General features: G+C 39.3%; 18 protein-coding genes, 2 long non-coding RNA genes and 2 pseudogenes across 25 annotated transcripts; 10 read left to right on the forward strand and 12 right to left on the reverse strand.

Moving 5' to 3' along the window:
* Positions 1-2,018: 2,018 nt before the first annotated feature.
* On the reverse strand, positions 2,019-4,697 carry LOC135615812 (amino acid permease 4-like). 2 transcript variants are annotated; one of them, XM_065114808.1, is made up of 7 exons: positions 4,567-4,697; positions 3,982-4,487; positions 3,656-3,889; positions 3,496-3,589; positions 3,183-3,397; positions 2,953-3,092; positions 2,019-2,873 (listed from the first exon to the last, which is right to left on the reverse strand). In XM_065114808.1, exons 2-7 carry the CDS (start codon positions 4,118-4,120, stop codon positions 2,217-2,219), a joined length of 1,479 nt encoding a protein of 492 aa, XP_064970880.1. In that variant the 5' UTR covers positions 4,121-4,487; positions 4,567-4,697; the 3' UTR covers positions 2,019-2,216. The 2 variants fall into 2 exon arrangements, with proteins under 2 accessions (XP_064970880.1, XP_064970885.1); XM_065114813.1 differs by having other exon boundaries at positions 3,982-4,593.
* Positions 4,698-7,671: 2,974 nt separating this feature from the next.
* LOC135587075 (1-aminocyclopropane-1-carboxylate oxidase-like) lies at positions 7,672-9,062 on the reverse strand. The gene is made up of 3 exons (XM_065114824.1): positions 8,876-9,062; positions 8,556-8,779; positions 7,672-8,464 (listed from the first exon to the last, which is right to left on the reverse strand). The coding sequence occupies exons 1-3, from the start codon at positions 8,975-8,977 to the stop codon at positions 7,870-7,872; spliced, it is 921 nt and encodes a 306-aa protein (XP_064970896.1). The 5' UTR covers positions 8,978-9,062; the 3' UTR covers positions 7,672-7,869.
* A 3,507-nt stretch (positions 9,063-12,569) lies between these two features.
* LOC135615829 (1-aminocyclopropane-1-carboxylate oxidase-like) lies at positions 12,570-13,968 on the forward strand. Its single transcript, XM_065114836.1, has 3 exons — positions 12,570-12,765; positions 12,862-13,085; positions 13,177-13,968. The coding sequence occupies exons 1-3, from the start codon at positions 12,664-12,666 to the stop codon at positions 13,769-13,771; spliced, it is 921 nt and encodes a 306-aa protein (XP_064970908.1). The 5' UTR covers positions 12,570-12,663; the 3' UTR covers positions 13,772-13,968.
* An 841-nt stretch (positions 13,969-14,809) lies between these two features.
* LOC135615834 (DNA polymerase delta catalytic subunit-like) lies at positions 14,810-30,458 on the forward strand. Its single transcript, XM_065114847.1, has 31 exons — positions 14,810-15,202; positions 15,269-15,379; positions 15,473-15,579; positions 15,695-15,854; positions 16,140-16,335; positions 16,415-16,550; positions 16,682-16,819; positions 17,024-17,101; positions 17,192-17,283; positions 18,468-18,534; positions 18,653-18,724; positions 20,281-20,367; positions 21,375-21,494; positions 21,572-21,670; positions 22,755-22,862; positions 22,975-23,070; positions 23,183-23,248; positions 23,439-23,495; positions 23,591-23,678; positions 23,822-23,901; positions 25,896-26,009; positions 26,340-26,454; positions 26,526-26,698; positions 26,962-27,033; positions 28,635-28,709; positions 28,780-28,869; positions 28,964-29,124; positions 29,543-29,616; positions 29,937-30,024; positions 30,110-30,216; positions 30,318-30,458. The coding sequence occupies exons 1-30, from the start codon at positions 14,905-14,907 to the stop codon at positions 30,195-30,197; spliced, it is 3,306 nt and encodes a 1,101-aa protein (XP_064970919.1). The 5' UTR covers positions 14,810-14,904; the 3' UTR covers positions 30,198-30,216; positions 30,318-30,458.
* Positions 30,459-34,458: 4,000 nt separating this feature from the next.
* On the reverse strand, positions 34,459-44,743 carry LOC135615839 (transmembrane 9 superfamily member 1-like). The gene is made up of 12 exons (XM_065114858.1): positions 44,528-44,743; positions 40,470-40,662; positions 40,228-40,332; positions 40,108-40,125; positions 39,924-40,012; positions 39,659-39,811; positions 39,189-39,323; positions 38,883-39,049; positions 36,185-36,279; positions 35,618-35,991; positions 35,084-35,357; positions 34,459-34,998 (listed from the first exon to the last, which is right to left on the reverse strand). The coding sequence occupies exons 1-12, from the start codon at positions 44,618-44,620 to the stop codon at positions 34,931-34,933; spliced, it is 1,764 nt and encodes a 587-aa protein (XP_064970930.1). The 5' UTR covers positions 44,621-44,743; the 3' UTR covers positions 34,459-34,930.
* An 810-nt stretch (positions 44,744-45,553) lies between these two features.
* LOC135615840 (protein-tyrosine-phosphatase PTP1-like) lies at positions 45,554-51,139 on the forward strand. Its single transcript, XM_065114865.1, has 9 exons — positions 45,554-45,910; positions 46,084-46,180; positions 46,296-46,378; positions 46,505-46,642; positions 48,203-48,340; positions 48,609-48,757; positions 48,851-48,992; positions 50,407-50,490; positions 50,584-51,139. The coding sequence occupies exons 1-8, from the start codon at positions 45,653-45,655 to the stop codon at positions 50,476-50,478; spliced, it is 1,077 nt and encodes a 358-aa protein (XP_064970937.1). The 5' UTR covers positions 45,554-45,652; the 3' UTR covers positions 50,479-50,490; positions 50,584-51,139.
* A 5,408-nt stretch (positions 51,140-56,547) lies between these two features.
* LOC135615845 (protein PSK SIMULATOR 1-like) lies at positions 56,548-61,717 on the forward strand. The gene is made up of 11 exons (XM_065114876.1): positions 56,548-56,902; positions 57,027-57,119; positions 57,218-57,308; positions 58,079-58,169; positions 58,967-59,064; positions 59,291-59,360; positions 59,643-59,743; positions 60,429-60,545; positions 60,628-60,704; positions 60,833-60,877; positions 60,969-61,717. The coding sequence occupies exons 1-11, from the start codon at positions 56,649-56,651 to the stop codon at positions 61,468-61,470; spliced, it is 1,539 nt and encodes a 512-aa protein (XP_064970948.1). The 5' UTR covers positions 56,548-56,648; the 3' UTR covers positions 61,471-61,717.
* Positions 61,718-62,171: 454 nt separating this feature from the next.
* LOC135615850 (uncharacterized) lies at positions 62,172-65,062 on the forward strand. Its single transcript, XM_065114888.1, has 2 exons — positions 62,172-62,484; positions 64,452-65,062. The coding sequence occupies exons 1-2, from the start codon at positions 62,226-62,228 to the stop codon at positions 64,769-64,771; spliced, it is 579 nt and encodes a 192-aa protein (XP_064970960.1). The 5' UTR covers positions 62,172-62,225; the 3' UTR covers positions 64,772-65,062.
* A 1,983-nt stretch (positions 65,063-67,045) lies between these two features.
* Positions 67,046-68,400, forward strand: LOC135615858 (cationic peroxidase SPC4-like). The gene is made up of 3 exons (XM_065114898.1): positions 67,046-67,365; positions 67,452-67,646; positions 67,733-68,400. The coding sequence occupies exons 1-3, from the start codon at positions 67,123-67,125 to the stop codon at positions 68,348-68,350; spliced, it is 1,056 nt and encodes a 351-aa protein (XP_064970970.1). The 5' UTR covers positions 67,046-67,122; the 3' UTR covers positions 68,351-68,400.
* Positions 68,401-68,775: 375 nt separating this feature from the next.
* On the forward strand, positions 68,776-71,288 carry LOC135615861 (uncharacterized). The gene is made up of 3 exons (XR_010488175.1): positions 68,776-68,960; positions 69,145-69,326; positions 71,114-71,288. It is a non-coding gene; the product is annotated as an uncharacterized LOC135615861 (long non-coding RNA).
* An 884-nt stretch (positions 71,289-72,172) lies between these two features.
* On the reverse strand, positions 72,173-75,259 carry LOC103977072 (actin-7). 2 transcript variants are annotated; one of them, XM_009392480.3, is made up of 5 exons: positions 75,144-75,259; positions 73,728-73,798; positions 73,248-73,641; positions 72,556-73,169; positions 72,173-72,404 (listed from the first exon to the last, which is right to left on the reverse strand). In XM_009392480.3, the coding sequence occupies exons 2-5, from the start codon at positions 73,785-73,787 to the stop codon at positions 72,339-72,341; spliced, it is 1,134 nt and encodes a 377-aa protein (XP_009390755.2). In that variant the 5' UTR covers positions 73,788-73,798; positions 75,144-75,259; the 3' UTR covers positions 72,173-72,338. The 2 variants fall into 2 exon arrangements, with proteins under 2 accessions (XP_009390755.2, XP_064970999.1); XM_065114927.1 differs by having other exon boundaries at positions 75,149-75,221.
* Positions 75,260-76,589: 1,330 nt separating this feature from the next.
* LOC135636459 (2-Cys peroxiredoxin BAS1, chloroplastic-like) lies at positions 76,590-82,412 on the reverse strand (annotated as a pseudogene).
* A 4,328-nt stretch (positions 82,413-86,740) lies between these two features.
* Positions 86,741-87,049, reverse strand: LOC135635872 (uncharacterized). The gene has a single exon (XM_065147285.1). The coding sequence runs from the start codon at positions 87,047-87,049 to the stop codon at positions 86,741-86,743; it is 309 nt and encodes a 102-aa protein (XP_065003357.1).
* A 1,975-nt stretch (positions 87,050-89,024) lies between these two features.
* Positions 89,025-91,761, reverse strand: LOC135615871 (small ribosomal subunit protein eS25-like). The gene is made up of 4 exons (XM_065114941.1): positions 91,633-91,761; positions 91,467-91,541; positions 91,223-91,357; positions 89,025-89,371 (listed from the first exon to the last, which is right to left on the reverse strand). Exons 1-4 carry the CDS (start codon positions 91,633-91,635, stop codon positions 89,258-89,260), a joined length of 327 nt encoding a protein of 108 aa, XP_064971013.1. The 5' UTR covers positions 91,636-91,761; the 3' UTR covers positions 89,025-89,257.
* Positions 91,762-93,168: 1,407 nt separating this feature from the next.
* On the reverse strand, positions 93,169-94,984 carry LOC103977374 (uncharacterized). The gene has a single exon (XM_018823437.2). The coding sequence runs from the start codon at positions 94,889-94,891 to the stop codon at positions 94,076-94,078; it is 816 nt and encodes a 271-aa protein (XP_018678982.2). The 5' UTR covers positions 94,892-94,984; the 3' UTR covers positions 93,169-94,075.
* A 611-nt stretch (positions 94,985-95,595) lies between these two features.
* Positions 95,596-101,238, reverse strand: LOC135615875 (rho GTPase-activating protein 1-like). Its single transcript, XM_065114948.1, has 5 exons — positions 100,501-101,238; positions 98,293-98,413; positions 98,099-98,218; positions 96,606-96,836; positions 95,596-96,462 (listed from the first exon to the last, which is right to left on the reverse strand). Exons 1-5 carry the CDS (start codon positions 100,944-100,946, stop codon positions 95,896-95,898), a joined length of 1,485 nt encoding a protein of 494 aa, XP_064971020.1. The 5' UTR covers positions 100,947-101,238; the 3' UTR covers positions 95,596-95,895.
* A 974-nt stretch (positions 101,239-102,212) lies between these two features.
* Positions 102,213-104,844, reverse strand: LOC103977068 (uncharacterized). Of its 2 annotated transcripts, none has more exons than XM_065114952.1 (2): positions 104,828-104,844; positions 102,213-104,715 (listed from the first exon to the last, which is right to left on the reverse strand). In XM_065114952.1, exon 2 carries the CDS (start codon positions 104,288-104,290, stop codon positions 102,542-102,544), a length of 1,749 nt encoding a protein of 582 aa, XP_064971024.1. In that variant the 5' UTR covers positions 104,291-104,715; positions 104,828-104,844; the 3' UTR covers positions 102,213-102,541. The 2 variants fall into 2 exon arrangements, with proteins under 2 accessions (XP_064971024.1, XP_064971032.1); XM_065114960.1 differs by lacking the exon at positions 104,828-104,844 and having other exon boundaries at positions 102,213-104,324; positions 104,408-104,702.
* A 116-nt stretch (positions 104,845-104,960) lies between these two features.
* On the forward strand, positions 104,961-109,034 carry LOC103977067 (uncharacterized). 3 transcript variants are annotated; one of them, XR_010488182.1, is made up of 4 exons: positions 104,961-105,372; positions 105,491-105,740; positions 107,235-107,665; positions 107,987-109,034. It is a non-coding gene; the product is annotated as an uncharacterized LOC103977067 (long non-coding RNA). The 3 variants fall into 3 exon arrangements; XR_010488181.1 differs by having other exon boundaries at positions 107,235-107,577; XR_010488183.1 differs by having other exon boundaries at positions 107,235-107,577; positions 107,990-109,034.
* Positions 109,035-110,561: 1,527 nt separating this feature from the next.
* Positions 110,562-114,782, forward strand: LOC135615892 (AT-hook motif nuclear-localized protein 7-like). Its single transcript, XM_065114975.1, has 5 exons — positions 110,562-111,178; positions 111,569-111,636; positions 111,774-111,905; positions 112,495-112,656; positions 114,197-114,782. Exons 1-5 carry the CDS (start codon positions 110,758-110,760, stop codon positions 114,500-114,502), a joined length of 1,089 nt encoding a protein of 362 aa, XP_064971047.1. The 5' UTR covers positions 110,562-110,757; the 3' UTR covers positions 114,503-114,782.
* A 2,587-nt stretch (positions 114,783-117,369) lies between these two features.
* Positions 117,370-118,876, forward strand: LOC103977065 (uncharacterized). The gene has a single exon (XM_009392473.3). The coding sequence runs from the start codon at positions 117,768-117,770 to the stop codon at positions 118,710-118,712; it is 945 nt and encodes a 314-aa protein (XP_009390748.2). The 5' UTR covers positions 117,370-117,767; the 3' UTR covers positions 118,713-118,876.
* Positions 118,877-121,212: 2,336 nt separating this feature from the next.
* LOC135615901 (IQ domain-containing protein IQM3-like) lies at positions 121,213-125,357 on the reverse strand (annotated as a pseudogene).
* Positions 125,358-128,647: 3,290 nt separating this feature from the next.
* LOC135636484 (CEN-like protein 2) lies at positions 128,648-129,842 on the reverse strand. The gene is made up of 4 exons (XM_065148176.1): positions 129,585-129,842; positions 129,429-129,490; positions 129,228-129,268; positions 128,648-129,039 (listed from the first exon to the last, which is right to left on the reverse strand). Exons 1-4 carry the CDS (start codon positions 129,783-129,785, stop codon positions 128,822-128,824), a joined length of 522 nt encoding a protein of 173 aa, XP_065004248.1. The 5' UTR covers positions 129,786-129,842; the 3' UTR covers positions 128,648-128,821.
* Positions 129,843-131,194: the final 1,352 nt, after the last annotated feature.

A 131,194-nucleotide genomic window follows, 5' to 3' on the forward strand; every position in this document is an offset into this window, starting at 1 on the left:
ATGGAGTTCGCCCGGAGGAAGAAGCTTTCGGGATCAAGAAGAGCTTCTTTAACGCCTTCAGCATCGAGAAGGTCAAGCTCCCCCGCCTGCGACGACCCACGCGGCCGCTCTTCTTCTTCTTCTCGTTCAACACCCGCAAGCAGCAGAACTCGACATTGTACCCACGGCAGGGCGACCGGCGCAGTAGTTCCTCCTGGTTGAAGTCCTCCCACAGCACGTCCATCCGCTCCTCTGCAACAGGACGCCGGCCGACGGTCCTCGGGGCTTCTTCCGCGGACGAGAAGCTTCTCCGGCATCCATAGCCGGCCGTCTTCTCGCCGGAGGGAATTAACCGAAGAGGGGAGGAGGCAGCGAAGTGGGGGAATGGGAATCGGCAGAGGGAGTCCGTGTCGGCGGCAATGGTGGGGAAGCTGAACTCGTCCATCCCCCGGTGCCGTCTACTGTTTCGACCACTACCCAGCAGGAGAAGTAGAAGGAAGGAGGTGATGGACGTGATGGGCGTTGGAATGTCTCGTCCGCCGCAATGTGCGGAGGCACCAACGCACGCACCTGCGTATAGTGACACGACTAACAGTGCGCGGGACCCGCAGGGCGTGACCATTTCTGACATCCTTTGTCTGAGAAAAATTTTAATTCAAATATAAAATAAAATATACACAAAAAAAAGAACTTATATATATATATATATATATATATATATATAATATTATTTTTCCTGACCTTTTTTTTTGTTTTAATATATTTTGGTGTAGGTGTTCCTTGAGACACCAGCTAATAGTGTGGGGGATACCCATCACGTGTGGTCTCTTACGAAACCAAAGTTGTCGGGTGTCAACCACATGCCTCACATTGGTGTATATTAAGCTGGAATATATATATATATATATATATATAAGGATTATGCATGTTAGAACATATATGGAGAAAAAATATTGAATAAAAACTTATATTTATAAGAAAATTAAGCAAAGACGGACGACGGAAGGAGAAATGGATATATAATTTTTTGGGCTATATAAATGAATAAAAAATATATATGGGAACTCTTTTTTCAGAAATTGTTCTGTCATGATGCATGAAATTTTTTTTCTTTTTTTCTTTGGTTATTTATTCCACTGTGACGATATATTTCAAGAATAAATGTAAATGTACACCTGAGTGTTTTAATTTGTGTAGTTGATAAATTTTAAGAATAAAAATTGAAATGATACATATTATGTTTATTGGATGAAAATAAAAAACAATAATTTTTTTTATGAGAAAATATTTTTTTCTTTAATTTCCTGTCATTCAAAATATCACTCTTTTTTTTCTGTACTTAGTTTATGATCAGTATAGTCATTTCTTATCCCTACTATCATTGTGTCCATCACTAGCTAATCATTATTTTCATCATTGCCATCATCACTATATCCACTGTCATTATTGTCATTGCCATCATTAATTAGACTATCATAATATTATCATTTTTATTATTATTAGTATAGTATGCATCACCATATCATCATGCCATCCTCGATCTTAGTCTCATACACAACATGGAGAGAGAATTTAGTCTACTTATAAGATTATATATTTTTGAAATCCTTAAATTGATTTAAGTATAAACTCAGCACATCAATTCTCAGTTCTTATGTGCAGAAGAAGCAGTCCAATAAACATTCAAGTAAGAGAGATCTTTATACTAATAAACTTCTTACATATGTTATTTTAAGGAAAATAATTTTCTTATCGAGTAATATTTATTTTTACATTGATTTAAGTATAGAAATTGATGAGGGGAGACTGTTGTCTACCTTAATCCTCTCACGATGACATCATTACTTCATCATGTGTCCTTTTATACAATGACTTGCTCCCTCCCGTTATATTTACTATCATCTTTTCCTCAGTGTATGTCATGAGAGGACATATCCTTTACGATTATTATTATTATTCGATGTCCTTTTTAATTTCGAAGTAAATTTTCAAGGATAATCAAGTGTGATCGAAATATCAAGTAAATAAATCATAGAGCATCATCTAATCAGATATCATCCATTAAAAATTACGAGGTAAATATATTTTTTATTATTGAGAACCCAATACCAACAGCAATAATACAAGTGCAATATATATATATATATATATATATATATATATATATATATATATATATATATATATATATATATATATATATATATATATATATATATATATATATATATATGACCTTAGGAAGTGGTCTTAAAAGGGTGGTAGACTTTGAGGTCGGTGAAGATACCGGCGACGGAACCGACGGCAGCGGCTATGGTGATCACGAGGCAACCTAAGCTGAGCATTTGCAGGCACACCCACCTCAGGCTCCACCTCGGTATCCTCTTCTGCACGATGTACATCTCCACCGGGAAGTAGACGGTCAGCGGCCAGAAGCCGAGTGCGCCAAGCAGGGCGACCACGTCGTTGAAGAAGGGCAGCAGCATGGAGATGACGGTGGTCAGCACCACGAAGGTGGAGCGCCACACCAGGCGGAAGAGGCTGAGGCGGTAGCGCTTGGTGGGGGTGAGGGGGACGGCTACCTCCTTGGTGATGAAGGTGGAGTCGGGCCATGTCCGGATCGCCCACTTCTCCACGAAGGCGAACAGGGGTTGGCAGAACACCTGGTAGGCTCCGACGAGATGGACGACGATGGCGGCGTTGGCGATGTCGAGGAGCCAGTAGGGGTTGTAGAAGCCGAAGCCGGTGAGGAGGTTGCCGGGCGCCCCGTCGCCGAACGCGGCGTAGCCCATGCAGCCGCAGAGCATGTAGAAGAAGGTGGTCACGGCGATGCTCACCACCGAAGCCTTCTTCATCACCTTCGCCTCCGACGGTGGTGGAGCTTTGATGGTGTCCTGAACAAGCAGCAACATTACTTGGCGTGCATGCGAAGCCAACACCGATCGCTTTAGCTCATCAGACAGCCAAATCTACCTGGATTTCTATGAGGATGAGGGAGAAGGAGTAGGCGAAGGCAATGTCGCCCAAGGCTTGGAGGCTCCGCCATATCTTCTGAGTCGGGGAGACAGCGCCGATGCTGATTCCGGTGAGGCTGCCTTTGAATCCTTTGTTAGCTGTGAGGAAACAGAGGAGAGCAGAGCAGTCAGATCCACTGTGCATGAGAGAGTTCAATTGGCCATGCCGGACCGGAGATGGAGGCGCACCGATGACTTGGACGATGCCGAGAGCGAGGCCGATGGAGGAGTAGGTGAAGGACATGACGGCGGCGACGATCGAGAGCCACCATATCTGGTCGAAGTCGGGAATCTGCGACAGGAAGATCTCCGCGATGCCGAACATGATCATGTAAGGATTGCTGGAGGCATGGCAAGGGTTCTCGTGGCCTCTCTCGTGGAAACAATTAGACCTTTTGATCGCCCTGTTTCACAAGATGAAACCACTCGTTACAACCACGAGAAGCTCCAACCTTCTTCCCCAAGGAGATCGATGATCTGTGTCGTTCTGAACTCCACTCACATCATGCTAATGGAGGAAGCGATGGTGTAACCGATAGCGACGCCGAAGAGGTTGGCATACTGGATGAATCCACAGAGCTTGACCTTTAGCCCACCTGAGGAGAAGGCAAAAATGTTTAGCCATGGCGACGTATTCTGCAGGGAGAGCTGTGCGAACTCACCGAGGTAAGCGTGGACCGCGTCCGTGTAGCTGTAGTTGCGCTTCCCGGCGATGGGGTCGCCGGAGCGGTAGCAGTCAGCAAGGAGAGTGGAGGTGTAGTACGTGACGAAGGAGAAGAGGAGCATGACCACGGGGCCGGCGACCCAGCCGAGCTGCGCAATGGCCCAGGCGAGCGACAGCACGCCGGAGCCAATCACGGCCGTGACGATGTGAGCGCTTGCCGTCCACAAGGTCCCTAAAACACGCCCATATCTCCTTCATCAGACGAAGAAAGCACGAAATAGGAGCCAACAAGCAGAAGAGATTGAACAAAGCTTCGGTCTTTACCGGTTCTCTTGGCTCGGCCGTCGTCATCGTAGCACTCGAAGGCTTCCTGAAGCTTATGCGCGTGGCTAACCTCGACCGAAACACTCGCAGGGGTAAAAGCTAGTTGCTGGTAGCAATTGGCGCCGCCGTTCTCTCCCATCTCGAGACCTTTTTGCCTTCACTACTCCAATGGCAACACAGAGAGAGAGAGAGAGGGAGGGAGCAAGCAGAGTGGTCTCTGCGGCCTTTTCAAAGGGCAGAGAAGGGAAGAGAAGAGGCGGCGAATGGAGTGGGGAGAGAGGCTCGATGCTTTGGGCCTTATATCGAGAGGTGGAAGGGGAAGCGAGCACTATTGCAACGTGCCAATTAACACGGTTTGACGCGGAGGTCAACGATGCGGGAGTCTCCCAACCTCCACTACCGCTCCGCTCTGTTTCACAACCTCATCTCTTCCTGTTCCTATCTCTTCCCTCGGTTTCTGCTGCTGCTGCTGCTAAATCTCTTCGCGTCAACCATCGCTTTTCTTCCTAGCCATTAAGGTATGTGCATGAAAGCACCAACACTTAGAACAGTGCGGAATTCAGTCAGCATATGTTATCTTCTTACCTTGTGCAATCTGTTCGACCGAGGTCACTGTGCTTCTTCTGTTGCTTCCGCTACTTGCTTGAAACGAAGAGAGGAGAGATGATGGGGCTGTTCTCGTCTGCTATAAGCGGCAGTTGAGCTCTGGGCTTGATATATATAGGCCAACAGAGAGCAATGGCCATTAATGCCTACCATGAAGCTCTGCAGAGGTTCCCACGTTGTCGTGCTGCGGGTCCGTCCTTGTTGAAGGGGAATCAGGTTCTCATCAATAATTATCTCTCGATCGATCGTGTTGCCAAGCTACAAATGCTACTGAGATGACGACGATGATGATGATGACGATGACACTGCAAGATTATTACCTGAACACAAGCTATGAAGACAAACAAAATGGATTGAAAGCCTAAGATGACTTTTGAGACCAATATCTAAAGAACAATTTCCTGATATTTTGGTGGGACTATTAACATTGAAATACATAAATTTAAAGCCAATTCATTTCGAGAAGAAATTATCACCACATTTGTGAGTTGGGAGAAATTTCCTTGACATAAAACATGTAGGTTATTTATTTCTCTTTTTTTGAGTGAATATAGATAACATCACCCAATCACCTTTTCCACTAATTGTGCTACCTATCTTGTGATGCATCATAATCACTGAGGCTAAACACCAATTAATTACTGTAGTGGAATTCTTTTGCCTTGGATTTGACACACTTGGCAAAAGTTGGAAGCGATTTTCTATGTTATCAAAGGTAAAGGGATTCATGATTAGAATTTAGGTGGTAAATGCAGAGGTGAATCAGACTAGTGGAGAGATTCTCATGCATTTCACCATTCCTCGTGGCACTTTGGAGGACTCCCAAGCAAAAGTAGATGAGGGACCAAAAGACATGGTAGAAGGAGTGCCATGTAAGTACCATTAGATCGATCGATTCAACGCACACATGTAAAAGTGGCAATCTCTAAATGGAGAATATTTTTTAGGTTTGAAGACTTTTTTCGATTCACAATAGTGATGATCAATATCCATCAAAGTTTATACATAATGTGACTCCCATAAATATAATCCTTCATATACATCTATATATATATACATATTATATAGTTTTCGATGGTCGCGGAGAAAGGATTATGGCATGTGATTTTATCCCTAATGCTGCCATCACGTGCCCTTAATCTTGTATTAGATATACTTGTCAGCGAGTGGTGTACAGCACTGAGATGTGTCATCTTTGCTACTTGTCTTGACCAAATCTTAACTAGCAATCTTTATCCCATCTGTATGGGGCCAATGGATAGAGTCATGGTTTGCATGCATTCTAAAGTTGCTTTGTTCCAAAAGCTCAATTGGTATATAACATATCAAAGCCAATATGACTTCAGAACCATCCTTGAGATGATCGTTTCAACCTTTTCAGACACTTTGTAGCTAAAGGCAGTCTTTAAATAGCAGCAGAAGCTGCATTTGTGTCTCTAACTCAACAAAATAGCAATGGCTAATTCCCATTTCTGTATCCACATCCACAAAGGTCTGATGGCTGATGGAATGCAGCTGATTCGAAGTAGGCCAAACTTTGCTGATCATGGAGGCTGAACAGTTCCTTGACGATACTAAACATCTGTGAAGGAGAACAAGCAAGCTGGATTCTCACATACTTATCCAAGAACTTGCTGCGGTTACAGGAGTTTGGACATGGAGTGCGGGGTGCCATCAGTCAAAAGGTCATCGATGCTCTGTATCTGATATGCTCGAGGGCCAAAAGAAGGAATCCATGGACCGCTGTTTGGGATTCTTTTTCTCATCGCAGTCAGTGGAGTCATCAGACTTGTGGAATCCCTGCAAGAATAAGAACAAGAGCACATGGGAGAGGAGACTTTAGATTAAACATATTATTAAGGGTTTCATCATGATGTCCATATCACATTTACAGAAAATGTGAAGATTTCATTCTGTCTTCGAAAAGGTAAGACCACTGGCGCAGGGCATCTCTATCTAAATTATATTAGAGGGAATCATTATCCTCAGGAATTCGTCTTTGGAACGCCATCGTCATGCATTATCAGCTTTATCTAAGCAGAGGAACATATGCTACTGCAGGAGAAGACAAGTGGAGAGTTTGTAAACACTTGCTCAGCGCAAGAAATGCAGTCTTCTAATTAAGCTTTGATCAACGAAGAAGGCGAGGTGATGAGAAACCAAACTGCAGATAGACACATAATGTTATTTCATATCTATTTTATCTTTAAAAGAAGACAAATCCCACATTAAAAAAAGTATTATTTCCAAAGGAAGAACAATTTGAGCTCACAGAGTCACGAAAACAGAGTAAAGTTATAATATGTTGTATAATTTCTGGATTCCATCTCGGATTGGTGTGGACAAAGTGAAACGAGTTATTTCATCAGCTACGCAATTCCTGTTGGTGTGGTGGAGTGGAACGATCCTTATTAGCTGACTTATTATCTGAGTTCTCCTCGGAAGAGAAAACATTTGTAGCTCTATTATTTCATTTCTTCTAAGATTTTCTTCGGCTCAGCTTTTAAGGCCATTGCTTCTGATATTTTTTGGTGGATTCCGATAATTAAGCTGGAGATCTTACGGCAAAGTTTATATGCACAAGCAAAATTTTTGAGTGAGGAAGCATACCGAACACCGAGAAAACATGCGTGAAGTATAGTGAGAAGCATAAGTCGAGGCAATCAAATATCCTTTTGTTATCGAGCAAGCATATATATATATATATATACTTGTCTCTATGTTTAGGCCGAGAAATATGAATTGAAGAGATGCTGCACAGTATTCTTCTAGCTTGCTAGTCGGACAATGGATCACAATTATCAGGTGTTTGAGGTGACCCGGAACTGCACAGTATAGCCTTTGATTAGAGATGATAAACACATGCAAACTCCAACAATCTTGGGAATGTATCGAGGACTTTTAGGCACACTGGGCATTAACAAATAAGAACATATCACGTCACGTCAAACTCAGAATGTCTTCGTTACTCGACTTCTGTCATGGCTTCCGAATATTCCTAGCTCTATCCCTTGTGCTTTATCTTCGGATGCTGTTAAACTCTACTGGGGATGAAGAGGGATATGAATTCAACTCGAGAAGATGTGACGAGGAAACATAGCACTTGGTTTTTTATTCTGAACACCGACTTACAGATTGACGACTGCGTGTCCTGAGAACAAGCAGCCATTATTCAGATGCAGATCATGTTTGCAATTATGTAATCCATGCATGAGACACCAAACTAGTACAATGAATTATATCCTCCTATAATCCAACAATAGATTCGCAGCTTCTCCATCCTCAAATAGCTCTGACTGCCTCAAATCTCGGTTCCTTGGGCTCGTACTTCTGCTTCGCGTACACGTCCATGTAGTCCCCGAACAGAAACTTTGGGTACAGAGCAGGAGGGGCAGCTTCCTCGGTGGCGGCGCCGGCGGCTGGAGCGATGGTCGCCTTCAGGGAGGGGTTGTAGAAGGAAGCGATGGAGCGGCGGTTGCCGTGGCTGGTGGCGAGCACCCGGTGCCACGCGCTCTTGTAGCGACCGTTGCTGAGGACCTCGATCTGGTCTCCGGTGTTTATGACGATGGCGTCGGCCAAAGGCTGAACGTCGATCCACCGGCCGTCCTTGAGCATCTGGAGGCCGCCGACTTGGTCGTCCTGGAAGAGGAGGATGACGCCGCCGGCGTCGGTGTGGGCGCGAAGGCCCTTCACCAGGTCCAGGCGCGGGCACGGCGGGTAGTGGCTCACCTTGGTGCCGAAGAAGGGCGGGTGCTGGCCGTCCCCAGAGAATGCTTTCTTGATGCAGCCCTTTTCGAAGCCCAGATTCTCGTCCATTACCTCCATCATTTTCTCCGCCAGCTTCCTGATTTCTTCCCTGTACTCCTTCATGGTCTCCCTGCAGAGCAATCATCGGATCACATCGTCATCGGGTTTGTGGCTATCGTAGCAACTAAAACTCGAGCACAGCAGCGGCATGCGAACTCTACTCGAAGTCCGGAGGGTTGGACGGCCATTCGTTGTCGTCTCGAAGAACGAACACGTCCTCCCAGTCCACGTTGTCCAAGCGTTGACCATCGCCTTCTTTCACCAGTGTGTCCAACAGCTGAACGGGTTTGGATCCCTTGAAGCGCTCCTCCCTCAACTTATAGCACTCGGAGCTGACCTTCTTCACGCGTTCCAGCAGCTCGACCGGAATCCCATGGTTCACCAGCTGCGAGCAGACGATACAGAGCATCGGGAACATGGCACCTTTACACCAGCATAGCCATGAAAGCAGAGGAGAGGAGCGGGGTGAAGTATGGCAAACCTGAAAGAATCCCCATTCCTCGCATCCATTGGCAATCCGGGCCATGGTTTCGGCCCTTTCCTTGCCATCCAACTTGGAGAAATCGATGACCGGAATCGCCATGTCAACTAAGAAATTAATGGACAGAGAGGAGCGAGTATTGCTGCAAGCTTTGGGAGTGTATTACCGCTCGGATGGATGAAGAGAATTAGAGGGTTATGGGCCCTATTTATGGTGGGCAAAGCTTCGCTCTGCCATCTTCTTGTAGGGGTCCCAATCCGAGGAAGCAACCAGGAACAGACACACGTATCCCGAGTAGATTTCGTGTGTTCTTCGTGAGACAATCCAGACGCATAAAAAATGCGTGGTCAACGCAGACAGCAGCAGCCGTCTTACGTGGGACTCTTAACTCACGAACAGCCACCAGCACCGATGCCATACGAGACGATGGCATATCGGAAGACTTAACGTAGTAAAGTGAGTCACGCTTATCTGATGGTAACAGCCATGGGGGAAATTATATTCTCAAGTTTCACGGTAGATATATAATTAAATTAAGCGAGTGACAACGAAAGAACACCATATAATGATATTAGTTTCTCTTGTGAAAACAAAATACTAACCATTCGACGAGCACATTTGGACATCAGAAAACCTCCATCTTCATAATTAAATTTCCCTAACATTGATATCATTTTTCTTAGAATCCTATAACATCTCTTTAGAGCGAATAAATGATAAAAATTTTAACGATATTTAACATACAATTGTCACACAATACCTATATTGTCCTATGCATACATAATCAAAATAGAGAAACATATACTTTTCTTCATGACGAGAAAGAAAAATGTGAATTCCTTTTCTCTCATTGTGACAAGAAAAATAATTCTAAATCTCTTTTTTTTTTATGATAAAAAAGATAATCACAAACTATCTTTCTCTTTCTAAACGTATAAATATATATAGCAGTCGACTGTCAGCTTAAGCACATACATAAACTTGACTATCACATTAATTAACTCGTGTTAAGTCATTTTTGTTAATCGCCTAATGGAAAAGATTTTTTTAATGAGGTTTATCATATTAATTAACTTGAATAGTTTTTGAAATTAATTTGTTGTAAGAGATTAGTATAATAAAATGATTATTATATCCTTAAAGCTAATAATCTATAGGTAGAATTGTATGCGAATTATGAAGCATAAAAATTATTTACAAAGATAAGTATTTTTAGATTCTGACTCAAATTACTCCAACAATAAGAAATCCAAGTATGAAAGAAAATTATGGATATTATGATTGAATTATGTTACCAATATCCTATATATCTTAAAAGTTTTAATGAAGAGGAAGTACAAATAATAAAAAAAATACTTCAATGAGCCTGATGAAGTTACCTTCTCAGACATGACCGCCCACATGTTAGATGTGATTATTTTTCTCCGCCTAATCAAATTACAACACATTTATCAATTGACACCACATGATATGAATGCTATGACATATTTCTTATCAATCTTACGCAAGATTTGTCTCTTGCCAAGGAGGGAGGAAGAAGAAAAGTTGAATGGGAATACTTTGATTTGATTTACTTACTGTCCAAGTCTTTTGTTTTTTTGTTTTTTTGGTTTTCGACTCCTTCTACAAAATAAAAAATATATTATGATTTATATTTTATATTATTTTGATAAACACAAATGTGCTTATCGAATAGTTCATGTTTTATTTTCATAAGAAAAAAATAATATCATTATTGTTGGAGAAAAAAATCATTCTCATTCTAGTTAGTATGACTTAGTCTAGACCTAGACATGTGTAAATGGAATTATTCAAAGTGTCTCCAAAATGATTCTGAAGTTGTTCTGAGATGGATTCAAAATAGTTTTAAGATGTCTTCAAGATAGGTCCATGAGATGACTCCAAAACTAGATCCAGGATAACTCACAAGATTAAAATATTATACTTTTCCAAGTATTACTTGTACGTTCCAAGTATTACTTGTACGAAGACTAAGGCTGAAGTGATTTTCTAACTTGATCATTATGATACTTAAGTTAGCGATTTTTTTTAAAATATGTGTTAGAGTGATTATCTTTCAGGAGTTATCTTTTTCTTTATTTATGATATACATTTATATGTTTAGAAGAGAGAAAAATAGTTTGTAATTATCTTTTTTATTAAAAAAAAAAAAGAGGTCTAGAATTATTTTTCTTGTCACAATGAAGGGAATTCACGTTTTTCTTTCCTCTCATAAGAAAAGAGAAGGAATGATATATTTCTCTATTTTGATTCTCTATACATATAAACAGATGAAGGACAGTGTAGGTCTTGTGTGATAATAATTGCATGTTAAATGTTGTTAAATTTTCTATCATTTATTCGTTCCGAAGATATGTTATAGGATTCTAAGAAAAATGATATCAATGCAAGGAGGAAAGAAGAAGAAAAGTTGAATGAGAATACTTGATTTATTTTTTTTGCTTTTTGGTTTTTAACTCATTCTACAAAATAAATCATGACGAAAATACATTGTGATTTATATTTTATATTATTTTTATAAACATAAATTTGCTTGCCGAATAGTTCATATTTTATTTTCACAAAAAAATAATATCATTATTATTAGAGAAAAAATTTATTATCTTTTTAGTTAGCCTGACTTGGTTTAGGCTTATGTACGTAGAATTATCCGAAGTATTTTCAAAGTAATTTTGAGGTTATTCTAAGGTGGATCCAAAATAGCTCCGAAATGACTTTAAGATAGATCTAAGATAGATCCGAGATACTTTCTAAACTAGATCCAAGATAACTCCCAAGGTTGAAATATTATACTTCTCGAAGTATCACAGTATCACTTGTACGAAGATAAGATCGAAGAGATTTTTTGACTTGATCCTTACAATTTTTGAGTTAGTGAAAAAAGTTTTCAAATATCTGTTAGAGTGATTTTTTTTTAATATTTACGATATATATTTATACGTTTAGAAAGAGAAAGATAGTTTGTGATTATCTTTTTTATCATAAAAAAAAAAGAGATTTAGAATTATTTTTCTTGTCACAATGAGAGAAAAGGAATTCACATTTTTCTTTCTCGTCATGAAGAAAAGTATATGTTTCTCTATTTTGATTATGTATGCATACGACAATATAGGTATTGTGTGACAATTGTATGTTAAATATCGTTAAAATTTTTATCATTTATTCGCTCTAAAGAGATGTTATAGGATTCTAAGAAAAATGATATCAATGTTAGGGAAATTTAATTATGAAGATGGAGGTTTTCTGATGTCCAAATGTGCTCGTCGAATGGTTAGTATTTTGTTTTCACAAGAGAAACTAATATCATTATATGGTGTTCTTTCGTTGTCACTCGCTTAATTTAATTATATATCTACCGTGAAACTTGAGAATATAATTTCCCCCATGGCTGTTACCATCAGATAAGCGTGACTCACTTTACTACGTTAAGTCTTCCGATATGCCATCGTCTCGTATGGCATCGGTGCTGGTGGCTGTTCGTGAGTTAAGAGTCCCACGTAAGACGGCTGCTTCTGTCTGCGTTGACCACGCATTTTTTATGCGTCTGGATTCTCTCACGAAGAACACACGAAATCTACTTGGGATACGTGTGTCTGTTCCTGGTTGCTTCCTCGGATTGGGACCCCTACAAGATGGCAGAGCGAAGCTTTGCCCACCATAAATAGGGCCCATAACCCTCTAATTCTCTTCATCCATCCGAGCGGTAATACACTCCCAAAGCTTGCAGCAATACTCGCTCCTCTCTGTCCATTAATTTCTTAGTTGACATGGCGATTCCGGTCATCGATTTCTCCAAGTTGGATGGCAAGGAAAGGGCCGAAACCATGGCCCGGATTGCCAATGGATGCGAGGAATGGGGATTCTTTCAGGTTTGCCATACTTCACCCCGCTCCTCTCCTCTGCTTTCATGGCTATGCTGGTGTAAAGGTGCTATGTTCCCGATGCTCTGTATCGTCTGCTCGCAGCTGGTGAACCATGGGATTCCGGTCGAGCTGCTGGAACGCGTGAAGAAGGTCAGCTCCGAGTGCTATAAGTTGAGGGAGGAGCGCTTCAAGGGATCCAAACCCGTTCAGCTGTTGGACACACTGGTGAAAGAAGGCGATGGTCAACGCTTGGACAACGTGGACTGGGAGGACGTGTTCGTTCTTCAAGACGACAATGAATGGCCGTCCAACCCTCCGGACTTCGAGTAGAGTTCGCATGCCGCTGCTGTGCTCGAGTTTTAGTTGCTACGATAGCCACAAACCCGATGACGATGTGATCCGATGATTGCTCTGCAGGGAGACCATGAAGGAGTACAGGGAAGAAATCAGGAAGCTGGCGGAGAAAATGATGGAGGTAATGGACGAGAATCTGGGCTTCGAAAAGGGCTGCATCAAGAAAGCATTCTCTGGGGACGGCCAGCACCCGCCCTTCTTCGGCACCAAGGTGAGCCACTACCCGCCGTGCCCGCGCCTGGACCTGGTGAAGGGCCTTCGCGCCCACACCGACGCCGGCGGCGTCATCCTCCTCTTCCAGGACGACCAAGTCGGCGGCCTCCAGATGCTCAAGGACGGCCGGTGGATCGACGTCCAGCCTTTGGCCGACGCCATCGTCATAAACACCGGAGATCAGATCGAGGTCCTCAGCAACGGTCGCTACAAGAGCGCGTGGCACCGGGTGCTCGCCACCAGCCACGGCAACCGCCGCTCCATCGCTTCCTTCTACAACCCCTCCCTGAAGGCGACCATCGCTCCAGCCGCCGGCGCCGCCACCAAGGAAGCTGCCCCTCCTGCTCTGTACCCAAAGTTTCTGTTCGGGGACTACATGGACGTGTACGTGAAGCAGAAGTACGAGCCCAAGGAACCGAGATTTGAGGCAGTCAGAGCTGTTTGAGGATGGAGAAGCTGCGAATCTATTGTTGGATTATAGGAGGATATAATTCATTGTACTAGTCTGGTGTCTCATGCATGGATTACATAATTGCAAACATGATCTGCATCTGAATAATGGCTGCTTGTTCTCAGGACACGCAGTCGTCAATCTGTAAGTCGGTGTTCAGAATAAAAACCAAGTGCTATGTTTCCTCGTCACATCTTCTCGAGTTGAATTCATATCCCTCTTCATCCCCAGTAGAGTTTAACAGCATCCGAAGATAAAGCACAAGGGATAGAGCTAGGAATATTCGGAAGCCATGACAGAAGTTGAGTAACGAAGACATTCTGAGTTTGACGTGACGTGATATGTTCTTATTTGTCGATGCCCAGTGTGCCTAAAAGTCCTCGATGCATTCCCAAGATTGTTGGAGTTTGCATGTGTTTATCATCTCTAATCAAAGGCTAATCCACAGTAAGTTCCAACTTTTGCAGTTCCGGGTCACCTCAAACACCTGATACTTGTGATCCATTGTCCGATTAACAAGTTAAAATACTGTGTTTGTGTTTACTTGAGACTTGTTAGATTAAACATGTAACACCATGCGTTTGAACGAGATAGATAAATGAATGAATCAGTTGGATGATGGTGATAAGTAGTAATCTAATATTAGAGGACACGGTGATGTCTTCAGCTTTGCTTTCTCTTGGAAATGCACCAAAAAAAAGAATTAACAAGGAACAAAGAATGGAGATATTGACGACAACAAAAAATGTTTCTCTGTGATTGAAATTATAATTCTAATGTTTACAATTACGTTGTGGTCTGGAATGGATCGAAAGAGGATGTCTGAGCTGAAGAGATAGATTCGCATACTGCACCGAAGACTTCAGGAATGAACGGAGAGTAGACGTACGTACGCCCAAAAACGCTCGCTTCATACTGTATGTATTTCGCCAGGAATATATGTACATGACGGAAATGCACGTGCAAAACACGTGACAATAAGCCCCTATAAATCCCTATGCTCCCACCGGTGGCGGGAACCCAATTCTTCCCTCCCCCGTCCTCTCGCTCGGTCTCTCTGTCTCTCTCTTTCCGATTCGTCGCCCCTCTCCTCCCTGCTCTTCCCCACCCCTGATCCCGCGGCCACCATGAGCGGAGGTAACGCCAAGCGCCGCGGGGGCCCGCCCCCAGCGCCCGCTTCGAACCCCTCGAAGCGATTCCAGGCCGGCAGCCAAAACCCTCAAACCCCGCAGCAGCCGTTGAATGGGGTGGCGGCGGAGGAGGATATGATGGACGAGGACGTCTTCTTGGAGGAGACTCTACTGAGATACGAGGAGGACGAGGAGGCCGTCCTCCTCCTCCGTGACGAGGCCTTCTCATCTCGCCTTTCGCGGTGGAGGCGCCCTGCCCTCTCCCTCTCCCACCTCTCTGGCTGCGAAAGCATCGGTACGGATGCCCTCGTCCGAGTCCAACTGCAGAATTGTCTTTTCTTGACTCGTTTCTTGTACGCAGTTTTTCAGCAGCTCGAGATCGATTACGTGATAGGCGAAAGCCATAAAGAACTGCTGCCTAACTCGTCTGGGCCTGCAGCGATTCTTAGGATCTTCGGTGTGACCAGAGAGGGTTAGAGTTGCTGTTTCTCTCACTAATCTTGATATTTTAGTATCTGATTGGTTCTATCAATTAAATAATTTGATGGATTTTGGAATTGATTAGGTCACAGTGTATGCTGTCATGTTCATGGCTTTGAGCCTTACTTCTACATCAGTTGTCCTGTGGGAATGGGCCCTGATGATATCTCCCGCTTTCACCAAACCTTAGAGGTGGTTGCTACATAATTTCATTGCTTGTCTTGTCTAGTTGTGTACAAGTAGTCAGTTTTCTGCATTATCAGTTGTCTTGCTGAGATCATGTCTCTTGCAATGTGAATCATAACAGGGGAGAATGAGAGAGTCAAATAGAAACAGCAATGTGGCAAGGTTCATTAAGCGGGTTGAGTTGGTGCAGAAAAAAAGCATTATGTATTACCAGAAGCATTCGTCACAGCCTTTCCTTAAGATTGTTGTTGCCTTGCCGACTATGGTTGCTAGCTGTCGTGGTAAGATGCTTGATGCAAAAGGGGAACTATGTTTTCCCTTTTTTCTATCCTTTGAATTCGGATAGTGAACTTATAATTTTGTTTTTGTTACTCAATGACAGAACGACTAGCCTTTTCCTTTCTTTTCATTAAGCTCAATGGCATGAGTACAATATGTCTTGGTTAGGGGTTTCATGTGGATATCTGAGATCGTTCAAAGATAATGAATTGCTTTCTCCATAGTGTTAGTTATGGTTTTAACAATTGTCTATATAGAGATTAATGAAATTTGTGACACTATGGCAGGTATTCTTGAGAGGGGCATAACAATTGACGGCACTGGTTCAAAGAATTTCCTGACGTATGAGAGCAACATTCTTTTTGCTCTTCGATTCATGATTGATTGCAACATTGTTGGGGGCAATTGGATTGAAATTTCTGCAGGAAAATATAAAAAGGCGATCAAGAGCATGTCTTATTGCCAACTGGAACTTGATTGCCTGTATCCTATTGGACATAAAAAGGAATTCGACCAAAGAATAATTTTTATTGGTTATCTTCTTTCCTTAATCCTTTTGTAGATATTCTGAGTTGATTAGTCATGCCCCAGAAGGTGAATACTCTAAAATGGCTCCATTTCGTATATTAAGTTTTGACATTGAGTGTGCTGGTCGTAAAGGACTCTTTCCTGAGCCAACTCATGATCCTGTTATTCAGGTCTTTCCTTTTGCCTCTGATGGTACTAAAAAAGTGTATCAACATGAAATTTGCTTGCTTATTTTAGTGGGAGTCTCATAAAACACTGACTTAATTTTCCTTCTTTAACTACTTTTTCTTCTTTTAAGCAGATAGCCAACTTGGTCACCCTTCAAGGAGATGATCACCCTTTCATACAAAATGTAATGACTCTTAAATCGTGTTCTCCAATCGTTGGAGTTGATGTGATGTCATTTGATACAGAGAGAGAGGTTTTGCTTGCTTGGAGGGTAAGCTACTTTATGTTCTTCATATGGCATTTTAGTAAAGCATACATGATACTGTTATCTGCATGCCTTAACATTATTCATACTAGCAGTGTCTTTCCTATTTGGATTGGTTTATGTGATTGCTTTCCCTATATGTTGTGCGTATGGAATTTCATGGAGTTATCACACAATCTTTTTGGAAAATTTAATATATATTCAATACAGGATTTTGTTCGTGAGATAGACCCTGATATTATAATTGGTTACAATATCTGCAAATTTGATCTGCCATATCTTATTGAGGTATTTTATATTCTTGTAAGTTGGTTAAAGAATTTATTGCTATAGATCACATCTTCATGTATTACTGTTCTTTCATCTTCTTGTCCTTAGAGAGCTGAAGCCCTTAAGATTGGTGAGTTTCCAATACTTGGTCGCATAAGAAACAGTCGGGTTCGTGTCCGAGATACAACGTTCTCATCCAGGTTGTGCATAGCTATGGCTACGGCATATACATCTACAACTATTATACGATGTGTTTTTTTTTTACTTTTAATATCTGCCTCTTATTTCGACATAATACAATGTTTGGCTTTGGCTAATATCTCCTGCATTTGGTGCTGTTGTATGTCCATTTAGCAACCTTTGTATTTATTACTGTTCACTCTCATTTTGTTGTAGCCCACATGGTGCATCTCATTGCCAATATTAAACCATTATAGCTGGTGGTTGACGTAGAGGAATCTCAACAATTGTCTTGTCTAATCATTTGCATTTCTAGAACAGGTGCTTTTGGTCAATAAAATTTTCCACTTTGCTAGGCTTCATAATCATGCATTATGTTTTTCCATATTAAATTTGGTTGTAGATGGGACGCAAATATTGTCCCTGCTTTGCTAGTCTAATAGTTTCTGGTCTCATCTTCTTATCTTCTCATTCTCTTAGTTATTCATGGTGGTAAAAGGATTAATAGTGACTGTTATTTTTGCCTTCAAAAGATCTGATGTACAAATTGGCAAGAAATTTGAGTCTTGATTTACTCTTATGGTTTGCAGAGCTTTAACAAATTTTATCAACTTGGTTTATTTACTGATCCAGATAGGTCTTCAGAAACTACATTGACTTAGGTTAAGATTTGAAAAGAATTGGGATGTTATGAATGTGTACTTCCTTTTTTGAAGGTTTATCAACTAATCATGAGAACATGGTGTTGTGTGATCATCAGAAGTCAGCCAGCTTTAGATGAATTATCTTTGTGTATCTTGGTTTTCTATCATCCTCGAGTGAAGTTGAGGAAGAACCAGTTTAACTTGGCATTTGTTGGGTGTTTGTATCTAACTTAGATTTGGATTTATGTTGAGAGGTGGCATTTGGTGGAACTGACAATAATATCGCATAATGACATAGACCACATGACGCATACCATTTTTATATTAACAAGTGTGCTAGTTGATAAGAATTTGTGAGTCGAATTATTAAACTTGGAAACTGAAACTTTTGAGCATGAGGTTTCTCTTATATAAATTTGCCAACATTTTGCTGTGTGGACAATTATGTTGACTAAGAAATCCCTTCAATCAAATTACTCTGTAATAGCCCTGCAAATATATGCTGAATTTTAAAATCGTTTCTGTGTTGTACTGCATTAATCATACTTTGATTTTTGCAGGCAATATGGTGTAAGGGAAAGCAAAGAAGTTAAAGTGGAGGGAAGAGTTCAATTTGATCTGCTTCAGGTTCTGATCTTTATAAATACTTTCTGTTGGTTATGTTAATATCTATTTAAGTTCTATAGTAAGATATTCGTATTTGTGCACCATCTGATTCAATCTTTTTTCAACCACATCAATAAAGGCTATGCAAAGAGATTACAAGCTTAGCTCCTATTCTTTGAATTCTGTTTCAGCACACTTTCTTGGAGAGCAAGTAAGTTTCTGCTATTTTTCAAGTGATTATAATTGAACTTATATTATTTTGTCTTATGTTCATTGTATTATATCATAAATCTGATGTAGGATTGTATATAACTGTTCAACTGGAAAGTAGCTGTAGTGCATAAACATCTTGTTGCTCCCTATGCCTTATTTGTAGACAATGGAATGCTTATCCACAGTTGCATAACATAGCATGGTTTTGAAATTTGCCCCCTCTGTTCTGCTGGCCAACCAAACAAGCCAGTGGGCAGCAGTAATTAACAAATATTCTGCAGTAGATCAGCTTCTACCAACTATTCTGTATTAATTCAGAGTGAGGTCCTATCCTTCCTATCACATTATAACATGAACAGGAATCTGTTTCATCATTTGCAATTCAAAATTGACCATTTAGGTTTATTCAAATCAAGTTCCAAGAAAGCAACTATTCTGGTTGTAGGTGCAGTTACCAACTTACAATTGCTACTCTTTTAGTGTATCATGTAAATCTATCTAAAAATGTATTTAACAGTTATTTAATATCTTGATTCTTGATCTGTATCTTCGATTTTCCTCGTATCACTCATTAGTGAAATATTACTTTTTTGCCTTGCAATAATCAATCTAAAACTAACTATTTGGAACTTATTACTTGTTTTGCTTGATATTTCCAAATCTTTGGTTGACGATGCTGAGAAAATGCAGATCGAACATTGTTGATTGTTGAGTATATTCATGTATTATTTCGAGTAAATATTTTAGAATGTGCAACCTACATGCTTTCTCATTTGAAGTTCTACATTCTTCCTCTTTTGATATCTTACATGCTTCTTCATTTGATTTCCTGAATCACTGAGTTGTAGCTTCTGTTGCAATGTATTATAAAAAAGGGTATCCAATTCTTGCAAGACTGCTGCTTAATGAAATTTTACTTTCTTAACTTCCTAATGCTGCTTTTTTTTTTTTCGCAAAAGCACCTTATATGACAAGTAGAAAGTTGCTATATTCAAGATTTTGGTATCTCTTGCTAAATCTTTTGACCTCTTTGACTTAGATTCATTATTTCTTCTTTACTATTAAGATTGTGCTGATGCTCGTTAAGCTGTAGTAGCAGCAGACCGTAACTATAATTAGCTTTTGCAAGGATGATGAGAATATGACTCCTAGACCTATCCAAAGAAAGATAAAAAGTCAAGTTCTAGTTCATCTGTAATTGATCTTTTTTTTTCTCATAGAAAATCAATTTAGATCTCTCGAGCTTTACTTGCTATATTTGATACCCTTTACCACTGAGTTCTCTGTAGATCTGACATAAGCTTATTGCTACCCATAATCTTTTTCACATGTAAAAAGGGAAGATACCCTAGTAGTCCTAGCCGTAAATAATGGATATTAGACATTATGCGTATGGACCATGCAGTGTCTGTTCGGGGAGGGGTGATTTGCATATTTTCCAACTTGTGTATGCTCAGTCTTTTTTGCGTAAATAATGTAAATAATTGAAGTGCTAAATGTTGCCATCAAGTTTCTGCAGACTTGGATTTCTCACTGACATTTCTTTTGTTGCAGAAAGAGGATGTTCATCATTCAATAATATCTGACCTTCAAAATGGCAACGCAGAGACAAGAAGGCGGCTAGCTGTCTACTGTTTGAAGGTTCACTGATGATTTTAAATCATCTATATCTGAGATATGCTTTATTTCAGTTCTTAATCTTTTTTAATAGGCTGTACTTAAAGAAATACATGAAGCTTTACATACACAATTTTGTCTACCATGCTAAAACATTAATCAAGGAATTTGTTTACACAATCTGCTGACTGGCATTGTGCATGCCATGTGCCCTGCCCTGCTGGTGCGGGGGCACTTGGTGTCATGGTGCTGTCTGTTGCATGCAACTACTGTGCACAAATTCACTTTTTTTATTAATCTTTTCCTTGATGCTACAGTAAGTTTTTTGGTTATATATCTATAATTTTTTGCTATTTTAAGTATTTAGATTCTTCATACCATACTAACTTTTGGTTAAGTAATTTTTTGCTATAGTTTGCGAGATGATGAGCTTTTGAAAATTTTAATATAATAATGTTATGCTAGTATCCATACCTAAGATTTTGTTGGGCTAGATATATAATTCTAGAATTTTGACAGGGCATATATGCAATGTTGCATATTCATGTGAAGAATAAGTAGAACTCTTAAATCATTAGTAGCAGATATGTCTCCGAAAGCTATTGAAAAGCTCTACATATTTTGAATTTGATTTAATATGATACTTGTCTAGCTAATATATTGTTTCTTCATATGCAGAATGCTTTTATGTTTCTTTTTTCACTTCTCTACCTCTCAAGCTTCTTTTACCCCTACCAAACATAAGTTGTCGACCAGCGGTGCATGTGGTGTGGGTGTTCCTTTTTCAAAGGAACCATTAAGATTCAGTTAGGAGTGTTGAACAGAATGGAATGGACCGTAATTCATAATTCATGTTAATCGCCAACAAAACAATTACTTTAACCCTTCTGCACCATCATATGGTTGGATATTAGGCATAACTTCAGGAGAACTGGTTATAATCATCTAAGTGGTTCTTACTGCCTCAGGTTTAGTGTGCAAAGTTTTTACGTGATGTTATTCACTGAACAACTTATCTGTTACAAATGCAGGATGCGTACCTTCCACAGAGACTTCTGGACAAGTTGATGTATATTTACAACTATGTAGAAATGGCCCGAGTTACTGGTGTCCCTATATCATTTCTACTAGCAAGAGGCCAGAGCATTAAGGTGATGCTGCTGATGTTTTTGCTCTTATATTTGCTAAGACAATAATTGGCACTGACCTGGATTACTTTTTCTTTCAGGTTCTCTCTCAGCTCCTAAGGAAAGCAAAGCAGAAGAATCTTGTTATTCCAAATATCAAAGGGCAGGGATCTGGACAAGAAACTTTCGAGGGTGCAACTGTAAGTAAATATAATTTTAGTGGCATGTCTTTTCCCCCCTCTACTACTTGAGCATATTATGATGTTAATTTACTTTTGTGAGCTCATTCAATAAAATTTGGAGACCATTGGAAAAGATTGCAAGCAAGAGTCTTATTGATTGCTGTCACATCAATCTTCATCATGATATGTACATCGGAAATTAAGAAACATTCATTTAGACTCTAGAGAGTAATATGCTGTAAGTTCTCATATCTAACTTGCTTTCTTTGTTAATCCAATGCATTAGTTGCATGGTTCCATGTTTTTCTTAAAAAAATTGATCTTCTTATGTGTAGAGGTTCCATAAATTAGTGTTTATCTTGCTGCCCCAATTATAGCTTCTTCTATCATGTCATGGCATGACATGATGGTCTTCAGAACATCCCCAAAAAACTTAAAACTATCTGGTCATGAAATAGTTTAATGCCATAATGGGACATATACTCTTTTAGGAGTTATCATAAATGATAAAACCATGGAATAGTTTTTTGTTTATTCCATGTATAAACTTTTTCTTTTTACATATTTCTGATGCATGGAAATATTTTGTGGTCATTAATATCATAACACATCCATTAGAAAAGGTGGAACGCTAGAAGAGACATGTGTTGAATAATGTAGTTGACAAGCTGTGGTGCTTCATGTCGCATCCAAATCACTGATTTTAATTAATGAACTGGCAATGTGTATGATAATAATTGTCCAGATTTGTCTGCACACAAGTAAGATCATTTGGCTATCATTTGTTGGTGATATTGAGATTGCTAACCTTAACCTTTTCTAAATTCACTTACAGATGCCATTTCTGGTAAGTGTTCATAAACAGGGACTTGGCAGTTTATTCAGCCCTATCCACTGCATCATATTACTTAAAAAGTTATCTGCCTAGTATCTGTTAATTTTTTTCTTCCTTTATCATGCTTGCTTTGCTCATAATTAAAGATGTAGGAGTTATTTCACATCTTTTGAATTGTAAAAATTTGTTTGAACTTATAATGAAACTGCTGGTTTGTTTACTTGATCAATCCCTTTGTCCTTTAGCTACTTGCCTTTCCATTTGCAGGTTTTAGAGGCAAAGACTGGATTTTATGAAAAGCCCATAGCAACTTTGGACTTTGCTTCTTTGTATCCATCCATCATGATGGCATACAATTTGTGCTACTGCACGCTGGTAATAAATTGTACTAAGGAAACTGACTGCTGATTGGAATTATAGCCTTGTCTAAGAATAATTTTATTTGGTTAAAATATCTAAGATGTTCTGATTCTATTATTTTGTCAAGGTTACTGCAGAAGATGCTCGCAGGCTAAACCTGCCAGCAGAGAGTATAAACAAAACCCCCTCAGGTGAAGTCTTTGTTAAATCTGAGTTGCAGAAGGTGCTGATTTCTCTTTGGTCTAAGTCTGCAGATTTATGACTTAATCCTTTGTATTCTCTCTTTCTTTGTTGTCCCATGCGGTGACATGGAAAATTTTCTTTTTTGAAACTAGGGCATACTTCCTGAAATCCTAGAAGAGCTATTGGCTGCTCGTAAAAGAGCAAAAGCTGATTTGAAGGTATTGTTAAGGGATGAAGAAATTTGTGGACTTCTTATCACACTTCTAATATTTCATTTGATTTTGCATGGGATTTACATATTTATCAATTTTTGATGCCTTGTTTGATTTTGAACTTCCTGCATGCTAATGTTGAACAAATTTTCTTGCCATAGATCATCTTCTTTAACCTTTGGATATTTATTTTCAGGAAGCAAAAGATCCTTTTGAGAAGGCTGTACTAGATGGACGGCAGTTGGCTTTGAAAGTAAATCACCTTAATTTCATCATTAACATTTTATTTCAAGATGATAAATCAATGTTGGCTTTGTTTGTCATTTTTGTTTTTTGTTTGTCATTTAGATAAGTGCAAACTCTGTATATGGGTTTACTGGAGCTACTATTGGTCAGTTACCTTGTTTAGAGATATCTTCAAGTGTGACGAGCTATGGTAAACAGTTCTTCCTCATACTAGTACTTTTTAAATTTGTAACTTAATAAAAAATATTTGTTAATTATTTATAGTTACTGCAATATAAGTAGAAAGGATTTTGCTTCTTAGTCCATAAGTTTTTCTTGGTGGAAAATATAAAGGTCGACAAATGATTGAGCATACAAAGAAGCTGGTAGAAGAAAAATTTACAATAAGTGGGGGCTATGATCGTAATGCAGAGGTATGATTTTTGAACTAGCTTGACTTTAAAAAGATGAAATTGTAATTCACTATGTGGTTTGAAGCGAGGAAAATATAGTTGTAGGTTTTGCAGAACTTGTTTATGATTTAATCTAGTTATTCATGAATTCATGGTTACTGAATGCTTCTTGGTACATGTATTTGATCTTAGTAAAGCTTATTGTTATGCTGTGCTTCACTGTTGCATTGCATAAATGTTGTGGGTTCATTTCTTTTTGTTGATCGACTTTGTTTCAACTGCCTGCTAATTGGCATGCTTCTTGTACTGAAGTGATATCTCCCAATATATGAATGTTCAGGAAGATAGGTTCTGTTAGTAAATTAGCAATTAATTAAAAGTGGAAAGGGTCTTTTCAGATGAAGAGAAAAAGTTTCCGACATATAGAAGAGTGATGTACATTATTACATCGATGCTCTTGGGTCAACATGGCAGTGCTTGTGTAGAACAGTTTGTGTGTTCATCTCAGGATTGGTCACAAATGGGAGCAATAATACAATTGGTGCTTTAGTCGAGAGAATCAGAACTTTGCTGAGCTACTACTGCTGAGTTTTTAGTCTTAAAAATTATCATGTTGGTTAAATTAGATGTATGGTTGTAACAATTAGGATTGTTTTGGATGCTATATTTTCTACATAACTTATCAAGTTATGAAGAGACTTATCAAGTTTCTACAACTAGCTTCTTTCTTTGTTTAATTGGGGAAAATCTGCTCAATTAATTCTTTATATAGGAAAACCTTAATTTAAATCAGGTTTATTTCACTTTATTCCTCAAAAATTATTTTGTCTCATTTGAGCATTCAAATCATGTGACTTGTTTTAGTGAAGTCAGAAAATTTCCAGAAAGGAATGATTTTTCAGCTAGCATGACAAGTTTTTTTCTGAGGGATCTGAATTGTGTCAGTGGTGCTGCATTATTTTATAATGCAGTGAGGTTAATTTTCTTTCCTTTTTGATCTTTTTCATGTCAAGCCGTATGTGGGCAGACGAGAACTCTTCATGCAGCTGATTTTTAATAAATTAATTTCAGTATATGCTATCACCATGCACCAAAACTGATTGTGGTTTTAATTGGCATGGATATTTTCTTTAATAATCAATTCTGACATATTTCAGTGCAATTGGTGAAGAAACATGCTTCATCCCTTTATGTGACACTATGGATATTTCAAGGAGATTTGGACTATGGAAATAATGTTGCTATGACTAGTTTATCAACAAGTTGAAGAAATTCGAATCAAGCAGTAACTAGAAAGAAAATTTATGTCATCACAAAAATGATTGTAGAAGAAGTCGACCACTTCTAGTAAAAGTGGCTGTGAGATGCAAGGAATTAATAAATATGTTACTGGTTTATAATGTGTTTGTGGGAACCTAGTTTTTTCTTAGCTGCACTTTGTTTGATGATTGTGTGCATATGGCACATAACCAGCCCATGCAGTGCCTCAGTCACATTGAAGTTCGAAGGCCTTTGGTCGTGAGTTGATCCATTTAACCAGCAGATTTTCTAGGCTTGACACCATAATGCATGGACAACAGCCACACTTTCTACTGAGACAACACTCACCTACTGAGACAATGATGATCATATCCAGTTAATTATTTAACATGGAGTTATGAAATAATATAGCTGAGTGGCAACCTGATAGACATACTGTGTAGAAGTATGCTAATGCAGAAACAAGCAACCATGAACTAGTAGTTTCGAGCTGACATAATGTCTAAAATTTTTGTCCATTGTTATGTTAAACAGGATATCACCAAATGATTTAAGGTGGTTCTGAAGATGAATTGCTTTGGCTTTATAAGCCAAAATGTGTAACAAAGCTGATGTTGTTCATCCATAATTCCATATTACTTTCATGACAAATTTGTCTATATGCATTTGTGCTTACATGTTTCTGGAAAACTGAAATTCTGATCATTTGATGACATTTTTATTTTAGTTGATTACCAAGTGATATATTCTGCTAGGTTGTTTACGGAGACACCGACTCTGTTATGGTACAATTTGGTGAGCCAACTGTAGAGGCAGCAATGAAACTAGGAAGAGAAGCAGCAGAATATATTACTGGGACTTTCATAAAGGTATCAATGGGATCACCGGTGATCACTTCCGAGTTTTTTATGCTCTTAGATCATATGATTCTCCTGTAGTTTCTTTCAGACTTATGTCATTATCATGTGATATGCAAACCATGGACCTCTGGACCTAAGTTATGCTTCTGCATTCTAAATGTTATGTTTGATTTTTATAATAGACTTGATTGCTATCAGTGAACATATTGGTCAATCTTTGTCATCGGGAGGGACAACAGCCAGCGTATTAGGCTTTAAACTTATTTTCTTATAGAACTGTTTTAGTTAGTCCATCTTAATCCTGGCCAGTTTTGAATATGTTTTCTTTGTTTCTTGAAGCCCATCAGGCTAGAATTCGAAAAGGTCTACTATCCTTACTTGCTAATAAGCAAGAAGAGATATGCTGGCTTGTACTGGACAAAGCCTGATACTTTTGACAAAATGGACACCAAAGGTAAGGATCTGAAGTGCTCCATTAAATTTTATATTATCGTGGTCTGATGACATTGCATGCTTTGATGGCAGGCATTGAGACTGTCAGAAGAGACAACTGTTTGTTGGTTAAAAATCTGGTAAATGAGTGTCTTCACAAGATACTAATAGACCAAGATGTTCCTGGTGCAGTTCAGTATGTTAAAAATACCATTTCAGATCTTTTAATGAACCGTGTGGATTTGTCTCTTTTGGTTATAACAAAGGTAATTACCAACCGAAAGAGTTGATATGTATCATGTTCAAGTTCACGCGAAAATGTCTTGTATGCCATTTAATATAGTGCATGTAAATTATTAAAAAAACCTGGAAGAATTTTATTTTGGTTCTTAGCACGTATTTGAAATTGAAAGAATGCTCTCTAACTGTGTTATCTGTGATGAGTCATTACTATCAATTTATTTGTTAAAAAAACTTAATTTATACTATCAGGTATCTGATTTTTATTTTTTGATCTCTTCTTTAACAGGGTTTGACCAAAACAGGAGATGATTATGCCGTAAAGGCTGCACATGTTGAACTTGCTGAAAGGATGAGAAAAGTATGAGGACTTCTAGTTATACTGCCTGATTTTGAATTTTGTCATTTTTTTCATTTTTTTGATAACGTGATTAAAAGAGCACAATTAGCATTCAGCATGGTTTCTTTTATGGTGCGTATGCAGTGCATATATATACATACACCTTGAAAGAGGGAGTTTCATGCATTCCAAATACGGGCAATATCTAGCATCATATTCAACCAATAGAAAAGGAGATTTACAGGCCATTCATGTGTATTGGTGATTTATCTATGGAGACTTCTAATATACACGTTACCAAATAACCGACATTCCATGTTTCTCAGAACTGAGAATGTGCAAAAAAATATACATTTATATATGCATTTATGCATGTTTACGATCCTATAGAAGCTGTAAACTGTTTGGTATAATGTTGCATCAGGGAAATTAACAGTGACATGTTAATGAAGGAGATGATTGTTCCTTATTAGATGATGCCTTTGGATATCATGTTAATGAATATGATATACAAAGTAATGAAATGCATGACTTACTAAATGATGCTGTCCATATTTTATGTATCCCAAGAAAGGTGTTATACTGCCATCTCATATGCTCTTCTTGGATTCACATGGGAGTTCTACTGAGAAAAAAAATGCCTTTTTTTATCTGTCTAGAAATTCAACAAACTAAAGATGAATTGAGCTGAAAATTTTAGCGAAAATGCTATCAAACATTTTTGTGGTTAGGAAACATTTAAATTTATCTCCTCGTGGCATACATGCAGATAAGTATTAGACTGATTCTTAAACTAGTGAGAGGTTGCTGAAGCCAAGCACAAGGAAGAGAGTATCATATGATTTTTAGCATTTAATTTAATTATGGAAACCTGATTCCTTTTATCTTGTAGCAATATAGGGATATGAGAAACCTGATTATAAGTTGGTAAAGAAGAATGATCTCAAAGGTGCAAGGAGTTGATAACATTAGAAGAGTCCTTGAGAGCTGATTTGTTTGCTACTCTTTGTACTAAAATATGCCATTTTCAGACAATCTTTTGATGAGCATTATGAGGATGAGACTTTTAATATCTGCTTAAGCTTTTGAAAATGGTTGAAGATTAGCAATATCAAGTTGGTGAAGTAAACAAAAAAGTGATAATAATAGCATTTTCAATTATTGGCATTGCCCAGAAAGCTATTGCTACAAGCTTAGTCTGTATATTAGTGGACTGTCGATCATCTTCATCAAATGTTTTATATTCCTTGGTATGTCTTTCATTGACCTATGTGCAGATCCTAAAAATGATACAACTAGATATTTCTGCTATTTGTTGTTTAACTCAAGGTCTGTCATATTGAAGCGTACCGCCCGCTATCGCTACAGTATTACAGTACTATACTGTAGCACTGCTACAGTATGAAAATTTAAAATTGTTCAGTACATCAGGGTGTACTGTTCGGTACACCCTGATGTACCGCCCGGTACACTGGTATCATACCGTACCAAGCCCGGGTCGAAACATCGGTACGGTACGGTACGGCGAACCTTGGTTTAACTGATATGTAATCTTATCAAGTTCACCAATATAAACTCTTTAAGCAACATATCTAAGCAACTGTGGTGGTTGTGGTGAATAGAGGGATGCTGCAACTGCTCCTAATGTTGGAGATCGTGTTCCATATGTCATAATCAAAGCTGCTAAAGGTGCCAAGGTAATTAATATCCTGTTCTTTTAGAAGGGAGAGAAGTTCTATTTATTGATCTGCTTGATGTGTTGAACAGGCTTATGAGAAGTCTGAGGATCCAATATATGTGCTTGAGAACAATATTCCAATAGATCCACAGTATTACCTTGAAAATCAGATGAGCAAGGTTGGCTAAATAAATTCTTTGTTGTCTTGATAAATATCTGTGATAAATATCCTCCCATCCGGGGCATTGACAATTAGGTATGTTAACATTGCAGCCACTTCTCAGAATCTTTGAGCCTATTCTGAAAAATGCAAGTAAAGAGCTTCTTCATGGAAGTCACACCAGATCTGTGTCCATATCAACTCCTTCAAACAGTGGTATTATGAAATTTGCTAAGAAGCAGCTTAGCTGTCTTGGATGCAAAGCAGTAATCGGGTTAGATATTCGCATACAAAGTCACCCTTCGTGAATTTACAGATGATGATTTCTAATCCTCTGCACATGCCTGACTTGATCTCTGTATCCACAGCACATCTTGCTTTTCGTTAACTAGTTAAAACACCAAAGTTTTAATAACTAGTTAATCTCTGTATCCACAGCACATCTGATGAACAGTATTATCCCTACAGTTAATAGATTCCCACTAGTTATGAAATATTTGCATGCTCAATATGGAAAATTGAGCTTAACTGCATAACCATGCATGTGGATCACTTATCAAGCCATGAATTACAATTCATATATGTAATTTGAAGCTAACTAGGGACCAATATACAATTTGATACTTCTGAAAGAATCGTCTGTGACTTGGTCTTCTTCAGAACTCTCGGGTAACTCTATTTTTTGCTGCCAGTAATGCAGAGCAAACTCTTTGCTCGCACTGCAAGGGAAGAGAAGCTGAGATATACTGCAAAATGGTAGCTAATGGTATTTCTTTCTACCTTTTTTTAATATCTTTGAGCAAAAATTATGTTGATGTTAGAAACCTCGATGCAGTAAATAATTAAGGCTTTAAATCCTGTTTTGCTATAGTTTTTAACGTGAAGTATATTTAAATAATAAAAATGAGCCAGCCTCACCCACGTAAACTCTTGTTGACAGCCTTTACATCGAATAATGATTTTGTCTTGAAGTGTTTGAGTTTGAATTTAGAAGGGATGACATTGAATTGGTTGTGCAAATTTTGCTGGCTGCATGCTTTTGTGCATTGTTTGTGATATGAAGTGACTTGTGTGAAATGTTTACAGTTTCCGAATTGGAGATGCTCTTCGGCAGACTGTGGACACAGTGCCAAGAATGCCAAGGTTCTCTTCACCAAGATGTGTTGTGTACAAGGTGTCCCCATGTCATTTTCTGCCACTTCCGGTTCTCTTAACATCCAAATCTCATCAAAACTAATGATGATGTCTCTTTGTGACAGTCGTGACTGCCCCATCTTTTACCGAAGGAAGAAAGCACAAAAGGATATGGCCGAAGCTAAGATGCAACTTGATCGGTGGAATTTTTGAGCCCACTGAGTTGGCTATGGTAATTCATTTTGCCCGGTTTGAAACCAATGTTACTTATAGGTAAATACTAAAACCTCCCTGTATTCTGCATTGGTTAAAACCTCTCAAAATCCTGCATAGGTGAAAACCTTTGGCTGTTTCTTTGCTGGCAAATCTGATTGGAGTGCTGGTAATCTATTGGGAGTTCATCTCAATATAAAATGACCACATCGTCAGCTGGAGTTTTATTTCCAAGCCTTGCCTGATAGCATCTTTGGCAGTGCCGAGGATGAGAGCATTGGAAAGTCGAGCTGGTCAGTGACATTTTTGTATAAATGTTTGTTAAAGAGGCACACGTGAACATTATGTAAAGTTATCATTGTGGATGATTAGAAGTCTTCTTGTGCATGGAATGGCATGAAACCTTGGAAGGATGATGTTCTCGTGATTTGTTTCTGCTTTGCTTTTAGAACTGCCTGTTGTAAGAATCAACAATTTTGGTGATAAAAATGTTGATCATTCAGACGGGGAACTTTCAAAACACCGGCGAGACTAAGATCTCATCGAAAGGGTAAGGAAAAAAGACTTTTGTTGTTGAGCATTTGAGATTGTTATTCATCCGTCAGGTCAGGTCAAAACATATATGTTGTCCAATCAATACCAAACCCATCGAAAAAGGTTGCAATCGAAGCATCTATCGCGATCACAATGGGAATTAGAATCGATGGGCATTCGCAGAGTGTTTGACTTCGGGCAGCAGGTGCTGCGCGGCCCAAACCACCTCCGATCTCCACAGGATTTCTTTTTAAGCTGGACTTATACATGCATTGACTTGAAAGCGTCTTCTTGCCTTGTGTGCTAATCGGACATCACTATCTCTATCTCCCTCTTCTTACGATGTGAGTGAGCTCCAGCTGTCATACCCCAGTTTAAGTCTCATACGATTGATTAGTAAAATTAAGTGGTTCTCTCTATTTATATTTAACTTCAACTTAAATACCAGATATATTTTGATATAAATATTAATATCAAAATATATCCAATATTCGAAACTTCGAGGAATAATAATAATAATAATAATAGTATATTGTGATTCTGATTCTGTCGAGCTAGGAATTATTTATATTGGATCTTGATATTAGTTAGGAGCGATGACTGCTGTGTGCATGACCGATGGAATTATGTGAAAGTCAACACGAGCTCATCAAATAAATGTTTGCCCTCTTCTCGTCGTAGGCATGGCAGTCGAGTAACGCGATTCAGATGGTGTTGCAAGACCGACCATTTACACATCAAAAACACATCCAGACCAGATTAATAATAATATTAATGGGACACAACTCACCCTATCACATACTAGAAAATGGCGCCCGAAGAAGAAGCCCCTCCACGAAAGCAGCTACGGATGACGCCAAGAAGAGAACCAAGAATTCGTCGCTTGATTTCCCCCCTCCTCGGCGGTAATCTCTGCACTTTCACCTCCGGCGACGAGTTTCTACTCCGACACCCTTTTGCTGCCATCCTTTTTGTATCACCACACGCACAAACCGGCGGAGAAGGAGAAGAAGGAAAGGAAGAGCAATATATATACATATAATGGAGGACATCAGCCTTTGGGTTCACCCATATATGTGATACATAGAGAGAAAGACCGAGAGACGTCACTGCACGCAGCAGACTACACATCCATGAAAGCGACATGAATTTGTGTCTGTGTCTCATTAATGGAATCGGGGAGGATATGACAGATGTGGCACTCCCTGGACTTGAACTACGAGGCAGAACAGCTGGTGGGAGGAGGTGGTGATTGACTTGTGGTCATTCGATGGAGACCAACGGGATCGGAGACAGATAAGTCATACCATGTGTGAACACAACACTTTCCCGTGTGTCTCCAGCCGAAGCACGAGACTCCTTCCCAGCAATTATCTGATCCAAAGACCACTTTGATCCTTGTTTGAAACAATGGACGGGAAGCTTGCTTATGTCCAACCTTCGTCATCACAAGCTGACTTCGATCACAGCTCTCGACACGATTCTGGGAACCAACTGCACGCACAAAGGCCCGAGGAACACACACAAGTGCAAGTCATACACACACCTCCTTGTCATCGTTGTGTGTGTTCACATTTGCGTCCACACCTTCTAAGAAACTTCTTTTGTGTGTGCTAAGAAGAAATTTAATTGGATTTTTTTTTTTTTTTTTGAGAGAGAGAGAGAGAGAGAGAGATGAAGAGATTACAACAAATGAATAATCTTACTCTTTTTAAAGAGATTAAAAAAGAGTGCAGATGTAAAGATGATGATGGAGTCAAAAGGGAGCAGGTGTAACCAAATGGCCACCAGCACACAAACCTGTTCTTCATTGGTGAGAGCAACATGGCACAAGGAATCCCTTGACTTGACTTTGACGATGTCCAACTTCAACTCCCTACAGGAGGAATCCTTTGACTTGACTTTGATGATGTCCGATCTTCCACGGCACATCTCTAACGCATGCTGTTGACTATTTCGGTGAGAATTTAAATTCATCAAGTCAACCAGATGAAAGGCTTCGTGGAAGAGCATCATTGTCTCACCATATATTATACTCTTCTTCGTACTCTGCTACTGCGGTGGCGTATGTAATAGAGCATCTTCTATTACACAATACGGCGATAATTCTCATCATTGTCTCACCGTATATTTATTATACTCTTTGTAGTTTAGAAAAACTTATCATTCCATGTATTTATTATGCCACATTGACCTACATCTACTCCGCTGATTCCTCTTCTTTAATCGATAAAAATCAACCTTTTTCTTACACCCATATTCTCCTTTTATCGGGTTTAGAAGATAACCCTTATAAGTACTCATTCATCTATCAAACTATTCTAACACTTAGACTAGAAGAAGAGGATTATCACAAGAGATTACAACAATATTTTTTCCCTCTTTAAATTTTCTGTGCTTATCTGCTTTAACCAGGGATGAGAGGGGTATTTATAGGCCTCAAGTTGATTCAAACTTGGAGCCTAAAAATATCTCATCCCGGGTTTCTTAGGCCCAGGCGGTATCACCGCCTAGCACCCTGCTGGGGACGATACCACCACCTGATACAGTCTCAAAGAATGTGTCACTATATTTCTGAGGAGTCGGATGATTTATTCACGAAGGAAGAAGATCTACTATATTTGCCACTTTGACATCTTATTTGATAATACTTAGTTGATAGCTTAAGTATATTTTAGTTTTTCGATTTTCAAGATTTCCTATTATTTCAACGAACACAAATGCGTTTGTCGAACGAGGTTCTATCTAACAACTAATAACTTGATATTCCATCAAAATAATGGTAAACTATTAATCATTTTAGAATCATAATTTTAAATATTTTTTTTTTAATTTATCAAATAATAAAAGGTATCAATCTCTAAACAATCCTCAATCAACTAGTTGATCCTCAACTAGAATGGTCCGATTGACATGAATCGGACTTAAATTCAACTATGATGTAATTGAAAAAGTCTCTAATTCTAAGTAAATCGATCTATAATAATCCCAGAACAGTCTAATTTGTATTTGATTAGATTTAATTTAAATTAAACGATCAAATTGATTTGTTTCACACGAACTACAGAACTACCGAAGAGGGTTTGGGCCGGCCTGCCGTCGGGCGTCAGCGTGGGCTTATGTGGGCTACGGACCGGCCCAACCACTGCATAGTGATAGGCCGCATTGGAATGGCCCACATAGGCCCTGAACCAGTCAAAAGCATTGACTACGTCAGCACGAGACCCCCACGGCCTGGAGCCTATTCATCCGCTTTGGCCAGGGCCACCCTGGCCGCGTGGCTGGTTCGCGCTGCGCACGTGGACCGGTCAAAAGAGAAGTCACTGTCCATCAAACATTATAGGAGGATGATTCTGAAACCTTGTGGGCTAAAACATTACGGGCTAAATATCAAATCACTCATTAGGAAATAAATCAATTAATAAAATTCCTAACTTATTCATTAAGAAAATCAAATTTAATTATTTCCTTAACCATAATACATAAATATAAAAATTAATAATAAAATAATACATCATTTATAATAATTAATTTATGTTAAGGAAGAAATTATCGGTGATTACATTACTAGTGCAGAGGAATAACAACTCCCAGAAGAATTTTTCATAGCATAACTGTGATGACTATGATTTCGATATTGAAGCTGACATGCTTTCAAAGTTCATATAACAAAATGCTTCTACATATGTATCAACTCAGAGATGACATAGCACAAAATTTACAGTGCTAGAAGAATTAAGAGATGTAGATTCTAGAATGCTGCAAACTGAGATGAAAAGGTCTCGATCCTCGACAATGACCCAATTGTTATCAAGGCCCTCTAGAAACTCCATTTGTAACCTTCTTAATACTTCAATAAATGACAATAACTTCTACCACAAGAGTGTCCTACTATAATGAGCTACATGTGTAGCCACCACTGGATGATGGCCCTGCTTTGTCACTAATGTCACAAGTACATGATAAAGAAAAGTGCTGGAAGTAGACCAAGTTATTTATTAACTAGATTAAGCACATTGAGAGGCTACTGCGGAAAGCAATGGAAAGAAAAATGTGACATCCTGCAAAGTCCAAAACAGGAGGGAAACAGAGCTAGCAATTCCTCCCACCAGCAAACCCACCTTTCACCCTGGCCTTCTGGTTGTTTCAAAATTTTGTGGCCCAGCATATGATATCGGTCTTCTGGTTGTGTTTTAGGGCTAGTCACATTTTATGTTTCTGTAAATCCTTCTCACAAATAAAGTAGAACCGAGATAACCCACAGCACCTGAATTTTGAACACAAGTCAGAAATACAACAATTCAGAAAGCTCGGAAGCACATTTCAAAGATCAGATATTTAGACAAACTTACCACAAAGTATCCCTAATCCCAGACAAAACATTAAAGTGTAGCCAAAGTAGAAGCTAGTCTGGAAAAAGCCTGACATCTTGGTCTTCACATAGTAGTAATATATAGAGTAAAGGAAAACATAGACGGCAGTTGAAGCAGCAGAAAAGAATGAAGTCCACTGCCAGTGATAGTTCTCAGCATTAAGCAAGAAATATGTACCCACTATAGTCACACAAATGGTGACAATTATGAGGATCAGGAAGACCAGTAACATAAAGCCGTACACATAATATACCTGCCCAAGCAAAACATATAAAAAGATTAAATAGGTGCTTTATTTCTGCACATGTACATTTTTTCCAGTTTAAATAAACTGGAAAAAAAATTCAAATGGACTAAATAAATAACAGGACTGATCAAAATTTCCAATGGCAAAAGTTACAAAAAAGTTCAGTACGCAACAGTTCATCTAAAGAATCAGCATATCCTCGATTGATAAATAGCAACAGCTAGTATTTATGGTGAGTGTAATTCTACAAAGTAGATCTAGTTTACCTTGTAATTCCAGAATGATGTGAAGACAAAATACATCTCAATGAAGATGCTACCAAATGGAAGCAGTCCTCCCATTAGTGAGACAACAGAAGGTGTAAGATACCATTTCTTCTCAGGGATAGGACGAGGAATGGTCTTTACACGGCATGGATTGTTTGGCGAACCACTCCAGTTCCTACCCACAACGGTGCCTAAAAGTGCTAGTGGAAATGAGATGAAAGCCCATAATATGAACACAACAACAATCGTCCCAAACGGAATAGCTGCTAGTGATCCATAGAATATAGCAATTGTGTTAAGTATGAAGCCAATCCCAAAGCACATAAATGGAAACAATGATGCTGTGACGATCATAGACTTTATCCAATGTTTACCTGCCAATGAACCAGAGATACCGTTCAGACAGAAGCAGTCACTGAAACTTAAAATCCCAAATTTTTGGGTGAGTGTAAAAGTACATCTGGATCTGTAACATGAAGCTTCTCAATTTCCAAAGAAATCGTTTTATTGAATTTCAATACATGTTACAAGGAAACTAAAAGGACTTCCATTTGAAAGGATTCATACCACCATTACGTGAGTAAAGTCCACCACTGACATAGCCTGAAATGAACGAGGTAAGAGCATAGCAGACTATGAAAGTTGTAGTGATAGATCCTCGCCTGGCCAACAAGAAATAATTGATAGCAAGGGTAATTGTTACGATCAAGATGTGAATGACTTAAGAAAAACATGCAATTTCTGAATAAAAGATGATACTCAAACAAATAACTAGAAATACATTTTAATTTTAGCAGAGGAGAAAAAACATATTATTTCCATAATCAGCAATATTGATGCTGGATGAGACAGAAATGATTCAATTACTAAGTCTGCAAGATATACAGGCACCATGTGCACATTATACCTTCAATAAGACATTATTCCAAAGAGAATTTTATGTTATAATTCATGTGACATGTGACACCAAAGAGATGTTTCTCTGCAAGTAATCGAATAATTATGAATGTATTAAGGATCCTGATAATGGACCAACACAAAATACAGCCAATTACACATTTGAACAATTATAAGATCATGAATCCGGTAGATATACCTAAAGAGCCAGCATAACAACTGGAACCTCAAATTTTCTGGGCTGTTGTACATTAACGGTGATTGGATAAGCCATTTTGTTCGGCTCATAATACATGGCAGGTAGTGTTAATTGATTTGCTATATTGGATCAAATATGTGCCAAATCGCCTTAGTAATTTAAATACTATACTATAGTGTTCCAGCAGCTAAAAGATTCTATGCTTATTCTTGAAGGCTAAATGATCAATGCTATTACCAAAAAAGCATTGAAAAATTTTAGACACATGGCATGGGTCATAAATTACTAGATAAAAATTTCAATCCAAAATTTATAATATTAGAAGCATGCTAATGCTCAAAACTCTATTTATTGGTTCACATGCAATATTTTAGAAGTTGACTGAACTTAAAACAATGATAACAAATATCTACAAAGCTTTCAACTTAATAATATGCTTTCAAATTGATTGGTACTTCAATAATTTTGATTTTATTTTAAAATATAAGACAGACATGTCTTATTAGGAATTAATTTACACTTGTGTTTCACATTTACAAGACTGAGAACATCAAATGAGAACAGATCATGATGACCCAAAACAAAGAATCAGAAATTGGCATTGTGATGCAAATAATGATTCCAAACAGAATAGTAATGGCAACTGGCAAGAAAGAATACAGGTGCTGATGCTACGTCCAGATTTTATAGTTATGTTATGAGAATTGCACTTTACCTACAGACCATATGCTGATTTTGTTTAATGCCCTAGTGTTTTGAAACAAATTAGTTAATCTGCCTACGACTTGCCCTGACACATAGAATGAACTGACCATTGTGCAGCAACATTGAGAAGGTCACACACAAAGTTTGGATCTGCTAAAGATCCCTGCCCTCCATGGTGGCACAATGTTGTTCGGCTATACCTTAGACATCAGATGAACCAGCAGATTGTATCTCTATTGTTATTCTATATCTACATGGTTGCTCTATGCACCAAGTAAAACAGGAAAATGCTTTCATAGTCAATTGATCACCATGAGGATAGTGCTTGATCACGAAACCAAATCCGACCAAAGGTAAATTCAATTAAGGTAGCATGTACTGGAGCCTTGAGGTTTTTCTAGCAAGTACAGAGGGATTAACAACTTTTAACTAAATGGAAGAACCAAAAGGAGAATTTTTATACATTCAGTTATATCATCACAGGAAACTGTCATTTTGAAGATGCAGTTTCAGCAGGTAAGACTAGACTCACTGATACATGGAAGGAAAGGCTTCAATACTGTAGCAAGTGGCCTACAGATAAAAAAGATACAACATTATCCAAAATGGAGAAGATATCTATGGAGCATAGTCATTTGTAGGACTTTGGACTAGTAAATAATGATAAGTATAAAAAGATAAATGATGAGGGTTGACACTAGGTAATTATTCAGATACAAAGCAAGCCAAAGTCAAACAACTTCAAGTTCAGCTGTCAACTGGCCCAATTCAAGAATGAGAATTTTAAAATTTTAACTCAGATGTCAAAATTTTGGAAATCGCTTGATCACAAACAGGAGGCAGTGAGTTTAAAGTTGAAACAAGGAAAAACTGTCACCACCGACATGAAATAGAATGAGTTCCAGCTACCCATAATGCAAAGACAAAGGCTTTTGATATTTGGTCAGATGGTTAAAGACAGTAGCTTTAAGATCACATTTAAAAAGCCTGTAAAATAGGTTAAACAAAACACAATTGTGCACACTAATCAATCTTACAATATCTAGATTGTCAGCTCAATGCGGCAAATTTGAAGTCAACCTTTTCCCAGAAAGAATACCCTTACATAGATTGCAAATAAACAACAATGATTTACCATAAATTTAAGTCAGTGAGAGTGAAAGTGTGCATGAACACTGAATTCCCGTACCAGCTAGGTTTTGATTTTAAAAAACCAAGATATGTAGACATGCTAGGATCTTATCATACTATATGCTGATAGGTTTGATATGTCAGGACCAACATATATGGTCGATATGTCATGGTTGGTATGCATGATCCTTGAAACTAAGTGTACAAGTATACCTCTCCATATTGACTGTAATAGCAGTTTCTTTTCACTATACTAATTAATGAGTATTAATTTTCAAATCAATAATTAACTTAAACTCCATTTAGCAGGTTCAAAGCCAAGTTTGTACATACCCAATGTATAATGTTCCAATAATCGCCAACAAAATTACCAGGAGTACAAGCATTGCCAACTGGGCACCAGTACCAATAAGAGATGAAAGAAGAACCAAAGTACGGGCAGGCCGAAAGACATCCCCATGAACAAGTTTCCATCCAGATTCTTCACTCACATCTCTTTCCTGATAAAAATCAAATCATCAAAAGATCTAACTTGGGCTGACAGAATCATGACTTATAGGCAGGCTTCAAGGAAAGATTAATGCCAGATAACAAAGGTAGTTTATTTTTTCTTTCAAAATAAATGCAGCAAGTAATTACCAGAGTCTCAAGATCATCATCTTCACGAGCATATTTTGCATAATCATTTCTGAGAGTTCTCATCAATATCATAGATACCAGGCCAGTGAGGAAAATAACCATCATGAATGAATTGAAGATAGAGAACCAGTGAATCTGTGTAAGGCAGGCAGTATTGCAATCATAAGGAAGCATTTTCGTTCATGGAACTTGTCAATAACTATACCAGAATCTTATCAAACCAGTAAGCACCAATCAGTAAAGTATGTGCTACCTTAATAATTAAATATAAAAAATATGTAATATGCCAGTATCAACCAATATGGTCAGTACACAAATAACCGTTATAATACAATAGGCATATCATGGTAATTGAAACCATGATCATCCACAAACTTAGATCTATGATGTCAAGAAGTTGTGATAACTGCATTAAAGTTTCAGGAAAAAGATTATAGGGTAGAAATTATAATAATTCAGAACTACATTACCTGGTGCTCAAAGAAAGGGTAATCCAAGTAAACCTCAAACCGGCGAGCAAATGTAACATTTGTCGGCAGCCATTTGACTGAATATGTCATATCTAATCTTTTTCCTGCCTCCAAAAGTTTAGGACTTTCTTGAGTGAGATTGACATGAATAATCTGCATGAAAGAGACGAAAAAAAATGATACAGTAAACCTTTGACACAAGTAAAACCCCCTCAGAAATTTTTTTCACAGTATCATGACCGCAGGGCTCTCAGAAATCACCTACCTGATACTCATTATGTTGGATGATGATATTTTTATGTGTGAAAAGATAACGTTTATCTTTGTTGTTTTTGTCAGTCTCTCCAACAAAACCTAATTAAAAATAAAAATATTCTACATCACAACATGTGAAATATCATTAAAGATAAGAAGCAAATAGAAGGCATCAACAATAGGCAAGGACATACCCCACATAGGCAAGTCATCTAGATCATGGCTCCAAACAATGAAGAAACAAAAGAAAACAGGTAAAAGGGTAAGTAATCAAGCATAATAAGCAGGAGTAAAGAATTTATCAAGTAACTTACCTATGAAGAACTCAAACCAATATGAGTTCTCTATAGCATCAGCAAATTGCTTCACTTTTGTGGCATCAAGTTCAATCGTACAAATGGAACCTCTGTCAACATTTCCTGACATTTAAATGTTTAGAAGTTTAATTTTAACGAGAAATCAATGAGTAGGTACCCAATGAGCGTAAACTGTGTCTACATCCCAATTAATAATTCAGTAACGATGTTGAAGATTTTGTAAAAAGGAAATTGCATACTTTGAAATTTTATCTGGAACTGGCTGTCAATAAGTTCATTTCCACCTAGGACCTCCCCTAGCCCGCTCCACTTACGTGCAGGATTCTCAGATAGTTGACAGAATGGAAGACTGTGATAATTATATGTCTCCTGAGGGTTATTGTAAGGGCCAACCTTGTTTACCCAGAGTGTAACTGGTTCTTCAGCTTGGTACTGCAAGTTAATTGGTAACTATGTGAAAACCAGGATATGAGAAATACTAACTTTGCTGCCACATTTTCATACAATAAGGAAACAGGAAACCAGACAGCCTGGTGGTGATCCTAGGAAAACAAATTGCTTTTTATTGATAAAATATAGGACAAAATAACAATACTGTTTTATCTTCTAGAAGACATATCAAGAGAGACAGCCTGCATTGACCTGATTTATCAAACCGGAGACAAAAAATCAAACAAAGAAATATATCATCTTGGCAACATATCTTAAACACCAACAAGGTTTTCTAGACGTACAGGTCAAGAGAGCACAAATATTTGCACATAGTCCCCTGCAAGCTAGTAAAACAACATTGGAACCTTTCAATTAAGATTTGCTAGTCAAAACTCATATCATAACTGTTAATGAACAAATTGAAAGTTATACTACATTTTGTACTCATCCATTGAAATATCTGTCAACAATCTATTCTTCTACCTGCTCCTTTCCTTTCTCATGGCCAATACAAAACCTCAAAATCCATCTAATTAGTTATTAAATAATACATTATTTGAGCTTATTTCAAGATAAGGGCAGGTTTGAGATTCACCCCCAAAAGAACGGACACATTTGAAAGCATCTATCAACTTGAAGTTTTAGCTCAAAGTCTATCCATTTTAATCTTTTAAGCTTGGAGAAGACAAAAGAAAACAAGATTTACTAGCTCACAAATTTATGCATCCTCATAAATAAATAGATAAGATATAGGTGCATATGATAAATAATAGTGAGTAGCCATTAATGTTAATAGAAAGGGAGATTAGAGAATCTCTTATCATCATATAATTGAACTAAAAATAGCTTATTCCAATATTTTTGCAGCACTCGTATGTCAAACCAATAGGCATACTCAACACTAATTTTCCAGTTGCACAATTGCTATTGACAATGTCTCAACTAAATATTTCTACGACTGCATATGTTGTAGATCTTCTTCATTCTCTCGATAATCTCATCGAAGAAACCACCCGTCTCCATAGAAATACTACTATGAATGTTCTATAGAAACCATCCAGCTCGATATGTTTTATTTAAGCCCAAAAGTTTTCTCAGCCATCCTGACACTATTCTGTATGTAGTTAAATATATTATTGAAAAAAAACTAATATGTCACAGGTTTTCAAAAATGAAAAGACTTTGACGTGTAGGAAAATTTGCTCTACCTATAGGCTAAAGATGCTTCAGTCTCACTATCAAGGCAAGGTTTAGCTCTTGAAGTCACCAACGCCATGGGTGAGGAGGGAATAAAAATTCAGTAACTGTGTTGCTAGAGTGATTCGTGTTGAAAAGTGAGAGATATTAAGGAAATGTAGATGTAGATTTATGTCAGGACATACGAAAGTGAAGAGTACAAGGGCTATGGATAGGTCCATGTTAGGGTCTATATTCAAATAACTTGAAGAACACCATTCTTGGAGAATCAAGGTTTGGTATTCTATGGATAGCTTATGTAATTTACAATTTTGGTGGTAGAGAAAAAAATACCCTAAAAAGATATTTCAATATTGATGGTAAGTGAAACTTTCTTTTGAAATCTCTTTGAGAGTATTTTTTTTTCAACATCTTTAGTTTTTTCTTTTCAACATGTTGATGGCAAGGCTGAAACATCTTTATCCTACACATAGAAGTAAACATGTGACATATTATTTTTTTTAACAATACATTTAATTACATACAGAATAGTATGAAGATGGTTTGAGAAAAAATTTGAACTAAAATAAAACATATCAAGTTAGATGGTTTCTATAAAACACCAAGCCTATATAGAACATATGGAATAATATTTTTGAGGAGTTGGATGGTATCTTCGATGAAATTATTGAGGGAAGGAAGAAGATTTACTATATATATAACCGTAGATTTATTTAGTTGAAACATTGTAAATAGCAATTTTGCAATAGAGAAATTGATATTGAATATGTCAATTGGTTTGATATACGATACTGCAAAAATATTAGAATGCTATTTTTAGTTCAACTCAATGGTGATTAGGGATTCTCTAGTCTCCCTTTCTATTAACATCAATAACTACTCACCATTATTGATCACATGCAGCTGTTTCTTATCTATTTATTTAGAAAGATGCACAAAATTATGAGTTTGTAAATCTTGTTTTCTATTGTCTTCTTATATGACTCAACTTAAAAGATTGAAGTGGATGTACTTTGAGCTAAAACTTCAAGATGGTAGATGCTTTCAAATGTGTTCATCCTCTTGGGGTGAATCTCAAACCTGCCCTTGAAATCCGCTCAAATGATATATTATTTAAATAACTCATTAGATGGAATTTGAGACTTTATATTGGCCATAAGAAAGGAAAATAGCCAGGAAGTAAAATAGATTATTAACAGAATTTCCAAAACTACCTGTTCTACAAATTAGAACAAATTTTAAGATTCAAATGTATAAAGTGATACTTTTCAAAAACTAAGAGAAATCCGAAAGAATCATTGAAATCGATGAATAAGAAATCCCATTAAAAATAAATCCCATGGCAAAGGGCAAATTTTTTTAATATTTATGGTTTATTATTTGACAGAGAGAAGGATAAAGATAGAATTCCTAGAGTTCAAGCAGACTAGATAAAGTAGATAGGGGCATGTGAGGAGTTCTATCACCATATTGCACCCTTAAATTAATAGAAATGTTAAGATATGGTTACCGATGGAAGCTATGATTGTCACTCAAAAATTTCATCAGCTAGAGAAATTAGATGAAAAGATGAAGAAATTGTGATTGGATATGCAGAACATCATTTGAAACCTATAAAATCGGACTATAAAAGGTTTGCATCCACGAAAAATAAAAAAATATTAACATAGGTTGATGATAAAATAAGGAAACATCATTTGAAATGGTTTGAGCATCTCCAAAATGAAACCTATAAATACAACAGTTACAGAAAACAGGTTAATTCAGTTAGGTGTTGGCAACAGATGTAGAAGGAGACATAAAAAATATTTTGTTAGCAAGAGCAAATGGAGAATTATAGCTTCCTTCTCAGTAACTCGTGATACTGCCTTGAAAGTACTCAATGTGGAGAAAGAAACCATGTCGCTAAGACTATCCTATGCTAAAACCATGTTTGCAAACATTCGAAACCATTAGACTGTTCCTACACCTTTCATTTACATCAAATTATCCACCAGACAAGACTATACTATGCTCAGCACTGTCAAGTGTGAGACAGTAATGATTCTATCGAAAACTAAGGTAGGCCGCCTACATGGAGTATGTGTCACGTGAAAAGATGGTAAGGCAGAGCGTAAGTCACATTCTGACATCCTCTGATCATTTCGAGTTAGAATGAAACAGGCAACCGTGCAAAGAGACGAAGATGCTGCAAATAATAATTCAACTTGTCCTGTAAGGCGGATCTGCAACTTGTGATCATTGTGAAACATCCTTTTGAGATTCTACATGGAGTCTAGTTGGTGAATTCAAAAGATCTCCATCAAATATTAAGCTTCCAACTCGATTTCAGCTAGATAATAGAACGGCAGCATCGTTATACACTGGAACTTGTGCCATATGCGCTGGGTACGAGTTACCGGCAATTGCCAGCAAAAAGGATGAACCCACACACAAATGTTCCAATCTGAAAAAATTCGAATTTGACGTCAACCTATCGAGCAAACCAAGAAGCCATAGGAAGTTATTATAGTCCGGATCTACGCCGCAATCGAAAGAAATTGAAAAAATTAGAGACCTCAACAGCTTGCCGGATCAATCTCGCATCCCGGCGTGCTAATGAGATCTTTACGAACGGAATGTTGGAATTGGGATGGAGCATCAATCGGGGCGGAGGGTCAAGGCGTACCTTGTGGTCGGACTCGGAGGCGAAAGCGGAGACCGCGAGGACTACGAGGAAGGCAGCGGAGAGGGAAGGGCGAGATCTGGCGCCGGAAAGCATGGCACCGCCCGGATCTGAGAACAGAGCGCGGTGGGAGGGGGGAGCGAAGGTGGGGCGAGGCGCGTTCGAAGCTTAATGTCGAGGAAGAGACCGGGCGAGGCCTTCTCCTTTGGGCTTTCTTTCCACTCGTTCAATCTAAATGCGAAGGGCTTGTGGTTGGGTCATCAAGATTAGTGTTTTGCCCAGATCCTGTTCCGTAGATGAGTCTATTAAGGTTGTTGTTTTGCCCACATCAGGATTGATATGGGCTTGGGTGGATCGTAAAAGCTTGTTATTTCGTACTTTTACTCTCACATTTCTTATGTTATGATTAATTGACTAAAAATATTTTTTTTATTTGATTTCCTTTTTTGTCCTTTAATGCTGTTTAGTTTATATATATATATATATATATATATATATATATATACAATTCAAGCACTGTTCATTAGTTTTTGCTTTAAATTAACTCTAATAATGAGTAAGAGCAGCCAGGGTCTGCCGTACCGAGTCATACCGCCCAGTGCGGGCGGTACGTACCGGTCCGACAGGTTGTCGGTACGCGGACCGATTATTATCGGTCCGAGTGCATTATAACACAATAGCACTATAGCAATGTACTGTAGTACTATAGCAGTGCTACAGTACTCGGTACATCTGGGTGTATCGCTCGGTATATCGTACCGTATCGGTACCGAGCCCTGGTCGAAATACCGGTACGGTACGATATTGCGAACCTTGAGAACAAGCATAAAATGGTCCATTAAGATAATAAAAATCGAAAAAAAATTGAAATGAATGAGGATTATTTATTCCTTTCTACTCAAGAAAAAAAGAAAAAAAAAGACAGCTCATAGAAACTATATTGTTCATATTTTATCCCAGTCAGATAATAAAAACATTAAAAAAATCGTTTAAATGAACAAATAAGAAGGAGATATTATTTGGTGATCTCTAAGTTGATAGCCATGACAACGGAACCTTTTCTCGCAACATGGAGACCTGCCCGTGAGTAACAGTGATACGAATAGTGACTGTTGTTCTTCGCCTTCCATGGATCGGGAGAAAAGCGAGACCGAGGCGGCAGGGAACTGCACGGGCCGCAGCCGCGGGGCTCGCACGCCGGTGATGGCCACAGCCGCTTCCTCCTCCTCCTCCGCCAATTTCAACCCCGGGGATCTCTGCTCGGATCCACCGCCGCCGCTTCGCCTCTCGCGCGAACAGCACGAGCTTTGTTCCGAAGCCCTAGCTTTCCTCAAGAGGAGGCTCAGAACCCCAGCCAAAATCGCCCAGGCGTTCGATCGCCTCCAGGTCTTGGTCGACCCTTCTCTCGAAATCGTTCCATCTGAATGTTGGGTCTCTTGATTTCCTCTCAGCCTGGATTTAGTACCCTTAACAAAGATTCACGAAGTCGGCAGATAGCGATTCTTCCATCTTCCTAATTCTTAGCTGAAATATTCGATCGGCATGTTTTTTTTTGACAGGAGATGGGGCTAACGAAGGATGAGATGATGAGAAAGTGTTCGGTGGCTCTGCGAGATGCAAATTTGGGGAAAAATCGCTACATGGATGTCCTCCCATGTAATTGCGGAAAATAAATCTTCTTATGTCTTTAAGTGATAGAATTAAATCGCTTTGGACACTTTGGAGTTTCGATCTGGAAAGTTCATTGATCGCCTTCTTCTTTCTCTTTCAGTTGATAATAACAGGATTATTCTTGACTCTACAAAAGGCAACACCTCCTCGGCGAATGGTTACATTAATGCGAGCTTTATTGGGGTACAGTCACTTAACCGACTTGTATTTCGTGTTGGTTCATATCGAGTATAATTATGTTGGATGGGCCAAAGCAGTAAAACGTGCTGGAGTTTCATCTTTGGTTACCTTGGCGAACCTTGAATGCAGATTGGTACGGGTGAGAAAGTTTCACGGTTTATTGCTACACAAGGTCCGCTTCCTGAGACCTCTGGAGATTTCTGGGAGATGGTATTCCAACACCGTTGTCCTGTGATCGTGATGCTAACTCTTGTTGATAACCCCAAGGTGCTTTGTTGCAATCTCTGAAAATTTTGTTACACATCCAGCTGCTTTGTTACACATTGTGACGGTTATAATGCTAAATGAGCCTACACTGTCATTAAATTTAGCAAAAGCATTTTTGGAACATGAGGTTTTAAGGTTTTATGCCTCCAAGTTACTAGGTCAGTCATATGAGGCCGAGTCTTTGACATAATAAGGATTGAGATTCTGTTGGTATTTGATTTCTAAAGCCGTATAAAACAGCATAATTTACTTATAGCCTGTAAAGATCAAACTGATGTGTCTGACAAGAAAGATGTAAGAGAGAAGGCTACGAGGAAAGAAAGAATTAGAGAAATATGAAAATCAAAGATCTAAAAAAAGGAAAAAAGGACCGAGTGGTCTCTTAGGAAAAGAGATGTCAAGCTAGATATTCTGAATGGTGGTATCGTATCATTGTATTTTTTTCTAGGATTTTTAACACAAGCAAGTAGAGGGAATGATTTGGAGAAGTTTTAGATACATTTAGTGATTGCTAAGTTGTGGATTGTTTGTATGCTTACTTCCAAATGTTTTAGATTTAAAGAATAGCTCGTACATGGATGTGCTCATAAGAACAACTTAGAGGTCTTTGATTTTTTTTAAATTTTAATTATTATCTATATATGCTATTTAGATTGAGTTGTTGTGAACTGTTGAGAATGTTGTGAATAATTTATGAGTTAATTGATTATGACTTCAAACATATAACAAATATGTTGTGCAAGTTATTTGTTGAGGTTTGTATCTTGTAATTCCCATTTAGTTTCTTATAGGGATTGTAGCATTGTATCTAACCTGGCTTGGGAAGGAGCATTACAATGTAGTGGTACCAGAGTCGATATACTATTAAGCATAATGAGGGACTCGAGTAGGAAAAGATTATTCATGGATGAAGCTAAAAGACACATCATAGACTTGGTTGGGACACATGCACTATGTTAGGTTTTGGTTATGAACTTTATTTCCTTGGCTAGGACACATGCACTATGATGTATCATACTTATCATTTAGTCCCACAATGGAAGTAGAAGGAGACTTAAGTAAACTTAGAAGGGCTTGATGGGTTGGGTGTATTATTATTAACTTGATCATATACAATTTAGACTGATGGTTCAGATCAATTATCTCATTAGATTGAATCGCGATAGTGATTGCTCATAGAGTCTTAATGATTCCTTGGTAATTTCGAGCACAAGCTAACAAGTGCTTAATATGCAACACACAAAGAATTTTTTTTCCTTAATCATTATTTGGTAAATAGTATTCCCATCAAAGTTTGCTATACCTCCCATTATGTTATCTAATCATGTTTCCTATTTTTTTTGTCTCTTTGGAGCTTTTCATTATTGAGTATGTCTTTGAACTGTCGATTGGTTGACTCACCTACTTTTCTAGCTCTTTGTAGAATTATCATTCTAAATATAAGATCACTCCTTGATTTACATAGTTTTCTAATAACATTCATCATCTCACTTTGTATTAATTGCCGTTTATATCATCCTATATTACTTTAAATATATCTCTATCTTTACAAAATGGCAGATGATGAGGAAATGTGCAGATTATTTTCAAGCAGATGATGGTCTTAGAGGATTTGGAAAAATCAGTGTTGAGACAAAATATACAAGAATCTGTGCTTCTTCATTAGTGCTGCGATGCTTGGAAGTGAAGCATAAAGAGGTGAACCAATGTGGAAGTTTGTTCCACTCATTTTCTGTTTGTTTGTTTGTTGTTATGTGAATATAAACATGTCAATTGGTTCTCATCTGTTAAAAAATTAATAATTTGACACTTGTTGCTTTTCATATTTTACTAAAATAAACAATTCATTTTCTTTATGAAAATGTTTGGACTGCTAATTGAACTTTAGGATTAACCCTTGTTTTTTATCATAAATGTTGTGTCATTAATCATAAAATCTTATCTCCTCCGGAGGCTTTTCATGTAGCTGGTGAAGCCAACTCTTCCTGTTCTCCATATCCAGTACCCTGAATGGCCTGATCATGGGGTGCCTGCAGATACTGCATCAGTGCGAGAAATTTTAAAAAGGATATATCACGTTCCACCCAGTATTGGTCCTATTGTTGTGCATTGCAGGTTTAGAACTCGCAATAAAATGCTTCTGGTTTGCCTCAATATTCTTCTCCTTATCATCCCCCAGGTCTGACTCTCTATGTTCCTCTTTTTCAGTGCAGGGATTGGAAGAACTGGTGCATACTGTACCATTCACAACACGATCCAAAGGGTTCTTGTTGGTGATATGTCTTCTTTAGATCTTGTGAGAACTGTTGCAGAGTTCAGATCCCAACGGATTGGGATGGTTCAGACAGTGGTATCTTATTTGAGTTTCTTCTTGCTTTTTTGTTATCTGTTTTAGTTTATAAATATCCAAGGATGGGCTACATGAGTCGGAGGCCACAGGTGTGCAGATTTACACTCTCACATATATAAATATACATTTAACTAAAATTAAATCATAGAGTTGTAGTAAAAGAAAAACATGTTTCTTATTTTATATCTGCTGGACATAAAAAGAAAGATAATGTAAATTAAGCCTATAAGTTGCTATAAAAGATCAAATACAAAATCATTGAAAAATATACAATCCACACGATCTTAATGTTGTGATAAGCACTGTGCTCTTTTCTAGACAGATTAATGGTGCAATCTTGCAGTTGTGCGCTTCTTTTTTCTTCTGAAGCAATAATAAGATATTTGTATGTACCTCTTAGACTGTCACAATAAATTTTTTTCTGAACAGGATGAATATAACTTTTTCTTTGAGTTGAGGCAATGCAAATATGTCATTCTCATTACAAAATCACAAGAGGGAAAGAGAGGAGGATTAGTTCTTTCCCAATTCCCACATGCATCCTAGGCCCCCTTTCTCCACCTTTGATTAGAGGTGCTGACGATGAATGCCCTTGACGAAAATAAAAAAAAATATTTGTAAAATGCTGCTAAATTAGTTTTAACTAAAACTTGATGAATTATCTACTAGTCTATGTTAAATGAAGTTGATTATTATCTGAGCTATTCCCCAATTTAGTATGGGATCATATATATATATTGCTCATTTTAGTGTAAAGGAGGGTCAATTAAATATTTGAAAGATTTTTTAGAATTTGTTGTCAATCTAAGCCAGCTTTCTTTACATTTTGCAGAACTTTCCATAGTCATATATATATATATATATATATATATATATATATATATATATATATATATATATATATATATAGTTTTCGATACCTTATTTAAAGTAAATTTAGGAATATATATCTTTCATCTTTAATTTAAGTATGTTCAAACAAGGTAGGAATATTTTGGATTCCCTTAGATATGGATAGATTGCAGAAGGGTGAACTAGTTGACTTCTGGTGTGGATCAACTTTCATCTTGATGGCATGACTAAACCAAAGATCCAATGAAACAAATGAGTATGAACTTGATTCTTCAGAAATTCATGGTAAGGTGAAGATGGTTGGGAGCCAGGATTATCATAATCATTGAGCATTGGTATCATACATATGAATAAACATACGCACATATGATAACATGAACTAATTATTATTGTTGGATTAGTTGACTAATTTTTCTTGGTAACAACTTGAACTTCCAGTGCTGTTTAAGATATACAACAATATGAATGAAATGGGAAAAGGTTAATAGAAAACTGCTTATTCAGTCAGAAAGATGTCACAGGAGTTCATTGCTGAAATATGTTTGATACTAATGACGATCAGGAACAATACTTCTTCTGCTATGCTGCAATTGTGGACGAACTAGAGGAACTTGTCTCGAAATCCAAATACTAGATGATCTTGAAGGTACCTCTACCTGCATCTTCTAGTGCAAAAAGAGTATTTAAAATATGCATGTACATTACTGAAATTTTAACATGACTATTAAAAATGTTTCAGGGCATGTCGATCACCATTTTCTGCTTCATGTGGGCAGTAGAGCGTGTTGTTAGTATTGTTATGTATCAAGAATGTTGTCAAGAGGCAGAAGACATGCAGCATAGAAACCCTTGAGGTGCCAATGTATGTTGAAGAGAGGCTGCGGCACAGGATTTAAGCACTTCTTTATGGCTTTCAAGATGTCACTTATTGGCACACTGTTAAAGTGAAAAAGACTATCATGATGATGAGATAACAAAAAAATTTAGATATCAAATTTTTTTGAAGCTTAATGTACCTGACCGCTGGATCTGTTTGGTCAGTTTGTATATCCTCAAGTTCCCAAGTCCAGTGGATTCTTTGCTGTTGGCATCTCTTCTGTTAATGAATTATGAGATTACATCTACTTTGATTCTTTGTAGCTGGAATCTCCTTATGCCAACGAAAGATTCTCTAAGACCTAGTTTTTAGTTGGTAACATTGCACATCGCATTGACCTGTATGATAAAATTTGTAACATCTGATAGTTTATAATATCAAGGACAAAATGATCATGATGGAGATTCTTTTAGCTTGATATGTATGTTTCTGAATGCCTTGGAAGTTTTTATTACTATCAAAGCACCAACATAGAGATTGTCCTGTCAAAATGGCATTTTGATCCATCAGCTTTATTGTCAATGATGTAGAAGTTAGCAGATATGGTGAGTCCCAGGGATTTGATAGGTAGTGTTACCTTGGAACTGCCAGACCCTGTTATATCTAGGTTGGTGTATCTTCTATATGCATTGCATGACTGAAACTCTAATGCATAGACAAATCAACAGTGTAGAGGCTCAACTGGTTCAAAACATTGATTCTTTTTTTTTTTTACATGGTACATCTTTGTTTGAGAATCTTCACTAGATATTATTTGCAGATTGTTTTTCTGTCAGATTTGTATGTGCATTTTTTTCAGGTCTGAAAAAAAGTATTATCCAAATACTTTTTAAGTGTGCCTATCTGTTGAATGCTCAACAAATGCTGAGTTTGACTAATTAATTGGTATGAGTGTGGCGCTTTAGGAAAAGAAATGGCATGTGTGCAGTGAATTATATGACAAGAATGGTTAGACTGTTATATAGTAGCACAGGATAAGGATTATTTTTGCTGCTAATTTTTACAAATGGTGCTGAAACTTTTGGTTGGTATGGATTTGTATTTTTCAGGAGGCTGATGCTGAAGAGTGTAATTGCTGACTGAAGAACAAACAGGGGAAGCAAAACACCAGAATTGAACACATGGCGATGGGGGGGGGTAGCCTGAGCTTCATGTTTCTTCATCCTACTATTGTTGCATGCCTGCAAACCTATGAGATTCTTGACAGTATCATTTATGCAATTAATATTCAGTCTTGGCAGCCTCTGGATTAAGCATGAAGATGGGGGGGGGGGGGGGGGGGGGGTAGCCTGAGCTTCATGTTTCTTCATCCTACTATTGTTGCATGCCTGCAAACCTATGAGATTCTTGACAGTATCATTTATGCAATTAATATTCAGTCTTGGCAGCCTCTGGATTAAGCCTTTTGTCTTTTGCTGTACGCTCACTGATGATATTGCTCAGGGCAGTTGACCTTGCGGAGGTCCCTTCCCTTGGTTTGACCACCACCTCGCAGCACCAGGTATCAAGCGGAAAAGGATAACAAGTGACCAGCCGTAGCAAAAGTGTTGTAGCCTTGTGAGAATGAAGGTAATTCACCTCTAGGAAAACCAATGAATAGGGAAAAATTTATGTGCTACCCAACAAGTATCTGATGCATTTTGCATGGGGTTTGTCAGCTCATCCCAAAGAAGGTTAATTAAAAGTTCAAGCCACTGCATCACCAACCTCCAAACGGTATATACTTTCTTCTGGTCTAATATATTGAAATGTTCATGGTTCTTGACAATCCATAGTTTAATAGCAGAGGTTAATTAGTGGTGCCATGGCTTTTGAGTAAGCTTACAGTTAACTTTGTTTCACTCAACAATACAGGCAACTTCCACTGATTTGCAGATGCATTAAACACACAACTCATGTTTTCCTTCTGTATTGAAAATATATCTTCAATCCTGCACAGTTAAAAAGTTCCATTAGCTTGGGAAGTGTTAGAAAACATCACTAAACAATTTAAATCAGGTTCCAAGTAGTTCTTATCTCCCTTTAGTTGTGCATTTTATAATACTTGATTTTGATGGTGATTCACAGATCTCCCTTTAGTTTTCCTTCTGTATTTAATGCATGCCTTTAATCTTGTGTGGTTGGGAATTCCATTAGCTCAAACAATTAAAATCAGGTTTCAAGCAGTTCTTATGTCCCTGTAATTATGCGATTTATAATAAATACTAGACTTATATGGCGATTCACATATGCAGTAAACACAACTTATGTTTTCTTTCTGTAAAGAGAACATGTCTTTAATCCTATACAGTTGAAAGTTTCATAAGCTTAAGAAATGATAGAAAACATCACACAGCAATTTTAATTAGTGTTCCAGGTAGATCCAGTGTCCTCTTGGCTTTGCATTTTATAATACTTGACTTTTGCCATAATTGTGTTGCTAGTTCTGATGTACCCATGGTTTTGCATTTTCTAATACTTGACTTTTGCTTTGGTCGAGACATCACAGATTTGTTTTTTTTTTTTTTTTTTCTATATAAAAATTTCTTTTTCTTTTGCATCTTAGAGTCTTTTGTATTAGTGCATAGAGCATGAAAGAAGGGTGACATGGTCATTTGCTTCCTTTACTAAACTTCATTTCTTGCTAGTTGTTCTACGCAAACATAAATCATAGAGAAACTGGCATGCAAATGAGGAAGATTTTAAACACTAACATACCAAAGAAAAGAAAATCTAGAAGAAAGAATAGACTCATTCCTTGACTTCTTGATCAATATATTATACATGAAATTGTCACATTCTAAAGTCGATGGTCGACAAACTTATATGTCATAGGTGGCTCATGTAGCTTGGACTTGCTACATGTTGCCTACGTTTATGTTTGACTTTTGGTTGCTTTGTGGGCTTTTACATAAGAATGGATGCAATATTCTTCTCCACTGCAGGCATTATTCAATTGATCATCTCACATGCAAATATAAGAGGTAAAACCTACAGGCATGACTTATGTATCCAGGTTGACAGTACATCAATAGTTTATTCTTTTTTCGTTTAATTGCATTACTTTGTTTAAACAATTTCCATCAAAGTGAAATTTGCAGGTTAGAAGTTTCTGTGGTGCAATATAATCCACAAAGCTCACAAGATTTGATGACAAGTCTTGCCCCATTCAGTGAAAATTTCAGATTGTGTTGATCATCCAAGAAAAATTAAGGTGATTTGAGCTACATATATGTCGCAATCTTTTAAGTATTACATAACATGCATTTAACATACTTATAGCAGGTTTCAACTTCCTAACATCTTACCTATGCATAATTGTATCTGAATCACTATGATGTTTCCTTGGAGACTTGCCTAATTATTAATTTTCACCCGAGTGGGATTTACAGATTTATTGAGGACAAACTAAGAAGAAATATGTGTTGGAAAATTAGCAGGTGACTCAGTAAAGCTTATTTAGGTTACAAGATGATAATTTTAACTCATCAAATATGTTACAAGATTGATTCAACTTAGGAAAGCCCATAATCTACAGAGGGATCATCTATCACAATGCCATGAAAAATGAGCAATTTGTCTTAATATGGAGATCAATATCCCAACCTGATTCTGGTAAGAGAAAAATTCTCATGTTTGACTTTTTAGTTACCTGAGAGGTGCAAGTATGACTTGGTTATGATAGGACAAAACTAGTCCTGAGACATCCACGCAGTGTAATTCCACTCGAACCATCCTAAGAAAATTCTTTCGAAACGCATGTTATATTGTGGATTGCATCTTCTGATAGGAAAATTCATGTCTCAGAAATGGTCCAATAATTTTTAGTGAGCATGAGATCATACAAATAAAAAAATAAGGGGAAAAAATCTTGATGTGATCTTACTCTTGGGTTATGAAGTTGACCCTGATGAAAGTAAAATGTCAACCCTATCTTAAAAGGAGAAAAGAAATATGAGAGTTCAACAAATCATATCAAGGCTTTGACTTTTTCTCTTCAATCTACTGATTACTCCCGATCGGATCTTCTAACAGCTTCTTCTCCGCATCCAATCCCACTTTTGATGGGATGAGATGTCATCAACTTTTGTTCTTCTGCTGACAAATAAGAAGGATCAAATTAAAAAAGCCATGATTGGCTCACAAATAGGTTAACAAAGTCAAACATCATACCAAAGTCTACGTTGAAATATCTACCTTTTATCACTTTAGAAACAATATCCCCAGAGCGGCATGCATGTAGAGGTTGGCTCCAAACAGTGGCTCGAAGGGAGGCATATTCTCGTATCGATTCCCAAAACCGATTGAATTGAGCTGCATTGTTTCATATATCTAATGCAAATGCAATCTGTACACTATATCTCTGTATGCAGTTCAGCTAATCTTGGAAAGTGTGGTGGTTTTTATTATGATTGTGTGGTTGGACTTGGTATTCCAAGTTGCTTTGTATTGGTGGTGTAGAGAATTGGAAGCTCGTCCTCGAGCGTTAAGCCGCTCGTCCTCCCTCTTCCGGCATCCGATTTCTCTGCCCTCTGCCTCTCCGTGTCCGCGAGAAAGATCACATCTTGAGCTATCGATCGCGCCGTCGGCGGCGCTGACGCTTTTCCGCCTCCACTGTTCGACACTCGGAGGTTTCGTTCTTCGTTCTTCGTTGCGTCGACCAAAGGTCGAACCTTTTCTTCCTGGAGTGTTGTTTGACCCATTTCTTTGTATAGATTCGGAATCGTCTGTTCTAAAAATTCGACCTTTTATCTGGTTTTGAGTTTCTTGCTTGTCGTGGAATTGGCCGTGGAAATTGGTAAATGGTTATAAAGATTGTTCCTTTTTGGTTTCCAGGATGCCTTTATGGGTTGGGGCTAACATGGGAGCTTGCATTGCTCAGTTCATCTTCATGAGAAAGAAGAAGGAGGATTGACAGAATAAGGATTTAGTGCAATGGGCGGGATTTGCGCTAAGATATCTGCGCTAGATAGCTCGCCAGAAGCAATCACAATTGACGGCAATGGCTTTGGCGACAGTTTCTCTATGGCTCACGAATCTTATGGAAAGGCAGAGAGCATCTACAAGACGATGCCACTGGAAGAAACTGTGGAGAAACAGTCGCGTGAAGGCACGTTCTCTAGAGTTGACATGAGTGATTTACGGGGAATCGAAACTGTAACTGGAAAGCAGCAATTGTGCAAAACATCTTCGCATAAATCCAAGTCAACTGGATCAGAATCAGCGGCCTCAGGAAACTCAGGGATGACAAAGGCAAGTGTCTTCTTTGTAATTCTGTTGTTCTCATCTGTGAATATGAAGGCATATCGGTTAAATCAACTTCAAAATGACATGCAACAGCATAAATAACTCTGTATTTTACCAGATACTATGGTTCTTAGGACTGGTATATTATGTACTTGTGCATTTACCTCCCAATTCTTGACTTGTAGAAGATGGATGGATCATCTCCATTCTTGCTCTAGTCTTTAAGTTTCCACATGACCTTCAATTGGACATGCACTTCTATCAAGTGAACCCTATAGTTTTCATGCACAATTCTCACGTTTTATAGAGGAAATGGATAATGCACTGTGTATGATCAAATATGCATGTTGTATATTCACAATTATTCCAAAGCCATTCATCATCCTGGAACTATAATTTTCATTTATCAGTTGTTGTTCCTAACTGATATGTCTTGGTAATTTGTTTATATATGTTCATCTGATTCGTTTAGCAGTCCTCTCCATCATGTACCTGAAATATATAGAAAGAGTTGACCATCTGTTTGTCATATACGGTTCATCTTAAGTAAGATCCTCGAAGTGATTGTTTCAAGTGCTCCTTTTGTTTCATGAAGTACTATTATATCCTTTCTTTTCACTTTGCTACAGGTTTCTGAAGTGAGTTCACTCTTGGGAAGGGCTGGTACTGTTGGACTTGGGAAGGCAGTTGATGTTCTTGACATGCTTGGTAGTAGCATGATAAGTTTGAAATCTGGTAGCAGCTTCATGAAGGGGGTCACAACAAAAGGGGAAAAAATCTCTATATTGGCTTTCGAGGTGGCCAATTCAGTAGTTAAAGGTGCTAATCTCATGCAATCACTTTCAAGGGAAAACATAAAGCATTTAAAAGAAGTGGTGCTTCCATCAGAAGGTGTGCTATGCATGGTCTCGAATGATATGGATGAGTTATTGCAAATTGCTGCAGCTGATAAGAGGTGAATAATTGGCTCAGAATTATTGCAATGTTAATCTGGAAAGTAGTTGCGAGAGAAAGATAAGTAAACACAAACACTTTTACTTCTAATGGAAAAGTGCTGGATTTTTTTGTCAAATTAACAGAGAAGAGCTTAAAGTATTTGTTGATGAGGTTGTTCGATTTGGTAACCGATGCAAAGATCCTCAATGGCACAACCTAGACCGCTGTTTTGCCAAGTAAATACTGATAATTCATACAGACATATTATCACTGTTTGGATTTAATGACATTTGATGCAATAAAAATGTCACATTGCTGCTTCATCAATTTTCAGATTTGATTCAGAACTTACACCTAAGAAGCAAATGAGAGAAAGAGCACTAGGGGCGATGCAGTATTTGATGACATTGGTTCGGTATACAGCTGTTAGTATTCCTCCTTGATAGTAAAATTTCTCCATTTTACTATCAAATTTTCATGATTTTTGTGAATATTGATGGTTAACTGTGCAAAACTAGTTTTTTTGTACTCTGGTTTATTTACTGCAACTAGTCAGAAACAAGTTTTGACAATGTTAACACTTAAATTGGCATTGCAGTGCCCTTCATGTTCATCATGTCTAGAATGCTCATTGCTTATTAAGCAAATCATATATATAGCTATTGCCATTTTTCACTGAAATTGAATATTAAAGATTTGTGTCTATATTTAGCATTTTGTGTGCCTAAAGGAACCTGCTATTTATGTTTTGGAAAGAGGCTGCATATAATGTGTAATTAATGGGTCAAATGAAGTTTGCTAAAGGCAACTTTGTTGGCACAATCTAAACACAATATACTGGTAGAGACACAAGTGCTGGTCTATGCAATGTGTAATTAATGGGTCAAACGAAGTTTGCTAAAGACAACTTTGCTAGCACAATATAAACACAATATCCTGATAGAGACACAAGTGCATATAACACTGATCTATGCATTATTTTTTTCATTTACAGGTAATAAGTACTAAGTCCTATTGACTACTTTTGATAAAGTGCATTTCTTGTTGTTTTCATGAACCACTAATCTGATTTGAAATTGTTACAGACTTGCTCCTTGACTCTTTCTGGCATTTATCATTTTCTGAAACATGGTTATTCTTCTGATTTCCTGAGAAAAAATTTCCTTCTTTGTTCATTAAATTTTATACCTCCTAGGACCTGTACCATGAGATGTATGACTTGGGTAGATCGGAGAAAGAATATCAACGGAGACTTCAGGACAAGATTGAACTTCCAGTTCAAAGAGGTAGAGTGGCTTTATAAATGAATATCCTGAATTTAATCATGATTTTGAGACTACAGTGCTAAACATTTTCTTACTTTAAGCTTCCAGAATACAGGTTAGACCTCATATAATGAAGTAACTGATGCTTATCTGGATGAATGCTTTGCCTCTACATTGTTCAAAAAACATGTCAAAATGCTGTTTTGTTTTAGTTAATTTAGAAATGATCATAAAATGCCTACAACCAGTTTTTGTCCTTGAAAATATTGTGGTTTTCTTCCTCAGTACAACTAAGAGTACTTTTCCCGAAAAAAGAGAACTCAGAATTTTCTACTCAAAGTCAATGTGGCCATGTCATGACAATGAGATTAAGTTGGTGGTAATTAAAAATCTATCTCAAGCAAACTCTGGCATGAAACCATCAAGATTACCACATTTTACAAGTAACAAAATCTTTAATAATTTATGACAGAGTCGAGTTGTCATAAAATGAAGCCATAATTACCATACTGAAGGAAGAAAGCTTAGGGTATTGGAACCATGGATTCCAGCCTAAGTGAATACAAAGAAAACTAGACCATGACACAAAAGGTGGACTATGAAAACTGAGGGAACTGTACTCAAAGGTTTTTCTCTCAATTCTGTATTACTTCACTGATTTTATTCTTTAGATAATGCATTCATCAACATGATAATAGTACTCTAAAAAACTTTTGAACTTCAATTTAACATTAAATCATTGCTGTTCTCATGTGATAACAGTGATACCAGATTTAGTCCATCACAAACAGCTCATCTTCTGCTTTGTTCACATGCAGGGGACAGCCATCTGATTCTAAGGGAAGAACTGAAGAGCCAACATAAGAATGTAAAATTCTTAAAGAAAAAGTCATTTTGGTCCAAGAGTTTGGAACAGGTAAGCAGATGGTACTGATTTACATATTGCAATATAATAAGTCCTGTCACACACACTATGTTCGTTGGTCTCTTGAATCTCTGATTTTTATGTTTTTGTGGTAATATTATTTACTTATTCTCTTCTATTCTAGTCTTTCTGATATATAAATATTCTGCACAATAATGAAGGATTTTCTTTTTCAACTACTTGGGTGATTAATAAAACTATTCAAACTTTATTATAGGTCATGGCAAAACTCATGGTGATTGTTCACTTTTTGTATTTGGAGATTCATGCTACCTTTCAGCTTGCTGGTATTTTTTTCTCTCGACAGTTATAACTCATTACTCAAATACTATTATTCTCTTCACTAATATGAAGACAAATTGTTGGTCACCCCTTGTGATCAATACTTCAAAGTTCAAACCCGGACCCAGTATTTTAACTTTATTGAAGGTTGTAGAATTTATATGCCTTTTTCCTAATGAGTGATAACCCATTTTTATGTTGCATTCAACATACAACTTTTAACCTAATTACTGTGCTGCTCTCAACTTCTTGGAAAGGTTTAAAAATGTTTTCTTGTCCTTCTGTAGATGGAGATAAACATGTTGGAGTTTCCAATGTTCATCAGAGATTAGGACAGGCCGGCCTTGCATTGCACTATGCAAATGTCATAACCCAAATTGTCGCACTTGTAAGTCTTTTATTGTGACACCTAATTTTTAATGCTTGTCTATCGTTAACAAATATTGTTAATCTTTGATCTTATTGTTTCATTGTACTGATTTTTCATTGTTTTCCTTTTTTTTTAAACTGCAATTTAGATTATTTATTCCAATAGATTTGGCATTATAGAACTTTTGTCAGAAATTACCTCCAAGCCCTTCTAAATTAATTTTCCTTCTAATGTAGTTTTAATTTTAGGCTAAGTGCAGAGTTCTGGTTCCCCTTTTCACATATCAGATTACTAGACAAGAGATCCATATATCAGTATATTTGGTTTTACATCTTCGGTGCATGTCCCTAACTCCTAAAGCCTGAAATTATCAGATGTTATAATATGAGAAATGTAAATTTGATGAGAAAAGGCATCAACAAAGTTTGCTACTCTCTCTCTCTCTTCTCCCTGTTCTGCAAAACCCAAAAATTAAAACTATATGAACAATATTCTAAAACTGGGATTTTCCTGTAATACAAATATCAAGAAAGATGCTTAACATGTGATAGAATTAATCTACTGGTTTTACTGACTAACATTGATTGTTTGTTTACTTAAAAAACCCTAGCTCCAGTCCTCATTGTCAGCAGGTTCAATAAGAACCTTCTAATGCATAGGAACAGTTTCTGTTCTGACTATTGCGGTCTCTTGTGCATATTAGGTTTCACAATCGAGTTCTGTGCCTCCAAGCACAAGACACTCATTGTACCAAGGATTGCCACCCAGCGTGAAATCTGCTTTACGTTCTAAGTTGCAATTTTTTCAGTTCAAGGAAGAGGTAAGCTAATGCATAACTTCAGCACTTGCGCAGACCATAGAATGACTAATGTTATCATAATTTTATGAAAATTTGTATGCAGCTAACAGTTCCTCAAATCAAATGTGAGATGGAGAAAACTTTGCATTGGCTTTTTCCACTTGCAATCAATACAATCAGGTATCCTTTTTCTTTGAGTATCTTTGTTTATACTTAGCATATAACACAGAATTTTGTTGATTTTATTGAATCTTTTTGTCCAATAACTTGCACTTGTGTTTCTACTTGTGGCCATCGCAAATCATCAGAGCACACCAAGGCTTTGGTTGGGTTGGTGAATGGGCAAAAACAAGGTCAGCAGCTAATTCACTGCTTTCCTTGTGGAAAATTTGGCATCTACTAATGTAAAAGCAAGTCATTTGGGATTGTGTGTTTTTCTTTCAGGATCGAATTGAATCAGATTGCTGCTGCGCAAACTGGTGTAGTCAAGATTGAGACACTCTACCATGCAGACAAGGCAAAGACCGAAACATACATACTAGACTTGGTGGTGTGGCTTCACCACCTTACGGTTCGGTGTAGGCCTGGCAATGCTGGCTTTAATCCCCCTGTTAAATCGCCTAGTTGTTCTCCTGCAACAAAGAGATCATCAATCTCTTCACCAGTGATCAAACCAATCGGTTCTCTATCTAAAATTACCTCAGTAGACCAAGAGATGTTGCGAGATGTCAACTTGAAGAAACCAACTCCAGGGATCCGCAAAAGCCAGGAATTTGGCACTTGCGGACCAACAACTAGCAAGCAGAAGATAAGCAGTAGTCACTCCACAACAAGGGAGTACAAAGAGTTTTCGCCTACGACTGTTGTCAGTTTCGACATCAACAGGAAGAGAGCATTAAGAATACCTGAAAGAGTGGACCGAAGTACCAACTTACGATCTCCGTAAAAGATGACGAATTGGTCTGATTTTTTTCGTGTACATCACATGCATGTCTCCCAAATTTTGGCTGAGCCAAGGGGCCAACATGAACTTGTAAAGAGTCACCAAACATGTCTGTAATGTTCGGAATTGTTGTCATGATCGATATGTTCCATGTGTACGACAATGAACAAAGTCCCTAGTAGGAATGAGGTTAAATGGTCATTACTGTACAAGGTGAGAACGATTCTTCCGGTAATATAATTTTTCTCTGTTTGTGTCATTATATATAGTCTTATGAACATATATATATATATATATATATATATATATATATATATATGCACACACAGCAGCAAGCCTTGAGAAGTAGCGTAATTAGTAGCATATAAACATCTACTTATCTGTAAAAATAAGTGCTGTCAAATGTCAAACTATGGACTAAAGATTTAGATATTTTTAATTAATCAAAAATAAAATAAAAATAAAAAAAAATGACGATAAATCATGCAGTCGATTCCAAAATAATTGGGAGATGCGATAGGTTGGCGGACAAGATGGAGGTGCAGTATATCAGCCGTACCCAAAAGTCATCCTCCAAAACGTGTACTTTTTTATGTGGGACCCGCGGTCCGCTTTCTCGCTGAGACGAATAAGAAACTAGCGCGTGCATTGGTTGAGTGTTCCGCAGGACTACGTGCGCTACCCTTAAAGCACACGCGCCCGTTTCCTGTTTGCCATCCTCCCACTCCCACCCGTCTCCGCTTCCCTTTCCCCAAAGAATGGCCATTGCTTATCGTTCGCCACCGCCCTGCTTATCGTGCGCCATACCCTCGGCGAGGGGTCCGGTCGCGTCCGCCTCGCCGTTCCTAGACGCCCCCCGGCGCCAGAGTCTGCTTCCGCGTCGGCTCGGTGGATCGAGGGGGCCGGGGGCTCGAACCCCCTCGAACTTTTCCTCCGTCCCTGTGTCGAGGCGGCGGCGGCGGCGGTGGCAGAGCTTGCGCGGCGGCAAGGTGGTGGTTTGTGTGTCTTCAGATGCTCGTAAGCCTCGCTCCCTGCTTGAAAAATTTCTTTCTTTGATGTGATTATTGACTAATTAGATTCGATATGTTATCTGTATTCTAGACGTGAGTTCGAGATGCTGTAGCGCTCTAATTTAAGTAAATATTTCTCGAAAAATGCGTTTCCTCTTATTTTTGAGTATTTGTGTGATCTTGTATCTCCTCCCATCATAGTTGATTTGGTAGCTGATCAGATTAGGGTTTCTGAGCATTTGTTTTCACCATTTTTGGTGTCTGCTTTTCATTGACAATCAATTTCTTCGGTATAGTTTTTGTTCTGAGGTGAATGCAAAGATATGGGTGGGTGACATGAGAATTTGGGATGCATTAGACGATTTTGATGCTTTGGAAGTTGAGAACCATGTTGATGATGTGTTGTACCATCGTCTGGTGGGGATCTTATGGACGCACAAGATCAAGATGGATGCCATTGCCTTCTTGTCCAAAACCCCATCCCTGCTGTTAAGAGGCAGAAGCAACGATGGTGGTAGAATTGCGACATGTTCATGTGAAAGAATTGATAACGAATGATAATTAAGGGCATGCACTAATCTACCTCTTTTGTTTGAATTTCTGCACTAATTTAGATATCATACAGGATTTCTGCTATTATGTAACTTCATTTCTGATTTGGTGATCGGATTAGTTCTTCTGTGAGATACAAGGGCATCAAATATGTAAGAAATATGAACATATTTAATTTGATGTAGATACTGTGGCCAATTTGATCGACACAAAAATTATGTGAAATTAGATATTTCCTCCTTTGGAACTTTGAACGTGATCAGAGTTTAATACACTTAGCATAATATCGTGGTTCTGATCTCGATTTAAATCTAGTTTTTATTATCAGATGTGGAGTTGCAAATATAGTTAATGATAAACTGCAGTTATTAGAAGTTTCTCTCATGCGGTATTTTGTGATTTTGTGTTTATTCTCTGGCCTTCCAACAAAGAAGATGCTAAACATCTGATCATTTTGATGATAAAGGCTTTCATATTAGTTTTTCATTAAATTTATCTGAATTCATCTTATAAATAAATCTTCAAGGTCCCGTATTCTAACTGGAATTTTATACGAGACTTCCAGCTGAATGGTATGTGCAGTAGGTAAGCATTATAACTTTAATATTTATTTTCTTGATCTTGGGAAAAATAGCATGATAATTTGAGGATTTGATCTATGTTTCACGTGCCATCTGGAATTTAACAAAAAAAGACGGAAGTTATCTTCTATAGCTTTCAGTGTTTAACTTATATTCATGATTAGCCATGTTGTGTAGACAGATAGCTGAATTTGCTTGATTTTATGTTACCAGAGATCAGCAGTAATTTTCTGCCGGGTGATCACAAAAGAAAAGAGAACTTTCAAAGTATGTCATTGAAGGTGCCAGAAGTTAGATTGTGATCAATAATAATAAGAAAGCAGTTGATCAAACTGGTGGTGTTAGGTTCTTATATAGGCAAACATCTCAATCCTAGTTGGGCTGATGACAGGCATTCTGGACTTGTATTATCATGGACAAGTAAGTCCGTTTGACATTGCTAATTCTAAACCATATGCATAGGATATGAAAAACACATAATACTCTTCATTGTCTGAGTGCAAGAACTTGAAATCTTCATTAAATATTTGATAGTTGTCTATACTGGTACATTCTAGAAGCAATCTCTCTGTGATTGGAACTTTCCCATCTAGATTCTTTGACAAAAATACTAGAAATTAACTTTGCAGCACTTGAAAGATGAAGATTGGTAGAACATATCCTCTTTATGAATAGACTGGTGTTTGGAACTTTTCGGTGTGCCTACTTGGTTGATTGTTGGTATCTATAACTTAAAGGTCATTTATTGTCCTTACCGAGCAATGTGTTTGTTGGATAGCAAATGCTTTTGCCTTTCATCTGGCATTCATGATGATCAATTTCTTTTGTTGGGTTTTCGTAGCTGAAACAATAACCGCATCTGCCTGGGACGTTTCTGTTCTTCAAAGTGATTTGCCCGTTCTTGTTGAGTTTTGGGCTTCGTGGTGTGGACCATGCAAGATGGTTCACCGTTTGCTCGACGAAATAGCACGAGAATATGCTGGAAGAATTAAACTTTACAAGCTCAATACCGATGACGATCCGCAGGTTGCTACTGTTCATGGCATCGATCGAATTCCCACAGTTCTGCTATTCAAGAATGGTGAAAAGCTCAAGAGCATAACCGGTACTCTGCCCAAGTCCGTATATGTGGAAGCCATCGAGCAGTTATTATCTCACTGAGGGAGCTACTTCTCCGGAATCTCAGTTCTATTCGTCTGGAATTGTATTTCTCAACCGCTGCACTCGAGTGCAAAAGCTGGATGGCCGAAGCAGGTTTTGGTCCGAAATGATCTGTTTGTATATATATTCATTTTTATACTTTACTAGAAAAACTGCAACATCCAAAATGTATGACAAACAAAAAGAAAAGCAGAAGGATCACAGTCTATACATACTGGATCAAAGACATGGCTATTTATTGAGGTGCCTGAAGAAAAAAAGTATAATTCAGAGTAATCTGATTCTTTTTCATTCTTTGATTCCAAGTGCTACATTAGATAACATGTTGTGTTTCAATGACATACTGCTTGGTGCCAGAAAGCTTGGGTAAGGAGAGATGATGAAATTAGTGAATCTTCTTGGATGCCACTCATAATGACCATCTAAGAGAAATCAGTGTCACCTCTGCTACTAATAATATATGCAATTCTCTTCTAATCTCATGAGCTTCTGTTAGAGAATATGGGAGGAAGGATATTAGTTTTAAATCAAGTGCAAGTGGTGACTTGTGATGCAAGAACTGCAATGAGATGCAGGAGCGGCGGAGGCCACGGCGTGTGAACGACGGTTGCGGAGCACGAGCCGGCAGACTTGGACGAGTCTTCGTCTTCCTCCAGGCGGTGGTTGTGATGTCGTTAACGACATTAAACTCTGTGCAAGTGGAATCGAGGAGACGCCACGCTCCTCGTCACCAACTAAATAAACGTCTGCCCATATCTTACATTGCCAATTCCGCACGCCATACGACTCGACTAGATGTGATCGATGGCGTTTTAATAATACCTTAGATGTCGAGTTTAAATTAGTTTGAATTTGATTTGAGTTGAGATTTGTTTCTGATACCAGAATCAAATATTCACTAACTAACTAACTAATTCCTTTGACCGAGTCAATTTTGTCGCGAAAGATGCGTCCACATACAATGTTTTTCTTTCAATTAAGTATGGATGATACATTAACACCAATTATTAGGTTGTAAGAAATTATTAATACTTAATCTAATCAAGCAAATAATACCATAATGGAAACATATTCATAGATGAAATTATTTTACTAATCAAAATCAGTGAGATTACAGCAAATCTAATCATTTTTCCGAATTAAAAAATATAATAATAATATAAATAAAGCAAATCTAAATTGAAGAAAAAAAGGTAGTAAAGTGATCCTCCAACTTTTGCAAAATTCAAAGTGGTGGAGCATTTTGGGGGTCTTTTGGTCGATCCTTTCCACGCTCGTGCTCAGTCTAGTCAACATTTCACCGATCCACCCCCCCCCGCTCCAAAACCTTATCTTTGTTCTGTGCCACACACACACAAAAGTTGTTCACCAAACATTTAAATTAAATGGTCATTCCCAAGTCATAATTTATTCCTTTTCTCTTACTCTATTAAGCTCTCACAACTCCTGTCTCTCTCCTCGATCAGCCAAAAGATAAAGCAACACTCGACATCTTCGATCGACGTAAAGATAGAAAAAAATGACATCGAGCTACACACTTGATATTGATTTGATGTCGATCCGAAATCTTGGTTGTCAAGTCAACCTGGATGAGGAACTTGCAGCCAGCCCTAAAGATAAGGTTTTATGTTTTATGATGACGACTTGGATTGGATAGAAACTCTCTCATGAGGCGCATCGAATCGGTCACGAAAGGCAAGTGGATTGTATGCGTCCTTCTTTTTCTTTGTTTAACGCTCATTATTCTCATCCAGACGAACAAGATTCGTTTAATCTTTTCCATATAATATGATAGCCGCCTCACGTAATCTAATGCTCATGTCAGCTGATGTCTCGGAGATGGTAATGTTCAAACAGGCAGGCCATCATCTTGCAGGTTCTTTGTATCTATGAAAAGCTGTCGGTCGATTAACCAAATCCTTTTGTTTGTCAATCTCGAAGCTATAATATGATGTTTTCTGGGAATATTCTTCTCACTATATGCTTAGTGAATTCATCATATATGTTAAGCTTTAACAGTGTAGTGTGCTTATACTCAATCCAGTATGTGTTTTAACTTAGATCTGTAACGCAATTTACATGTAGCAAGCAGATTAGTAGTCGTATTATAATACGACTCCGGGCAAAGGCAGTGGTGGACTTGCGACCTTTGCAGCGGAAGAAATGGATCTGGATAACCCTTGTCATCTTCCACAGTCCACATGACCCACAGTTTTCTTGTATAAGTTTTTGCATGCCCGGTCGCCATTAATGCCTATAAATGAAGGCCACATGTGGAAGGAGGCCTGTGCCCGGAACAAGCCTCTTCGACACTGTGCTTAAAGTTACCTTGCTTGCCCATCCATCCATCCATGGCTTCTCCGGTACCGTCGTCTGTGCTTCTGCTTCTGCTCTCCTGCATTGCCTTCTTCTCTGCTTCCTCACAAGCTTATGAGTACCCTCCCATCGTGAGTGGCCTCTCCTTCGACTTCTACAAGTCCACCTGCCCCAACGTGGAGCCCCTCGTCAGGAACTACCTGGCGCAGCTCTTCAAGAAGGACATTGGCCTCGCCGCTGCCCTCCTCCGCGTTCACTTCCATGACTGTTTCGTCCAGGTAGGCATCTTTACCCTGTGAACGATGCTATCATAGAGCTGTGCTGTGAGATCACGCGCGTGTGTGTGTGGGGTTCGTGTTTGCAGGGCTGCGATGGTTCGATTCTGTTGGATGGGTCGGCAGGCGGACCGAGCGAGAAGAACGCGCCGCCCAACTTGACGCTTCGGCCGGCCGCCTTCAAGGCCATCAACGACCTCCGGACACTCATCTCCAAGGCTTGCGGACAGGTCGTCTCTTGCTCCGACATCTCCGCCCTGGCCGCCCGCGACTCGGTCTTCTTGGTAGACTCCCCCTCCGACTCATCTCTCTCTCTAAAGCTGTCGGCGATGCCAGTCCTGATCCTCCTCTGATCTTTATCTTCTTCTAGTCCGGCGGCCCCGACTACAGGGTTCCACTGGGCCGGCGAGATGGCCTGAGCTTCGCGACCCGGGATGCCGTCCTCAGCTTCCTCCCCTCGCCTACATCCGACGTCACCACCCTCATCAACGCCCTGGCCAAGCTCAACCTCGACACCACCGACCTCGTCACCCTCTCCGGCGGCCACACCATCGGTATCGGCCACTGCACCTCCTTCCAGAACCGGCTCTTCCCCTCCCAGGACTCCACCCTGGAGCCGACCTTCGCCAAGAACCTCTACCGGACCTGCCCGGTCAAAGACACAACCAACACCACCGTCAACGACATCCGGACGCCCAACACCTTCGACAACAAGTACTACGTCGATCTCGTAAGCAAGCAGGGGCTCTTCACCTCCGACCAGGGCCTGTTCGGCGACTCCAGGACCAAGCCCCTCGTCACCAGCTTTGCCGCCAACCAGCCCTTGTTCTTCGGCAAGTTTGTGTACTCCATGACCAAGATGGGCCAGCTGAGCGTGTTGACTGGCAAGCAAGGTGAGATCAGGAAGAACTGCTCGGCGCTCAACTCGGGCAAGAAGGTCTTGTGGTCTGTGGTCGATGGTGAGGGTGATGGCAGCGAGGTGTTCTGAAGCAAACGTTGTATGCAGCTTGCACAATAAATGGTCGATTGATTGGGACATGGATGTGTTTCCAAGAAATCATCACTCTCCTGTCTCCCGTCTTCAACCTTTTGTATCTTTCTTATATGTTTCGGGTGCAACAATTACCATAATTTAGGAGTAAGACACTGTTTTCATGATTTGAATCGTAGTATTGGAAATCAAAAAGGAACGATCATATCATTATTAAATATTTACGAATGATAGAAGTTGATTTTTTTTTTTGTTGGATATTAATGAGAAATACATATACACGTAAAAGAAAAAAAGGACAAATATAATATTTATAACTTTTGCAAGGATGGATCTGTAAAAATACCACACTCAACTTACACATATTTGAATGGATGGCTGAGATCGTTTTCCAGCCCGACATATTCGAATGGATGGCTGAGAGACGCCGCTGCTCGTCTCGCCATGGACCTCTCGCCGATACTAAACACCCTTCGCTGCCGAATCGTCTACGCCCGCTACAGTGCGACGAGCTCGTGCTCCAGGAAAGATCCTCCGTCGCCTTCCTTAGGGTTTCGAGCTCGATTCTTCTCCTCTGTTCTTCAGACCTTTAATGATCGCTCATCAGGTAATCGATCGTTGGCTTATTAGGTTGCCTCGCGGGGGATCGCCTACCGGGAGGAATGGCCCTTCGCAATCCATCTGCTGGGCGAACGATCTGTAACCCGGCTTGTTTTGTTTTCCAAGTGCGTTTGCTCTCATGGTTCAGTTGATTCGTGGGATGAATCGATGGATGCTTGTGTTGATTTCAGGAACGGCGCGAAGTTTTTGTGGAAGTCGATGCCCCGAGAGATGAAGGAGATCAGACCGGAGCTCGTCGCCGCTTGGAAGATCGGACAGTGCCTCTAGACTCGGGATTATGCCGGGGTTTATGATGCAATCCATGGCTTTGAGTGGAGCCCCGAAATCGCTGGCTTGGTCATCGCCTTCTCAGGTAGCATCTCCCAATAGATTGCCGTTTCTTTAGATTGGCTAGATGAATTCATGTGAACATGCATTTCTATTACTCCATCTAAGCTATATAGCTCTTGATTCACACATAATCTAGTGGAGTTGTGGAACTCCAATATTCTCTCACTCAATTAGTCTTTTCGATTTTGATGCTTCTATAGGTATGTTGTTTAGGCCCATTACAAGTATAGCACTGTTTCTTGGATTTTAACATAGAGGTCACATTGTGTGACTCATGCCGAATGCATATTAGTTCTTGTGGATACACTTTGGTAGATTAGTTATATTCTCAATGCCTACAAGTATGTGCATTTTTTAGCTCTAGGCATTTGACCACTTCCCTCTACTAAATCATTCGGCACCAGTTGCTTGAATGCCTAGCCATTGTATCTCCCTGCAATATCACTAAAAGTGAGTTTTCAAGAAAGAGACGTTGCAGACATCTTTCTAAAAGTATATTTTGGGGTAGCCAAACATCTCCTCTTGTTGCATTACAGTTTCCAATATCTGCTAGTGTATAATCTGTATGTGAAAAGGGGACCACCGGATGTTTGGAAGAAGAGTAAGTCGGGCTATAAATTAAAATTAAAATGCACATGGAGGGAATTCTTACATCTATAACGACCTATGGTTGTATGATAGTAGACATAGTTAAGGATGTTGCCTCTTCGGTGCAAGGTTTCATGGAAGATGGATTTTTCATAGATAGGAAGTAGGGGTTTTTAAGTTGAAATTGATCATCAGGTTTGTAGGAAGGATAATGTGAATGAATTTGAATTGATATTTGAAACATAAAGGCAATGTTTATCAATTGCCTTGGAGGTAAACTTGCGCAAGGTTTAGAAAATGAATAGAAGTTTTGATCTATTCTTCCTGAGACTGGTGTTAGAGACTGTCCAAGAGCTTCCTGAGATTGGTGATAGGAACAGTCTAAGATGCTTATTGGACTCTTTTGTACTCCATTTTGTTCGATGGTGATTCAGGCTTTGTCACGATTTAGTTGGGCGAAACCTCTACCTTAGGTAATCCAGCTTCTTGTGATGTTTGACTGTCAACTGCACACATAGTACAATGGTCCAGGAATGCACATTGCTGAAAAGAGGCTGAGCGATTGAATTATTATTTTTCTTAATTTTGTTCCAAAATGAACAAAAGATGCACCATTATATCCCCGTGCTGGATGTTATATCAAAGCTGTGCAACAATGTCCCAAACTGTTCCATCTTTTCGCATTCATCCTAACCCTTTCTTATAGAAATTTGGAAGAATCATAAACATAATTGAGAAAAATCTATCCAATTGAAAAGTTATGTAAAAAGATGACTTTTAAGTAGATGGATGATTGGTAGGTTTCTTCAAATTGAAATGATTCAGGTTTACAAGAGTGGTAACTTGGATGGTTTTGGATTAAAACTGTGTGCATGCACACATAACCAATCACTCCCCTTTGTCTTCACAATTCACTTTATGTGCTGTGCTTTCAGGAGATTTTCATTGAAAATGTTTATCCATTGATTGAATAGTGTTTAATTTTTATTTTCCTATGTTATTTTTCCCGTTAATATAATATGGTATGGAAAAGATTAGAAAAATACTTGTTCAATTATGCCATGTTCTGTGAGAATGACTTCAAAGCTGGAGTTGGCAGTTATTTCCAGCCACTCATTGCAGACTTCTTTTTGGTTATTCAATGATGGAACTGAAGCCTAATTCTGTTCTGGAACTTTTTGCTTTTCGAATACTTTCTGCTTTTTTTTTTTTTTTTTGAAGATGAATACTGGAGCAAAGGATGAATCAAGTGTTGTGTCACTGAAGTGTTTCACAAAGCTGTCCGAAGCCGCTTGCAATCTGGTTTCTCTGTTTTGGTACATGACTCACCCATTTACTGAGCATCATGAATAATTATTGCAACCCTCTGAAAACCCATATTGCCCGACTTTGATTTTTTGTAGGGTTTTTAGATTTAGTAATTTAGTGGGGTTTTTTTTAATATAATTCAACTGTGACAAAGATAATCATCAAAAATTTCATTCTTAATTGCTTAAATTAACAATTTAATTGTTCATTGTTAAAAGATAAACCATTATGAATCAAGTGTTTGGTATTTACTTGTAGATGCACTGCAAACATGGTTGGACATTGGATACACATGCTAGACTGTGAAGAAGTCGTATATATTATGATGTATAATGCATATGTTATAATGTTATAATGTATATATTACGATATATAATGCATATGCTAGACATGAATATGTTATAATGTATAATGCATGTATATACTATTAAGTATAATATGAGGGTACGTATATGTATTATGGATACATGATGTGAGAGTATACATATATATTATGAAATATGATGTGAGAGTACACGTATATATTATGACGTGTGAAGTGAGAGTATACATATATATATATATATATATATATATATATATTATAACGTGTGAAGTGAGAGTATACGTATATATTATAATGACGTGTAGTGTGGGAGTGCATATATATATATGTTATGATATAGGGTATAAAAGTTCATAAATTTACTATGTTTTCAACATGTGCATATAAATATTTTGAATTATTTCATTATAAAAATTTATATTTTTATTTTGCATATGTTATATTGTAGGGTTATACTTGTAAAAGAAGTTATAGGATAAGGGGTTTACTATTAAATATCTCATGCCAATGATTTTAAAATATTATATAGAAGCTTGCTCACCTAAATAAAACTATAAAGATATTAGTTATCCATCTAAATGATTGGGTAGGAAAGTAAATACATACTTACAAGCCTATAGCAATGCAGATATGGACGATGACCTACATTTACTCTTAACAATAGCCATCGAATACAATTATGCATCTCAAGAACAAGCCACAAGAAAATCCAATATGACATAACAAAGCCACAACAACACGGAAACATTACCAAACTGACTCCAAATAACTACCTCGGCAAAAAAGTCGAAAGGACACTGAGAACCAGAGACCTCAGAAGCACTTCCTGTGAACAATAGAAGGACCAGATTCTTCGTACTCTTGCTTGGAAATCCACATCTGTTGCAGCACAATGAAACGATTCGCAATTAGCAACTTAACGTAGAAACTGGTGCAGGATAAGCTAAAAATTTGATGAATAAACTCGACGAGATTTCAAATCCTGTAAAATAGATAAATCAACAAAAATATAGAAGAACGGGATGATCACCTGTTGGAAGGTGCTAAGTGAGGCAAGAATTGAGCCTCCTATCCATACGCTGTACTTCCTCTCTGGTGGAGCTACCACCTTAATCTTCATGCTACTTGGTGCAAGGGCTGTGATTTCCTTGCTCATACGGTCAGCAATCCCAGGGAACATCGTGGAGCCACCACTGAGAACAATGTTGCCATACAAGTCCTTCCTAATATCCACATCACACTTCATAATGGAATTGTAAGTGGTCTCATGGATGCCAGCAGCCTCCATGCCAATCATGGATGGCTGGAAGAGGACTTCTGGGCACCTGAATCTCTCGGCACCGATCGTGATCACCTGCCCATCAGGAAGCTCATAGCTCTTTTCCACGGTGGAGCTGCTCTTGGCAGTCTCTAGCTCCTGCTCGTAATCCAAGGCAATGTACGCAAGCTTCTCCTTGATGTCCCTCACAATTTCTCGTTCAGCAGTGGTCGTGAAAGAGTAGCCTCTCTCGGTAAGGATCTTCATCAAAGCATCGGTCAAGTCACGACCAGCAAGATCCAGACGAAGAATGGCATGGGGAAGAGCATATCCTTCGTAAATTGGCACGGTGTGGCTCACACCATCACCGGAATCCAGCACAATGCCTTTCATGGAATGAACACAAGCAATTAGCTGTGGAGTCATATGCGGTTAAACTGATAGTAAGAGTAGTCGACACGTACCAGTTGTACGACCGCTAGCATACAGAGAAAGAACAGCTTGAATTGCAACATACATGGCAGGCACATTGAAGGTTTCAAACATGATCTGTGTCATCTTCTCTCTGTTGACCTTGGGGTTAAGAGGTGCTTCTGTGAGCAATACCGGGTGCTCCTCGGGGGCGACACGGAGCTCGTTGTAGAAAGTGTGATGCCAAATCTTCTCCATGTCATCCCAGTTGCTAACAATGCCATGCTCGATAGGATACTTCAAAGTGAGGATACCTCTCTTAGACTGAGCTTCATCCCCAACGTAGGCATCTTTCTGGCCCATCCCAACCATAACACCAGTGTGGCGAGGTCGGCCTACAATGCTGGGGAACACAGCCCTAGGGGCATCATCTCCGGCAAATCCAGCCTACATGATGAATGTTATACAATTGAATGATATCTTCTATAGGTTTGCAAGAGGAAAATATTTGGGCACCGGTTGGGATATCTGACCTTGACCATTCCAGTACCATTATCACAGACAAGAGGCTGGATTTCCTCACCATCAGCCATTTCTTTATGATCTGCAAAAATAAGCTGTAGTAGTCAGCAAGACCAAAGTTTCATACATATCACTTGTAGAGTTTCATTCTATCTTGCTATTGCTGATCTGCGTACTGATGGTAATGACAGATCTAGAAAACAACAAGTTGCTGAAGATGTTTCACTTAGACTTAATGTAGCCCAAATGACATTTAAATCTTATGGAATATTTAATGAGAGATGGGCATGAGATGTCTTATTTGAATAGTCATGTCTATTAATTCTTTCAGAGGTGTGACTCTTGAATATGTGTTTTTTCATGATAATATAGATGTATACTTTGAATAGATGTAGGCATCTTTTCTATGTCTATAAATTGACATACTCTCCACCCATCAGCACAATCCTATTTTCCACCTACGCTATTACTATCATTAAAGTAGGTCAAAGTAAAGGTGAGATTTCCATCACTAAGATTAGTAGAAAAATTGAAGGAAGAAAAACCTAGAATTCCATCAGGATTGTCCTCCAAGATATTTCCTTCCCTTTGAAGGTTGACTAAAGAATCTGCTGATGGATCAAAATATATTCTTCAACTAAAAGAATTTTTTTGTAAATCACTAAGTTCTAAAGAAGAAAGAAATTATATTATGCACTGTGAGGCTTCTTTAATGCACAAAATCAAAGACTTAGTTTCATATATGTCCAGTGAGATGCATAAGAAATTGATTTTTTTCTTTTCTAAAATCTTCCCAGCACGATTATATATTGCAGAGTCACAATTCTGGATTCTGGGTTAAATAGACCACTAAAAAGCTTACCATGGACATGGCACTACTGTATAACAAACCAATCGTCTAATTACTCTCTACACAAAAGTCCATGTAAGCCTAATCATGCTTAATTGACGATTAGGGCAGCAACCCACAATGTCTTCTCCTCAACATCATTAAATCTCAAATTCGCAATTTTTTCTTACGTTGGTGATGGATTAAAAGATCACAACTTCGATGATCCATTTAAGCAAGAGGATAAAAGTGTTTTCCAGAATATATCTGATGAAAGGGTGCGCATGGCCGCATGATCTCACAAGTCATCGACCCACGAGAATTTCCAGTTATACCAAATCGAGAATTTCCTCCTAAAAATCACCACATACAAAGCATTCGTAGAAACACAATGACCCACCATCGGCATTCATAACCCTCACGATCTGATTCCAATCACCATATTTGGACAACACAAGCAGAAAAGAGATACGAAAGGAAGATGGTGCACAAAATCACCCCTGATCTACGATTCGCCGATCGCAAACCTCAATACGCATCAAAATCACAATGCAGAACCGAAAGATATGAAAGCTGTATTAGATCGAGAGTCACAGACCTTACTGAGGGCGAAGGGGAGGCGAGTGGGTGGTGAGCGAGGCTTCGCCGGCAACGAAAGGCACGGAGCTGTCACCGGGAGAAGGAAGCGGGGAGGGAAGGCGAACGGGTTTAAAGAGGAATAAGCAAAAAAAGAAAATAAAATTTCAAATGGGAGAAAACACTTTTCTCCTTTTGCCACTCAAAAGTCGTGCGGTGTCAGCGAGATTAAAGAACGGGGCCCATTTGACTCACCCAAAATCTCGCCTTCATGTCCTGAGACTAATATGTCCCATTCAAGAAATAGGTACGTTTTGGGTACGCGACGCCGAGAAGGGTGACATGTTTTTGTTAAAGAAATGGGTGCGGGAAAAGATGTGCGCTGTCTATGAACGATCTCAACCGTCAGATTGGATAGCTAGGATTATATAGACCGTACGATCTAACTTTGGTGACGGGGCCCGGGCATAACGTGGGGCGGACGCAGGGCGTCGCGTGGCCCCACGCCAACTCGCCAACCGCTCATTTATTGCTGGCAATTATAGCCGAGCCGAGCCGAGCCGAGCCGGTCACGGTTTTCCACCAACTCGGTTCGGCTTGGTTCGGTTTCGGACGAGCGTCTTCCTCGTTGGACTCCTCCCCTTTGATCATAGCGTCCTCCCGATCATGAATCCATGATCGAACGGCATGATCACGATCTAACGGTTCAAATTTAACAGGGTATTTTGGAGTTTCCAGGCTCGTTTCCATGGATAGACGAGTCCAATGATGACATATTGATTCCCTTCAAAGTTGTAAAGTGACTCTTTTGCCCTTATGTATTCTAATAAAGCAATAGCTTTCTCTAGAAAATAAAGTGTATTAAAATATTCATATCTTCAGTATTTTAAAAAAAATATTCTCGTTTATTTTTTTTTACCAATTTTGAACTATAAATGCCTCACATAATATTTTATTAAGGTATTAAAAATACTATAAATATTATTAAAAAACATAAGTGACATTATATTATTAAAATACTATAAATGCCTCACATATCTTCATTTACAGTGTTTTTATTGCGATGGTCAAAATGCTATAATATGCGAAAAATATTGTAATAGGTTTAAAATATTATAACAGGAAAAAAATTTTGACAGACAATTTAGATATTTTTTTAAATTAAGGATACAGTTTGAAAAAAATAAAACGAGCATACTGATAAAAAAAAGTATCCAATATTTTCCATGAAAATCACCGATATATACATATATATCATAAAAAATTGAGAAGCATGAGGGATCAAATAATTAGTTAAATTAATAAAAAAAAAGTAGATATTTAAAAAAACATAAGCATTGTCCAGAGAGCTCTTGCTTCACTACATACACTTTAAGCACAGAGGCAAGTGCTTCGTGTATGAAGCACAACGAAGGATAAAGAAGTTATATGACATTAAGATAATGAAAAGCAAGACAATTAAGGATAACAAAACTGTCACTCTTTCAGAGAATATAATACTTGCCGTAATAGCAATTATACTGTTCCTAAATAGCAGCAAAGAACTCTTTGCTGAGCTTAGGATCTGGCTGGCTTCATGGACATCTCTCCCGGCTTCCATCCTGCAGAGAATATAATACTTGCCGTAATAGCAATTATACTGTTCCTAAATAGCAGCAAAGAACTCTTTGCTGAGCTTAGGATCTGGCTGGCTTCATGGACATCTCTCCCGGCTTCCATCCTGCAGAGAATATAATACTTGCCGTAATAGCAATTATACTGTTCCTAAATAGCAGCAAAGAACTCTTTGCTGAGCTTAGGATCTGGCTGGCTTCATGGACATCTCTCCCGGCTTCCATCCTGCAGAGAATATAATACTTGCCGTAATAGCAATTATACTGTTCCTAAATAGCAGCAAAGAACTCTTTGCTGAGCTTAGGATCTGGCTGGCTTCATGGACATCTCTCCCGGCTTCCATCCTGCAGAGAATATAATACTTGCCGTAATAGCAATTATACTGTTCCTAAATAGCAGCAAAGAACTCTTTGCTGAGCTTAGGATCTGGCTTCATGGACATCTCTCCCGGCTTCCATCCTGCAGGGCAAACCTCATCTGGATTCTCCTGGACGTACTGCAATGACTGCAAGGTAAGATGTACATTGAATAATCATGTATTTAGGGAGAAAAGAGAGACAGCAAACTTTGGACATTTGATTTTGTCTGATCTTTTGCGCTCTCTGGTTTTTTGGAACCAAATATATATGTGTTCATAAGTAATATATAGATTTCCTTTTGAAAAAAAAAAATTGTATGTTAAATGCTTGCGGGGAAAAACTTGAAACCGATTAGTTTGTGTAATCATTGATTATGACATAATAGATTAGGAAAATGCTATTTAGGAAGGATGAATCACCCCTAAGGTCACACCTCCCTAATGCTTTTCGTCAGTGATCTGGTCTACCTAAATAGCAGTCTATGCTACATGCCTTGTTTGTTGAATACTGAAGGACCTCAAAAGCTCAACAGTCTTTGTTCCCTCATGAAAGTATAATCAGTCTAAGAGGCATACTGGTCAATGTAGGTGGCACCTCAGAAGTTATAATTAGAACTTCTCCGGTTGGATTTATTTTCTGTTGCAACTCATATATATGTCAAACTAAGGTAGAGCAAAAAATATGACAAAATTGTCAACGACATTGCAGCATGCCTGCAGGAATTAGTGCTGAGTAAATTGTTTACTTTTTCACTTATTACCTGAAGAGTCCTCGTGGTTTCATCAACACTCCGGCCAATGGCAAGGTTATTAATGGTTGAATGTTGAATCGCTCCTTCCTCGTCAATGATGAACAGTTCCGCAATGCAATATCCTGCATCATCATACAATATCGACCAACAATGTATATGATTTCTTGGGTGTTCTGTAAGTGACTATTAATAGAGAGTGGCATGTTCTTACCTGATTTGGAATCAGCACCCCGAAATATTTTGAAATTGATTTAGTAACATCAGAAATCAATGGATACTTCAGATCTCCAAGGCCCCTTGACTTCCTGTCCATTTGAACCCATGCAAGATGGGAGAACTGCAGATGAGATATTTACAATATTAAGGAATAATTCAGGATTCCCAATTCTGCAAGATTGAGGAGCTAAATAATGGTACAGAACAGAAGGCAGCCCAATGCACATGGCCACATAACTTATAAGTTCCATGTAGTGAAGGAAAGCACCATAAATATACAGGTATTGCTGCCAATAATACACATCTCTTTAACTGTTTCTTCACCATGTCCTTATTATCTTTTGATTTCTTATCTACATAAGTAACTACCTCAAAATAAGGTCTTATAGATAGAATTTCTTTGTTCGGAAGTTACCATATAGTAGAACCATCAGGAGACGGAATACGTAGATGAAGAGAAAAGTTGAAGAAAGAAAAGCAGGACGAAGCAAATGAGAGTTCCAACCGTTTTAAGTGCCGACAGTGAAGAGTTTTGATGAACAAAGGCAAAGGCAGGACCTTATCAAGGGGCCAAGAACGGACTGATAGAAGAGGTACTTCCATGCAATAAACAGTAGTATCTAACAATTACGTAATGGGTGACTAATGATGGATGAATATGTGCCACATGTGACAGTACAGGGTATCAAACAATGAAGTGCAGATGATTATCTCATATAGCGTATTGGTTCCAACTACCAAAAAACGAACTGTTGGTGATCGAGTATGGATAAGACTAAGACAACTAGCAGTATGAAATGAACAAACATGTGACCCACAGATTGAAATTGATGCAAACTGTGTTCTGAGTCAGAAGCTTTAACATCCAAAGAATCAGATTAGTGGCCCATATACAATTACCCAGATCCCTCTATCCCCCTTGGACTTTGATATTGGTTCCTTGTCTCCATTCCAAAAAGTTTTATGTCCCAGAACAATGTTGTACATGAGCCATAATGATAAAATTAGAAATCCAATCTCACTAACATCATTCAATTTTATATATTATAACCAACTAAATACATAAAATCCATAGAGATTCCTACTATAGAATCCCAAGAATGCTCAAAACAGCAAAAAAAAACCAATTAAAGGGCAAACATCAACAATTTCATAGCTTTCAGGTCCGCTATTGCCATATCTGATAACACATTTGTATCAGTAAATGATTGATCAATAAAATAAAAATATGTATCCAACATAGCAAGCAACTTACATGAGTAAATATGTACTAAGACCTAAAATACTAAAGCAACTACTCATACCATGAACCAAGCTAAATGAAGCATGAAGATGATGATGAAAGGGAATCAGAAATCAATTGAAGTACCAATAGAAAATCACACATTTTTTTCAAGAAAAACAAATATTACTTATACATCTTGGTTTTGCAGGAGGAATACATCTAAATTTACTAATCTTTCCTTGCAAAATTAGAAAATGTTTGAAAAAAAGGAAATAGAAAGCCATGGTTTGGCACACAAAAACTACTAGAAATTAAAATAGAAAAGAAACAGCAGAGAGCAAGACATATGAAGCATAGCAGTTGACTATTCAAATATGTATCCACAAAATTTGTAATTGAGTGATAAATTAAATTCATGGGTACTCTTAAATAATTTTGAGGCACCCAGCCTGTCGACTTGTAAGCCCATTGAATCAAGATTAAGTCTACATGAATCAAATAAATAAGGAGCAAAAGAAATTCCAAAATACAGAAGAAGAAATACTTTACCACACTGTCAACTGAAACACCTAGAATCTCTGTATTTAACTTCCCAAAGTCTGAGTAGCGGTCACTAAAAGCAGTTATCTCTGTGACATAAAAGTAACAGTGTAATGTATCAGAACCGGGCTCAGAATCACTCATGCTAAACAGTTAACATTGTGCTCATAAGTCAAAATGGTTTGAACTTACCAGTAGGACAGATGAATGTAAAGTCAAGTGGATAGAAAAACAGAATAACATATTTCTTCCCAATATAATCAGAGTTTGACCTATCAAGGGAAGGAACTGGTTAAAGTTACTCCTTTGATATAAAAGAATAATTAGCAAAACTGTAAGTCAAGTAAATAATAAAATTGAATGGAAATTTATACAACTTGACTGGACAACCAATTTCATACAAAGTGGGAATACAAGGTTTTTTACAGTTTCTTCTATTATATGTTCTGAAAATCTTTTGAGGCCTGATACCAAAAAAAGAGTTTTGCTGATTATTTGGGTGGCATGAGAGGAAATATTTTAAAAAAATTCATTGTGCATTTTGTTCAAAATTTAACAGAGAAAAAATAACTGTCAAACGTAAAGTGGGAAGACAGAGTTTTAGGGCAGTTCAAGAATTTAAAACAATGGATGTACAAGTCTATGGTCAACTCTAATTAGTTATATTAAAGATGAAACACAAATATTGCTCTAGATTGCTGCTTGACAGCAGGCCAACATATAGGTTACAGGTGCTCTATAGTTGACCGACCAATAATTCTTGCGTGTAATTGTGTATATAAAGATATGCTGTCATGGGACTTAACAAGAGCAATTTAATTAAATACCAACCAAAAAACCATTCTTATAATGAGAATAAGCAGACAAAGATTGTTATATTAGAGGAAGTTCAGAATTTGAGAGAGTACTAGATGATCAACTATATTAACTACGTACTATTTGAGCTCATACACAATCAATTCTGACAGGTGGAATCTTTCACTTGTAAGCTCAGGGTAAATATGCAACGTTTACAGATATAGCCAAAATTACCATGATGAGTTGACTAATATGTAGTCCCCAATATTATAGATAAACTTGTAATCTGTCTGTGTTTCAGATAAGATTTTTCCATTTATATAAGATTCCAATTCCAATTATTCCAGCTACATAAGCATATCTTCGAACTCACAAGTCATACCACTGGGCAAAAGTTCTTTCCTAAATTGGACATGAATCCATATGGTAATTGGGCATCTCTTCTCTTCTCCAAGTTCCAAGCATCATCACTCATCATGCATAGCACTATTAAAAAGCATAAGAATAAAAACAAGCATATGTACAATTTTTTGTTCGGAACAGCAATAACATATAGGAAGAACCAACACTTCCGTTAGGCTATCATATTATGTCCAACACTAACACTCAAAGATGGTCCTTCCTATCCCTTCCATTTCTAACCTTTTTTTTTTTTTTTTTTTCATTTTGCAAGTGGATACAAAATATAGAAACTGATGCAACACTTTTGTTTATGACTTCACACCTGTAGGACATCATTTCATGCCCTGAACCATTTTTAGATGTGTGTAATATTGAGGAAGGCATATGATGAGCTCATACTAATTTAATTTATTTGGTTGATTAATACGTCTGAATATGCAGTAAGACTTTTAGCATGTAGGACAATCTTTATTCATCATCATATTATCTTGTGTAAACATTATGTTCTTATTTAATCCATAATTAAAATTTTTGGTTTGCAAATGTAATATTTTGCTTATTATTAAATAGGCATCCCTGTAATATTTGACTAAGTTCCTTTTGAGAAAGAGCACCATGTTCTACAACATAGGCCACAAGGAAAACAAGATCATCCTAGACCAAAGTAAGCTGCCCATTCAAGTCCGTAGTCAATAGAGATCATCTATGATAAATATACAACAGACTGAGTGAGATGGGGAGTGAATCCCAGGCCTCTGTGTAGAAGAGACTGGTTCTCGCCCATCCAAGATGAGGGACAAATGGCAACTCTTTAACCATGTTTGCAACGGTGCAGGAAGGAAAAAAGTGCTATTTCAAACGACCAGTATAGAGCTGAGCTAACATCATCAGCAACATCAAAGCCACAATCACTTCATCGGACCAATGAGTACATCAAAGAAATATAACGGGTGGTGGAACGTGTTCGTACATTAATGAATTCCTGATCGAAAACAGCTTCGGCTTCAAAATCCGGCGCTTTATTTCCAACCAAAGGCAGGTCGCTCTGCAAAACGAAGTACAACACGCTCAATCAACCGATAAAGGCCAAACATTCCGAACACGATCACAGCAAATCATCCGACACCTTGAGAATTTATAGAACAATAAGCTCTAAAGATCAAGCTGAACCTTCAAAGTCAGATTCTAGATGAGAAATGCAAAAAAAAACCATGCGAAACCCCAACTGAAACGGGAACCTTGGTCGAACCAAAATTAATGGGGACTAACGACAAATGCCATCAAATTCCATCAAAAATAAACATAACAAAAAGGTCCAAGGGCAGGACCTCGAATGCAGCTTTGACGCAGAAACTTGTTGAGGATGATCTCTTGGCAGAGGCCAAGCGGGTGGAGAGAGGACGGAAGCCCTTGCTCGCCCTCAGGCCGAGGAAGCCCTTCGGGAGGGCTGGGGCTCTCGAAGGAGGGCACGGAGCAGGGGCTAAAGAGGCCACTGGATTCGAAGCCTTCAAGGAGACGATGGATGGATCGGAGCAAGTAGCCAAGGCTCTCTCGCTTCACCAAACTATGGATTCCCGAAGACGAGAGACACCGCGGATAGAAAACGGGGTTTGGGTTCGAATAGCGAACTGGAGCCAAAAGCTGGTTCGTTTGAATGGTGCAGATCGCAACGCTGACGTCAATAGCCTGATTGTATCGAGCCGGAGACGGGCATCTCAATCGTAGCCCGTCGATTCGAATCGACTCGAGTCAAACCTGATCAATGCCTAATATAGTTGGCCCCTCACCTCATTGGATCAAGTTCGACACAGGAAATTAAACTCCGACCCGTCAAATCGATTAGACACGTGGCGAACCGTTAAATTATTTTGCTCCAATTGGATTTCCATAAAGACCACCAAAATTAAACCTATTTCCACATCAACAAATGATCGACACAACATTTGACAGTTGGCACCTTTCATTAGCCAACTTTAAAATGTATCTTAAACACTTCATCTCACATGTAATCTTTATAGTTGACTTCATTCCTTCCTCAAATTCTCTGCGATTTATTTTCATTTATCAATTAGTTTTTCCTATTTTTGATATTTTATTTTGTAATATATTAGTTTTTGTTGGAAGCAAAGTCAAACCGAGGGGCGCAAGTCAAATTAGCCACCGAATAAAAATACATAGAAATCCACTCTCTCTCTCTCTCTCTCTCTCTCGCTCGTCCCGATGGCGGGTGACGCCGCCGCTGCGGGGAAGCCATCGGGTCCGCCGGCGACCCTCGATTTCGTAATCCGGCACTGGAGACCGGTTTCCTCCGCCGCCAGGGAGCCGTCCCTACGGCGACGCCAGCCTGCGAACCGACTGGGGGCGCTCGACCTGGGGCTCCCCACCCCCAATGGCGGCGGCGACGTACAACGCGACCCTATGGCGATGGAGCGCGGGACGAGGTACACTAGCCTAAGGGACCTCATGGACTCGCCGCTGCCGACGCCACCGGCCACCAAGGTAGCCGGGGAGATCCGGATCAAGAACCGCCTCGTGAAGCGGGCGGCGTACGCGTACCTCCAGCCGGCGTCGTCGCTGGCGGAGTCGGACCGCCGCCGATCGCTCCGCCGGGCCCTTGCCGTCCTCGGCTGCGGCCTAGCCGCGGAGCCGCTTTTCACCTGCTTCGTCTTCCTCACCCACTTCTTCTGCCGCCCGCGGCGTCGACTCTTCTAACGGCATCGCTAAAGCCGTTCCCTTTTTTTATTTTGTATGATTTATTCTTTTTTTCTGCTTCATGTAAAGAAAAAAAAAAGCGCACGAAAATAGAATTGCCAATTAATTTTAATGAAGACATGGGCGATGGAGTGACGACGTGAGTCCGTGAAACAAAGATGAGCAATGACGATCATCTGATCATGATCCGACGGGTGAGATTGGTCGATGCGGTAGAGTTTGTTTCTTTGTGTTCGTTCTTTTGTCACTAATTCATTTTCTGCGTGTATATTTTTCAGGACAGAATTCGCTGTAATTAAATAAATTAAATTGATTATTGATTCTTAAAAGAATATAAAAAGATTTATATTAAATGTAAAAAAAATATAGATATTATATAAATCGTCATATAAATACATAAAGTTTTCAAGTAAAACATAAAATATTTTATTTCTATCTTCCCTTTTCTTTATGTAGCTCAATAAGACCGTTGCCGCGAGCAAATGAGAAGTTACTGGGGACATCTATACCATCTTCCGAGGGCTGGATCTATCATGGTGGCTGTAGCTTCCTCCTTCCAGATATGAAGAGACAGACAGAGAGAGCGCTCATGTGCATGTGTTGTTGCTGGGGATGGATTTAGCTCTTCCTTCCATTAATCCATAAACTAGGGTTAGCGTAGCGGAGGAGAAGACGCTTAAGGACAGGGACGAACAGGCCTACCATGTGAATGATACAGTGCGGTCCCCGCAGGCAGAGTTCACGGCGCCTCAAGATCCGTGCTGTTAATACCATCGGAGCAGTCTGTAGTTCGCAGACGGACGTGTTCTCCGCGGTGGGTGTCGGCTTCCTTTGCTGCGGAGGAAGAACGAGACCTTGTTGCAGGCTTTAAGACGCGTGTAACATTGATCAGACGGCGTTGATCTAGTTGGAACTGGACGAAACAGTCCTACTTCAACGATATCATTGGTATTTTCGTGGTATGTTAATATATCGTTGCAAGCTTTAAGATGCGTGTAGCCTTGATCAGACGGTGTTGATCTAGTGTAAGAGAATTGCACGAAACATTCATGCTTTTCTCTCTCTCTCTCTCTCTCTCTCTCTATATATATATATATATATATATATATATATATATATATATATACTAATAATAATAATAATAATAATAAGAATGATAACAACATTAATCCATTAAGAGTAATATTATGCATATAAAATGATATGGATGAATCCTGACACCCTAAGTTTCTTCCGTCACGTAAACAATATCTAAACGAGGGTCGGAAGTCACCTACTCTCTATGACCACTGATAGAAGGTCACGTCACTTGTCTCGACTTTTCGAAATGAGTCCGTAGGAATCATTCCTCATCGATCCCGTGACTAGGAAAATAAACTTGACTCCACATCAATTGTCGACGGCATAGTCCGATTTCATCGATCTTCCCTTTCGAATGAGTAAGGAGGGGACCATACCCTGCTTGACCCAAAGAAGTAAGAAAGATCGATCGGAGGCATCGTCCTGACAGTCCCCATACATTATCCTTGCGAGCACTTGTCGGTAAGCCACCTGTATTAACTGTTTTCGTTAGAGAGTCGAGTCTCCAGAAATGACCGTCACTAATTCGTTTCTACCAAAGCAGACACCTTCAGTTCCTCAGTGGTACTTACGAACTGCTTATGTATGGTGTTCACAAGCTGTGGGATGGCAATAATGCCGGGGTAATATATCCTGACCTGTGACTATTGTTTGCTTCTTGAGTGATTTCAGTACATGTTTCTGTTTCTGTTTTATCGATTGCATTCAACTGAAGCTATTATATCCACGAAATTTAAATACTTTTTCTTTCTTTGCTTTACCATTCATTTTCTCAAGGATGGTGGATTTATTGATTATTGTGAATTCTCTTCATTTTCGTGAAACTTATTTGCTTACAATAGTCGAACACGATATCTTCATTTTTTTGTTTTGTTTTGCCCACTGCAGAAGAAGTGCAAAGGCAGTCAGAGTGACATGTTCGAGCGGCAATTCCTTTCTTCCATTGTCTTCAACCTCAGCTTCTGAAAACTTCTTTGGTATTTGAATAATGTGCCTATGCTGCCACTGTTATCATGTATTTTTGCAGTTTCAAACAACCGATGTCATTTGCTTTTGCTCCGACGAGAATTGGAATAGAAGGTTTTGCAAATTTTGGACTAAATGCAGAGGAAGCACACATCTGCAGAGCCACAAGGAATTTTACTTGCAGCTAAGAAAGAACTAAGAGCAGAGGAAGCAGGCTAACTGCGACTGGAACTGTGTTTGCCGCAACTGGAGTTAGATTAATGTATATGGAGATTGATGCTGACAATTCCTGGTGGTAGACATCCATGACAATTCCTCTCAGTATTCTTAGTACATTTTGAACAGAGGAAGACGAAGAATAATGTATGTATCATGTATCAGGTTAGTCATAATGGACGAGCATGATTGCCACTTCCAAGCGACATGAATCTAGACCAAGACATCACTCTGGTTGTGTTGTGGAGGATCATGTTGAGGTTGGCGAGTGTTTCTTCTCCTACTTGTTTCTTGGTTGTGGAAAGGTGTCACACTTAAATGTTACTGTCTTACCTCATTTGTTGCAGCAACATAGCAAAAATTAATAGATTTCATCAACATGAAGAGAAAAGATTGGGTGAAATCTCTTTGGAGAGGGAAAATAATAGAGTCAAAAAAGGAGAACAAAATGCTTGGAAAGATCATCAAATTATGGGGTTCTTCCTCTTCCGGCTTCTAACATTAATGAGTGCCCTGTGTTGTTAGCTAAAGAAACAGGAAAACAAACCCAACTCAAGGAGAAGCATAGTAGATATTTACAGTACACCAGTAAGTTTCATGGCCTATCTTTGCCTTCTTTGGTCAGTAAATAGAAGAAGAAAAGAGAAAGAGAAACCTGTGATCACTTGTATCTATCTATCTATCTATCCATCCATCTATCCATATATATAATGTCTCCAAAGCTCAATTCCTAGCAGAGATCACTCGATCCATTCTGGTATGCTTTCTAGAGTAGGCCTCCACTCCATGCACCTCTCCTTGTCGCCTGCACCACTTCTGCTCTCTTCTCTTTGGATGAGAGAAGCCATGGCATCATGGGACACCCCTCCCTGTCTCAGCATCTCCTTCAGCTCCTGTTTCGTCACCACCAGCTTGATCCTGATGGCCCTCGCTCCTGCAGCGGCTTCTGATTCATCCCGCACCTGTTGAGCCATCAGAGGTGTTTGGTAACTTAGGATCTCTCCGTTCTTGATCGCCCTCCTCTCCTCACGAACTAAGCAGTTCCCCATGCCAACTACAACGGTGGATGCAAGGATGGGGGAGGGGAGTGCATCAGTATTTAAAAGGAAGAAGACGTGAACAATGGCACTCTAGCTTGGAATGATGTTGGAGGAATGCCCAGGACGAAAAGGACCCCCACTTAGACTCCATCAAATCGTGGGGACACAAGATTTTGATTCCAAAAGAAGAGAATCAACAACAAAACGCACACTATCTTCCATAACAAGTGCATCTCTTCCCATGATCGAATCGCTTGTCCTTCAAAGATATTCACTCTAGAAATTCAAAAATATATATCAACCCAACAAAAAGATATTCTTTGGGGTTGCTGAAGTGGGTTGGATCATGCAAATATTCTGTGCCAACAAAGTGATGGAACATGAAAAGAGATCACTTTAGCAAAGCAAAAGCTCATCCATTGGGCCCCTTAGAAAGCAGAGCAATCGGAAAGATGGAATATGAAATCTATCAAGAGGAAATGTCGAAAAGAAACCTTTCATAGCAATACAAAAATGTTATATGGGAATGGAAGAAGGATCAGCTCATTAAGACTTCACTTTCACCATCGAGTGGAGGGGCAGCCACCAACTTCGCGTTAGTTGTGGTGCTGTGGATGGTTGGGAGCGAGAGGAGACGATGGAAGCATGGGCGGTGGCTTGACCACGAGGATTCACCAGTCAACCCGATGTTGCGTTCCATTGCTGGCGCAGCGTGCGTTCGTTCATGAGCATGTTCTGCATCCCAAGATATATAATCAAAACGAAGATTCGTGTATCGATCAAAACTCAGACGGATGCCGTCTCGATCATGATCGAAGAGATGGAGATGATGAGGTCACAAGGTGGTGAACATGAGACGAGCATGATTCATGCATGGAAGGGAGGCTCGGAGTGGTGGGGGGATAGGATTACGTTGTCAACACGCATGCCCGAGGAAGGTGGCTAGTGGAGCCAAGAAAACGACCGTCTTCTTTAACCATACCTACTGTTCTCACCGAAGAAGAGCACTCATCCTCACCTTGAGACTTGGCACACATGCAGTGGCCATCCTGTTGGTGCTTCTCACGAAAAAGGCTTTGGAACGGTGTGATCTCTCTACGTCTCACATCTCCGCCAAAATAATATGGAGTTGTAGTTCCCTTCCTTGTAGATCTTTGTTGCTTGGATTGTTAATTTCCGATAGACCTGTGTAGATCCTCGGTTGGGCCACCTCAAACTCATCCTCTTGTCACCGCAGAGATTTCCCCCACCACCTCTACCTCAAGGTGATAAGGTGATGCTCACCATGACGTTCGTCATTGCATCAAGCAACAACAATCTCTCTCTCTCTCTCTCTCTCTCTCGGTCGGCCACTACAGGATGCTATGGCCGGCGGTGGCGTGTCGTCGATGCAAGATCGCGACTTTATCTGCAGCGAAGTGGGACGGCGCCGCCTACAATCGAACATCGAGCATGCTTGAGTCTCCGCGACTCGGGCGCTTTTCAGTTTGCCGGTCGCATGCACGCACTTAACCCACCAACCCAACAGCGGACGGCAGCAGCGCAACTTTAAAGGAAACAATAAGCTCTACCGCCCTTTAAGACTTCCATCCGCGCAGAAGGTTTGTTCCGGTAATGATGGCTCTCACACTTGCCACTTCTTTAAGAACAATAAAGAAAATCCTAAAGACCTTTAATTATTTTTTAATAATAATAAATGCTATATACATATTATGATACTCAATTATTGTTGTTCTTTTTTTCTAATATCATAAAACATTCAAAGAGAAAATACACACTTCTCTTTGCTCAACAGTTGAGTTCTCAAATGGAATCAGATTCCCATGCGTTTGAAGGATCATCTCTGGAAGTGGAGGAAGTAGATCACCGCTTGTGGCAATCTTCTATGCTTGAGCTTTAGATAACATTGCAGCAAGAAGAAAGCCTGGAAGCCACCATCTACCACCACACCTCGTAAAGCAGCAATTCACAGAAATCAACATGCTTCTTTCCATGGTCGACACATTATTTTTTCATTGCAAGACTACGAGTACAGAACCGCACCAATTACTACAAAGAGCAAGTGAATATAATAAATGCTCTAGACAAATTGATGTGTCCATACTTGACCAAGTGAGGCTCAATCTGAAGTATCAAAAACTTAAGTCGCAACTACTCGATTACACGACCAAACATCATGTACCAATTCCTACAGAATCGGGTGCGATTAAAGTTCTCCTAGGTATTAGTGGCTCTAGTGTAGATTTGTTGGCTTGCATGGGCAGATACCATCCTGATACCACCCCTTGCCATCAGATCCTTGATTGCTCTCCTTGCTAGTGATCCATTAATCTGAAAAAACAAAATAGGAAAAATATTATCTGAGCTCAATTCATGGTAATGCATATTGTAACAAAATCCCAAACTTCAAAAAAGAGCAAAGAGAAATGAGTTATTAGTCACCAAATCATTACAAGAAAATTAAAAATATCACCATTAGTGCCAAATATGACTAACGTCAAGCATCCAAAATGGTGTTACCATGGCATGAATAATATTAAAGAAGCAGCAGCCACAAAAGCCACATTGTCATATAACTTCCAAGCAAGTCAACACACAAAATTTCAAAATAGATTTTTAAAAATATGAACCATAATTAGGTCGAAAAGAAGAAAACAATTCATTTGCAGAAATCCATTCATAAGTATAAGGAACCACTACTATAAGAGAAACCTTAATCGAGATTATAGTTAGTGAAATGAAGCAAATATTTGAAGAAAAAAAAAAAGTAAATATTTGAAACCGCTCTGTGTCACATTAGGTGACAGTGCATGCCACCACCATATATAGATTAATAAACAAAAGTAAAGCAATTTAGTGAATCTGGTAAAACATCAGTTCCACTTATTGAAGGACATGCTAGTCAAAGTTACGGTAGTTCTCGATGACATGCTCTCAAGTATACAGCTCCATGTTTTTTAACTACCAGCTAGAGATGTCACTTTCATAAACATTGACAGTATCCAACAAAGCAACTAAAAATAAACTACACAGGCACATGAATATACATGATAAACTACCATTGCCAACTACAGTCAATCAAGTTGTTTTTTCTCCCTCCTCTCATTAGCACAAAGTGTAAAGTCTATCAACACATATCGAGCTATTAGCAGAAAATTGGATCCCATAAACTAGACTGTACACTTGATAAATATTTTAAAGAACAAATCGGATAACATAAAGGATCCATTGCACTAACACTCAGGCTTCTGCCCAATACATAGTCTTAAGGAGGAACAATACTAATATGCTGAGTAATATTACTCTGACACCATGGGTTCGAGATAATCAATTTAGCCTATTTTATAGTATTCAAAGTTAAATAAGTATGATTCATTCTTTTAATGTTTAATTTTTAAGCTCTTTTTCTCTTTTTGGATGATTTGGATCTGCAAGTACAAATAGGATTCACATTATTATTCCATGTGAAATTGTAACTTGTAAAGCTTAAGGAAAATTTCTAAGAACATCAGACAGACAAGGCAATATGAAAGTAAGAAACCATGGGCAAGAAAGAAATTAGGAAGATGAACCAAAAACATTAGGCTCATCAATGGTAGCAATTCAAATGCATGCTGTCAAAACTTTCGTTTATTAATCTTCCAAACCATGAATTAAAACAATTAATGGCCATTTTTTGACCTATGGTAGAGCCTAGCAGAATGATGTCCGTAACAAGTCAATGCTTAATCAGTAATCGCTCTTCAGGAAGCACTATATATTTGCACATAAGCAACAATATTTTAGCATAAATCGTTGAGGATACACTCGGCCTAATGACTGAAGAAGATTGAGCAAACCAGTAAGATTAGCCATGCTTAAGTCTCTATTTCTCGTAGTCAACCTATTTATATATCAAAACTGTAGAACACATATTTCCAGATGCACAAGGTAGATACGCACAAATCATTCATATAGATACGCACTCCAACAATTTATGACAACATAAATCACATCTAGCAAAATTTATGATGTCATAGCAGAAGATAATAAAGAATAAAAAATAATAACAACAAAAAAGACGAGCTTTCGGGTTATAATCAAAGCAACACTACATTACTTTACATAGATTGAGTGTCGAAGAATTCGCAGCAGGAATTCATCATTTGATCGATCGAGCAGATTAAAGTAAAGATCTTTTACCCGCAATCTCTCGGAGAGAACAGAAGGGGTGATCTGCTTGTACTTGGGAACCTCGGAGAGCATCTTGTCGTAGCTCGCCTGGTCAAAGAGGACCGCGTTGTTCACCTTTTCCTTCTGCTTTCCCTTGCTCCACTTCTGCAATCCAAACCATAAATCCACTTGACCACCATTTCAACCTAAACCAAGAAAAGAAGAACCCCTACCCCCCAAAGGCCCTAACTTCGGCCCAAGAATCACCCCGTACCTTCTTCTTCTGCTTGCCTCCACCGGATTTGGCCGGCTTCGAAGAAGCGGCGGGGGCCTTCTCCTTCTTGGGCGCCTGTCCCGCGAGTCAGACAAGACCGTAAGCAAATTGAGCCATCGGCGACGTCAAATCAGATCGAAGAAAGACAAGATGACGATCGGTTTACCATTTCTTTTCTCTGAATCCAAACGCTGGGAAGGGGAATTGCCGCGGCGCTTCAGAAGAAGCAGGGATTTCGCTCTTGACGGCGACAAAGAAGGGCGACTTAAGGGGCTTGCTAGGGTTGCTGAGCCCTAATTCCGGCCCAATCAGATTTCTGAGCTCATCAATTCGGCCCAAGTTGTACCTCTGAGCTTAAGATCCAGACCGTCCACTCATGCCGGCCCAATTATATCTCGGATCTCAACGATTCGGCCCAATTATATCTCTGAGCTCAACAATTCGGCCCAATTATATCTCTGATATATATATATATATATATATATATATATATATATATATATATATATATATATATATATATATATATATATATATATATATATATATGAAGAGTTCAGCCACAGTTTTCAAGCACATTCACAGTTCATGTTTTAGGGGCAATTAACTGTTCTCATGTTGTGGCATTTCAGAAGTATGGGAAAAGGTAGGAGCATAGCTAGCTTGATCACTGAGGTTCAGATTAAAAGACTATAAAAAATTCAACAAGTTTGTGATGGAATTTAAGAGAATGTCATGGTGGATTCTCAATGGACATTCTTGGATTAATTTATGTAGCTTATGAATCTTCTTATCAAACTATGTGCCAAGCAAGTTCATACAACCATGCAGGAAGGCCTGAATTCTACCTTCAGGTCTTCAGTTACATGGCTATCTGATCCAGATGGAGCTGGATTTCATGAACATATTTCCACAATACATAATATTCAAATACCCTCATAATAGCCTGCAATGCATTTGTTGATCTGAGGAAATGGTTGAAGAGATCACAATCTGAAGTCACACTTATGTTCTAGAGATACTTTGCTGTCCTCATGAGCAAGCAGTTCTTCATCCTCAACAATGTGTGGGTTATTGATCTTTTTCTGGCCTCAATAATCTTAATTCTCACACCTAACACCTAAAGTATGATCTAAAAAATGTGTTTATAATGTCTTAATTTTCATAAAAGGAGTCAACAGGAATCCAATCCAAGGTTTAAAGAACTTCATGGATCTGATAGATCTGCCAGAGTTGTTGTGTATTCTATGACAATTAAGAGGGCTTTTACTGCAGGAAGACAAGGCCAACATGACAACTGGAAATGCTTGCTAATGGCCAAGGTGAAGAAATTTTACCAGCTGAGATTGACATGAACAAAGTCAAGTCTTCAAGTATATGACTTGAGAACATTTTTTTTCCCCCAAAGTTCTTGAAGCATTTTCATTTGAAGATGAAGCTTGTAGCTACTTCCAAATATTTCAACAAGAAGAAGAAAATAAATTTTATTCTCCAAGAGATTTAAACATACATTCCCGTGCCGCGATCACCAGGAAAATTCAGAAATCATGATCACCAATCTGTAAAGGTAGGAATGCCAGCACTTGGAACTTTCAATCAATATATATATATATATATATATATATATATATATATATATATATATATATATATATATATATATATATATATATTCATTTGCTTCTTTTTTCCTGCAAAATGCTGAATACTTCTTTACTTGACTTGGTTCTCTTGTGATGGCTATCATGGGATCCCTGTGAACATCACAAAATGAATTGAAAGAGTGTATGGCACAAGCATTGGTGTAAATCTTGAATTCATGGTCTTCTCAGAGATGATTTCTCTTCCAGACTGCCATCACAATATCTATCTTTCCATCCTGCTCTCTGCTTGCTGTGATGTTATCAGCTTAAAACATCATCTGCAAGCTAAAAGTTTGGATCTTGCATGACCGGAAAGATATTGTCATCAGTATCCCACTCTTGAAGCTCATTGCCTGATCACCATTTCATTTTCTGCAGTCCATTTTGTCCACAAAAGAACACTCGGATCACTCTGCTGTTCTGTTCTTTTGAAGACAAGAAGCACAGATATGAAGCATTTCTTTAATGCACTTACAAAACTTACCAATCACTTGTTATGATATCCATCCTCTGCAAAAAAAGCTAATGTAAATTGAAATTAGAAAACACAAGAAAGCAATTTGAAGTCATGCAAACCTCTTTTCATCTTATTTATTTGACAGCTGACTGTGCCAACACAGAAATTATATGAGTCAAATCTAAACATTTTCTTTCTGCAATTTTTCTTGGTGCCTCCTACTTTTCACAAATCTAGCAGTGAGTGCACTTGGCACTCTACCTCGATGCCTGCCTCAGCCTTGTCTTTCCAAGAGGACCAAAACACTTTTATTCTCCTCAATTCTGACTACAAACATCTAAATGAATAAAAGCATAAAGAATGTTAATTATGTCTCCTTTTTCTTTCTTTTTTGCCTGTGATTTCTCTTTTTCTGCAAAAGGAAGGAAGGAAGGAAGGAAGGAAACTACCTCGGGAATCCCTATGAGTGGGCAAGGAAACAAGTAATGAACATGGACTAATCATATGTATTAATGATCATTGCCTTGGCTTAACTTTGTCTTCTCATCTTCCTCTTCTTCGTTCTCGCCTGCGCCTTCATCTCCTTCAGCGATGTCCCCATCCGGATGGACTAGCTGCAGCGTAAGTCGGCCATCTTGGCGAGAAGCACGCAAGAACTCCTGAGTTGGGATCCTGATCTCCGTCAGAACAAACCTCCCGTCCTTCCTGTAGGATTGGTAGTAGATCCATGGCCTGCCACTCTTGCCGATGGAAGACACCGGTGGCGGAAAGCCGCCTGTCCTCGTCCTCACGTCGGAACAGTTTCCCGACATCCCACCGTTGGCGAGGGCTCGCCTTTCCGCATCCATCTTCTCCTTCCATTGATCACTGCTCCAGTCATCGACGTCCTCCTCGATCAGGTCGTCGACGTCGTCGGAGCTCTCCGACCCGAGCCTCTCGGTGCAGAGCTGCAGCTTGTCGGAGTTCTTCGGGGGAAAGCCGTCGTGGCACCTTGCGAATGCGGAGCACACGTATTGGTTGTTGGGCAGGCCAAGAAGCGCATGGAAGGACGAGTGGCTGGCGCATTTCTCTTGGCAGAGATCGGACAAGTCGAAGGACAGAGTTCGATCCACCGCGACGGGGGGAGGTACCGTTTGATGGATTGAAGCCGGAGGCGGCGCGGGCTTCTCCTGGAAACGGAGCTCGCCGAGGATCTCTGTGAAGCGGGCATTGTCCACTGGTTTCTTGGACATGATCTGGTTCCATGACGACAAGGACTCGATCAGCGTCGGCTTCTCCGGCACTGGCTTCTCGAACAGCGAAGTCAAGCCACCACAGGCAGCCATGATCTCGACGTCGATCGGAGACCTCGATCAGAAACGATCGACCTGACGAGGGAGAAGCGTGTGGGGAGAGGGGAAGAACAGCCAGGAGACGGGTTGGAGATTTGAAGGAGAGGTGGTGAAGCTACGATCGTGCTATAAATTCCTCGAGGATTTAGCAGTTAGAGCGAAACAAGGACGGGTGGTGGTGGATTCTTTGACATGTGGTTTGATTGACCACATGCCTCTTCTGCCTCGATGCGACTGCTTCTGCGTTGAACCCTCTCCCATCTGGAGCATCGTACGGCTGCGGGGATGATCTCCCTGGTGGGTCCTCCCGATCGACGGTGGTGGTGGCGGAGCCATGGCACGGTTTTGGAGTCTGCTGAGCCTCCAACTTTGCTGGAAGTGAAAAGTGTATGGATAAGCTTGGATTTCAATAATCATTACCACCATTTTATTAGATCAAGCCATGCTTTTAGTTGGTAATCCGTATGGAGATTAGCTACTTGTGGCTTGTGAGATTAATGATCCATCTTTGAGGTCCTCACAGTATTGCTTATCATCAAAGATTCAGAAGCATGCAAGCTAGAATATATAATCAATCATTCACCAATCATTGCAAATAAAAGAAGATGTTAACAGTTAATCTTAGGATCAAATCTCGTTTTCACCAAATGTGCAACTCTTTATAAAAACATGACTTGGATAGGTGCAGGCAAATTACATTCAGACAAAGGTTGGAGATGCAGATAAGATCATACACCATCCATCCATTCACATTCATTCATTCATTCATTCATCAACTACAAGTCAATGAGTTGGCAATGACAGTCTCAGCTGTCTGCTATAAATTATCAGGCCCTGATGTAGAACAAAATAATAAGCACATTTTGATCACTCAATACTCTCGGAGAAACCAGAAAGAGTTCTGGGATGTGTGAGAACAGGATAAACATACTGGACACAGAAGCAGAAAACACCTGGAGCAAATCCATGTCAGATACTGGTTACAAAACATAACAGTTTCATCTCCATGCTTCGGCACGATCAGTCTCTGAATTTATACGACTCACGATACTGGCCCCTTTAGACCTTTCGGCTGGGAAGGATGCGTGATGTAGTTTTCCCTTTCTTCCTTTCTTGTGGTTGTGGCCGTTCAACCGACCCATCCTTTTCCTGCGATAATTCGTGTGAACTGCATTAGAACCATCAGCCGCTACATCGTACCCGCTGGATGAACCACCAGTTTGTGCTGCGTTCGTGGGGAATGCAGTTTCTTCAGAGGCAGCAGCAGTGGCACAGAAGGTCTGAGGACTAACAGCTGCCTCATCTATTGTCAATTTAGGAACTTGGGTAAGAATATTGAAGACAGGTTTCTTGGTAACACAAACTAGCTCGACTGCCTCTTCACTACTAGCCTCGAGATGAGGCTTAGGGCTGTAGTGGCCATCGTCATCAGATGGATCTGCATCATAAACATAAGCATCTTCCAAAATAGATTGTTGTCTCTCTTTAAGTGTCCTTACGATCAGCATCCTCAAAAAATTCATCACTTGCACTACATACATCAATGCAGTCAAAGGATCCGCCACCTACGAGTTATGATAAAAGATGGATAGATGTTTCAGTATGCAGTCCAGAAAATTGAAAATATACTTTGCACAGAAAAGAAATGATGATGGGAAAAAGGGGGTCTGAAGAGTGAGTGAGACTAATTACACATGCGATTAATTACCTTAGTCATGTTTGGAGCAAACACTGTTGCAACATTATGTGCATTCATCTTGTTTTGTTGTTCTTCTTGGGCAACGTCAGCCATCAAATTGATAGCCCAATCCAGTAGAGCAGCTTCTGTTGGCGGTAGCAATCTAGTGATATGATCACAAGCTTCCTCTGTTTGGCATTGCATCACCTGCTCAGATGAAAGAGAGTCCAACAACCCCATAGGAAGTTCTCTAAACCAGGCCTGCAGAATAATACAAAAATAAAAAACCCTGGAATACTGCAGAGGGTAAATTTTTTGGAAGACAACTTTTCCAAAGATAATGTTCGCAGCATATATTTACTAAGGATATTGACCTTTTTCAAAGAACAAGAGCATATAAAGAAGTATCCGATAGAGAAATGACATGAAATATACACAGAGGTAAGGATAGCATGATACCCAAGAAACAGAACCGTAATGACATCAACAAAAATCAACTAGTAAATTGACTTCTGCCATGGTTTTATTTTCCAAAACAATGAAACTGCTTCCAGCTCCATATTGCCAACACATTTTCGTGCTAGAAACTTCAAGTCATGTTGTTCAAACTTTGTATATTGAAGCATACAGCCATCTCCACATGATAACCCTGATGAGAATGTTCTTATGATTTGCACATAATCGTTTGCTTTCCTTAATCAGAACATTAAAATGCACGCAAGCCACTAAAGCCGTTTTGCAAATCAGCCTCTTTGAACAACCAGAATGCCACTTATCCAATTACCAATGACTGTTTAGATTATCTTCATAAACCAAGTTCCTCCCAACAAAACAATTTGACCAATTTAAAGCATCTATGAGCAGCGAACATAAATCATCAAATATCGTTCAGAATTAATGACTCGTGATACGGACAAGAATATTCACTTTTGTCCACTAAACCAATACTAAGAAAACATGACAACCTGAACAAGGTTCTATAAGCACAAAGCTTTAATTCAACATCTCAAATCAGATCGAGTGCCAAATAAGCCTCAGACTCGAGAATCTGGCAAATTCAGTTTCATAAATCGGAATAATAGAAGAGATCAAGAGCTTATTCTAATAAGCACCATAGCCTTGCTTTCTACTGTGTATGCAGAAACAGCTCATTACCACCAAGCTAATCAAAACTCAAGCCTCTATCAAATAAGATAGTGAGGCTATAATTTAGTTAGTGCTAGCCAAAAGATCCAGCTATTTACTGGCCAGTTTGCATGACTACACTTTAGTAAACAGAGCTTTGTTTCTGGCAACAAAAATTTACATGAGTCAATGAACTTATCCATTCTAATTCTCCAAATTAACAACTATTTAGATTTTTTCATTTAAAAATTATAGTTTATCTAGAAGGCAACAACAATGGATAAAATGTAGAGATAAAGCATTTGTTATTGCCTTGAGAATTTCTACTTTGAAAAGAAGATGAATTAATTATACATGTGTTGCAGTGGGAATGAATTAGGATAAAGTTTGCAGGTTACCTTTATTAAACCCGCTAGACAATGCACATCAACACCTTCTGGTACTATTCCATTATCTAGCTGGTTTCTCACATACTCCTCTTCACTAGTCTCACCATTTATCCTGAAAATTCCTTCTGCCTGTTCAGTTTCAATGGGATCAAAATTCAGGCATCAAATGTACAAAAATAATTATTTAGAATCAGGAGATATACCCGAAGGCCACCTTGCTCATAAAGACATCTCTGCATTTGCAAGAGTATGGTTGGAACAGTATTGCCTCTAGAATCATATGAGCATTGCATAGATTCAGTTGAAACACCAAAGACAGTTGCACTGCAGAAGAATTTCCAGATAGAGTTAGCATGAATCAGCAAAAGCTAAAATGCAAACATGATAAAAAAGAAAGGATGAATAATACATGGAAATTTATTGATAATCTTAACGTTTATAGCACATGTTTCCCCATAATTTATTTAGTCCACAAAAAATCATAATTTAGGAACACTATATTTAAGAAATTGAACTTCATGGTTGAGCAAGGAAGTCTTTCCTTGTATGCTGACAACGATTCATCTAAATAAAACATAATGGAATTTTATCATGCGTGGGAACCACAGTTTAATTGATTTTTCAAGCAGTTCATTTAGGTATCATATGTCTCATTCCAGAAAATAACTAAAAAAAGAACAAATAAGCCTCCTCTTGACATTCTGTAAAGAAAGAAAATTTGTTCTTGTTTAGATTAGTGAAATTGAATGGAACCTACGGTTTGAGGTTTTAGAATAGAAGATCAAGGAAAGCTAACAAAAATCAAGTAAAACATCAGAAAGTCAAGGAAAGCTGAAATTTTTTTGGTTGGATTTTTACATTTTAAAACAACTGAAATGGCATGCCATTATTAGTCATCGACGACTTATCAAGATCAAATTAAATCACAAGCTTCTGCTTGGTGTAGTGTCAGTCAATCGATGCTCATTCTAGGAGGTCCCCTCACAAAGTCAAAGTATATGAACATGTGACCTGAGTAGATCTATTTATTTCCTGAGCATTTAGAAGAAAGCCGTACATAATACTTGCTGTTAAAAGGCATTTATCTTGATGTGTGCACACTACACATAAGGCTCAGAAAAATGCCTTTTAACAGCAAAATCCACCGCACCTCATAAAGGATATGATTGTGTGGCTTTCTGAATGATCAAGTCATTGCAAAAATACAAACACATTCAATAATATACCAATTAGTTCTCTTTATAGGAAAGAGGTGCTATAACTTGATCAAATTTTTTGACCAATAAAACATAGGCCAACCTTGAGCAAAGAAATGATAATGTGGCTTTCTGAATGATCAAGTCATTGCAAAAATACAAACACATTCAAGAATATACCAATTAGTTCTCTTTATAGGAAAGAGGTGCTATAACTTGATCAAATTTGTTGACCAATCAAACATAGGCCAACCTTGAGCAAAGAAATTTTGAGGGATGTTACAATCTAAACATGAAGTGACCAAATGACTGGCAGGGGACAAATAAATAAAGAAGATAGTTAGGTTTCCAATAGCATGAGTGGAGAGAATGATATGGCAAATCATATGACATGCTTCCATCTCCTTTTCTGGTGCAAATTCAAGAAAATTAATGCGATCTATAATGAATCAATTCAGAGTGACCCCACATACACAACATAAAAAAAAATCCTCATTTTCGACTACAGGATATAATAGATGTGTTTTTAGACCCAAGCTGCAATTGTTCATAAAAACTTTTTCTTTTTTTTTGGCACCAACAAGGATCTAAAAATTTAGCTACAAAGCGGTAAAGAACAGAATTTATTAGACAAGTTCAAGAGAACTAATCTGATCTATGTAACTAACCAATTTAGAATGACCCCAAGAGGCCAACATCAAAATCTTTTTACATTTCTGACAACAGGAAATAAAAGACATGTTTTTAGACCCAAATTGGAATTGTTCACAAAAACTGATCTTGTTTCTTTGCACTATCAAGGATCTGAAAATCTAGCTATAAAGTGAAAAGGAACAGAATTTATTGGACGCAAGTTCAAGAGAACTAACCTGATCTATTTAACAAATCAATTTCCAACATTGAAAGCTTCCTATTTCTGACAACAGGAAATAATAGATGTGTTTTTTTGACCCAAATTGTAATTGTTCATAAAAAAAACTCTTTTTTTTTTTTCTTTGCACTATCAAGGATCTAAAAATCTAGCCACAAATTGGAAAACAACAGCCTTTGAATCAATAATGAGACCTTCAAGGAAAACACTCAATTGAATTATTTCATGATATTTAAGGTCACTGATTTCAAGATACCAACTTCATCTAAATCTAATAATTATACTAATACAAGAAACCAACCATAAGCTCACATTTCTCCAGAAGAAGGGGAAATTTGTCAGACCTTGCGCTGGGGGCTATACGAGGAACCTCCGGCTCGAACTCGACGGGCAGCCCAAGGAATCCATGGAACCGGTCGAAGGTGACGTGGGCGACGTGCTGCACGTCTGTGGGACGCCCGATATCCATTGAGCAGGAATCCTTGTCGCCGGCTCCCTCCGTCTTGCACCCCAGCAGCGACTTCCGGACCACCGTCAGGACCAACGCCAACACAGACAGCTGCCGTTGTTGATCCTCCTCCACGACCTCCTGCCCTCCTCCTCCCCTCACCCTCCTTTCCCTCTTCTCCTCTATCGGGCCGCCACCGCCACTCCTGCCGGCCTCGTCCTCGCCTCCTCCGAGGGCATTGAAAGGGCCTAAAAAGCCGCTGGCCTCATCACACGACTCGCACGAAAGGGCCCCTCTCGGAGACGAAGGGAAGTGAGAAGGGGACGGAAGCACTTCAGCCATGGCTTGAGGGAATTCCAGAATTCGAATGAAAAAGAAACAAAGATTGGATTTTGAGAACAATGTCTGTTTAAAGATTGGATTTTGATAACAATGCCCGGGTAAAGATTGGATTTTTAGAAGAACGAACCGAGAAAAAAAAGGATTGGATTTTCAGGACATGGGCACTTGTAATCCTCCTCCTCCAAGCTTGGAGAAAGGGATGGCTCTGGGGCCTGAGGAACTTGTAATGTGGAGTTGGAACAAAAGGGATGGATTTAAATTGGTTGGCTGTGAGAAATCACAACCATGGTTGTATGGGATTTGGTTACATGGCATGGGGGGGGGGGGGGGGGGGGGGCTCTCTTTTGGAGAGGGAGAAAAGATTGGTCAAGAGTGGAAGGGGAATACAGAGAGAAGCCATGGAAAGTAGTTTGAGGTTGGAAGGGCTCATAGAAAACTGCTGTATTTAGTTGGGTCTTTGTGTTAATTAATGACTTGTAGATTGGGAGAGTTTGGTTTAGAGATCAAAAGGACCTGTTTTTTGTTAAGTTGAGGAGGATTGAATGGTCTATATTTAGATAGCTTATTGTTACCAACTCATCTGCACTTGCAAATGCAATGTATTATCATCTATTCACATTTACTACATACATCCCTTTGGGTAAATAATATTTATGGAGTAGTATAATATTAATTGGCATCAAATCCTATATTTGCTCCATCTATTTCACACACCCTTAGAATAATATCTCTGTAATATTTAGAATCAAAATTTATGCTTTATACATAGAGATAATTTTGAACATAATCTGAGTTCATACATGGCTTTTGATTTCAGATTAAGTAGTTTTTCATTTTAGTTAAGCTCATAATTATCTATATATATATATATATATATATACTTTACCTTAAAAAAGGAAAACCAAAAACTAAATCAATGGAATCCAAAAGTGAAAGGCAACAATCGAAATCCAATAATTAAAACCAAGTTATTGGCCAAATATCTAAATTAATAGGCCATATTAGTTCCTAGAATAGGGAGGAGTCAAGGAAATGTTTGATTGCCTGCAACTGGAAAATGATTGCAAGCAATGATTGACAAGAACATCTGCTAATTGCAAGTTAGATAGAGGGCAAAGACATTGATATCTAGTTCTGATTAGATATTATGTGGGCTTGTAGATTGCATGTTCACTTATGTAGTGTGCATATGAATAGTATCCATTTTTATATCATCAATTAGGGGGCAGGCAATCAATTAGACTTGGAATGGGAGAGCAGAGAATGTCCACGAAATGCTTCTTTAAGGCACACAAAGCCACCAAAATGAAAGATCCTCCTACCTCTCTCTACCATCAAATCAACCATGCCATGAAATGGAACTGTAAACCAAAAGAGTAATTTTCCTATAATATCGAACAAATTCACAAAAGGTTTCATCGTCATCGCCGTAGTTTACACCTTCGGAAAGGACATGGAAATGCCTATTCGCATGGCATACGAGCTTGACAAGAGAGGCCTGTGTTCATGTCCATCAACATATGTCGATGTGATGTGATGACCTGCACCGGTCGAACAAGCTTTGCAGAGAGCAAATCCAAAGCCCCTTCCTTTGGTTAAGCAGTGTCTTGGATTGCTGGACAAGCCTGTATCTGCAGACAGTCATCGAAGTTTCTGCTGCTGACGCACTCCAACATGGCTTTCGCATTCAATTCTCTTCCGTATCTCCACAAGTAGTTCAAACCAACGAGCAGCTCAGTAATGGCGTCCTCCGCCTTCCTTTGGTCCGCAAAATAGAGCGTCTGCAGCAGAAGAACGTTAGAGTTGGAGACCAAGCTCTGCTGCTCGAAGCTCCTCTCGGATTGCCATCGGATCGTGTTATGGGCGAGCGGTGCCAGCCAGTCCAGTATCCTTGTCACCGCCGCACTCCACTCCGCTGCAAGAACTGGATCGTAAATGGATGAAGCCAAGTTCTTGGCGTACGATTTCAGCCTCGCTCTGAGGGCTGCTTTTATGCTTGTGGTTAGCATGCTGTAGAGGTCATCTCTGGCGTCGGGGCCGATCAAATGGGGGGAGGCCGCAAGCTTCTCGATGACGATGATCACGTTGGCGTAGTGCAGAGCTAGAGCTGCGGCGCCGAGGGTGGTGGCTGGAGCATTCAGCAACTGGAACCTGGGTTCGATCATGTCGAACATGTTTACGCTGGTCTCAGGGCTTGCAGCATCAGCTCCGGGAGGAGTCAATGGCGTCACATTTGGCTTCCGGAGGGCGGTGTCCATGGGGATGCAGCTCTGCAGGACTGCTGGCTCATTGCCACCGACCATACACCCACCGAATGTTCTGCCGCCGACCGGCCACTTGGTTCGAGAATTATGGCGCTTTCGAGCGGGAGGAGGCAGGCCGATCCTGGGAGGTGGACACTGCCCGGCCAATGCTCCGCTGCTGGTAGCTATAGGCCCGGATCTGGTTTCGTGCTGAGGGACAGCGTGCGGCCCGGAGGCGAACAAGCGGACCATGTTGCCGTCGGATGAGTGGCCGGGGGAGGGCATCAGGCCGGCGATGGAGTGGCTGCGGGAGAGCCGGGCGGCGGGCTTTCGGCGGCCGCCGGACCACCCGGTGGCTTCTGTCTTCGTCGGGAACCCGAAGACTTGCCTGATCCTTCCGACGATCGAGAACAGGGATCGGCTCAGCAGGCGGACGGCGTAGTCGTAGGTCCTGACCCACAGCGAGGCCTCGCGCAGGTACTTCACCTGCTGCCGCTGCCACATGACCTTGTGCTTGAAATCGGCGACGCTGGCCTGGTGGCGGCCGCCGGCGTCGGGGTTGGCCAGCAACCGGAGCAGCCCCTGCTCCAGCTCCGCCAGCACCTCGAGCTCGTGGTACAGGTCGGCGCCCGCGGCGACAAACCGCTCCATCTTCTTGACCTTGCGCTCCATCTTCCGCCCCGCGTACTCGAACCCGTGGGGGTCGGCGCCGGTCTTGACCAGATCCGCGAACGCGGCGTCGAACCGCTGCAGCGCTGGGTCGGAGCACCGCCGGCCGAGTCCGGCCACGGCGCGGGCCAGGGACCCGAGGGCGTCGGTCGTCTCGGCGAGTGCCAGGGCGAGGAGGAAGCCGTCGTCGTCGGAGACGAGCTTGCGGACGCCCTCGAGGCGGAGGACCTCATCGCGCAGGCGGGCGACGCGGTCGTCGGCCAGGGCGTGCCAGAGCTGGACGGCCTTGGACATGAACCGCGCAACCTCGAAGGCCAGCACGCCGACAGTGGCGGCTGCCTTCTCCCCCCCGCCCGCGCCGCCCTTCTTTCGCCCGCCATCTCGCACGAGCCCCATGCGGCCCAGCCACGACTCCGACTTCACCTTCCTCATGGACGGCGGTAGCCGTGTCCCAAGCGGAAGACCCCTTCAAAATCCAAGCTTTATCTCATCACAAGATTCCGATGGATAGAATAAACGCAGGAACTGGAGCTGCAGCGCTGGACTGACGGAAACCAGGCGGGTAGGAGGAGAACACTGCACGAGGAGGACGTGGAAGCCAGTGCAAGGTGGGGGATTCTCTTTTACCCTTCCTTGTCTGTCTTTAGTTTAGGCTGAGGCCGAAACCAGGAAAGGAAGCCACCAAGAAGTTGCTTCCTCGGTGGCGGTGCCACAGTGCGGGCCGCAGCTGCGCATGTGTTGGTGGCCGTAGGCCAGTGCGTTGGGGGTGCATCCACTCAAGTCACCACCACCTGCGACTCACTCTTTGCACCTCGCATAAATGCGCGGCTGTATCACCCATCGCCGCCCATCTGCATCTAATCAAAACCAGCAGCGACAACAAAAAGTAAGAAAGAGGGAATAAGATTCCAAGGTCACCAGCACAGCGGTGGCGGGCCAACAGAAGAAGGAGAGGAGAGGCCACATTACCATATCATCCGAGCTCAACAAGTCAATTATGCAGCTGCTTTACCTCGGTTGACCTCTAGCTTACTCTCTTGTCTCAAATCCAGTTGATATTGACGGGGAACTCGTCAAATCTTTAGGTTGGGCCGTGGAGGTCATAGGTGCACATGCACCGAGCTGGATCGATCCCATTTGGGAACAAGAACAAGGGATGCACTTGTTGTCGTCTTGCTATGGCATTGTCTCCGGTGTGCGTGCCGATATGATTCGTGTTTGGCCATATGTCGCGGTCTCAGGCTGGCAATTGTGCGAGTGACGTAACGTTTAAGCGCGTTACAGGTTTTCATTGGCGTTACTGTTAGATGTATTAGCAAACGTATTTTACGTAATGTTTCGTTGGTTCTCCCATCTCCGCCGTTCCATTCCGCTCACCGACATTGATTCCAAGGAGGAGGCGGCGGTAGCGGTGATGGCCGCTGCTTCGCCTCCCACTCCGACCACCAGCAGTTCGCCTCAGGTCCGGCAGTTGTCCTGCACCAAATGCTTCGTTGCGCTTTGGTTCTGCTATCGTACGTTCTCCTTTCTTCCCTCTCTCTTCCGCATGCCTTTTATGGCCGAATACATTGTATGCTTTTCGTGGGTCTTGGAGTCCTGGTACCTTATTGGTCTGATCTGACTATTCGATAGTGGCGTGGTCAAATCATTGAAGTGGTGGAGCTCTCAGTGGCCTTTGCCTTAGGAATCGCTCCAAAAGTCTCGACACTGTTGTTCTCGCCCAACGTCGTGCGTGCCAAGGGCTACTCTGTCTGTCAAAGACATTGTTGTTTTGATTGCTTAAGAAGATCCTATGTGATTTGAATGGAAGGGGATGGTGGGCACGGCTTAGTGTCATCAAGGTGTTTGTGCAAACGTCCGTGTGAATGTGCTGGATCTTGAGGTGAGATTCTAATTTTTGTAATATATATATATATATATATATATATATATATATATATATATATATATATATATATTCTTTTTATGACTCATTATATTGTTAATTCTATTTTTCAGTCAATCTGGATCTACCATCTGAATGGACCAATCTTAATCATATTGCCTTTCGTTGTTCCTGGTTGTAATCCTGATCATGAGAATTTCTTTCCAATTAGAACCAGCATGTTTTAGATTACCTTCACAGATTTTAAGTAAATTAACACTTGTTTCAAACAAATTGTATGCAGTCTTTGTCTATGTAACAAATACAAAGAACCTGACTGAAATACCAGTGTAAAACTTTAAAGGATTTGATGAGTCTGTTGCATTATTCAAAATGGCAGTTGTCAAACAATTAGAATAGTTTAGATGGACTTTAACTATCGAGAAATCTTAATTCAACAAAACATTAAATTAGAATAGTCTGTTGCATATGCATTCTAACTAGTGCAAATTTATCATAGATAGCTAGATAGTTGGGGAGCACATATAAATACAAATCATACTAAATATTGCTCTGACATTATATGGTGCTGTAGCAATATTGAACAGGCAAATGGTGTGCCACAACCATGTTGCTGTTTGTTGTGCCTATATTGGTCACATGCCTACTATTATGAAGGCACAGAAACATCTACGTCAAGCAGCAATACTCTGCTGATATTTACATAAGCTTGGCAGAGGGGAACACCATTGATATTGGCAATTGTTGAATCAGATTAATACTAAATTGCTTTTTGGTTGGTGTTGAGATAATCTAATAGTGCTTTTTAAGAAACTAATAAGCCTGTCTATTTCTAAGATGGAGTGATTGGAAGAATTGAACCAAGATATTAGTAAAAAAGGAATTGCTACTGCAGATTAGAACAATGAAGTGATTGTTTAGATAAATTTGTGCATGCAATGAAGAAACCATAAGCTTTATAGTAGGTAAATTTTGTTCTATGAAGTGCTTTGAAGGATGATGAATTGAATGAACCTTAATATCGTTATGAGCATCGATTTTGAGTCTGTCTCCCTCTACATCATTTATTTCGGTCAAAAGAGTTGTTTGGTAGTTTTGAATAGTCATAACATGATCTTGCTTTCGTTAATAAATGGGTGAAAGAAACATAGCTGTTTTGGAGCTTCCCATTTTTCTTTTGTTTACATTGTGCAAGTCGTAAATCTCAACTGCCTGGTCTTAGTTACATGGATCTTTTTCTAGTTGAGCTATGCCGACTGCAATGTCATTAGTTAATCTAATAGCCATCTAATCCCTTGCCATTTGTAATAAAGTCATCTTGGGCTTTTTCTTTTGTTCTTGATATAGTAGTCATTTCCTTTTAAGTTACATTTAAGACAATACTAAAGAGCAGTGTAAACAGATTGCAGCATGAGAACCTTGTCCCTCACAATCTTGTTCTAAATCTTCATATGATGTTTACAAACCAATAATGATGCTGCTATATTGCAGCAAGATGGTCGTGGGTTAGGCACAGATCATGTTGGGAAAATGCTTCGCTATATCTAGGAAAGAGTGGAGGTTATGTTCCTGAAGATGGTGTGTGCAGTTGGTTCATTATATTGGATGATCGTGGGTGCGTGCAGTTGGTTCATTATGCTCCCGAAGCTTGTGCTGGAGGCTGATTCTCTAAATGTGGTGCATGTGATGAATGGCAAAATCTCATGGAGATTACCAAAGCTTGAAGGATGTCAAGAACTCTTTGGTCCCAGTAGAGTGAATGGAGTGAATCATGTTAGCGTTTCCTTCAATGAGATGGCATTTTGCTAAAAGTACTCTTCAACACCCTGATGAAGTGAGTTCTCATGTCAGAAGCTGCAAGATCTCCCTTTAGTTGATCATTTCATTGATTTATAATTGAATTCCATTTATCATAAGAAAAGGTAATCATTAATCCTTTTTAACTTTCGTTGCTCTAGTACTATGAATTCTCATTTGGCCTAATTTTATTTGGACATGTCCGAATCATTTTATAATCTTTTTCTGGTCTTACATCTAATCAGAGATGGTTAAACCTACCATGCATTGTATTATCCACTATCTATTATTTTGGATCTTCTTAGTGCTTTTTTCAACTAATAACGTGGGATTTAAGAACCAAAACAAGGGGTCTTGATCCACTGTTCTTTTGGTTTCCAAGATTCTTCAATCATGTTTTTAGATAGTTTGGTCTAATGGCATATTGATGGCTCATACTTCTGCAGTAGCTTTCATAAGTGGAGAGAAAGCAGAACAATATATATCTGTACGAATCGGAAGGTGGAGGAAGCTTCAGTGGACTGATGGTAATGTATGACATATTTTCCAGCTTCCTCCTAAATCTGGCTCATGACCTCTATTTTGAAACATGAAATTCTGCACTTGTTAATCAATGACTATGTATGTTGACTAACTATCAGTATTCTTTTCGAGATCTACAAATATATAATCCGGTGAGTTCTAAAGTTTACCATATATTTATATTAAATAAACTGTAGAACTGCTGATGAAGTGCTTTAATTATTACCGTCAGCTTTGTTTCTTGTTTCTGTGTTCTCCTTTAGTTGGGTGCAGATATAAAAAGGAGGAGAAAAAGGTATGTCTGGAGTGCTTTTCCCCCTTTTGTTTTATGCAAATAAATCTACACCACATTTTAAATATTGGCAACTTCGTGGATGGTTATACTTGTAGAATCAAATCCCTACTCCCAAGGCTTTATTGGAAACCACAGTAGTTTGAATGACTTGGTGTATGCTGTTGCTCCAATTATGTTATCTCTAATCTTCAATAAGATAATGCATTATGAGTGTCTATGTTATGGCCTCAGGAGCAGGGCACAGGTAACTGCATCCACTTGAGACAGAGACAGAGAGAGAGAGAGAGAGAGAGAGAGAGCTAGTGCAAATATATCTGGCTTTCTCTTTTCATCTACCTAAGTAGATTTCCAGAGGTGATTAGCTATATATACCTCACATCACCATCGTCCTGATCACGGGAGGTGGAGTGATGCAATCGCAGGTATGCTGATGGCAGCAAGATATCGTCGGATGCACTGAGCCAAATCAAAGGATAGATCATTTTTCGTCTTTTAATTTTGTGTTTTTTTCCCTTTTCGAAAAAACGAGTTGCTTGATGGACATGAGATCGGATGGCCATGGATGCTGCAATCATGTAAGATCAGAAATCACGTAATTATTTGCTAAATTTGTATTTCTGTATCAGTCGTGTACCCTTTTTTAAGGGGGGTTTGGAAATTATATATCTGCTACTTTGATATATATATTCAAATATTTAGATTTCTTAAATTTTAAATTCAGAGAATAAATATGAAAATCGCCAACTTTGTAGGGATATATGTATATATATATGTATATATATATGTATATATATATATATATATATATATATATATATATATATATATATATATATATATATATATATATAAAGATAAATTTCACCAAATATAATATGGATGCACACCGGAGAGAACTTCCATGCGTCAGGTCGTCGGCTACCGCAAGCAGAGCGTGGCTGTTGCAAGGCATGCCGAATCTGAGGCTACAAAGAACGAAGGGACGACTGGTGCTGCTGGCTATGGCAACGGAGACGACGCCCACCAGCGCGTACCGCACGGGAACACGTAGTCGTCGCCTTCGTCGTTGCCATGGGTTGAGATCCCGTGTCGCCTGACCTCCCTTGCTGGAGTACTGCTGCGCGCACTACCTACGTGCAGTTGGTGAATCGGAGACGCGTTTAGCCCGCAAAGATCGGAAGAGTTCCAAGGACGGAGAGGCAGAAATGAGAGAGACGAGAGAACAGAGAGAGTGAGAGGGACAGAGCCATGGCATTAGGGCGGGCGAGGAGACAGCTTTTGAGCGCCTGCGCTGTTTGTATTGATTCGCTTGGAAGCTCTCGTTCTGCTCCTGCTCTGCTCCATTGTCGATGCATGTGTGTATGGATCATATGGTTTGCTTCACCCAATACTTCAATTCGATGTCATGCAGCGCGCGCACTCTTCTCTCTCTACCCTTGTCTTCTTCCTCCGGTGACGAGCATCTCTCACTTCCTTGAGGCCGGCCAAAGGTCTTGGGATTTGCATCCCCCCCTCTCTCTCGCTGCGTTAATTATGTGATGTACTCTGGAAGACAGGCGATTCCACTGGTTTAATCTAGCTGGCTTGAGCTTTTACAGCCAAGGAGCTGTTGACCGGATTTGACTAATCCTTCTCTCTCTGTCGCTTAACCACTGTTCTTTGGATACGTATGGACTTTTTGTTCTTGGGTTTCGGTGAGACCCTGCCTAATACCTTAGCCTTAACATGGCTATTCTATCTTGCGTGGAAAACAAGCAAACCATATCATTACCAATCAAAAAAGGCTATCCAAATTGCAATTATTGTTCCAGAGTCTAAGAGAGACGGGAGACAGCGACCTGTGAAGCCATAATGCAAGATCTGGGTGCAATTTTCCCTTACACTTTCAGCTTATCTCTATCTAACTATGTACAATATAATATAGATCTTGTGGGAGAAAGTGAGCTCGTACAGCAGCTTATTTATGGTTGAGCCAATCAATGTATACCACTTTATTTCCCTCTTTTGTTATCGTCTTCTTCTTTTGTTTTCTTTTCTTTGTCACTGTCAGAGTTTGATCTGCTGTTGCGGTTAATGAATTAGTCAGAAAAGTGTGGCCTGACCATCGCCGATTGCCAGTTGCCATCCATCAGTCTTCTTGGAGTTTTTTACTTTAACCACATGAAAGCAGCGTGAAAGAGAGACCACTGCCGTGTGCAAGCTGGGATAAACTCTCCCTCTTTCCCACTCCCTGCACTCTCTTGCCACTTAATCTAAGCGCAGAGGAGAGTAGTGGGAGGGAAGACATCGGAGTAGCAGCAAGCCAGCAGGCAAGCACGATCTCATGCTCACAAAAGAAAGAGAAGGAAGAGCAGTCTGTCTTTAGTCTCCTTACGCCTGAGCTTACTTATACTTGCATGCATGGACGGGGGGGAGAGCACTGTGGTTTCGGTGTGTGCAGTCGGAGATGGTGGTGGAACTGGAGACGGAGCAGGAATACAAGCAGCAGCGAAGGACTACTCCGCCGCGTCTACTCCGTCTCCCTCGCCACCGGCAGCGGCCTTCCCCGGCGTGGTTGGTGGGGTGATGGGCATGCCCGTGCCGCCGCCTGAAGGGGTTGCCCAGGCCATGGGGACGATGGGGAGTGGCGGCGGTGGGAGCAGCGGGGCCGACCTTTTCGGAAGGAAGAAGAAAGGGAGGCCCAGGAAGTACGGACCGGACGGCATGGCCTTGGCGCTGTCGCCGACCTCCGGCTCCCCTTTCTCCCCCCTTTCCTCCGACGGCAAACGGGGTAGAGGGCGGCCACCCGGCTCCGGCAAATACCAGCTCCTTGCGTCTCTTGGTAACATGATACACCCTCCTCTTCTTTGACACTCTGTTTGACTCGGTAGTGGTTTCCCTAAAACCAGATACAAACAGTGACTCACATCCAACACTGGAAATGTGTATTAACTGCAACGAGCTGAACAACACCTCTCTTTCAATCACTGTTCTTTCCTCTTTTTGTATCAAGATTATGACTTGCAACTGTTAGATAGATCACATAAGTCGTTTATATTTCAAAGAGATGTTGGAAGTCGTTGTTTTTCTGTATATTTGCTCTGTATGATAGCTTGTTTGCATGAATTTGTTGTTGTTGTTGCATTCGGTCAGCAATCATATTATGATCGTAAAAAGAGGGGAATTTAAAGGTGAATAGCTCAGCATATATCTTGATTTCTGTACTTGACAGGGGAGTGGTTTGCATACACAGCTGGTGGGAATTTTATGCCGCATGTTGTGACCATTGCCACGGGGGAGGTGATACATTCCCAACCTATATTGCCTTCAATCTTATTATTCGCTTTCTTCGAGTTCCTGGCCAGTGAAGATCAGATGTCTTATGATCGAAGTCGTGCACGGCTTTGACATTATGCTGTTGGATTGTGTTCTTGCAGGATATTGCTGCCAGAATTCTCTCCTTCTCCCAAAAGGGTACGCGGTCCATCTGCATACTATCGGCAAATGGGGCTGTCTCGAATGTTACCATACGCCAGCCAGGTTCCTCCGGTGGTACATTGACTTATGAGGTATGGAGCATCAACCATTCTATTTGTGCCCTTTTGTTTCTTTGCTCGGTTATTGTTCAGAAGGCTATTCCTGAATGTTAATCTTTTTAGCTGCTGTACTCTTTAATTGGCTACACTCATCTTTTAAGGGTTCAAATTGATCTCGTAAATCAACTCTCAATTGCCAGATGAATGAGGAAAATATTCTCCATAGGTATTCAACTTAGATAATAACACACAAATCGTATATGTTTGATAGTAGAAGCTTAACAAATAACAAATATTAGTCAGTTTCACAAGATGTAAGTCATATCTAGAGACCGGCACGGGCTTGCGGTAATCCTTCAAATGTACACTTGTTGGTCCAACATGCTTAATGTTCTTGATGATTATATATTGAGCTTTTAGTAATATTTTACTGAATAGACTTTCTAGCATGACATTGGCAAACTATTCCCTAACAAGTCATTTTTTGCACCTTTAAGGCCATTGTTTATTGCCTGCCCAATTTTATTTACTCTAGCTATCTGGATATTCATTAAATTTTTATGCTTTTCTCAAATTTCTTTCAATTTTTATGTAATGTCATCGTGCTCATAAATACATACAGGGCCGTTTTGAGATTCTATCTCTGTCTGGGTCCTTCACGACCACTGAAAATGGTGGCGTACGAAGTAGAACCGGTGGGATAAGCGTATCACTTGCTGGTCCTGATGGCCGTGTTATTGGTGGAGGAGTTGTAGGATTGTTGCTTGCTGCGAGTCCGATTCAGGTCCCATTCTTGTTTCCATTTGATTTTACTATATTTGTTACATCTAACGTAGATACTGATGACATGTTCTATGCCCGAGAGTGGTCTAACATTGAATGGATGATATAAGAAGAAACGGTAGTCATACTTGCAACTTCTAGTTGAAATAGATTTATAACCTTTGTTATGCTGATGCCATTCTTGTTTTTGCATCATTTTGCTCTGGTAAAAGTTGTTTAAACTGCGCTTTCAATACGTGAAAACAGCAAGCATGTCAGTATGATCAGAAATATGAATCTTTGAGTAAAAGCTGAGTGTATTTCGATACTTCAGAAGTTTGTTATGTATCTCATGTCATGGGCTATATATGTGTATTCTGTTGTCATTGCAGGGTTACAATAAACATCAGAAGTTTCAGGAGATACACATAAAATTGTTCCATTTAGTAAACCATATCATGTTGTACATAGAACATCAGCTAAATTAAATATTGGCCGGTTAAACAAGTCCTAAAAGTAATGAAGACCAAATTTGAAAATGAGAACCACCAAACTCCATCACTTCTATAAAGGTCCATCTTGTAAAATAGTAAGTAAACTGGCTTAAAGGGGTACCAAAGGGTCTCTAACCATGATGGCAGACATGATAACCAACAGATATGATATTTGTCAAACATTTGATGCATTTAATCTTTAAAGTTTTATACAAAATTATATAGTAGTTATTTTGACCCTTTTAGGAACCTAGAATTTTTCCTCAGTTGGTAAGAAAACCAAGCCTCTATATCTTTTCGTGTTAAATATTTTGATTTTCATTAGTTTGTTAAATAAAGCTACATACTGTAAAGTGTTTTTTTTTCTATTGCATACATGCTCGGTATGCATTTTCTTCTCTAGTAAACTCTTTAGTTTCTCAGTTTCTCTTTTTATTTTTTTAAATTTTCTTGAGAAAAGTGACAAAGACTTAGATCTTTTTTGCTATGTATTTAATGAGTCAATGGTTATATGGAGTAGAATACCTCATTGTATAAACTGTTATTTGTTCTTATAAGTAGGCAGAGCAAAATGGTTTTTCATTTTCTTATGGTCCTTTTGCTCATCAATTTGACCCAATGCAAATATGGATTGGACACGTTGACTAGGTTGGTCCCGTACTATTTGTATTCAATCCAGACTGAGACAGACCTTAATGTAATGTCCAAAGTTCATGTAAAATTCAATGTCTCAACTAAAATCTTGCCACTTGTAACCAAAAAGAAGAAAAAAAAAATCAAAATTGTTCAGCAATTTTATCATTATTATTTCTTCACGGTTGTTGTTTGTGTTCTTATTGTCGGTTATATTTGCATGACACAGTTACTCTTTCTACCTGCAATTGAAATTAAGGATAAATTATTCCTGGGTTTTGATTAGTTTATCACAAATAGCGAAAGGGGAGAATAGAGCTGTCTGAACTTGAACAAGGATCATTTTACAAATAGTATTGTATATCCACAAATTAGTAGGGAACATTTTGGTGCATGATAATTAGCAGTTTGATCTCTTTTATATTGAATTATCAGGTGGTGGTTGGAAGCTTCAAGCTAAACGCTTTCAAGGAGCAAAAAGCAAAACCGACACAGCAAACACCTTTTGCAGCAGTTCCAGCAAACACTGGTATGTTGATGGATGCGAGGCCAATTTCGCAGGCGAACCCTGAAGATGACTGCGAGATCCCAACCTCATCGTTAACTGGGCAATCCCATGCCGAAAACAGCATGCACAACTCCACTCCAAACTCCACTCTGCACGCAGCAGGTTGGCACGGCCTGCAGTCATCAGAGCATGATCCTTCTCCTGATATTAACATATGCTTACAGGGAGATTAGCATTGAGGTACTCATACCCTAACACCATCAACCTGATTAATATGATTGGTGATATTTCTGCTAGATATTAGGCTAGGAATAGTTTAGGAGTCTCACCGGGCATCTGACTCGATGATCGAAACTTATATGTTCAAAAGTGCCTCTTGGTTTTCAGTTTGCTGATATTGTCATTGTCATTTCATTGTCATCAATGTTTCCTTGTTTGAACTATGACTTCATTTGTTAGTAAGACCTCTGTACTTCAATTGAATTCATGATAACTGCTGATGTCAAAAACTAACTTATTTCTTCGGTGACATGCATGTGTATCTACTGATCAAATACATTGGGAGCTTTCATTTTTTAAGCTGATCATGACCATGGTTGCTGTTAATAATGTAATCTAGATAGGATCTTAATGCAACTTAGCTTGTGAACACCTATAACATGGAATGAGGATCTACATGGTATGGTTGCAAATAAATTTGTGTTACTGCATCTTTTTAGGGATGTTCTTGTTCACTTTTAATGTGCCATTAAACTTGGGATGTCATATCTAAACTATGTAAAGAAAATATAATAAAAATATATCATTTGAAAATTTGCAAAGAAGATGAATATGTAAAAGAACTCCTTTATTTTGTTAGTGTTTGAAGTATCTCTATGATGAGCATATTCCAATGTAGATTTATTTCATCACAAAAATTTGCAAAATCATTACAAAAAAATGCAAAAGTTCAGTATCTGAAGACTTCACCATTCACATTTTTATGAGAGTCAGCTTGTAATCAATTTCACATGAAACTCAACTTCTTTAAACTTTGAGTTTTTAAAAAGATTAATAGAATTTACATAATGAAATTCAAAATCTTACACAAAATCTGGTTTGAAGCAACAATAATGCATCTTTCTTCATCCTCATTCAGCAGCAGACTGCAACCCTAAGGCAAAATGTTTCAGCAGAGTTTATAGGAAATTAAAAACAGAGAAACCTCACAGCAAATTGTTACTACCTTTTTCTTTTCTGGGGATTATATTGACCAAAGGAAGGAGTTACCTTAATTCTCTAGGATGATTTAGATCAAATAATTTGGTGTTAATGGCAAGAACAGGCATCTGCACTGCCTAAGAGCAGCACAAACTGAGGGACTGGAAATTCCAGATGCAGTTGTATGAACACATTAAAGACTGCATGAGAGCAGTTGTATGCTCATAGATTCATTACCACCCAAGACTTTTTTCCCTTGAGGTGGTAAAAGATTTTGTCTAGTATGTTCTTTTTTGAGTTTGTCTTCATGTTTTATATGCATGAGATACCAAACATGCTCACAGAAAATAAATTAGTCATGTTGTACCTTTGTGACTAACACACAAAGTGACTTAGTTGTGGAATATTCTTCATAAAGAATTCACCTGAGAAGTTCTACTCCTACTTTGACCTCATCCAGTGTCAACTATCCTCTCTCTCTCTCTCTCTCTCACACACACACACACACACACACACACACACAACTAAATTGACATGAAATGAACATGAATAATTTGGATTTTAGGTGGGGGGGGGTGGTTGCATGAGCATCCACAATGAACAAGGAGGCTACTTCTTGCACCAGTAGGGTACTCAGCTTGTGTCATGTGAAGACATAAAGTAAATGTTAATGCTTACTATTTGAAGTATTCTAGTACATCATTTTAATGAGAGTTGTACTTGGTGGAAGCACTGTCACATTGGTTCAAGTTCACCAATTAAATGTGTGGAGTAGTACATCAATGGGAGTAGTGTGTTAGAATAAGAAATTTAGTCCTTGAGCAAATATATATTAAAAGGAAGATGGGAGATGAACATGGGGTTGCTGGCCAGCCCAGAAGAGGGTGAGGACAAAGTGGAGTCAAGGAGATATAGCCTTCGACCTCCTACTCTAGCAACAATGAGAGTAAAAGAATTCCTACTCCATTGGAAAGATAATTCTCCATTGGAAAGCTTCTCTGTTACTTGACATTGCGAAACTGTCAGTGAACAAAGATATACTGTAGCTCTACTGTTCCTCTCCAACCTTCGTTTCCGTGTTCTTGTCGGAGAATCTCTCTCGTTTGTGCTTGCGTTTCGGCTTCTTACGTTTTATTTGCAAGTCAAAGGATGATGATATTTAGACAAAAATCAATGTTGTTGATCAGAGAAGCTTTTGGCCTTCTGATGAGACAATTCGAATCAATCGAATTTATTTTTGGAATGGGAGAGAGCAATCGATGCATTATTGTCCTCGACCGATCAACGCCCTCTCACTACCTGAACAGCGTTCAGCATATGTCTACCTATCATCGGTGATCATCGGCTCAACAGTCCACCGTGGGACCCCCCCCCCTCCCGTTTTCCTGAATCCTGTCGGTCGAGATGACCACGGACCTGTTGAGAGAAGAGGAGGGAGGAGGCAGGCAAGCCGCTGTTGATCTTCCATGGCGAACCACGCGCAACGAGAAGGTATTACTGTCACCAGAGATTGGGTTGTCTTTTTCTCGGAATGACCAAGCCGCTGCTGCCAAGTTGACTTCGCTCGACTCTCTCCTTCCTCTCGCAAGCCATGTGTCCGGCATTAAGTTCCGGCGACGTCGCACATTGAATGCTGCAACGCAAGCGAGGCGAACAGTGAACCTCGACGTTGACCGCACCCCAAAGAAAACGCTGGCAGATATGTGAGTTCCTGCGTGCGGATCCACTCCCGGGGACCTTTCGCTTCTTAGGTTGTAGTCGCTGCCAACCCATGGCAAATCAGATTCCCCACGCAACATGACAAAGCTTTATCATTCTATGCAGGTTGCAAACTTCCGGTGGGTGCAGGAGTTGGTCCTCGTTGTCTCTTTGTCCTGCGTGCCGAGTTGGGGTTGGTGGCTCTACAGTTCCTTTGTCTAACTATACGCAAGCAAGATCTTTTGAGATCCTTATGATTAACTCACTCTTTACTGTTCTCTCGCATAGCATTATGCAGTTTTATCTTCTAAGCAAAGTATAATTCTGCCTGTTGCTGTACGACGTGAGGTTCACTGTGCAAGAAAAGGGAAGGGGGGGGGGAGGGATTGAGATGAGATCAAGAGATCAAGTCCGGTATCAATTCGATTCCAACTGAAGTGGCCATAGAAAGCAAGAGGAAAGAGCTCAGCAAGGCGAAGATTATTCTTCCCTTCCCCTCCTTTCCACTAACCTGTCATGCTTTCCATATAAGAGATTCAACTCCCCTCCTGTCGTTGCCTTTTGAGCTGTAAAATCTGGCATGCCACTCCAGGAACAAGAATGGTGGGCAGAACGAAGACGAGCCTCCTGCCTCGTAACCATCTTTTCGTCCTTCCAGCCATGAAAGACTTGGCCTCGTGCTTCGGTGAGCACGCAGTTAAAGTCTCCGACACCTCCTGCTCCGGGAGCAGCAGCAGCGGCAACTCCTCCGTGATCGACAACGCCACCTCTGTTCTCAGCGCTGTGACCTGCGTCTACCGGACGAGGCTCTCCGCGCAGCAGGAGCTCCTCATCAGGGTCACCTGGTCCAAGGGGCACGTCAGCCCCACGCTATCCGTCGGCGTCGACGACGACCCGTCGAACCCCATGGTTCATGAGCTACCACTGAGGAAGAAGAAGGGCAGCAGGACTTGCATCGCCGGGGACTTCGTCGTCGCAGTGCACTGGGACATCTCTTCAGCTAAGTACGGGTCTGGTCCTGAGCCTAGCGATGGTTTCTACGTCGTGATGGTGGTGAACTCGGAGTTCGCGCTGTTGCTTGGAGACATGAGCAAAGACTACATGAGAATGTCGGAGGAGACGCTTCCGGTCGCCGAATTCTCGATGATTAGCCGGCGAGAACAGGTCATCGGCCACGCGATTCACTCCACAAGAGCTCGGTTCCGCGACGACGGGAGCGACCACGAGATCACCATCAAGTGCAAGGGAGACGGATGGGACAGCAGGGACTCGGAGCTGTCGGTATCGGTGGACAAGAAGAAGGTGGTGCACGTGAGGAGCCTCCGGTGGAACTTCCGGGGGAACCACACCATCTTCGTCGACGGGTCGCCGGTGGACATGATGTGGGACGTGCACGACTGGTGGTTCAGCAGCTCCTCCGGCAGCGCCGTGTTCATGTTCCGGGCGCGGAGCACGTTGGATAGCAGGCTGTGGCTGGAGGAGATGCTGCACAAGGAGCAGGGCACCTCTCGCTTCTCCCTGCTGATACAAGCCTTCAAGGGCTGAGTCTGATGTTGCTTTCTTCTCCTAGTTTGTGTCTCCTCCTCCTCCTCCTGCTTCTTCTTTCTGCTATGTTTGGGAGGATCAGTCACCGATTTGTTTGGAGTGGTGGTTCTTTGTTGATCCAAGTTTCAGAAATGTGAATTAATAGATCGATGGAGTTGATTGTCTCTTCCCTTCTTTCTTGTTGATCATACAATCCAGATTTATACATTATCTGAAAATTATCCATCAATTGATCATCATAGAGATAAAACTTCTTCTTCTTCTTCTTTGATTGACATGGAGATTGGCCCATGCATTCATGAGCTATGGACGAGGAAATGCTCCATGAATAGCAGCACAATTGCCCTTTAAAATATTGGCAATTACTGCCACATTTTCTTGAGTAACTAAAACCTCCTTATGATCACTTTGTATTATTACACCATATTGGAAGTTGAGATGTAAAAGAGAAAACAACTTCAACCTTTCCTTAGCTTCTTTTTCAGATAGTCTAATTCCTAGTTTGCTTCATACCATCCACCAACAACTCAGAAGGTGGCTTCAGTGGAAGCATGATTAACATGCCTCCTTATATTAATATTTTTAGATCAACAAGCATACATGAAATTTGATAATAATGATTCAATCCAAAATCTTATGTTATTAAATCATGGGTCAAACCCAACATGGCTAATATTTTAGTCTTTGCATCAATTTTCATGTCTCACACATGGATGCCCTCTGAACTCTTTCAAATAGATTTACAGTGGAAGATAAGTTTCTCATAATTCCTTTTTATGATCTATAGTGGCACTTAATTTCTCTTAACTATTATTCATCTGTGATTTTGTGTCCTGTGTTTCACATCAGAAAGTATGCATAATGTCATCTTTTTTCTTTAAACAACCAACTTGCTGTGAATGAGAGTAGGATTTCCTTCAACCTACTACTACTACTCATACTACTACTACTACTACTATTACTACCACTTCAATGGAATTCAAATTGCTTGAACTATGAGGGATAAGCAGCCAACTGTTGCAACAAGAGATGGACAAAATATGTGTGAGACATTCCTTCACTTTAGAGAAAGGTAGCAGAATGTGAATAATCTCTTTACATCCATGACCAGGAGGACATGTCTCTTTCTTCAGCTGATATGATTAATGTTGCTACTAGTTTCTCACATGCACCTCGTGAGACACCTAATCAATCGATTGATTCTTGTCTCCAGGACATATACAGTGAGATGAACTGTGTCTTTAAGAGGCTAATACATAGACTTGGTTGGCATCATAAGCTTTTCAGATCTCTCTGTTCCATAACATTTTTATGTTGATGTATTATTCTCTTGTGAAAAATTAGAGAGATTGAGATAAACATGTTCACTGAATTGCTCCCATTGAAAGAAACAAACTATACACAGCATTCAGATTGTTCTGCTATCAACAAAAGAAACAAAATATCTGGCTTAAATAACTTGCAATTACCTCTTTGGTTTATTTTAGCTTATTTTGTTTCTTTTTAGTAGAATCTTTCCATAGTCCAGGGAGAATCAACCATATCTTTTCATATACAATTGACTTAGCTACCAAATTAGAACATAATTTGGACAGACTGAAGAAAAAGTTTCCAAATTAACTATATAGCAACACTATTATGATGCTCATTGAAATAATCAAAATCATCTCCAATTCATCAAAAACATTCAGTTTCAACTTCAGTGTGAGTCCTAAAGTAATACAAGTATCATATTGCATGCAGTCCTGCTGATTGAAATTTTTGGCATCTTAATACCACTTTCTATCACCTAAAGAGAAATCCCTTATGATGGAGATAGTTGTTGGAACCTTAAAAAGAGGGCGCACTCAAAATGTTCCAATTTATAGTTTCACATGAGTAGCAAGGAAAAGGATTTCTTTTGTTGCCAGTTAGTGTGGAGAAAATATTCATGTGTTAGATGAAGATCAAAAGAAGACAAAAAAAGTACTGTCTCAAATTCATCGAATTAAAACTTCAACGACAAAGGCAGGAGAAGAATAGGAAAGTAAACTAGTTAGGCAAATCAATAAAGGAAACATTGATAGCTCAGGTGGCAAGGCTTTATCCTTTGTTCATGTGCAACTTGGGGTATAGATGTCTCAGCCTGTGTGAAGATAAAAAGGTTCTGATTCCAGGAGTCTTCAGTTAGATGAGTCCAGAGGTTGCTGGAATATGTTGGTGTATGTGTTGATGGTGGGGTGATCAAGAAAGGAATACTGCTTTTGTTTGGGCATTCTTTGTTCTGCCAATCTTATGCTGATGGGATGAGTGATCTCTCTTTGGTTTACAGAGTGAATAACACAAAAATACATTTAAAATCCTGATTGGTTCGAAATATTGACCATATCAAATATGCTACATACTTTATATTTGAACACATACTCCTCTAAATTTTTTAAAACATCTCAACATATACAGATAATATATTACATAATCAGATCAGATACATTGAAAAGAGCTAATACGTTTAGAAGCCATGTCAAACTAAAATCATTCATTGATCTTGTGGATTAACTGCCAGTATTTGTCTCAAAACAATTCAAGGATGAGTATGCTATGTATCTATCGCATTGCATACACTAACACAGATTTTCAGTCTTCTTTGAATCACCAGTTTTCTTGACATGACAAATGCACATCAGGCAGCCATGAGGATTTTGGATGGGGTAGTCACTCTAGCTGAAAGATTTACAAACTCTGAGGGCTTGTAGTCTGACCTGCAATGGATAATCCGCAACACAACCAATTCTTGGACCAGCCCCACTGCACCATTTGTTAGAAAGCTGATGCCCCAACTGATATGAACGCGTTTTCCTCTTTGAATCGATCCTTTCCAGTATTACTTTCTCCGGCACCTCTGGTATTGGACTTTTGAGGCCGCCAGACAAGTTTCTTTTATATTCAACTTGAAGAGTGCCAGTGCCTTGAGATGCCACACTTGGTTCTGTAGCTGTGATCTCTGTAGGTAGAAGTGGCCATGGAGTTTTAGAAACTTCCATAGCTTCAATCACCTTTTCTAGTTGAGTTGGATTTGTGTCATCATAGTAATCTTCATTTGATGATGATAGTATCTGAGGATTAATTCAGATAGAAAGAAAATATTAGCAAGACTCTTCTGAGAATAACCCATCAGTTCCTCAATAGTCATTGCTGCAACACTACTTTGAAAAGGTATTGCAATGTACCTGAGTTTCATTCAGATTAACCCCATTTTGTTCAAGGAAGCTCAAGAAGTAGTTAAAATTATCCTCGGTAGGTCGGTAATGTCCACTGTAGGCCCAAATGCACTGCAAACCAGCCAACCTTATAAAAGAAAAGGCTCATAACACAAAGCAATCAAGTGAGTGATCCACTTGAACAGTCTTATCTACATTTATCAGATTCTGTTGATAATTGAAAGGATCTCGGCAATATGAATCTTAGCAAATTGGAACAGACTCATTCAGGCGTTCAACCAAGTTCTAGAACTATGAAACATATTGTCAAAGTACCTAAGAAAAGCAAAAGGGTTTTTATATGCCGAATCTCTACCAAGGCAGAACATGCTGGATAAAATTTGAAGTTCATTGTCCGAGTGTTTGTATATGCTACCTTGAGTATCCCCTTTTCAGCAGTGAACCTTCCAGCTGCTATGGTAGCTCCTCCAGCGAGGAAGCTGGAATGGTGAAAGATTCCTTTCTTCTTCTAAACATAAGAACAGATAGTTATTGAATTTAAAGTAAGCAACAAGAAGGATAATGCAACCAATGCATTACTACTAATCCAACTACGAATGCAGGGGGGAAATCCTATGAGTTTAATACCACCTACCTGGCCAGCATACAAGACCTTGGTTGTGCTCATGACAAAAATCCATTTTGCTCCTTTAGTTGCTGAAGTGGTATCAAGAAGCACTCCAGAATGTCTATGGACAACTTTACCGTCCATCAGAACATATTCATAGTGCCCCCGCTCTTGCTACAGAAAGTGAGACACTGAGTTGACAATCTGGAGCTGTTGTCCCATAAAGAAAGAAAAATGGCTAAAAGATATCTTTCATAATTGAAATAAGGTGCTTATGTTTTCCATCACAAGCAATAACAAGTTGATAAAATTATGCATCTTTTAAAATCTTCAGAAAAATGTGCATGTTGTACTCTAAGAAGTGGAGGAACATCCCTGCCATTTATTTTTTCCACAAGAGAAGTTTCTTTCATCAACTTATCCACCCATCCACAGGAGGTAATGGTAGAGTGCTCTAAACTAATCTACAGATTTAGTATGACTATGGTTTATAAGATCTTGCATCAATCAGAATTAGTAAAGCAATTATAAAGTTGGCAGTCTTTATGTCACCTTGAAAAGATGTTGTATCCTATTTTAACTCATGTTAAAGAATTAAAGTGATAGAAAAGGAAAGAGATCTTACAGGACTAAGATACTTGACATATTGCGTACAAAGAATTGACCTTGGGCAATCTTTAAGATCCAACTCTCTTCCATCACCAATATCCAGCCTACATGAATGTCAGAAGATTATTGTTTTAATAAAAAAATAGTGATTTTTTTCACTATATAAAGTAGCTCACTACTTGAATCAACTACTTTGCAATTAACATGGCTAATCACGGGCTTCACTCTCATCACCGTTTGATTCATAATAGCGCTGGATATGTAAAACTCTCCACTAACCACCATTCAATATTTATGTACCTGCATGCACTTCCCATCTAAATGCTAACCCAGATGCATATCATTCTCTCCTTGATAGGACATTCTTGCCAATGTTGGATCAAAGCCTTTAGCACATGGATTCATTTCCAAATAAAATGTGAGCTCTAAAATTCGGTAACTTATGTCGGAAAGTGGCATCCAAACCTTGAGGGCAATCTGTTTCAAAAATTGTATGCAGAGCTTAGCTCAAAACATCACAACTAAATCATTTCTGAAGAACATCCCTTCAACATGACCAAAAATTGTACAAGTGCTCCTTGAATGACAATATGAACCGCAAAGACTGTTAAAGGCATGGATTATTAGTTGGAGCAGTTGTCAAAATATTTCTGTGCTTATATTTTACAGCATGCTTTCTTTGGATCACATGCAACCAAGGCCTTTGCTAACACAAAGGAAAATGAATGAAAAATTATGAAAAATTCTCTACTTTATAATGATTAACCAGCTTCGTGGTTGTATCACAAATATCATCCAGATCCTGTGCATCATATCAAAACTTTTATCTTCGAAGTTATAGAATATTTTATCATTACCATTTCCACTGGATTTGAATTCACTTCTAAAGATGGCATCAAAACAAAACAAGAATCCATGAAAGAGAAAAACCATGGCCCTGAACTAAGTAGATGGGTTTTAGTGCTTACCAATAGAAGAAAGGTTGCCCAGCTTTGCTTTTACACCATTCGTCATAGTAGAAATGCAAGTTATGTCCATACCGATGTCTCGGATCAATCTAAAATGTAAAAATAAATAAATTGCAAACAAATAACAAAAAGTTCATCTATTTGTGTGATCTCAATTTTCATATCCAAGTTACAAGCATGAGTTTCAGGACTCTACACCAAATCAGGCACAAAAACTTGTATCAAAATTGATAAATCAAGACACAGGTCATTCCTAATTCTGAACTAAGGTTCCAGAGTGTCTTCCAGCTAAGTTATTGACAACTTGGGAATTTGCCACACAAACAGAGTAGGAACAAAAACATAGTAAAAGTCAAAAGCAAAAAAAGATCGGTTTACTGACCCTATGAATTTTCTCTGATAAACAAAAATATAACTTTTGACTAGAAATGCAAACCTCCCGTAGCAAATCAAGAACAGTAAAGAAACTTGCGTACTTTGTAAAAGCCCAGAGTTGGAACGGGAACAAACAAAGAAAAAGGTAGTTATGACCTATGACTTTTCATCAATCCAAAAAAAAGAGAGACCTTTTGACTAGAGGTATAAACCTGTAGCAAATCAAGAACGGTAAGAAAACCGCAAGCAAAAGAAACATGTGTACTTACAGCTTCAATCCAGTGCTGAAAAGCCAGCTCCAGAGCTTTGGCGTCCTTGGATGATCCTTGACCAACCTGTAGTTCACCAAAAATACCAACCCTTGATCAATCAACCAAAGAATTGGTTTTGATTTGCTTATTACCAGAATATTTAAAAAGTAAAGATGAAAAGAAAGAAAGAAAGAAAGCAAGAGGAGTAACGAGCCTTCGAAGCATTCAATCTAACACGATTCCAGCGCGAGACGGGCGTCTCCTGCTTCATGTGGTCGAAGAACGACACGGTGCTGTGGTTGAGTCGAGCGAAGTCCATCACCTGCCACCTTCCGTATACGCCCCAACCACACAAGCAAAACAAGTGAAAACACCGTACATCTAAAGATCAATCAGGACGCCAAGAGAGGCGACAAACCAGAGCTCTTCGGCTACGACCGCGGAGTCGGCCAGCCTGCGTCGGGTTCGATAGCTGCGGTAGACCGTCTGAAGCTTCGTGGCGGCCGCGGACTCGGACCACTGAGCGACCAGCGAGTTCGGGGAGAGGCTGTTGCCGACGGCCTCAGCCGGAGCACCGACCTCCACCGGGGGCTCCATGGGGCGGGGGAATGTCTGTGAGACGATCTCCACCTTCTCATATCGACCGAACGATAGAGGCATAAATGGAGAGTGGTAATAATTATTTATTTATTTATTTATAATTTTTAAGAACAATAAAATACAAATATTAATATTAATGTATAATTGTATATATAATAAAATAAATAATAACATAAATTATTGTCTTTTACTTAATCTTAAATTTAGATCCTTTTATTTTGTTAATTTATCAGGGAAGATATCACCTAGTTATAATATTTTTTATTAATAAAAAATAATATTATTTTATTCGATAAAAGTGTAATGGAGTTCTAATTAGTGTCCATCCCATATATCTTAATTATTAATCTTATCATAAATTTTAATATTTTAAAAAAAGTAATTTATAAAAGAGTTTGGATGATTTTGACTAGTTATAAAAAAAATTATTATAAAAATTTTAATTTTTTCATGTAGCTTTAAATTCATGTGTGTGTATATATATATATATATATATATATATATATATATATATATATATATATATATATATATATATATATCATTTGAAAAGGTAAAGAGGAGCTATCCTAAAAAAGTTCAAAATACCTTTTTGAGAAGAAATAATAATAAAAAATATTTTTTTATTATTAATGTTTCTGCTACTACTACCACTATAGAGTATTTCTATTCTTAAAGTGAAGAAAGAAAGTGTAGATGTTAATTAGGTTTAGAATTTAAGATATTTGTGTAGCTACAATTAATTATTCAAAGTATTTACAAAAAATAAATATATATTCAAAGTTGAAATGGATGTGGACTTGAGGATGATTAACGAATCTAATTGGACCACATAAACGAATGATGATTTGTGACTCTAAAGCCATGAGGAATAAATATATCTCTTTTGCAATGGATGGTGCTATTGGGCAGAATAAAAAGAGAGATTTAAGCTTTGATGATAAATTAGATATATATATATATATATATGGGGATATGAGGTAACGTTGCGTATACGTTTGACTGACATCTTAGTCAAATTCCTATCCTACAAGGATGTTTTTTTTCATTTTTTTTATCAGTTTTCAACTATTATAGTGTGTTTCAATTGACTCGTTTGAAATATTTTAAAATAATATTTATAGTACTTTATTAATATATTGAATGAATGAATGTTATTGAGAAACACTGTAAATGACATCATATCATATTCCTTTGATTGTTATTGTTCATAGGCAATTATACTATCATATTTTTAGTCTTGTAATTAGTGTGATTGAGGTTAGAAATCTATTTAGATTATTTATAATATTTTATATAGGTTTTACAGTGTTTTTATTATAGTAATCAAAATAGTGATACCATTTAAGAAAAAAGTAAATTAGGGGTACCAATTGAGAAATACTCAAAATATGAGTATTTTCTAAAGAAATTATTATTATTATTATTATTATTATAATATATATATATATGTGGTTTTTTAACTCTAGATTTACTGATTACCCCTAATTTCACCAATAGAAAACTTGAGTTAAAAAAATTGAATACATAAAGTATTTTTAATTAATTTTATTGATTATTTAATTTATCATTTTTCTTCCTTCTTCTTCATGATCAGATTCCTCATTTTGTTTCTTGTTTCTTTTCATTATTTACTTGGGTTTTGAAAGAAAAAATGGATATCATAAAATTTCAATAAATGTTGGATGAGAATGGAAGAGGGATTATTGGACTAAAACCAGTTGTTGATGTGATAGATATTGTTTTTGAAAATGTTATTATATTAATATATCTATATGTTTTCCAGTTGTATAAAAGAATTACTTTTAAATTTTAATTTAAAGAATATGTCATTGTCTCGTGGAGGAAATTTATTCCATGAAGGACAAATTTCATGTCTCACTCTTGGATTATCTATGAAATTCTCATGACATTGATATCGAATCATATATATAACTCGAGAGTGTTCAATATTTATTTTGTATTTCATTTTTAATAATATTAAAGGGTACATTTTTTATTGATATTGAACTGATATTAAAAATGAAATAAATTAATCGAAGAATTCTTTGGTTCTGTGGACAAATATAGACTAAATGGGTATGCAGAATCTGACAAAAACAGTTGACTCCGTTGAATCGTTCCAAGTCAATGAAATTGACATTTTGACTTGTCAACATTGACTCGGTCTTTTCCATCTAAATGTGTGGCGGTATCAATTGCTTCCAATCTACATACATCATTAAGATGACGTGTTGTTCTCAACATTGACGCGGTCTTCTTCTCTTAATGTGAGTCTTCTCTATCATTTATGACCTGGAAATAGTCTTCTTTATCTTATATGAAAATAAAAAAAAATGAATTTAGATATATTAAAAGTAAACAAGCATTAAGATAATAAGATAAGGATTACAAGCAGTAATAGTTCTACGAAGAATAATACGTTATCCACACGATAAATCATTCAGATGTGTCTTAGCAGTAGAATGAGAAGAAAGATGGCATCTCGGATGTCAGAAACACATAATAGAGGAGGCTTCCGAGAAACCAATGATAATTAGATGATACCAAGGGCGGCATAGCAGAAGAACATAAAGATCAGTCATCATGGTTTCTTCTCCTCATTCGATGGTCGTGCTTGTGGACTGTTTGCTATGTCTTTCTTTCTCTGCTGATATAATTAGGGTTAATTAAGTAAGAACACGGATATTTACCCTGCAGAGGTCATCATCAATACTGCACCTAAAGCTCGCCCTACTGTTACGAACACGAAGGAGTCGAACTCTAATTGCTTGTCATGAACAGGCTCGAAGACCAACAGTTGGGTACACTTTTTTTTAGCTCGATCTAGGCATGTAGGGAGAGATGTTGTTGGATGGAGTTGGACTTAGAAAGGAAGTAGAAAAAATTGTGTAGATATCACGATCTCATGATTTGATTCTTCCCGTACAACTTGTCGACCTAATTCTGTCACACGGAAACACGTACAATATATTAATGATAACAGGGAGAAGGAAGTCCCTTCGTCTCTACTCGGATCACCCTCGCTACCGTCGGATTTAACGCATCCGCCGGATAGCTCCATGACAGAGAAAAGTGAAAAGCAGTACGGAGGTCGCAGAAGTGCTGAAAAGAGCACCTCCCAAATTGATCCGCAAAGCGCCATGGCCGAGTGCATCCACCGGGGCACAGAAGCCATGGCCACTGCGCTCGTACCATTTCTCCCCCTTGGAGCAGACACGTATCGAACCATATCTCTTCTTTTCTCCGGTACCAGATGGCAGATTCAACTCGCGAACTGCTCTCGGTCAGCCTCGTTCTGAATCACACATCACCCACACAGCGAAGCTTGCAGTAAGAACAGAGGTGTGGATTGAACTGAAGATGGACAAGAACATTACACCTGACAACAGAGAGAGAATGATGGGATGGGGAAGAGGGTACACATGGATATATCCATACTTGGCGCCACAGCACAAGGCCTTCGTTGGATAACGTAGACGTGTACATGTGCATGTATCGTTCAACGCCTCCGGGCAGCTGTCTCCCTCTGAGAGTTGAAGAAGACGGCGGCGACCGGGAGGCCGAGGTCGTTCTCCTCCGCGAACCGGCGCGTGCTGAAGTAATCCCTGGAGGACGGCGGCGACACGGCCTGCCGTCGCTGTTGCTTGAAGAGAACAAAGACGAACCTGTGGATGCCGATGTTTGGACGTGGGCTTTCGTAGCTCACCATCTCCCTTCCTGCCGACACCATCAAAAGCATCACGTTGTAGTAGAAGATGTAACGATTATAAATTGTGGTTGCTGCTCGTATTAGTCGTGAGTGCTGGTGATGGAACTATTGACGGTGTACATGCGTGGCTGACACAGAGGAATCGTTCTCAAGATCAATGGATTCTCTCTCTAAAAGGGAAGGAGAAGGGACCCACCGAAAGAAGCATCCGTGGTGCCTGGGATGTCAGTCACGATCCTGTGAGAGGCAAATACCAAATGAGTATAAAGCATGTCTCCTACTACGCATGCACGCCTGCATATCTAACCAGAAACTACATATGGTCATAATTCACAACTCATGATCGCGTTTCATCTTCATCCACCAACGTGAGGAATGGGATTTGGAGATCATTTACCAATGCAGGTGCTCCCTGAGATATGGATCGCTTGGCCCTGGTGCATCTGGATCTGTCATGACCTGGAGTCGTGGCACGAGGTTAGTCCCGCAGATGCCAATTGATCTCTTCAACAAGGTTGGTCAGTGAGATGGAGTCTTGAGCTGGAAAGCATACCAGTGTGAAGAAGGACCTCATGTCGCCACCCTGGACCTCGACTCTAGGCTTTGACGTGACTGCAGAGGGGTAGAGTTCATGGCCATTGAAGACCAGCTTGTTGGAGTTGTATGTGACCAACATCTTCACGCTGGGGTTGAAGGAGTCCAGGACTTCCCCAATCACCCTCCCAACAACTAGAGGATCTATCAACCTGGACATACCTACAAGCAGAGTCTTCTGGCCACCAACTAGGAGCTGTGTGTCTGAGAGGGAGAAAGGCTTCTGACTGGGGAATGGAAGTGATACTGTCTATTTATAGGCAAAAATTCCCAGATTTGGATTGCCATACCATGGCGCACTTGGCCCGTTGCAAAGCTGTGTAGGATGGGCCACCTTGGTGACACAAAATATACGTCCAGATACACTTCTCAGATGCGTACTCTGAATAGCTTTGTCCTGTGGTGTCTGCCAACCTACTCTGATCCGACACGGTGCACTATTTATTTTGTGAGTTTCCAACAAGGGGAGGAAAAGATTCGGGGACAAAACTATTAGAATCTAGCTAGAACACTGTTCCTATGTAAAAGACATGGAACGATCTTCTTGCTGTATATCCAGAGCGGGAAATGAACTGTTAGAGTCGATGACCACTTCTTCATCCTACTGTCTTGTGTACCTTCTCAAATTATTGGAGATCGACACTATGGGTCTTTCACCTCACCAAGTTTTATAGAGACACTTATCACATGAATACTATTTATGACTGATGTTTAGTTTCCCAACTATCTCGAGCGCCTGACGGTCAACATTTGATGATGGAAGATGCACCATCGAGCAGAAACTCGTGGAGGATCACTAAGTAAATTGTGATTCTTCTCTACGTATCGTTCTTCTTAAAAGTGTGGTGATTAGGGGGCTCAACATGTCTATCATGTTTCTCCACTTTATCGAGCACAAAATATTTGGACTTCCAAATCTGCAACCTACAAATTCGCACCTATTTCATCCAAGGAAAAAAGGAAGGACTAGTGAGTTGGGTGTTGCAGGAACCTCCCAGAGCTGCACTGCCGCAAGCAGACTCGCCCCCTCCAATGGTGGATGAGTCCCACCATTGTCATGATGAAGGCATAAAGGGACTCCACTCCACAAAGTGGCCTTCTAGTGCTGAGCATGTCAATCCAGAGTAAAGAGATCCCATGGTCCTTGATGCATCAAAAAAGGGTATTGGTTTCCATAACTGGTTGAGCAAAGTACTTTGTGATGGTACAGAATCATGTTTCGCATCCAATGAGCCATGCTCTTATCCTTTGCTGAGATTGTGCATTAAACTATCGAGGTTCTTGCAGCCTGCAAGTGGAGTGGCTTTAGAGCCAGAAGTGAAGCCTAGATATGGTCTTGTGTCCATGGCTACAGATCTTACGGATTGCTTTTGGTACTCTACCTCTTCGTACAACATAAAGAGATCCACAGCACTGCTTGCAGTGCTGTCAGCTCGACGCTTACTCCAGTACAGCTTCTCTTTCTTGCATTATTCCCTTCTTCCTTTACTGTCACGAAATGGGAAGTTGCAGAAGGGGAAGAGAGGGGGGTTGGTATTACTACTTATAGAGAGAGCCGACACCGCCGAG

Source organism: Musa acuminata, chromosome BXJ1-3, assembly GCF_036884655.1.
Source record: "Musa acuminata AAA Group cultivar baxijiao chromosome BXJ1-3, Cavendish_Baxijiao_AAA, whole genome shotgun sequence".
In the NCBI taxonomy this organism is placed as follows: Eukaryota; Viridiplantae; Streptophyta; class Magnoliopsida; order Zingiberales; family Musaceae; genus Musa; species Musa acuminata.

Bases quoted from the DNA above. Each gene is read 5' to 3' on its own strand.
- LOC135615812 (XM_065114808.1), bottom strand. From the start codon at position 4,120: ATGGGAGAGAACGGCGGCGCCAATTGCTACCAGCAACTAGCTTTTACC. The intron at 3,890-3,981 runs GTAAAGACCGAA...GGCGTGTTTTAG, and splicing joins CGGCCGAGCCAAGAGAACCG to GGACCTTGTGGACGGCAAGC. The intron at 2,874-2,952 runs GTAGATTTGGCT...CTGCTTGTTCAG, and splicing joins TCATCCTCATAGAAATCCAG to GACACCATCAAAGCTCCACC.
- LOC135587075 (XM_065114824.1), bottom strand. From the start codon at position 8,977: ATGGCGATTCCGGTCATCGATTTCTCCAAGTTGGATGGCAAGGAAAGG. The intron at 8,780-8,875 runs GTTTGCCATACT...GTCTGCTCGCAG, and splicing joins AGGAATGGGGATTCTTTCAG to CTGGTGAACCATGGGATTCC. The intron at 8,465-8,555 runs GTAGAGTTCGCA...ATTGCTCTGCAG, and splicing joins TCCAACCCTCCGGACTTCGA to GGAGACCATGAAGGAGTACA.
- LOC135615829 (XM_065114836.1), top strand. From the start codon at position 12,664: ATGGCGATTCCGGTCATCGATTTCTCCAAGTTGGATGGCAAGGAAAGG. The intron at 12,766-12,861 runs GTTTGCCATACT...GTCTGCTCGCAG, and splicing joins AGGAATGGGGATTCTTTCAG to CTGGTGAACCATGGGATTCC. The intron at 13,086-13,176 runs GTAGAGTTCGCA...ATTGCTCTGCAG, and splicing joins TCCAACCCTCCGGACTTCGA to GGAGACCATGAAGGAGTACA.
- LOC135615834 (XM_065114847.1), top strand. From the start codon at position 14,905: ATGAGCGGAGGTAACGCCAAGCGCCGCGGGGGCCCGCCCCCAGCGCCC. The intron at 16,336-16,414 runs GTATCCTATTGG...ATCCTTTTGTAG, and splicing joins CAACTGGAACTTGATTGCCT to ATATTCTGAGTTGATTAGTC. The intron at 23,679-23,821 runs GTAAACAGTTCT...GAAAATATAAAG, and splicing joins TTCAAGTGTGACGAGCTATG to GTCGACAAATGATTGAGCAT.
- LOC135615839 (XM_065114858.1), bottom strand. From the start codon at position 44,620: ATGCTTTCCGGCGCCAGATCTCGCCCTTCCCTCTCCGCTGCCTTCCTC. The intron at 35,992-36,184 runs GTATGAATCCTT...GTTCATTGGCAG, and splicing joins ACTTTACTCACGTAATGGTG to GTAAACATTGGATAAAGTCT. The intron at 34,999-35,083 runs GTAAGTTTGTCT...TTCAAAATTCAG, and splicing joins GGGATTAGGGATACTTTGTG to GTGCTGTGGGTTATCTCGGT.
- LOC135615840 (XM_065114865.1), top strand. From the start codon at position 45,653: ATGGATCGGGAGAAAAGCGAGACCGAGGCGGCAGGGAACTGCACGGGC. The intron at 46,643-48,202 runs GTGCTTTGTTGC...ACAAAATGGCAG, and splicing joins CTCTTGTTGATAACCCCAAG to ATGATGAGGAAATGTGCAGA. The intron at 48,758-48,850 runs GTTTAGAACTCG...CCTCTTTTTCAG, and splicing joins CCTATTGTTGTGCATTGCAG to TGCAGGGATTGGAAGAACTG.
- LOC135615845 (XM_065114876.1), top strand. From the start codon at position 56,649: ATGCTTGGTAGTAGCATGATAAGTTTGAAATCTGGTAGCAGCTTCATG. The intron at 57,309-58,078 runs GTTAGTATTCCT...TATACCTCCTAG, and splicing joins CATTGGTTCGGTATACAGCT to GACCTGTACCATGAGATGTA. The intron at 58,170-58,966 runs GTAGAGTGGCTT...GTTCACATGCAG, and splicing joins TGAACTTCCAGTTCAAAGAG to GGGACAGCCATCTGATTCTA.
- LOC135615850 (XM_065114888.1), top strand. From the start codon at position 62,226: ATGGCCATTGCTTATCGTTCGCCACCGCCCTGCTTATCGTGCGCCATA. The intron at 62,485-64,451 runs GTAAGCCTCGCT...GGGTTTTCGTAG, and splicing joins TTGTGTGTCTTCAGATGCTC to CTGAAACAATAACCGCATCT.
- LOC135615858 (XM_065114898.1), top strand. From the start codon at position 67,123: ATGGCTTCTCCGGTACCGTCGTCTGTGCTTCTGCTTCTGCTCTCCTGC. The intron at 67,366-67,451 runs GTAGGCATCTTT...TCGTGTTTGCAG, and splicing joins TCCATGACTGTTTCGTCCAG to GGCTGCGATGGTTCGATTCT. The intron at 67,647-67,732 runs GTAGACTCCCCC...ATCTTCTTCTAG, and splicing joins CCCGCGACTCGGTCTTCTTG to TCCGGCGGCCCCGACTACAG.
- LOC103977072 (XM_009392480.3), bottom strand. From the start codon at position 73,787: ATGGCTGATGGTGAGGAAATCCAGCCTCTTGTCTGTGATAATGGTACT. The intron at 73,642-73,727 runs GTCAGATATCCC...TTCATCATGTAG, and splicing joins ATGGTACTGGAATGGTCAAG to GCTGGATTTGCCGGAGATGA. The intron at 73,170-73,247 runs GTACGTGTCGAC...ATTCCATGAAAG, and splicing joins TGCTAGCGGTCGTACAACTG to GCATTGTGCTGGATTCCGGT.
- LOC135635872 (XM_065147285.1), bottom strand. From the start codon at position 87,049: ATGGGGAACTGCTTAGTTCGTGAGGAGAGGAGGGCGATCAAGAACGGA.
- LOC135615871 (XM_065114941.1), bottom strand. The intron at 91,358-91,466 runs GTACGGGGTGAT...TTTGGATTGCAG, and splicing joins GAGGCAAGCAGAAGAAGAAG to AAGTGGAGCAAGGGAAAGCA. The intron at 89,372-91,222 runs GTAAAAGATCTT...TTGTTTTTTCAG, and splicing joins TTCTCTCCGAGAGATTGCGG to ATTAATGGATCACTAGCAAG.
- LOC103977374 (XM_018823437.2), bottom strand. From the start codon at position 94,891: ATGGCTGCCTGTGGTGGCTTGACTTCGCTGTTCGAGAAGCCAGTGCCG.
- LOC135615875 (XM_065114948.1), bottom strand. From the start codon at position 100,946: ATGGCTGAAGTGCTTCCGTCCCCTTCTCACTTCCCTTCGTCTCCGAGA. The intron at 98,414-100,500 runs GTCTGACAAATT...ATTCTTCTGCAG, and splicing joins CGTATAGCCCCCAGCGCAAG to TGCAACTGTCTTTGGTGTTT. The intron at 96,837-98,098 runs GTAACCTGCAAA...ATTATTCTGCAG, and splicing joins GTCTAGCGGGTTTAATAAAG to GCCTGGTTTAGAGAACTTCC.
- LOC103977068 (XM_065114952.1), bottom strand. From the start codon at position 104,290: ATGAGGAAGGTGAAGTCGGAGTCGTGGCTGGGCCGCATGGGGCTCGTG.
- LOC135615892 (XM_065114975.1), top strand. From the start codon at position 110,758: ATGGACGGGGGGGAGAGCACTGTGGTTTCGGTGTGTGCAGTCGGAGAT. The intron at 111,637-111,773 runs GTGATACATTCC...GTGTTCTTGCAG, and splicing joins TGACCATTGCCACGGGGGAG to GATATTGCTGCCAGAATTCT. The intron at 111,906-112,494 runs GTATGGAGCATC...AAATACATACAG, and splicing joins GTGGTACATTGACTTATGAG to GGCCGTTTTGAGATTCTATC.
- LOC103977065 (XM_009392473.3), top strand. From the start codon at position 117,768: ATGGTGGGCAGAACGAAGACGAGCCTCCTGCCTCGTAACCATCTTTTC.
- LOC135636484 (XM_065148176.1), bottom strand. From the start codon at position 129,785: ATGTCCAGGTTGATAGATCCTCTAGTTGTTGGGAGGGTGATTGGGGAA. The intron at 129,269-129,428 runs GTAAATGATCTC...TGCCTCTCACAG, and splicing joins CTCAGGGAGCACCTGCATTG to GATCGTGACTGACATCCCAG. The intron at 129,040-129,227 runs GTGGGTCCCTTC...TGGTGTCGGCAG, and splicing joins CACCACGGATGCTTCTTTCG to GAAGGGAGATGGTGAGCTAC.